General features: G+C 38.4%; 2 protein-coding genes across 3 annotated transcripts; one reads left to right on the forward strand and one right to left on the reverse strand.

Moving 5' to 3' along the window:
• Positions 1-8,547: 8,547 nt before the first annotated feature.
• Positions 8,548-87,144, forward strand: LOC149181300 (uncharacterized). 2 transcript variants are annotated; one of them, XM_089416549.1, is made up of 8 exons: positions 8,549-9,047; positions 21,281-21,405; positions 40,676-40,713; positions 57,441-57,551; positions 58,896-58,975; positions 61,565-61,601; positions 86,093-86,134; positions 86,687-87,144. In XM_089416549.1, the coding sequence occupies exons 1-8, from the start codon at positions 8,724-8,726 to the stop codon at positions 86,785-86,787; spliced, it is 858 nt and encodes a 285-aa protein (XP_089272675.1). In that variant the 5' UTR covers positions 8,549-8,723; the 3' UTR covers positions 86,788-87,144. The 2 variants fall into 2 exon arrangements, with proteins under 2 accessions (XP_089272676.1, XP_089272675.1); XM_089416550.1 differs by lacking the exon at positions 86,093-86,134 and having other exon boundaries at positions 8,548-9,047.
• Positions 87,145-125,243: 38,099 nt separating this feature from the next.
• Positions 125,244-128,601, reverse strand: LOC149181301 (uncharacterized). Its single transcript, XM_089414145.1, has 2 exons — positions 127,263-128,601; positions 125,244-126,760 (listed from the first exon to the last, which is right to left on the reverse strand). The coding sequence occupies exons 1-2, from the start codon at positions 128,599-128,601 to the stop codon at positions 125,244-125,246; spliced, it is 2,856 nt and encodes a 951-aa protein (XP_089270271.1).
• Between the last annotated feature and the right edge of the window lie 15,578 nt (positions 128,602-144,179).

The following is a 144,179-nucleotide window of genomic DNA, read 5'->3' on the forward strand; positions in this document are numbered from 1 at the left end:
TGGTCATCCTTAAACCACTGCCCTTTATACCAACATTTCATAGAGCACATTCAGCCTAGTGCTGCCATGCATTTTTTGCACATTTTGTATTACAGCTCTCTTCTTGGACTCATACATAACCCTTCGGATTAAGGGGGGAATGTTGGACACCTAATCCTCAATGGGTTAGTGTGGAAGTCGAATGGACAAAAGCAGTCCAAGAGACCTTGGGATGTGAATCCCAACGGTCACATAATGTACTATAAATGTATATCTCCTGTTAATAAAAAAATGTACTCACATGATTTATCTTTCCTATTCTATGTTTCCCATGTGTGTTTAACACTTGGCATCTTTTTGGTCAATACCAGAAAGACGACCATGATTTCTTGGAATCTAAAGTTTGAGTTGTGTAATATATAGAAATCAAGTGTCCCAAGGGTTTTTCAAGGCATTGAATCTATGTGTACTAAAAAATGCATTTTAAATAGCTAAAGTTCATGATTTGGCTAAAAATTGTATCAGTGGATTCCGACGAAAAAAGGTGAAATTGCCTAATGGTTAGACTGCTCCATGCATATATGTGTGTGTCTATGTTTGTGTGTGGGGGGGCTAGAGGACTTTAATTATTTGCAGAACTTTTTTTCTAACTTTTTCTTATTTTTTCTTTATTACAAGAATAAGAGTGGGCCACCAGGTATTGCAATTTTGTTTAACACCATGTTTTACATGAGAAATACCTTTATATTCCATATGAGAAATACACATGTTTCGGTCCTCGAGGGACTATAATCTCAATAACAAGGCTGAAGCCCTTACATCAAAGTTAATCGTGTCACTTGCATGAATTAAACATGGGTTTGGAACATCCCAATCATTTCTCCCAACCACTTGAGATAAACCCAAAGAACACGCACACACACGCACACATTCCAAGAAAAAAACCCTTGTATTTGTTGTTTCATGATAAATCAAATTATATATCCAACTGATCCTCATAACCCAAGGCCTAATTTCATTTTTTGAGACAACCCAAATTACCAAATAAAACTATTCCAGTCAATCTCATTGTATAAACTAGAATATAGAAAAAAAAAAAAAAAAAAAATTCAAAATATCCCAATAGATTGGATTATAGAGCATAGGATAAACTTGACCTCACAATTGGAACTAAGGAAAAACATGAAATGTGTGTGTCTGTGTGTTCCATGTAACAATGCACCACACCCTCCAACTTATAGCTAGGGGTAAGATATTATTCAAGGCTCTAGACCATACGATAATAAGGCTCAAATTTATTACAATAATATACTCATTATGAACTTATCATGTCACTTGTGGGAATTGAACCTAGGTAGGAAGGATAACAATCATTCCTCCAAAACACTTGAGATAAACCCAATTGACATCTCTCTCTCTCTCCACTTGAAGTTAGCCACTATGATATATTGCTTTCTGTATTCTCTTTCAGTTTGCACAATTTCTTCATCTATTTTATAATGGTTTTGTTTAAAATCTCTAAATTTTCCTTCAAAATCATCATAACCTCGTCGTTATGATTTGTCATTAGATTGGGTATCATTTGTATATGCTTTGTATCTCTCTCTCTCTCTCTCTCTCTCTCTCTCACACACACACACACACACACACATTTGACTCCGTGTAGTAAAAAAACTCTTGGAATACCACTTGAAGTAAGCCACTATGATATATTGCTTTCCGAATTCTCTTTGAGTCCACACAATTTCTTCATCTATTTTATAATGGTTTTGTTTAAAATCTCTAATTTTTCCTTCAAAATCATCATAACCTCGTCGTTGTGATTTGTCATTAGATTTGGTATCATTTGAATATGGTTTGTGTTGGACGCTGTTGTGAATTATTGTAATTGTATCCTCTTTCCCTCATAAGAGAATGTTAAATCTTCTTCATCACGTTTAAAATGAAGGTCCCAAGAGTTTCTATCGAGGGTTATGTCACTCTTATCAGTTCACAAAGATTTAATATTGAATTGTGACACAAAGGTATAATCTCTAATGTTCAATTGTAAATCCCTTATATCATATTGTTTTGTATTCCAAAAATATAAATTTAACTCAGGAATTAACAATTGGTTAGCGAATTTGGTATTAACATAATTATTATATATAATTTGATCAATAGAACTAGCAATGTCCCTCCCTACAACTGTCCCTTTGATTCGAAAGACATTGAATTATATATTTTGTGGTTTAAAGAAATTTTCTATTTCGTCATTATTAAACTCGATTTTATTTTCACAAAAGTTTCATAATATTTCACTTAATCTTAAACACCATATAACTTAAAGATTATTTTTATAATATTCCTTTTCATTTAAACTTTGAAATATAAATTTAATAATAACTATTTTAAAATATAAACATTTCACACTTTATCTATTTTAACAAAAAAATCCCATGTGAACTTTAATGGGAGCCAACCAAGTAAATAATACAATAAATAAGTATTCTTATTATTTCTTCAACTTTTTCCAATATGCCCACATTCTTCACTTTTATTTTCTCCTTCCACATTATTTACATTGCCCATAATTTCATGTTTTTCTCCTTCCACATTATTTACATTGCCCATAATTTCATGTTTTTCACTTTTATGTGATTATCTATAAAATTTATCTTCCATGCAAAGGGAGTTGATAAAGATTTAAGCCTTCTTTCTTCCCATGTAACTTCAAGCACTTGGGATTTTTTTTTTTTTTCACCATATAGTGGGAATTCACCTTACTTATGCCGTTATGGAATTTTTAGTTGAGTGAATGTGTATATACGTGTAGATGGGCGGAGGCGAGGGACTTGAATTATTTGTAATGATTTTTTTTTTATAATAACAATGGGTCATTATCTTGAACGCATTACAATTTTTTTTTAATGATACTAGCAAAATAATTTAATCATATATCAACAAAATCCACTACTCTGGTTCCTCACTTTATTCAAAAAAATATGTGTATATATTTTTTTTATAAGAAATTAAAATATACATCTAACTAATTCTCAGGACTTAAGGCTTGATTTCACTTTAAGAAAGGATCCTAATTACCAAAGAAAACTATTTTAGATAATCCCACCATATAAACCACAATACTTAAAAACTTTTCTAAATATCCCCATAAGTCGAATTACATAACATAGGACAAACTTTCCCTTATAATCATTCCTTCTAATCACCCGAGATAAACCCAATTGACATGAGTAGTCCAATGTGTGCATACACACAAACACATTTTACTGTGTGCCAACAAAAAAAACTGCTCTTATACCACATGAAATAGGCTCAGTAGTCCACTTCATGAGAACATTGCAAATACACAAGTAATCCATATTAAATAATAATGTGGGTCTAATGGTTAATAACACGTGTTTTCTCATAAGAGGTCATAGGTTCAAATCTAGAAGGGGATAGAGTATATACACCTATGTAGACTTTAACCGTCAAATTGTTGTGTGGTGGGGGTCCCCTATCCTAGGGTCTCATACGCAAATTTAGTGTCTCGCTTGGCCAGGACCTTAAAATTATATTATTATTATTGTTATTATAAATGTCAGAGCCATGATCCATTGACTATAATAGACATGTATGGATACACGTGATGGGTGATAAGTCGTGTCTTTGGTAAGGAACATGGTTTATCATGATTACACATTAAAGAATACATAATAATGGTTTTAGGATTATTATTTGTTCCATAATAATCACTATATTATCAGCGAAGTTGTATTATGCCCTTCATATATTACAGTACCAATCCCTTAAGAGTATAATATAAGTGTGCTTATGAAAATGATTAAAAGTGTGATTAAAGAATGATTTTGGGGCATTATATCACCCATTAGTTTGAATGGTTACCTCATAAATGGGAAAACTCAACATATTTGCCAAACATTAAATATGTCAAATCACATGCCATTCCCTTCACTTGATGTGGGTAAGAGAGGACTACACATCACACAACAATGAAGTTGAGGTGTGTAATCATTCAACCTTATACAATAAAAAATTATTATTTAAGTGGGATAATGGTGGTTGCCAATGACAAATTGGGACTAATTGTGATGCATTGGAAAATTTTGCATCAATTGAGGCCAGTTTGACCCATAATCCTCTCCTTGACATTCTTGGGAGTTTGATGTAGACTATTATGGGATTAGAGGTAGGAGATGGTATTTGTTGCATGGATGACTACTAGTATATGACATTCATCTTTCCAATTTAGATCTTTGTAATTCAGAGTTAGAGTGGATGTTCAAAGCTCACGTGGCACAACTAGAAAGCGAGGAAAATGTTATTCATTACAATTGGTAGGGAGACCATTACCGATATATAAATTGGAGCTCTACACATCAATCTACAAATGGGAATGGCACACAAACATCTTGGGTGATGCCTTGTCTATGAGGCATCTAATATTAGGCGAGTTCTAAGGACATAGAGACAACATTATAAACGATAAATCAACTATAACAAATTTGAGATTCCTGTGGTGTGCGTTATTGGATTGTAAGTTTTCTAGAGAAAAAATTGTACTGCTATTGTTCTAGTAACAATAATACTTTACCATTAATACTAGCATTACATTAATAATACATTATTATTGTTATAGTACTATTTTACTAATATTTTATCAATGTTAGAATACTTCAGGTTTACTACTTTGATAGTAATAGTATTATAATAAGTCAACTAGGTTTGTCTTGGGTGGTTGAAAAGAATGATTTCCATCCTCCCCAATTGGGTTCAATTGTCACACGTGACATGTTGAGCTGATATCAAGTATATCGTTGTAATGGTTTTGAGCATTGTTGTTGAATGACCTTAAGCCTTGAAGAATATCTTACCCTTGCTTATGGGTTGGAGGGTGGAGCAGTTGGTTACATGGAAAAAAATAATACTATAATATGGATGTTGTCTTAATATTACTCTATTATTAATTGTACTACGTTAATATTAATTCTATATTATTCTTATTAACGCTATTTGAAGTATTTTATCATTATTTTTATATATTTTTTCATCATTATTTCATTATACTACATTATCATTGCCATTATCATCATCATCAGTACTTCAATATTAGTAGTTCTTTATTATCACACCATTATTAGTTTAATTAACTCGTTGTTTTTGTTTTACCTTTTATTTTTAGGTTTATTGGCCTTTATACTCGCTGACCTTCTCTTCATGTTTGACATCTTATCTTCCATTTATTAATGATCTCCTCTTTCTATTCTCAGCCTTTTTCCTAAGATGAATCGTGATGTGATTAGAGGCTTCAATCAACAAGGATGTCTACTGTGGAATTTTACATGAGAAACTTGTAATTCAATAAATTGACTATTATAGAGAATATAAAACAAATATAGGCATAAGAGGTAGGAAGGGATAAGGAAATTGCCTTGCTCATGGAGGTAGTGCAGTTTCAAAAGAAAGAAATCGCTAAGTTGAAGGCAAAACATGCCTTTCTTAGGCACAATGTTATTGAATTACTTAATTATCAAAACATGGTTTCTTCAAAGTTGCACTTCTCTATTGGTTCAGTAGAGAACAAAGAAGGAGACATCATGCAGATGATAGACATGGACGAGGAACTTAGAGCTCAACACCTAATCGACACAAAACTTAAGTTATAATAATCGAGATAAATTTTCATTTTTTTCATGTATTTCAAAGAATGTTTATTAATAGTCATCTACGTTAGAATATATCCCTAATATCCCTACATTGGTTGATAAAACTATAATTTGGACATAAATACTATGGCATAGATATTACAACACAAATTTTGATTTTGTCTTTATGTTATTTGAAGGAAAAAAACTTGATATGTATCTTTCTGTTGAATAGTATAATAACGACATTTTTTATTATAAACAAATATAACCATTATTGTTGAAAAAAAATATTGCAATAACATCAAGACCTCTATACGATTTGAGGCCAAGGCCATTATAGGTTACCAAGGATGAGATTAGGGATATCATGATCAACTCCTATTTCAAAAATGTAAAAAATAACACAATTTTCGAGAAGTTGTATGATCTGAGATCAAAATTCCCTTTGGCTATATATTCTTAGAATATAGGGAATTATAGCTTCCATTAATTTGAAACTCTAATCAAATTTTTGATTTTATGGATTGATTTAAAATTGAGCAAAATCCTTGGAGATATTATTCTGCCATGCACAAAACTTAAATCTAGTAAAATAACAATCATAAATAAAAACTCTGCCCAATTCTGATCAAATTTATAATTGGCCCCCTCGATCGAGGTGCGAGCTGGACGACACCCCCATCATGACAGTTTAATGACAAGGGCCTTGGGGTACAAACCCACCACCCTCCACATGCATGAGGTGATTGGTGCGGTGGCTCCATGCATGCAAGTGGTAAATACTCCTGCAGGAGGTGGCAGCGACAATGAGTCTTGGGTTTGGCATTTTGTTAAATGCTCCGAGAGAGAAGCTGGTAAGTGTTTTGTTCATAGTCAAGGAGTGAGGAAGGGTGGTGCAACACTCAGTGGAACGACGCGGCTCCAAGCGAGGTGACAGACTAATCTTCTCCACGCGAGGGTAATCTGGTATGTGACCTGTCATTCCTTCTCTCCTCCATGCATCAACTTATCTGTTTAAGGGATTTGGGATGGCCTAGTGTCATTTTGCTGGGGTGTGTGAGGAAGAGAGGTTCCATGAAGCTGCATGCACATGTCCTCTTACTGCAACAGGTCCTTTTGTCTGGCATGATCTCTATGTTTGTTCGGTTTAGAACTCTCTTATCTAGGATGGGGTTATACAAGGTTTATTTATCAACAGTCGGTCCTTGAGACTTCCTTCTGATTCGGCCCGACATCACTGGGGCTCGAGGATGGGTTGTCAACCGCGCCACCCCTTGGGTTTTGTCTTACTGTATCTTCCAGGAAAGGGTTAAGGGTTTTTCTCTGTCTGTTCTAGAGATAAATTGTTTGTGTTAGAGCCAATTTTCATGACCTCAGGCCATGTGGGAGTCCTTTCGGGCTTACAAATGTGGCTTTGCGATGGTCTGGGTACTAGGTTAGTTCTTATGGTGTAAGCCCCGCGATTTTCTTCAAACCTTTTTCTGACTGTTATAATGGGTTTTGGGATGTGGAGGTTGTTTCTTTGTTTGGGTCGAATGGTAAGGATGGCATGCATGGCAACAACGATGCAGGACTTCGCTAATTATAAACAAGATTTCCAGAAGCTCCAGTTTTAGATGCAAAAACAGGATGGTCACCTTCATCGAATTGAAGATCACCTCCCTTGCATTCTTTCACAGACAGAGCTTTCGGGTTCTAATGCTAAGGACCCGACTTCGGTTAAGTCTGTGTCTGCTGAGGGAGAAGAGTGGCCTGCTAGCTGGTTTCTCAGTTTTTTGTTTTCTTCTGTATGCGCGAAGTTTTTGATTTCCAAAATGTTGCTCATTTTGTTTATAGGCAAATAATATCTAGGCAAGGCAAAGACATACAACCTTATTTAGCTTGGTTAGAAAGACTAATTATTTTTTGTTATTGGATGGCATATCACGCTGTTATGTGGCCAACATACTTGATTTCCTTCAGGGCAAGTTGAGGCCACCTAACTATCTGTTATGTGGATGTAACTTGCTTTTATATTAATGAAAATGGAAGGATCTACCAAGCTTACATTTTATTATTATTATTATTATAATTGGTCAAATAATACTTTTATTATAAGATTAACTTACTCCATTTCTTTATCAATCTTATATGGTTAAGGACATGTGTTTCTTGGTAAGAGGTACAAGTTCAAACCCAAAGGGGGTTAGAGTATGTACACCTCCATAGACATGAGCAGTCAAATCGTTGTGCAGAAGTGGATTCCTTGTCTTACAAACAAAAGGGTCTCATTCACCAATTTGGTGTTATAGGGGTCTTATACACCAATTTGATATTTGGCTTCACCTTAAATTTAAAATTAGATTATTATCATTATTATCAATCTCCATCCTCCCCACCACTATAAAACTTCTTAATACAAATAAAAATTTTCAATTACAAATATAAATATATTTTTTTAATAAATAAATTTTGTTGTTGTTTTGAGTAGCCGCGACTCAAGGGCATCTAAGCTATCAAAATCACCCAAAGATCGCACTTAGCTTGGGCCACACCAACCCTTAGTATGGCTAGATTTGTACCCCCAAAATTTCGAACTAACAACCTTTTCACCATAAAATACATTAACAACCATCTATTCTATGCCCATAAACTTAATAAATCAATTTTAATAAAACATCCATCCATCAATTTAAATCAATTCAACAATGACCATTGACCATGTAAGTAAACTTCACTCACATTTCACATTTCTCCTCCGTCTTTCTTACCTTGTCTTTTAGTGTACATCCCTCCCTCAACATCCTCATTCACCAACTAATTAACGTTAATAATAGCTTTGATTTTAAATTTTCACCTAACTAGTGACAAGGTGCCATGGCACCGAGCATTTTGTCCTCAATCGCCTCCTTACCCGTTCTAAAAGGTTTGAACAGGGAGTCAAATATATTAAAAAATTGCAGCTACAACTTCCGAGTTTAAGAAAACATGTGTTAAGCATGAAACCGGCAATTGAGGGGAACAAGGAGAACAGGGATCGCCCCTTCAGATTCAATAAATAATTACTCCAGATTCGGCAAATTCCTCCTCCTCCCTTTCTTTGCTGAGACAGAAATGGGGACAAACACAGCGATCCTTAATTCATCCTTTTTCCGACGATCGATGAATCCTCACTCTCCATCTCCATCGCCATCTCCTTGCTTTTCTAATCCTATAAAGTTCAATTGCCGCGAAGAATGCTGGAGAACAGTAAGCATGCAGCATCAGCACCTCAGACGCTCAGTGAAACCTAGGGCCCTTCCCGGAGCCGAGCGTGAAAATGGCGCTTATTCGGAAGAACAGGAAGCAGAAGACGAACAATTCGTTCAGTCTTGTTACTCCTCCCCACCCTCTCCTTCGTCGGCAATTGACTTTCTCACTCTCTGTCAGCTACTCAAGGTCAGAGATTTCAAGTCTTTTCAGTTAATTTTGTGCAGAATCTTAGTCTCTCTGATGGTTTGATCAAAATGTTTCGAGATCAACTCCCATGTACCGGAAATAATCTTTACGTAAAAATTTACAAAATTCCCAAAATTCCCCTTGGGGTTGGTGTGTGAACAACTCTGGAATGTTCATTGCGGATCCTTGTTTATGTGAGACTTGTGATTATATATTTATAATTCTTCCGATTGCATGATCTTTACAAAGAAGATACACTTATTCTAATAGAATTCGCATTTTTCTTGGGTTCCAATTGAATAAGTTTTGTCTTCACATGAAGAAAGTGTGTTTTGTTCGGTTCGATGTAGCACTGGAGTTATTTTATTTTATTTTTTATTTAATATTTACGGGGAGGGGTGGGAAACCCATATTTAAACTTGCACTGGGTCCCAACTGCTTGAAAATGCTTAAGAAGAAAAGATAAATTCCTAACCTCCTATCTCCATATCTTGTTTAGATTAATCGTTAATGGAGAGAGTTTTAAGCAGTTTAATATGTGCCCCTTGAAGAATCAGTATTTATCAAATGTACTCACCAGGAAAAAATGTGCTTGCAAATTTATTATTGTTTTGCTATATGGAGTCTAGACTAGCAGGAGTAAGATCATCTAGCGAGTCCTTCCTGCAACCAGGCAATTAAACAGTGTTGAATAACCTAGGAAATGGTTATTTCTAGGTGGGGAGATGTGATGGCAAGATTGTTGTTTCAGTGAAACAATAAATGACACGTCCATAGCTTTAAGTTAAAGATGTTGACTATTCACTGGGGTTTTACTTAATAGCTGCAATATTTGGTGACACGGGTGCTTTCACAAGTTGTGAAAAATTCTTCTACAAACAAGTCTTGGAGAACTTACACTGTACTTCATGATCTACTTTCTATTAGCTGCTTAAAAATATTGTGGGTTTGTAGTTGGCAAACTGCTGGACAGATAATGTTTTATGTGGTGTGTCCTCAGTGGCTAATACACTAATGATTATTCTACTATGGAAGACATTTCTAACTTCATAATACTTTCTAAATTCCTTTGAGGAAAATTCCTCCATTCAGTGAATACTCTAAGCTCCTCTAAGGATGGAACATTATTGTCGATGTACATTAACATTTTGTTCAGTGCAGATAAATATGAAAATACATCTCTAGCTAACCCACAGAATATTCCGGTTGCAACATTGTTTAGCATTTATGGAGGATAGCAAGATCAAAGCATTTTCTTCACGAGTCTTTCTATGTTTATAGTGGACAAAAGGGAGTCACAGGCAACATAAATATAGGACGATATTTAGTATTTAAAATGTTTATTTAGCCACTTCGATAGTTGTTGGCATGCATATTCTTTTTCCAATATCTTTACTTCCAAGGATTTAATGTTGCATAATTGAGGACACAATTTCTTTTCCTTAACTTACTAATGTCTTTTAGGCATCAGTAGATCTAATTAGTAATGCTTTAAGTACAATGCCTTGATGTGTTAGAAACTTAGAATTTAGTACCCGTTTTGTTTAAACTTATTTCAATGGTTGCTGTGGTTAAGGTGACAACGTTTTGTGTCTCATTGCCTATAATGGTCTCTTTCTTATTCCATGGGTTGGTTTTGAACATTTCTAGATGTTTAGTGTAACTTTTTTCTCAACAAAACATGAATTATCTAATTTTAGAATGCAAGAAAGAGAGATTGTGGCTGGACAAATCTTTCAGCCTTTGCACAATTATTATGTTTCGTGTTGGATGCTAGTTGGGGCATAGTTTTAGAGGCTAGAGTAGATCTTGAGATCATACTTTTATTCTAAGTATGGTGGAGAGAGGGTCTCCTTTTAGTTCCTTGGGATGTGTATATTATGCCCAAGGATGAAGGAGGGCTTGTTTGGTTGATTTTGCAACTTAGGGCTCCATTTTGACAAGCAAATGGGTCGTGAGGTGTCTAGAAGGTGATGCTCTATGGCAGGTTATGTTTTGACATAGGATGTTATTAGCACAATATGCAAGGAAGGTGTGGGGATGGGGTTTTTGTTTTGTGTGATACATCGATTTCCCCCATTTGTTTTATGTTTTGGGCTCACTAATATTTAGGGGTTTTTGTTGGCATGGAAAGTAGTAGCATGCTTGGTAAGGTGGAATATGGAGGGTAATAGGGCAAGTTGGGATTTGGCACAAAGCACTATTGGAGTTGGAGGTCTTAGGGCAGTTGTCTTGTTGAGTTGCCTTGCCTGTATGCTCGTTGATTGAGTAGGATGTACATCTCCTTTTGGGGAGACTTGTGGGATGCAACTACTCAATCTTTGAAAGATTGGCCGTTTTTGTCCTATGAGTATGTCCTCCTCTCCCCTAATCAATGTTCAATTATGGAGTTGTTAGTGCTTATTCCCTAGTAGGATCTCTTCAAATTGAACATTGGAATGCCAAGGTTGTTTTGGAGGGATTCGAGTGGAGTTTTCGTAAATTGTCATAGCATTATGACTTTCATTGGCTTTACTTATTGTTTACATCAATGACATCCACTAACCTTGGTTTTTAATGCAAGATGGGTGTTCGCGAGGATAGGTTGTTGTGCAAAATTCACATTGTTTGGTCCATTCAATTGTCTTATAAGTTGTAGGTCTATTGCTTGTTTGTCACCTCTATGAGAGGATGAAACATATTTTTGAGGATTGTTAGTTTGCAATGAGTTGTTGGGTGTTCATTAAGGACCATTGTTTTGTTTTCCTTTAGGGTTGGATCCACTGGTGCATAATATTGTTTAGTGGCTGTAGTGATTTGTTCACTCATCTCTCATTGGGATTTGGCAGTGCTTGAAAGTTTTTTCCTTGTTCACCCTCTAGAAGATTTGATATAAGTTTGTTTACTCTAGAAGCTCTTTGTAAGAGGATATAAAACCCACTGTATATACTCTTTGACTGTTGTTCTGTTGTTTGTAAATATTTTTTATGTAACTATAAGATATATTTTGCAAAAAACAAAAATGAAAAAGAAAAAAGAAAGAGATGCTCATTGTTACCCCTTGAAATGCATAGTTAATTTCACATTTTCACAGGCTTTTCTTTCTCACTAGCACAACCAACCTTGGAGTTTAGTGGTAGCTATAGTTTGCAAGAAGAGACTTGGGAGGTATTGATGGAGACTTTTCTAAAGACACTTCACAATGAGGTTCCACTTGGGTGCACTTGACACTAATTTAGAGGCATGGTTACATGGTTTACACTATCTTTTGTTGCATCATTGATGAGGAACTTGTTTCCTTGGTTGTGCCTACTATCTAGTACCTTAGACTATGTAGATGAGGATATGAACAAGCAAACAAGCAAACCCTAGAGGATGAATAAATTGCATCTAAAATTGTCCAAGGTGTGATTTATGGTGAGGTCAGGACTAGACACAGCCTCAAAAAGGGATTGCCCTACATTACATGAGGTTTAGAGCATGTTGGTTACATGGTTTACACTATCTTTTGTTGCATCATTGATGAGGAACTTGTTTCCTTGGTTGTGCCTACTATCTAGTACCTTAGACTATGTAGATGAGGATATGAACAAGCAAACAAGCAAACCATAGAGGATGAATAAATTACATCTAAAATTGTCCAAGGTGTGATTTATGGTGAGGTGAGGACTAGACACAACCTCAAAAAGGGATTGCCCTACATTATATGAGGTTTAGAGCATGTTGTGTGGCAAGACAAAGCCGAGAGGATCAAAATGACCTATCTTGGAGGAAGCCCAAGAAATGATATGGGTGAAGAAAGAAGCTAAAGAAACAATGCATCGCTGAGAGTGATGACATGTGGTGTTGAAGATATTTGGATGGTAAGTATCATTTGCTGTGGAGCATCTCACTCCATGAGTAAAAAAAACGTTTGGTTGCTTGATCATTAATATACCCCCTTTAAGAGGGAGGGACATTTTGTGTGAAAAGGAATTCAAAGTATATTAAAGTGTGTTAATGGGGCATTACACATTATTTGAGGTATATTCTACATATTTGGAGACGAGTTTCGCTTTCAAGGAGAAATTTTGGGGCAAGGATACATTATTTTATTCGTTTTCACATATTTGGAGTTATATTTCACCTTTTGAGGTATTGAGGGGTAAAGACACTTTGCTTGAGGCCTTTTCTACATATTTGGAGGACGAAAATTTGCACGATGATATTCCATGTGGGATTGTTGATGGCGTCAACCCTCAAGTGAATAATGAAAATGCATGTTTTAAGAGGATCTCATGAAGTAAAAAGACGATAAGTTATACCAAAAGTTCTTCTGCACGAAATCACAAAGTTTTTCATGTCAACGTGTTTCGAACCACTATTGTGGTTCATCATCAGGACATAGATGGATAGTTGAATTAGAGAACTAACAAATAGTAGAGATGCAATGACTTAATCTTAACAATCATTTTTTTTTAAAAATTTAATTATTTAGTCATTTATCTATTATTTAATCAAAGGAATGTTAGAATGAAAAAATAAAGTCAAAATTAAAAATAAAAATAAAAGAAAAAATCCTCAAAAATAGGAAAAAATATTGAAGAATCCAAATAAAACGGAATAAGAATTCTAAAATAAAAATGGAAATTGGAAATAACAAAAGAAATTAACCAAAATTCTAGCAAAATGGACATGTTTTATTCATGCACATCAACATTTGAGGTATATTCTACATATTTAGAGATGAGTTTCCCCTTCAAGAAGAATTTTTGGGGCAAGGATACATTATTTAATCCGTTTTCACATATTTGGCAGTGTATTTCACCTTTTGAGGTATTGAGTGGTAATGACACTTTGTTTCAGGCCTTTTCTACATATTTGGAGGAAAAAAATTTGCATGATGAGATTCCATGCAGGATTGTTGATGTCGTCAAATCCTCAAATGAATAATAAAAATGCATGTTTTAAAAAGATCTCATGAAATAAAAAGATGATAAGTAGCAAAATGGACATGTTTTATTCATGCACAATGCAAACCTAAGGAGGATTCTAGGCCTTCTAAAAGGAAATAATCTTCTGAATTAGGGTTTTATTTGAAGGATATCAATGGAGGAGAGATTCATTTGCTAAAGGCATGGTTGGAAGTGTGGGAGTTCCCCTCCAAGCTTAGTTGAAGATCCTTTAGGACGAAGAAGTCAAAGAACAAGTTCAGATTGAGGTTTTTCCACTTATCTTCTCTTTTCATGAATGATTAGAGAAGGGCAAGTTTGTCACTTAGGAATAGATTAGGGTAGAAGTTTGTGATATCCCCAATTTCTAAATTGCTTAGGAATAACCCAATTTTGTCATTTTTGCATTGGAGGCATTTTTGACATTGGGACTTATGAGAAAGGCCTTAGTGGAATGTGGGGGCCACAAGGAGGCGATTTGAACCCCAAAAAGGCAATTTACACTTGTGGATGAGGAGAGAGAAAAAGGGGGTGCAAGTTAGTGGAAGATGGGGCCCACCAAGGGAGAGAGGGCCAACAATTATAAATAAGACAAGGAGGGCCTTCATTTTGGGATCTTTTGCCTATCTCTCTTCATAAATCAAACTTCCTTATAACTGTTGAGTGCAAGAAGAGAAATGCTGTTTAGCACAGGAGTTTCAAGCGGAATTCCACCCTCATTTCAAAGAACTTCGAGTGTCTCCCTAGTGAGGTATTTTTGGAGTCCAGTTCAGGGCTACCACAAAGCTACATTTCAGGAGTTTACCCAATTCTGCTCATTTCTTGGGCACAGAGGCAGTTCATGGAGCATAGATTGCTGTAGCTGGAGTGAGTTGGAGGATCCGGGTATTTGCAGAGAGATTTTCCATCTTGAGACTGGAGTTTTGGTAGCATTTTGCAGGGTAGGAGTCGAGGCTATTTGGTGGGCTGAATTTCTCCAGTTTGGTAGTGCACAGGGCTCACTGGATAAAGCTTGTGCAGGGTTAGAGGAAGGTTTGTTACCGAAGGAGTTTGGGTTGGAGGAAAAAGGTAGTTTCCAGAGGGGATTTTGTGTGGGGTTTTGGTGGAACTTTAGTGGAGGATTTGGGCACATCATAGTAGAGTTTTTCCTGTAGTGCGCATAGCCAGCCAAAGAGGACAATTCACACTTTTTGGGGGTTTCCAGGTCAGATGGAATCAACCCAAACCCTTTCTGGGTTTTTGTGGGTTTGATGAGAGGAGGCCAGGGCTATTTTTGCAGAAGTTTCCAGGCAGTGGTGAGGGCAGAATTCTAGTTCCATTCCAGAAGCAGTTGACAAAATTTTTGGAGAGTGCGCAGATTTTGTGGTGCAACCATTCCAGCAATTGGGTCATCAGATTCCCACTTGGGTTTTGCATTGCTTGCATGAGCAAGCCAGGTTCCATTGTTCTCACTCATATGTACCCATTTCTCCAATTTTAATAAAATGGCTCAGCTACTTTGCCCTATTTTGTTGGCTTACTGATTTATGTGTTTGATTTTTAATTTATGCATTGCTGTTCCTGGTTCATAGCTCTATATATAATGTTAATTTCCTATTAGGAATATTACAAGGTTGTAAACCCTTTCTAATCCCAGTGTTCCACGGGGACTTGCCCCCCCCTTAGGGGTCTAGTTTCCTCGCTCCCTCGCGCTCCGGGGACTTGGGGACGAGTAGGGGACGTTTCCCCACGCTCCCAAAATGGAGGAAACTCAGGGGGACGTGCCAGGGAAACGTTTCCCTTCCCTGAGGGGACGTTTCCCCACGCTCCCAAAAAAATGGCCTTGCTTATAGTTTATGATTTAATAGACCTAAAGTGGTACAAAGCTACTCATGTTCTGTATGGGGATAACGTCTTGTGCTGTCTTTTGATTTCAAAGAGCGTTATTTTAGAGGGTCAGTATCATGGAAATTTGTTGGACCATATAGCACGTACATGAATTTTCCCTTTTAAAACTTCTCTTTTTTTTCTCAAGTGGTGGTTGGATTACAGTGGGGAGATAACTGGAGTGACAGGCAAAGAATATGAGACATTCAGTTTGTGTTTTTAATTTGCATGACATTTGACATACAAACTATGGAAGCAGCACCTATGTCATGTGGGAAATAATTGGGAGGACTATAGACTAACATGCGTTTACTGCAAGCATGACAAAATACTATGGGCAACAAGAAATCTCAGGAACTGTCGTTATATATGAATTTATACAGTTACAAAATTTACACAGACCACAGTTGCTCAGCTTGAATTCTCAGGTCTGAAAATTATTTTCACCCCTGAAATACACTGCTAGTTTGAAGTTTGAATTGCATGGCATTGCTCTAATAAGGTAGACAAATTATCCATGCCATCGTTGGTCACCCAAGTTGGTTCGCAGATGGTCATCCTGCAGTCAATGTCATTTGATAGTAAACTGTCAGAAACTCTTTCATGTGATCTTCTCATCTCTCCTGGAACTAAAACTCTTCTTTCAGCATATGGTGTACTGTCTATATTATATATAATATAACAAACTTTCTAGCTGTTGGATCCAATACAGCTGGACAACCCATTGTAGTTGCCCCTTCTACTGCCAATGCAGTGTTCCTGATCTGTTCATTTACCTTTTCACAGAATTCAGTGGCTACCTTATGAAGCTGAAGCTCTCCCTTTGTCTGACCAAAATCTAAATTAGAATTTGACCAAGCTGAATTAGAATTTTAAATTTATTATTTTATATGATATTATAAATTTGGATAATGTCAAATGATATTCATATCAATGATCATGCTTTTCAGCTTTTCAATTCAAACCAAATTGTCATAGTGGACTCAATTAATAAATTATATTTTATATTTATAAATTTTTAAGACCCTGACGCTCCCCCACGTTTCCTAAAAAATGGTAGGGAGCTTTTGCATAGGCCGCTCCCGCGCCCCCTCGCTCCCTCGCCCCCTCGTCCCGGAACCTTGGTGGAACATTGTCTAATCCTTGATGTAACCATTAATTATTGAAGGATATTTCTTCTTCTGATTTTTAGTTAGGGCTATTCACTCCATTTTTGAGGGTTGTCCTAGGCTCCTAGTAAGGAGAAATATTAAGTGTGACACGCTATGTTTCTCTTGATCTTGTTGTGAAATCAGATTTGAAGAATGATGTATTGTTGGTTGTTTGTTCAATAAAAAGGATGTCCTACTTTGTCTACTTCATCGCAGGTTTCATATTATGGCTGTTCTTTCTTTGTTCAATGGTCGCACATTATTCTTGGCTGTAATCTCATGGCTGTGATGTATCTTATATAAAGGTTCTCACTTATTCTTGCATAATCTGAAAGTTTGTTTTGGACAAATTATGGCACACCAACGGATGGGTTAATTACATCTTCTCCATTGCATAAACCCTCTTGCTCTTTGATCTTGACTCCATCGTCTAATTGGATAGAGATTGGTCTTGGTTCACTATTCCTTTTATTCTAAATAACATCTTAAACATTCTTTTCTAGGGTTTCCCCCTTGTACCATAAAAGAATTGGCCTAAAGTGAGAGGAAGAGTTTCTATGGTAAGAGTGGGCAGCTTTCCTAAGTGTCTCTAGTGTTGCACTTCATTCAAGGACACAAATATTTTTGATTGTAGGTCCAGGAGGTAATCTTGCTACACATCAATATGAAAGAGTGACCAATTTTTGGTGGTAGAAGATGGAGTGACAACATTTACAGGATACACTCCTTAAAAATGTCTTCAGTTAAAATAGTCAAATTGCTATCCTTTAAGATTTTTCCAAATAGAGGGTGGTTCAAGAACATGATATTGTAAATGCAAAACATAGAATTGATGAAAATCCTCTTTAGGACCTCAATTGAATTTTGGCATTATAACCAATCGTCAAAAGATAGAAAAATCAAAAGATTTTAAACAAAGCATGAGCCAAGTTACATAAAGTTCAACATTGAAATCCTTCAAAATTAAAGATAGGGTATACCCAAAAATAAAATAAAAATCAAACAACTCTCCACCTCCAGATATATAACACTTTCCCTTGGATACAATGACCAATTATCACTCTAATTGAGATAAAACAAGACTAAAAAAAAAGTCAGCCTGGCAAGGCAGTCAATACTTACTAGAGAAAATGAGTCTCCTCAAGGGGGAAGATATGCTACAAGTTTATGGACCTACATAAACATTCCATTCAAAACCAGGAAATAACATTTATTGCCCATTAAATGCCAATCTCACTGCACACTGATTAATACTTTAGTTAATGATAGTACTATACAAGAGTCAACTTATGTTGAGCTAGTAAATTAACTAATTCTATTAAGCTTCCACAGGTCAAATAGGTTTAGCAGATGAGGTGTTATATCTTGTTGTTCAATCTTTTACAAAAGAAAATAAAGACTGAAAATGTAGAAAACACTGCTTAAATACATGGCGGTGCGTGGACTATAGTGCAATCCCCACTCTAGAACTACTGATTTGCATGACCTCTGTTGCCCAAGCTTTTACAAAAGAAAATAAAGACTGAAAATGTAGAAAAAAATGCTTAAGTACATGGGGGTGGGTGGACTATAGTGCATTCCCCACTCTAGAACTACTCATTTGCATGACCCCTGTGGTGTGCCAAGCACCCCAAAGGTCTTTGATCTTAGGGTACACATACTAATTAGTTAAGGATTAATCTTGACTTGTGAGTTGACCTAGAATAACTTGTTCTTGAGGTGCATCATCCTTGCTGTCCTTCTTGCTAATAAACTACCTTGAAATGTTGTGTATCACCTTCTTCTACCACTGAGCCCTTTCTAATGTGGCTACAAGTTGTTCAGTTGTCTGTTTATGCCTCTTTTAATCAACATACTTGGCAAGGCCCGCTATTCCACTCTTTCTTGGGTTGCTTCCTCCTCCTGGTGTCACACCTTAACTTGTGCAAGCTTGTCCAGAGTTGGGCTTGGATGTGTTTTTTTTGTCCATGGCATATTGAGTTTAATATATTCTTGCACATTAATCATCATTGTAAGACTAAATGTTCAATATAGTATTTCTGGCTTTTTGTATGCTTTCTCTTTACTTTTTCCTCCTACAACTTGCACATACATGGCACTTCAACACCTTTATCATGCGGTCAATCCTCCACTTTTATGCCCCAATTCTCTAGCCATCTTTTGCATTGTAGCGACCATGTTTTTTATCTTCTTTACAGAACCTCCTTTATGATTTGGTGTGGTATTCTACTTTTGTCCATATCAGCCATCTTTTTCCTGTCAAAATTGTGTCCTCCATTGCCTCCAACTCAAGTGAGTATGGTCCAATTTTGCCAGCAAAATTTCATATTCTGTGGATGCTTTTAAACACAGGAGTGATATAAAAGATTTCTATACTATTTTAATCCGATTCCATCCACTTTTTGGATTCTTGGACTTCATACCACAAATCTATAAAGAAGCACCAAGGTGATAAGTATCTTGAATAAGGAGCTGATTACACTCTAGTTCCATATCTCAGTTGACCTGCACCTGTTTTGTAGTAGAAAGGCTGCTTTCCATCCCCTTTGGACTATTTTTTACACATTCATAACAATGAACCTTTCATTAAAATCCAGCCTTAAGTATTTGTAGCTTTGGCTGATATCTAGCCGTTCATTGTTGGTGGGGTTATCTTCTTCCCAAGCACTACCTTGGTTTAACTTGTGTTAACATCTACGGCTACCTCTATGGAGAAGTGTCTCTAGTGCAGTGAGGTGTTCTTGAAGGCTATTCTGACATCGTTCACGTAGAGAAGGATTTTAATAATTACCCTTGCAATGCTTAGCCCTTCATCTCCTTTTCATTAATCTGTTCTTTTAATATGTCAATGTAGAGGCCAAACAAACTGGTGAGGGTGGGCAGCTTCGTTTTACCCCAACATCATTGTTAAAGCTCTGTAAGAAGTCCTCATAGGTTTTGATCTCAGTATTGACCTACTCATAAAGCTTATGTACTGGTGCCCTCCATTCCTCTGGGACATTAAGTTCTAGGAGCCTTGTTAAAGTTTCTCCCTTGAGACTTTCTTAAAGGCTTTCCTAAAGTCCACCTAAAGTTCATGAAGTAGTACCACAACTCTTCATCTTCTATGTCCCAAGCCTTCTCGATCATGTGTCCTAAGGCCCTCGTGGAGTGTTTGGGTTGAAAGTCAGTTTGCCCCATATCTCTCTTTTCAATGTCCTGTACCGATTTACTGAATTTCCTTTACATAATCCCCCTACCTAGTTTAGTTGTAATGTGTATCCCACGATTATGATTCAAAAAATTTGCAGCTTCTATCCATTGATGAAAACTGTGTGCACATACTTAGACATTTTTTGGAATGAACCTTTCATTAACATGACTACTCCAGTCATGGACTTTGTTGATCTATGACTCCTTCCAGTGGTAAACCTCTAGTTTAGGAGTTGGTGGTCCCCAAGAATTGTCCCATCTATTTAGGGAAACTTAGCTTGAATAGACTCCAACACATACCACTTGTTGGCTTTGAGGTGACTGTCTTTTCAACCCAACTTGAAAAAATTTCAAGGCTCCTTGTATGGTTGCCTACTCTTTACACTATAGCACTGTGTAAACTTCCAATTGTCCAACAACTTTAGCAACAAGCTCTTCAAGGACTAATGCAACAAATTCTTCTTCACCACCATCCAACATTGATGGCTTGTAGTCTGTAGAGCTTCAGGTGATTCATGTTGAACACTGGATGAATATTCATGTATGCTAGTAAGTGTAACTTGAATGTATTCACTCCAAATTGCTCGATGATGGTGTAAGGGCCATGTATAAGCGGCTTTATCTTTTTGTCATTCTCCCTGAAGTTCTATTTCTGAAGATATACCCAAATTTAGTCTTGTGTGCAAAATTGGTGTCATATGCAGTTTTGATCATGCCTGACATTGTGCTTCTGCTCGAACTTGATCATGAACCATCTGGGTATGGCCAAATAACTAATCCCAATTCTGTTTTTATAGACAATGGGAATTCAGACCATATTAGTCCCTTCTGTTTGGAATCTTTGTCTTCAAAGTTCTTTTGCAGCCTGTCTTTTTCATTTTATTTTCATCATCCTTGAATGATGCAGAAGCAGCCTTAGAAAATTAAAAAAAGTTATTGATTTCCATTAGTGAGTAAAATGTGTTAATGGGTCTTTTGAAATCGCATCAATAAAATAGCATGGAGATAGTATTTGAAGCTCATGTTGGGTCTAGTGAAATCTGCATTGATAAAATAGCAGACATAGTATTTGAAGATCATGTTAATCATTTAAAATGTTATTATTCTTTTACAGACTACAAAAAGAACGGGATGGGTCAACCATGGAATACAGAATGCAGAATCCATAGCTGATCACATGTACCGAATGGCTGCAATGGCTCTCATTGTTGCAGATGTTTCTGGGATTAACAGAGACAGGTTCACATATTCTCAAGCTTTCATGTGCAAATCACAGTTTCTTATATCTTACTCAACCCTGATGTCAATAAAGGCATGATATTTATGCTTATTAATGTTGTTCAATTTAGAATTTAGTCATTTTTCAGTTTTCTTTTTAGTTTTTATTGCATAGATTTCCAGCGTTTGTCTGGTCTTGTCTGTGCATACAACTCTTATATTTCCTTTTGCCTTTTCCACCTTTATTTGTTTCACGAGCTTTGTGAATTTTTATAAGACATTTAGTGAAGGTTCCGCCCTTAGTTGTTAACACTAGTGCAATTGTTGGACAGTATTGCAGCAATATTGGTAATGATCAATTTGAATCATAAACTGTTTTCAGGCAATTTGTTTTCCCAAAACTTTAAAAATCTGTTTAGCTTAATCTTAGTTTAAAGCATGACGCAAAACCAAATATAGAATCTGACCCCTTTTGCAAGTTAATGTAATGTTTGTTTTTTTGGTAAGATGGTATAAATTGGCAGGTCATTAATGATGATCTATGGAATTAGTGATGTAATTAAGTGTAAAGTTAAGATGTTAAGTCCTATATGAGGCCCATATAAACCCCTTATTAGTCCCTAGATGTGGAGTGATTACATTTCTATTGTTATATTATTATGGAGGCTAGAACCTTTCATGTTCCCATTTTATTATTATTGTACCCTTTGTCTCCTATATATATACCAAAGAGACCTAGTCTTGGTTTCATCAAATATTGTCTTGTACATTGCATTCATTGTGAAAGGAGGTTTCCCACTCAAAGAGGGCTGTAATTATTGGTTTCTTATCATTTTTAAGGCACAAGGTTCATAACATTTGGTATTAGAGCTCATGATTCTAGGGTTTTGTGTCTTCAAACAGGTCATTGTGGCGTTTGTGTTATAACTTTTTTTCCAGGAGGTTACAAACGATGAAACTTGGAGAATATTGAGAAGACATCTCAAGCAATCTCTGATTCAAATTTTCAGATCTCGGTTTGCTATATTTTCGGAGATATGCTCCAAGGAAGTTATGGGTTCTAAATGCTCTTGAAATCAGTCTCAAACATGTCAGATCAACATTTTCTATTGAATTTCCATGAAATTCTGCAACTGCTTAGATGAACAATCTGAAACTAACTTTCATTCACCAAGACACAAAATTTCTCAACACATATAGCAGTGGAATAATCACAGAGATAAAAACACAGTGACATAATTAACAGAACAATTTTTTCTGGGAAACCCAACTGGGAAAACCCTCTCCTATGTTGTTTTATTGATTTTGAACAATTGAATCAAATACAAAGCAATCTGTCCCTCTGAGAACATACTTGTTCTCCTGCTGATCTAGCATGGACTTGCCTTGCCAACCATTGATCTAAGCTCCTAAATCCTAGCGCACTTGTGATCTCCTATTACTTATGACACAAGCTCTCTGTGCTCTCCACAAACAAGGCTCTCTCACAACCTGTGAGCTCTGTGTTATCACAAACCTATGTGCACAAAACTTATGAATTCTTTGTGCCTTCATCCTCTTCTTTGTAGATTCGATCCATGCTAAATTAGGCAAGTAAAAATTTAGAACTTGAGTTGTGATTGACAAGTTAACCGAGTCGAACTAGTTCTCTCTCCAATCATCACTAGAGTTGTAACTCGTCCTTCCTTCAAAAAAAATTTGAAGTCCCTACTTGTCTTAAACTAAACTCGATTTGCCAACCAATCCTGTAGTTAAATTGATGAAGACTTCCACTTATCTGTAACTCCAACTCTATGCATGCTAACTTGATGATTATTCCAGTAAATTGGAAATAACTGATCCTATCTGAAGTCTAACTCATGAGGACAACTCGAGGTCTTCACTGGCTAAGGCACAGGCCATAAGACCTTGCTTGCTACATTTTCAACACTCCCTCTTAGCGAGGAAGGTACTTCTGGAAGAACCTCATCCACCTGGATCTGTCTTGAACACCACCACATTATCTGCTTCTGCAACTTCTCCCTCTGAACTAGAAAACTTCCTTGCATCCTGCTATGGAATCTGATATGAAGGTCTGTTCCTTCCAAGTTCCAACCATGTTCCTAGAATCTTGATCTTGAGCATCCATCAATGTTAGCTCATACCAACTAGTCCTAACAAATTTGGATTAGGCCTCTTGTTCACTCTTTGTCACTAACATCTATCCTGTGTTAAGTTCTTCTAGCGTTGTTATGGGTATGTCTCGGTCCTTTAAAACACCTAAGAATTCTGCTGCCAATCCCTTGATTAGTACGGTTTCCCTCTCCCTCTGAGGGATGACCTCTGCCAATCCTGCTGGCTGTCAGTACTGTCCTTCGTATCTGCTGTTGGCTACTACCAGCTCTACCAGCAACTTCTGGCCCATGCCTGTCGCGGTAGATCCCTTGCCCAACAATTCTTGCAGGCTACTGCATCTTGCAGTTTCTTCAATCATGCCAAGTGTGGCACCCTGCTTGCGACATGATCCCCTGCAACCATCCTTGGCTGCTCTGACTGGCCAACAATCAACTTTTCACCCTCTGCACATTGCCTAGGCTTGTTGCCTGCTGCTTGTTGCCTGAGACTGCTGCTCGCTGCTGGAGACTTCTTGCACACTTATCGAGGCTGCCTGGAGCCTTCTTGCTCCTTGCCCAAAAATCAGGGGTGCTGCCCAAACACACCTACGCCTTACTTGAGCATTGCCCTAAGCTGTACGATTGTTTTTCTGTGGGCCCCTTGCCCAAAAATCAGGGGTGCTGCCCAAACACACCTACGCCTTACTTGAGCATTGCCCTAAGCTGTACGATTGTTTTTCTGTGGGCCCCTGTTTTGTAACCTCGACATCGCGTTAGTTTTCTCTTTACGTGGGTCGCTACAATTAGATCCCTGCTTGTCCGCAACCTCCCTAATAAAGCTTGCTTGGTGGCTGTGCTGTCAGCACTGTGAATGGTGGCTGTTGCTACCGTGGTATCTCTAGGCCCCTGTCGGCCCATTCGCTGCCCCTACTTATTCGTCGTTGTCACTCATTGCCAACCCCCCCACACACCTACATTGTGTTCCCTTTGTTATGCCGTGAACGATTTTCTTGTGTCGGTTAACTACGTGGCTTTGGGTAGGCTGGTGTCTACATTCGCTACTTTTTCCCTACTTTGACTGCCCACCTGTTGTGTGGCTTTCTCCCTAGTAGCGACTTGTCGTCCCTCTTCCACACGTGACACACCATTGTGCCGTGACCCATGTGCCAAACTCGTCACAATTCGTTGATGGCTGGGAATTGTTAGCCTTGGCTAGCTTGACCCCTAGCGCTGGTTTGCTCTGTGGGTTATTGTTTCTTGTGGCTGACACCCCTTATCGCTGAATGTGACTAGCATTTGTGGCGACTTGCCGAGTCAAGGAATTATTGTGCCTCCTGGCCACTTTATTAACACTGCCTTATGCCTATGTGACTATTCTACAATGGTTGCTGTGTCCTGTTGTTCCCAATCTCCTCAAATGATCGCCTATCGAATGTTGTCACAACCTTGAGCCGCTGATCTCTTGTCGCAAATGATGTCCCGACCAACTCTGCGTTGCTCTGTTTCCTTCGACTAGTCGAGTTCGATCCTCTGCGCGCTGCCTGTGTGTTCTTCGCCAGTTTAGTGGATGTTGGTTGCTGCTGGCAACGACCACGACCCACTTTTGTTTTATTTATTTTTATTTTTATTATTTTTTGTTTTGAAAAAATGGGCCCTTTGTTTCTCTTTTCGTCTCTTTTTTGAATTGTTTTTTTTCTTTCGACTCAAAAAAAATTTCAATCATGAGAAAAGAGAAATTCCTCCCGACCCTAAAAAATTCTCTAACGCAAGCCTTTTGCTTGATTTGCACTCTTCATTGACTAGTCAATCTGGTGCTGGTCTTTATATTTATCTTTGCTCTACTCCCATGTTGAATTTCCACGAAATTCTGCAACTGCATAGATGAACAATTTGAAACTAACTTTCATTCACCAAGACACTGATTTTCTTAACACATATAAGCAATGAAATAATCATAGAGATAAAAGCACAATCACACAATTAACACAATAATTTTTCTTGGGAAACCCAACTAGGAAAACCCTCTCCTTGATGTGGTTTTATTGATTTTGAGCAATTGAATCAAATACAAAGCAATTAGTCCCTCTGAGGACATACTTGTTCTCTTGCTGATCTAGCTTGGACTTGCCTTGCCAATCCTTGATCCCAACTCCTAAATCCTAGCGCACTTGCAATCTCCCATTACCTAGGACACAAGCTGTCTGCACTTTCCACAAACGAGGCTCTTTCACAACTTGTGAGCTTTGTCTTTTCACAAACCTTTGTGCCCACAACCTATGAATTCTTTGTGCCTTTGTCCTCCTCTTTATAGAATCGATCCATGCTAAATTAGGCAAAGTACAAATTTAGAACTTGAGTTGTGATTGACAAGTTAACTGAGTCGAACTGCTTTTCTCTCCTATCATCATTGAAGTTATAACTCCTCCTTCCTACAATCAATAATTGAAATCCCTACTTGTCCTAAACTGAACTCGATCTACCAACCAATCCCGTAGTCAAACTGATGAAGACTTCCACTTAACTAAAACTCCAACTCTATGCATGCTAACTTGATGATTATTTTAGTAAACTGGTAACTCATCCTGATTGAACTCTAACTCATGAGGACAACTTGAGGTCTTCACTACCTAAGACACAAACTAGAAGACCTTGCTCGCTACATTTTCAACATTTTGACTATAATTTTTATTTAATTTAATTTATTTATTATTATTATTTTTTCTATGAGGTTTTAGACTGTGAAACTTGTTGAATTTTCTACAAGAGCACAGTAGAATACTATTTTCTGCCAGATAATTATTACCTTATGATTTTCACACAATATTCTTATGCCATTGATATCATTGAGCAATTATACTTTATAAAATATCAACAGTAAATGAAGTAGAAACAGTAAAGATCGCAGAAAGAAAGCATGCACAATAGAGACAATATTTTTACCCTAGGAAACCCAACCTTGGGAGAAAACACAACAACTTTTCTTAGGAGAAATTATTCTTTAGCGAGGTTTACAAATCAAAAATTTGTCTAGAAATCTATGCCAAGTACAAATCCAAATACCAGCCAAAACTTGGTCAGAGTAGCAACAAGTAAATGTTGGTCAAACCAGTCAAAATGCTCAGAAGTCAACATTGGTAAAACAGTGAGCTTGCGGTCAAACTTTGGCCTTGCGACTCCTGCGGTCCACTGCAATCAAATGTGGTCAAACAGAGAAATAAACAACTCAGTAAAACAGTCAACTTGTCCTCCTCTTCTCCAAATGTGCGATTGTCCAAGAGACCTCTGGAAGATGAAGAAAATCTCTTGGTGGAGAAAATGAGATGTCACATCATCTATATATATTAGTCAAATGGGGGTAAAATATGCCAAGGGACACACCCTTTCATGAGCTGGGGTGACTTGTCTTCTTGGGCCGGCTTGGTGCCCCAAAAATAAATTTTATTTTAATTTTGTTATGCCAAATTGGAGACCTCTTTGGCATGTGGGAATACTTTCTAATGCTACACAAAAATCAACACTCCATCTTAGTGACAAAGATATTCTCCTTAGCTGCAACATATTTCCCCTTAGCTGAAATTTCTCCTCCACAAGAAAAGTTCATGAGCTTGCTATGTTGGTGCATGTCTATACATCACTCCATCTTGGAGTAGGCAATGTGAGTATCTTGGGCCATTTACCCTTGGCCAAATCAGCATGGCCCGACCATTGTCCTTTATGGCTCTTCAGGTAAATGGATCAATCTTCTCTGGTCAAATCAGTATGACATAGCCAAGGTCCTTTATGGCTTCTTAGGAGGGGATATGCCGCTGGACCGTTCACCCCTGGCCAAATCAGCGTGGCCCAACCAAAGTTCTTTATGGATTCTTAGGTGAATTTCATCTATCTCCTATGGTCAAATCAACTTGACCTAGCCAAGTCCTTCTAGCTTCTTAGGAGAAGATCTATCCAGTCTTGCAGTTGCCCTGGGCCATCACACCTAGTTAAATGACCCAACCAAGTCCTTCTAGCTTCTTAGGTGAATGTATCCATCTCCCCTGGTGAAATCAACATGACCTAGCCAAAGTCCTGCATGGCTTCTCAAGAGATGGTTTGCCTGATCCTGCAAAGACATCAACACTCCCTCTCAACGAGGGAGACATTCTGCATCACGCCAAGCTTGTCTCTGAAGTATACAAACTTCACTCTAGATAGAGGCTTGGTGAAAATGTCTGCAATTTTCTCATCTGTGGATATGTACTGGAGCTTCACTACTCCCTTCTGCACTATGTATGGGATGAAGTGACCTGATTAGAGAGTCCTGCAAGAAGCTTTTGAAGCCACATTGCTTCACGATTTGTGACACTGGCTACAATATACTCCGCCTTTGCTATTCTGAGTGCGACAAAAGTCTGTTTCTTGCTAAACTAGGAAATCACAGCTGATCCCAAGCTGAAGCAACACCTTGAAGTGCTCTTTCTATCCTTTGCACTCCCGACCCAATTTGAATTAGTATATCCATGTAGCCTCACTTCACCACCTGAGAATATCTCAAACTGTCAGACCAGGTAGTAACACAATTCATATTATTCCTTCAGGTTGGTCTTTATTATATACATGAGGGAGATTGTTCACTTCATCTCCCGATCACTGTTCATATTTCTTATTATTTATTTACATCAATTATATTTATTCACCCAATCCTGATGATTAGGTGTCAACATTCCCCCCCCTTAATCTGAAGGGATGTTGGTGAGTCCAAGCATCATTCTGAATCATTCAAGCTTTTCTCTTCCAAGCGCTTTGGTGAAGATGTCTGCAATTTGCTCATTAGTGGAACAATGACGAAGATGGATTGTTTTGGCCTCAACATGATGTCGAATCAGATGATATTTAGTATTGATGTGCTTCGTTCGATCATGGAACTTTGGGTTCTTGGCCAACTTTATTGCAGAGGTATTGTCAATCATGAGTGGAGTTGATTGTATTTGTTTTTACCTGCAAATCTTCAAGAATTTTCCTGAGCCACACAATTTCTTTTATTGCCTCAGCTGCTGCCACGTATTCTGCTTCTGTTGTGGAATCCGCTGGAACTGATTGTTTGCGTGATCTCCAAGAGACAGCTCCTGATCCAAGACTCATAGCATATCTTGAAGTAGATACCCCAGTTTCTTTGTCTCCATTGAAGTTTGAATCAGAGTATCCAATCAAACTGAAGTCGTCCACCTGTGTATACTTGATTCCAAAGTCTTGAGTTCCCTTCAAGTACCTTAGAACTCTTTTTGCAGCAGACCAATGTCCTTCACAAGGCTTTTGCATAAACCTGGAGAGGATTCCAACAACAAACGAAATGTCTGGTCTAGTAGTAGTTAGGTAGTTGAGATTTCTTACAAGCTGTCTATACTTTGTTGCATCCTCAAATTCTTTTCCTTTAATAGATGTGAGCTTTAAATTTTGTTCCATTGGAGTAGTAAGAGGATTGCATTTTGTCATGCCAAACCTGTTCAACAGATCTCCAATGTACTTCTTTTGAGAAAGAAATATGGACTTCGGATGTTGAGTTACTTCAATATCAAGATAGTAATGAACATAGCCCAAATCAGTCATCTCAAAACTTTTACCCAATTCCTTCTTTGTGGATGCAATGTAGCTTTCATTGTTCCCTGTCATCAAAAGATCATCTACATATACCACAAGATATACAACTGTTTTGCCAACTTTCTTGACAAATAAAGTTGCATCATCAAGATCATAATGTTTGAAATTGAGTTTCAGAAGATGCTCCGTTAGTTTTTCATACCAGGCTCGCGGTGCTTGTTTGAAGCCATACAAGGATTTCACAAGTTTGCATACTTTTTGTTCATGTCCTTTCACAGCAAATCCTTTAGGTTGGGACATAAAAACATTCTCTTTTAGATCTCTATTCATGAAAGCAGTTTTTACATCCATTTGATGGACTTTCCAACTGTTCTGAGCTGCTAGGGCAAAGAGTGTTCAAATGGTAGCCCATTTTGCTATGGGGGCAAAAGTCTCCTCATAATCGACCCCTTCCTTCTGTGCAAAACCTTTTGCCACAAGCCTGGCTTTGTGCTTGTCAAGTGAGCCATTAGCGTTATACTTGTTCTTGTAGACCCACTTGCAGCCAATTGGTTTGGTTCGTAATGGAGGATCAACCAGCTTCCAAGTGCCATTCTTTATGAGGGAATCATACTCTTTTTGCATTGCTTCTTTCCATTCATTATGAGAAGCAACTTCTTTGAAGAAAGTTGGTTCAAAATCTGTAGACAAGTTCAATTCACAATCATAAGAAACTTCCATATCAACAGGTGAATTAGATTCATCTACGTCACCTCCATTTTGCCGGTTTGAATTTCTAGTTCCTGTCTTTCCAACCTCATCAGGATGAACACTTTCAAGTGTCTTTGTCAGCCACTTTGGGGGACCTTTCTCAGATGGTCCAGGCTGCTCCGTTGATTGAGTTGGGACTGAATCAAGATTGAGTCTCCTAATTCTATCAATCACATCACTTAAAGCATCATCCATTGTTGGAGTTTCATGTGGGGGAGAGAGTTCTTCAGAAGAAGATTCCACATGTTGATCTAGTATAGGAATCCCCCCTTCAAGATGTGGAATCTGATTATAAAATTCTCGAAATGATTTTGCATTTGCGAATCTATCCAAGTGATCAAGTTGCCGCCCAATAACATTGTCAGTTTTGGATGATTAAAAAAAAATTACATCTCTAGATACATCAAACTTTTTGTTGACTTCATCATAGAGACAATATGCTTTGGAGGTGTTTGAATACCCTAGGAAGATACACTACAACTTCTTGCACCAAGTTTGTTTCTATGTACCTTTGGTATCAAGGCATAACAGGTGGAACCAAAGACCCTGAGATGCTTTACCGAAGGAACGTGCCCATACTACATTTCATATGGAGTCTTGTTTTTAATAGCATTAGATGGACATCTGTTCTTTATATATGCAGCACATAGAACAACATCAGCCCAAAGCATTATTTTTACATTTTTGAAGAAGAGCATGGAGCGTACCATATTTAAGACTGTCCTATTCATTCTTTCTGCTACACCATTCGGTTGGGGATTATAAGGCACAATTGTTTGATGTTTGATCCCATGTTGGCGAAGATAATATTCAAATTCATTTGATGTGTATTCTTTTCCATTATCAGTGCGAATAGACCCAATATGAGATTGTGCATCATTTTCAATCCATTTATGAAAGTTCTTGAATGTTTGAAAAGCATCAGATTTGTTCTTCAATAAATAAACCCAACAAATTCTGGTGTAGTCATCAATAAATGTCATCATATATTTATTTCCATTTGCAGAAGGAACAAGCATTGGACCACATAAATCTGAATGAATGAGTTCAAGTTTTCTATGTGCTCTTGAATGTGAATCATGAAAAGACTGTTTGCTATGCTTTCCTAGAATGCAAGCATCACATTGCTTAAATTTCCTAGGAATTGTAGGCAAACTAGCAACACCATTTTTCTTCAACAAGTGGAGGATGTCATAGTACAAATGTCCAAATCTAGCATGCCATAATAAACTTGATGGAAGACTACCTTCTTCATAATGAGAATTGTATGAGAAATGTTGTGCACGAGCAGAGGTACCTTGTAGCTTGAGAAGCCTTTCTTCTTCTATTCCCCTCATGACAAGTGAGTGGTCAGATGCTTTTCTCACCTCAAGCTTGCCATCAAACATATGAATGGAGTGACCTTGCTGGCAGATGTGGACCAAGGACAACAAGTTTCTCTTCAGCTGTGGGAGATATAGAACATGATGCAGAAGAAAGTCTGGAAGACCAAGCAATTTAAGCCTGATTGTGCCAAGCCCTGATGGCTTGATTTTTGATTGGTCTGCAAAGTATACTGCTCCATCAACATTGTCAGTAAATTCTTCAAAAAAATCTTTTCTATGAGTCATGTGGCAAGTTGCTCCTGAATCAAGCAACCAATCATTTTTCCAAGAAGCAAGTGAAGCATTAAATAAATCTTCATTTACTCCAATATTACATTGTGCCACAACATAGTGAGTGGATTCAGGTGCTTTACCTTTGTCTGTGTCATTATTTTTACCTTTCTATTGGTTTCTTTGCTGCTCAATTTTGTCCCATGGTAACTTGCATGTAGAGGCATCATGTGATCCATTTCTCTTGTAGCGTATGCAATGCAAATTTGCCTTTTCTCCTTGAGAGTGTCTGCCCCCCGCCTCTGAAATATCTTCCTCTTCCTCTTCGACCACCTCTTCCTCTGGAAGAATCTTGAGTAGGATTCTTTTCTTTATGAGCAAGGCACACAACCTCTTCAGAAGATTCAGAGGTTGTCTTCTTTCCAAAAGCTTTCTCTCTTTCAGCGATTTTTTTCCCAAGAGAGTCAAAGGTAATATCTTTGAGATTTCCATTTGCTTGCAATGACTCAAGATAATTGGAGTAAGTAGGATAAAGTGCCTTGAGAAAAGCGATAAGAGGAATATCCAATTCAACCTTAGTGGATTTGATATCATGCATTATAGATTTTACTTCGGATGCAAGAGCAAGAGGATCATTATTTTGTAATTCAAGAGTGAAGAGTTTAATCATGAGTTGAACAACTTCAAGTGCAGAATGTGAGTCATAGAGTTCTTTCAGCTTTTGTAAGGCTTCGAAAGCAGTTGAAAATGGCAAAATATGGCGACTCACCTCTTCATTTATAGATGCTGCGATTAATGCATAAGCTTTGCTGTTCTTATTTTCCCAAATGGTGAGCTCTTTGTCTGAGTTAGGCTGTTCTGGCTCTTTGTCTCCGTCTCCAATACACACTCCTTTCCACAACTCATTGAAAATGAGGGTGTGTTTTATCATCCGGGACCACTCAGGATAGTTCTCCTTTCCAGTGAGAACTATTCCCACAATAGATATGATTGAATGCATACTGTAACAAAAAAAAACTTTTGCTGGCAAAATGTGTTGAATGTTTAAAACGTAGTGGCAGAGGACTGAGGTATGCTGGATTATACCACAGTTAAAAACGCAGTGGTATTTACAATGATATCAAGCGATATATATATGGGCGGTATCTCAATGTAAAAAACAGAAGCAAAATCGCAGTGGCACCATAATGATATCAAGTGATATATATATGGGTGGTATCTCAATGTAAAAAACAGAAGCGAAATCGCAGTGGCACCACAATGATATCAAGTGATATATATTATGGGCGGTATGTAACAACGTTCAACCAATGTAATACGACCCACCAAACTGGGAGTAGATTACGGATATACCAAGATTGCGCTGTTATATTACGGGATATGGATGTGGAGTTGAAGTATGGGAGGAGATTGCGCTCTGATATGGAGGTGTGTCATATCGGTGAAACCTTAGGTGTGGGAGCAAAATAATGGAACGCATATAAATATATACCAGAACAGAAAGTAGTATTCCAGGACAGCAGGTGTGATGTCGCTTGAGGATGGCAGTATATGGGCAAGCACAGTTAGTAGAACTACGTGCCTGAAGCAGAATACCATATCAATGGAATGCATATACTGTATATTATTGGAGTAGAACTAATGGAGTAGAACTGTATATCAATGGAATGTTGGTCAACAAGGTCTGAGACAGCGTATGCATTAACACACCAACATATCATTCCAGCGTATCACTGGCATAGTCACCTCCACGCTCACCGCACCATTCTATCAATTAGAAACAAAATGAAATCCAGGCTTACCACTCTTCCACTTCGGCGCTCTCTAGGAACCATCCTTCGCCAACCACTCTTCAAGTTCTTTTCTTCTAGGTTTTACCGTTGGCGAAACGTTCTCCTCGCTTCCATCGGAGGTCGACACGCCATCTCGCACCTTGAGCAACAGATTATACCTTGTCAGAACAATGGATTATATGAATCAAGATTATATGTCAGGGCAGCGCAACGTTATATGCAGGTGATAATGAATAAAAAACCGGTCAAAGCAGAGCAGAGGGGCAACGCTCTGTATGCAAGGCAGAGCATAGCCAGACTAGGGAGTTAAAGGTAGAGGGAAGCCAAAAATGGCACTGGCTCTGATACCATGTCAGACTAGGTAGTAACTCCATGAAATCAATCCATATTATTCCTTCAGGTTGGTCTTTATTATATACATGAGGGAGACTGTTCACTTCATCTCCCGATGACTGTTCATATTTCTTATTATTTATTTATATCAATTATATTTATTCACCCAATCCTGATGATTAGGTGTCAACACAAACCATATCCAACTGTACCACACAGGCACCTCAACACATGCTTCGTTGCATGCCTTGTTACAACCATAAATTGGCTAGCTTCCTTCACTATATCCATCACCATAGCTACTTTTTGGTCACTCTGACCGGGAGCTCCCTCTGACATTGAAGCAAATACTCTTGTGGCAATCCTCACTACCCCCTCTACCACTATTGCTCCTTTTGTCATTGAAGCGTATCCTGCTATCTGGCATGGTCCCCTCATAGAAGGCATACCACTCCTAGAGACCTCTTGTCTCTGAGCATTTAGTTTGACAATCTCAACCCGTGACATCCTCTTGGAAGACTGCTCCTTCCATTATGCTTGACATTCTGTTTCCTCTGTACTGGAAGCTCTTTTGGTCATTTGGCACAGTCCTGGATGTCCTAACAACCTATACAATCCTCCCTCTTGAACATCAATCACTCCTGCTGAGCCTATGCTTGAGCGCTTAGGCCATACAAGACCTTGACCATTTGGGGACTTTTTGTTCGCTTTAAGTTATTGGAAAATTGAAGCATATCAGAATCCCTTAATGAAGCATCACACATCTTCCATTTTAAAGGAATCATCTTTGAGCCAAGCATGGATAGACTTAAAAAGGAGTCAGAGGCTTCTCATTATCTTCTTCCATTTGAAAAAGGATTGGGAAGTGATTAGAGGAATCGCCCCTAGAACCTACCAAAGAATTATATCTTCCAACCTCTTCCATGGCCTCCCTAGCTGCAAGAAATCTATCAAGCCTCTTAGGGATCCCATTTCTTCCCCTTTTAGAATTCCTCTAAGTGGGTACTACTTTCACAAGCTCCTTACGTGCCAAGTTAAACTTATTTTTCTTTTTTTTTGTAAGTTCGGTAGTGGTGAGGCTACATCACTGTCATGTCTAAGAATAACACCCGAATAAGGTGGGGAATTCAACCGATGACTTAGCATCTATGAGTGCCTTTACAATGCACCTGTTCACCGTCTATCCAAGACCCCGTAGACATCTACCAAGTTAAACTCCTCAAAGAGATGAGAGTAGCAGTTCACTAGAAGATCAACCCTAGCGGCCTCTCCCTAGAGCTCCCTAGAATTTGGGGTTAGATTTAATTATTTGCACACCCCCAATTATATTGTTACCTTCTAGGGTTTGTTGATCCTTTAACAATTCCCAATAGGTTTTTTGGTCCCCATATGGACCATATAAATTTACAAATTTGAAAACCTGATTGGGGGCCTTAACTCTTCTTTCTAGGATGATACCTGTAGAGATGGCATGTGTAGAGGTAGCATCAATACTTGAATTCCACTAAGACCTCCAAAAAATCCTCTCCATCTACGAAATAGAAACACCAATTTTTCAAGAAAGAATACAAAACATCTATGGCCTTCACACCTAAATACATTGTTTCTTGAAAGAAAACAACATCTGGTTTATACACAACACAAGCTTGCTTAAGGGGTTGCACTTTTGGCGAACCGTAACCTCTCTTACTGTTAATGAGAGTATGATTATTGGGTCACCAATTTTTGGGGCTTTCCTACTCTTACTTCCACATTAATGCTCAACTATTTACCCTTGAGAACTTCTTTTGATGCTTTTGAGTTAGCTTTGGAAATATTATATTTTTTACTAATAGGAAAAGGTTTAACAAGAGTAGAAGCTAGGCCTCCCTCCACATCCACCCTTGTTATCCTCCAATTGAACAACCTTTCTAAGTTGTAGTTGGTAATTATATCGCAAACATGGTTTAGCCTAAGGGACACCTTTCCAAGGGTTTGGTTGGATTCCATCATGAGTCAGAACTACCCCTTCCAAATTGTTAAAACCTTCCACAACCTAAGAATGGGATATAAGGGGTAGCGTTTGAGGAAACATATAATGTATTAGATGTAGAAAAGATACTACCTGTTACTGCACAAACTAGTAGGGGACCTAAAGGGGTTACTATGAGGACAACTGCGAGGTCAAGGACAACTATGGATACTTAGCCCATTGTCACCACAACTAAGACTCCCTACTCTTTACGAACTTTCACCGATGGGAGGAGACCCGGTAGTTGGGAAATCACTTATAAAGTATAGATCAATGAAGGTGTGGAGTGACCCAAATGGTTCCCTTTCCAGAAGAGTTTGAAGGATAGTGCTTGTTTGCCCTTTAAGCGACGGACTTGATCTTCGAGGGAATGGGGATGAGGATTGGAGGGTTGAGGTGGAAGGATGAGACCTATAAGGATGTTCTTAATCCGTAAAATCCTCTTGAAAGCTTGGATTCTTGAGTAGTCCATGACAAATGGGCTTTGGTTAATAATGGGACCACACGAGGCCAAGTGGACCCAACCTAGGTTAGGGGATGGATTTTGGCAACCAATGATGTTCTTAACCTGGTCATGGTGAGGGGAAAGGATCAAACAAGAATGTTCTCCCAATGATGTCAAATTGATCCTACTAGGTTCTAGCCTTGGGAACACCTAGGCAAAACTTCATCCTAGAGATAGGGCTTGAGGTATTAAGAGATTCCACCATTAGAATTGTTTCAAATTTGGAGGAGAGCAAGGGGACCCACCAATGCAGTTGTATCTAGGATATTGGAGTCTTCTTGTGGCCAGTTTCTCGGGAAATTGATGCCCTAGGTGACCTAATGAGGCTAGACCTAGGGAAAAAAGGGAAAAGGGGTAAAAAGAGGGTTAAAAGATCACCCTTTTTGAGGGACCGTTGCCTAATTCACTTGGGGATATGGAGTCAATTATAATAATGAAGAGGGATTTAGTTTCTTGTTCAAGGAGGCTCCAAAAGTCAACTTTGTCCGATGTTAGAGGAAAGAGAAGAAAGGTGACTATCAAGCATTTATACTTCGTACAAATGGTGCAATCTTATCAAGATAACATGATCTCTAGGACATTTTATTCATCTAACAATGGCCCACACAACAAATAAGCTAAATAGACATATAATTCCACATTTCATACATGCAACAATTAGCCCTAATTATAGTGAAATTCAAATGTATGCAGCAACAAGAAAATAGTGTTAAATTTTCACTTACAATGTTAGAGAGTATATCCAACCAACATCACATTTGCAAATAAGAAGCTCCAAGATAGAAATGGCCCAAATCCATACATCAAAATTCATCCATCATCCAAATAATCCTCCAAGGAAAAAGTGTGAAACTCTCTAAAGAAAGAGAGATCCCAAGTCAAGTGATGATCCAAATGAATCCAACTAACTCATATTTATACACCAATTAGGAGTTTGATTTAGCTATTGAGTCTACATTAGCCCCTTAAAATAAAATAATGTGCAAATGACATAACTTTGGTGACAAGCCCACCAAACTAGCTCAGAAATTAAAATATATGCCTCTCAAGAGGACAAATAATAATCTATACATGTCGTAGGGCCCTCTAAGAGGGTTGATGAGGTCCATGGGTGCCATAATCAAGAATAGGACCTTTAAAAGCAGTGGATAAGGGGTTGGCCCCTTGTAATAACTTGTGGTGCTCCAAATGACTGTGGGGGTACACGAGTGTCCTCATGGGTCTCCAAACAAGTCGAAGGTGCCTGTAGGTTGCCCTCAAGGGCTAGGATGACAATGTAGGAGATGCCACATCATTGCAGAAGTCGTGGATCATCTGCCAAGTGTATGGTGTAGATTTGGGGTCCGCTGGGCATGATGGATCAGGTGCATCCTCCTCGTCTAATAAGTAAACCACGAGCAATCTTTGAATGGCTGTGGGAATCCATGAAGTGCAATCCGCTACTATGGAGGCCCATGGCTCTCAACGCTCTCCTATATGTGACAATGTAGTCCTTTAGAGGATTAGGACCCCGTATATGGAGACCAAACCCCAAATGGAAACCATATGTAATCCTGCATAAGATCTAATGTTTCCCCTAGGCTTCCAATACAACAAGTCATTAGAGAAATCAAGTGAATTAACTTACCTAATCATGGACCACAGGTGGGAACTTCATAATGGCCTACCCTTCCATAATGGGCTTTGGGTGTGCTAATGTCCCCTAAACTCCCAATGGGGTTAACCAAGTATCCTATTAGATGGGTTTTGCTTCTAAAGGGATAATATAGTCAAGGTACATCCGTCAAAAGGTGGTGGCATGTGGCAGATAGGTGAATGAAGTAGGGAATGAGAGGGGATAGCCCTGGGTCACATGCTGGGGCATAGGGGTAGCTAATAAGAGGGGAGGCCACACTTGGGTTTATAAGGTGTAGGAGGGAGCAATTGTGGTACATGAGGTGCCTTGACCTTGATTTTTCCACCCTTCTTTCTATGCCTTTTGCCTTTTTAAGATTTTCTTTGATTCACTGCTTGGGGCTCAAGGGGTTAGCACATGATGTATAATATATAGCAGTGAATTCCCCCCTTTAGTTGGGGTGGTTCATCACCCACCAGGGGTTGGGACAATCATGGGTTCCTATATGATGAGGAAGGTTCATAGAACCTGTTGGAACCAGGGTGATGGCCATGATGGTGGGGTACAACTTCATGTAATAGCTTTTGCCCACGTGCTAAATGCTTTTGTCCTGTCCATATTTTGCATTTTGTGGTACTTTTCCTGTTGAATGTGGCCATATATTCTTTTGACGTTCTTTTTAGCTGCATCAACCTTCGGGCTTGATTCCAGGCCATGACCCAAGGTGTGGGCATGGGGAATGGGTGAGCTAACCCTATGTGGACCCGATGGAGAAATGTGGACCTAGGTGGGAGAAGTGATGGATGGAGTAATAATGAATGGACAATGGGGTAATATAAGGGGATAAGGGTGTTGGACCACACAACCAAAATCATGGTTTCCCATGAAATACGAATCCTGAAATCAAGTGGTCAGTAAAAGAGATCCCACGGGACTAGACTCCAAGGTTAAGTCCTAAAAGGGGGTCTAGGGGACAAAAGCACAGACCTAACCCATCCTTTCTGCCAAATCCCCCCATTAATCCATACCCAGAAGTGTCCATGATAAGTAAACTACAAGACTCAATTTCGAAATGACAAGGCAGACCTTTAGCTTTGGGAGGCCCACCTTCAAATATATGATCATGGCAGATGGGCGAGGGGCCACATGGCTGGCTCAGGTGGTGGAGAAATGGCACAATGAGCTAGTTGATGGCTGCAAGGGGCTGCTGGTTGCCGGCTGAGGACCATCTTGGAGGAATTTTTTCTCCTGGGGATATTACCCACAAAATGATGGGTAACACTACCCTCATCCTCAACTGTGGGATGGCAGTACTTGGCATACCTTGAACATGAGTCAATACCTCTAGAGGCTCGTGGAATGACCCCTCCACTTCTTTTGGGGTTGGATCTAGTGTCAGTGGGATTTCAACTTACAAATGACCTATGGACAAAGAGATACCATCCTCCGTTAGGGCTTCAGATATTGTTTCCAAGCCCTTCTCCTCCCCTTGGACCTTATGTGAAAGAGGAAAGAGACTTACAATCTCTCCAAAGATGCTCTAACCCATATATGCTACACCTTGAAGTGATGACTTCCAATAATCTAACTTTTGAGTGAAAGAGTAGTTCCCCCATTCTACATTGTTTTTATCGGAAAACCCCTCCTTAGGTTAATTTTGACCGAAACCTTGGCCATTCTTTTGTGATGGTTGAACCAAGGATTGCCATCTAGAGCTACAAAGCTACCTGTAGAGTTTGCTACTGCCTCAAATGATGGATCACACCATAATTTTAAAGGAAAGTCTGGGATAAGGACCTATACTTGCTAGATAACCGTAGGCTTGCCTTGGATCAAAGCTAGGTTGCCAAGGTTTTAATACCACGTTGGATGGTGGATGGGTCCCAAAGCCTAGAGCATGAGAGAACTCTCTCGACATCTAGTTCACACCTCAATTCAAAGCACAACTATCCTCTAACCAACAAATGAAAACATGGAGAGTAGCTCAACAAAGGCTTCTTGCCTTCCTCTAGCCAACCTTGAAAGGGCGCTCCAGATATTGACTTCCCATAACCTTGCCACCAACCAATGCCAATTTCAGCAGAGTTTCCAGCGTTTCTATGTGGATATCTAGGCAAACAACCATCTTAATCCTTCCTGGTCTTTGTCTAATATTTTTGAGCTTTCTTTGTTTCTTGGCAATACCCAACTCTGTTGGAAAACTGGAGCTGAGGTGCCCTAAACATGGAGAACTCTTTGGAAGTGAGGTAGACCCCAAGGAATGACATGACCCGTCCAACCTGCACAAAGTAAACACTGCATTGGTGTCTGACTTGGGCTTCAATGCCTCGGCTGAGGAATGATTGGAGGGTCTAGTATGGGTTGATTGTGACCGCCCTTGTATTGGCACAATCCTTTTGGTGTGAGTCCTTCGCCAGATTGATAATAATAGTAGGAGCATTGTGCTAAACCTCCAACAGCTCCTCATGTGTTTGTGGGCTAAAATCCTCACCCTCCCCATAGTTCACAAGCTTGAGGTCGAGGTCCATGACTCTGAAAGGGATAGGGTTTAGGGATTGATGGGTTGTCTCATTGTTGGGCCCCAAAAAACCCCTTGGAATTACAATTGCCACAATGAATTAACAACATTGCAGCTGCAATGTCTTGCAAATTAAAAAGAATAATCCAACATTTTAGGGGAGTTCCATTGGCCTTTTGAAATTGGAAATTGTATTTGTCTTTACCTGCATTTCATTGTAAGAATAAATTGTATGTGCGGCATTTCTGACTTAATTTGATTTGTTTATATCTTAGATTTAAACACCTTATTTCTAACTTTTGTCTTTGTTTTGATTTTCTTTATAGTGTTGCTCATTGTTCTAGTTGACAAGTTAATTGGTTCAGCTCGAATAGATTTGTAAATTAAGAATTAAAATTTCTTTATTCTATGCTTTAAATTTTCAGATTTTCAGTTAGAAAACACATGTACTATTCTGTTTCTTGGATGGAGTAATTTGACCCTCACAATGTTTTTCCTTTGAAGGTGTGTGAAGATGGCAATCGTTCATGATATTGCTGAAGGTATACTTAAAAAAAAGCTGTCATTTTATATCTCCCTATTTCTTTCTTCTTGCAAGTGCAAATATTACTTTGATTACAGTGGAGGGTGATTGTTTACAGAAACATTTTCCTAATAGATAGTACAATGCAATGCATACTTAGGACCCTTGATTGTGTCATCTTATACATTATTAGCTTTCTTATGCATTGGGAACATTGACTTTTGTTACATTTTAAAGATTATTGAATGAATCTGCTTTTTATATTTTGGCTTTTAGTCCTGTTACCTTAATGCTCATGGTGGGGCCCAATTATTAGTTAACTCACTTCCTCAAAGAAACATACTATTTTTATGAAAAAATTGTAAAACAGGTTTTGTACATCAAATCCTTTAAGCTAATCAATTGGTGACTAGCTGAGGTTTTCACAAAACAAACTGATGATTAGCCAAAGATTTTATTTATTTATTTGAGAATGAACAATTAGTTTGAAGGTCGAAAGCTTCTGAATATAAGGCATCCATGTCTTATATCGCTTCTTAATGGTGAGCATTTTTATCAACTACTTCAAGTTTATGTTGTCATCTGATTGAGGAAATAGTTTATGAGATTTAGAATAAGATTATTTCTATGGAATGAACAAAACATTGGTAGGGGTGTTTAATTAAGCTTTACACATTTGAATGGAAATTATGATAGATAGTAGTGTTTCCTTCAATTGGACTTCTGGGTGCAATACTCTTTTGAAAGTACAAAGGAGGCGCCAAGTTTAAACAATTTGATAGTGCGTGGCTCTAGGCTAGATATTTGAGAAGAATAGATCTACAATTATAGACATGTTAAGGGATGTCGCCTATACAATTGGATGTCAAAGTGTAAATTTTGTTATCATTAATAGAGAAAAAATTGCAAGTGATGATTTGACAACTTTAAAAAATTAAATATTGGTTTGTTTGGATCAAAATGAAGAACAGAATTGACAAATGAGAAAGAAAATAAAACAAAAGCTTAATGCCTAGTTGTGTTGGGATAATGTCAACACACAAATATATGCATGTACATGTGTTGATTATTTAATGTTAATGTTATGACATGTAACCAAGTGTAAAATGTAATATGTCAAGGGTAGTGTAATGAACTAGAGAAATTCTGCCCTAGGGTTTCATTAAAATCTCCCTTTTCAATTTCAATAATTAAAATTCAATAGAATAAACATATTCTTTGGTCAATGGTGCTAACTTTCTCAACAATAGGCTTAACAAAATAATAACAGACTCAATCAATGCAATATTCCCAATAGTCCAATCCACATAACCAAATAATTATACTAGAGCAATTATTATAGGTCCATACAACAATATAATCCTCATTTGACAATGATCAAAGTGAACCGAGTTGATAGTGTAAGAAACCCTAAACATGAACCCTATGCGAATTCAAACTCCCTCAGAAACGCACTAAATCTCTATCTTTGGAGACCTGCTTCACTATTTCACCAACCAAACTGAGATCCGCTGCAATTTCGGGTTCAATCTTGCTACAGGAGCCCACTACATGACTTCGAGCATCAATTACAAGATTGTATAGGAGTGTGTGTCCACCAAAAAATATTCAGTCAACTTCAAAACTCAGTTTCCTTGGCTGTAGGCACGAATCTCACTTTTCCACCTTTAGAAACCACGTTTGCTCATGGTGCTCAGACCTCCCTCGAACCACTTTTGTTCTTTGATTTATCACGGAATAACTCCCTGATTGTGATTTATCACCGAGCGTATACTTTGGGTTTTAGAATGTGTGGACTATGTCATAAGATACATAAACAACATATTTAAGATTTCAAGGCTCGATCTAACCAGTTTTCATCTACGACTTAACTCTCGACCACATCGCATGTAAACAAATAAGGCTCAATCTGCCTAGTTTCTTGCTACGTTTTAACTCCAGAACACATCCCACTTAAACAAATAGGAGTTCAACCTTAGCTGGAGAGGAATACTTCGTTGCCTTCAGGAATCTGTCTATTTTGGGGATCGCGACCTGCTTCACGATTCACCAAGATTTGGTTGTCAATGTAATGATCTGCCCAGACATTAGTTTCAAAAATAACTCGTCCTGCCTCAAAACTCGATCACAAAATTTAATTTTGGAAAGACTTTGCTTTACTTATATGAAGAGAAAACCCGTGTCAGAACAAGGTAGACAGATAAAATATGCAAAGAGATTTTTCAATGTGGGTGGAATCTTTCACCGCCGAAATTGATTGGAGAGAAGGGGTTTTAAAACCCTCAGAGCTTAGCTCAAGAAATCAAATGATATGATCCACAATTGATGATGATGATGATTTGATATCATCTCCTCTCTATTTATAGATATCTCCATGGGATTCAAGGTGAGAGGGTTGTGGGTGCAACCCTTAGTTTTAGGTTCTTTTGCCCCAACTGACCCAACTTTAGCCCCAAATTGGGAAAAATTAGATTTTTACCTCTTTACCAAGACTATAGCTTGCGGGGTCAGATAGGCTATTTCGTCCCTCATTAATCTTCAATCTGAAGATGACATTACAGATAGGTGGTTAAACCATTGCAACCTCCCATGGATGCTATAAGTATGCATTGTATGTTGATATGCAAGGTGTGTGAGAGAGATGTCTCTGCAACAACATCAATAATAATAGTTTATCATTTTATTTTCTCTCTAACTCAATGTAAATTTCATACATATGTGTCTTTGGTAATTTAATTGAGCTTAAATTACTGTGTAAATTATTGACCAGGGCTTGTAAACTGATGAAGTGTATGTGCACCAGTTGTGCTAGAATTCTTTATTAGGTGAGTAAATTTTCAAATTAAATTAGGATGTTTTCATGCACATGTTTTATCTAAGAAATTGTCACTCTTGCAAAAAAGGAAAATAACACACTGACATAAATAAAGCTAAATTGAAATGCAGAAGTAAATAGCAAAATCAAATCCAAATTCTCTTTACGCTTGCAAAAAAGAAAGCTAATCTAACATTGCAGAAATAAATATCACACCAACAAATCGAAATCTACTTCTCACTGACAGAAATGAAACTAAGTCTTAAGTGCAAAATGAAATCACACTGGCAAATCTAAATCACACTGATAAAGCCTTGAAAGAATTATACTTTTAATTCCAATTCAAAATTAAATGATTCTACTCTAAAATTTACATGTGCGTAATAGTTCCCTTTTGATTTATTTTCTTCATCCTACACACAAAAAAATGATTAGATTTGCGAAAGAAATCTTCAGCAAACTTTGTTACAAATTCTATCCTCACTGTTACAAGCATTCACTGGAAATCGAAATTGAAAGATTAGCTATGATAATCTAATGCTACCAAACTACAATACAAAATTGAATTATTAACTAAAAATAAAATGAGACCTTACAACTCCTAGGGGGCTCCCCTGCGAGTTGTAGGTATGCAACGATCAACATAGATTAAACACGCATTTAAACACAACGCACAGAGGAATAACAAGCTCGCTTTAATAAATGCAAAGAGTATGTCAAAATAATAATCTGTCTGTCATCGTCGCGCTGAGAGGCAGGTTTTATAACCTCCTTCATTAAACTATTTGGAGATTTCTAAGCCTATCCTACTCGACAGAAGTTCTAAGAATAACATAAGATAACATAAAATAGTGATTCTTCATGATTTTCTATCAGAGAAGCAAATCATGAGGCAAAATATCAGCGTCATCCTTATTATTGATCTCCTCGCTCCCCTGATTCGTCTTTGGCTCCTTTTCCACTAGGTTGACTTCCATTTTGACCTGCTCATATGCCATCCTTATCATTTTGCTGGGTCATGGAGATAAGTGGATATCGTCATGCCAGTTGTCAACTACCTGTCCATACATTTCGTTCCTCAATTGCTATTTCGGAACCTACAGATTATTCAAGTAAGCTGCAAAATCGATCATTAGCTACAGAATTGATGAAATTCGGTAGCTTATGCAAATATCAAATCAAATAACAAGGAAACAATGAAACTTTGAATAAAAGATGATTAGGTACTTGCTTTTGCCAATAACCTTGCAAGCTGACACCTTATTGAGATTATTATGGTCAAAAAGGAAGGAAATGGAGTGAATGGGGTTTAAGGAAGGTGTCAAAAAGCAACAATTTTGGTCTTCAACAATGTGCATCCTAAAACATTAACATGGTATTGAAGCAATATTGGTATGGACTCTGTGACTAGGATAGTTCTTGAAGGAGCTTGAGGTCATAGACATCAAAGTTATTATGTAAGTCAAAAGTTGAAAGTGGAAACGCAGAGGCAAGTTAAAATTATTTTAGAAGACTTCAAGGAATGGATTTAAAAAAAAACTTAGATTCTATTGAAACTATTGATGCTTTTAAAGGTCTTTCAAAGAGAAAAAAAGGAAAGATTCAAACAACAACGTTTGAACCATATATCATCAAGGAAATTTTTATCATACAACATTTGCCAAGAGATGTGGGTGTATGGGTACAGGTAAGGGGATGCCATTTTCAAAATATAGTCACTGATGCGGGGGTACAAGTATGTCGAAGGAGACACAATAATATTAAAAAAATGCAAACTTAAATTTCAAACTTTAAATTCCAAAATAATAAAATGGTAAATAGTGAACATTAAACAATTGTTTGTATCATACATTACTCAAAGATATGTTTACCATTAAGAGTCTAGACTTTAATCACAATTCTAGGGAGAGTTGTAATGGTGTAATCTAGAACTAGGACTTGGGCCCTAGTTGCCTCCCTATTGTTGCCATGGCCTAGTTTGTGGTCCTTTTTGGAATGCCTGCAGGCTTTGAAGGCCCATCTTTGTGTTGAGAAATACTTAGGGCGACAATTATTGTTGATTTCTATTTTACTTGATAATTGCTTGTGAAGTTATGCTGGCTTCTTATTACTTTATTATGTTTTGTTCATCAAACAATTACCAAAGCCATAAACCATGAAGATCGCAAAAAAGACAATGAACACAAGAGATAGGCTCCAAGTGAGGGCAAAACCCTTCCAAGGGGAAAACCCATAAAATCCTTCTTCTTATAGAATCAAATCAAATGAGAAATCCAAGACCCAAACACCAATACAAAGACCTCCCACAAAACCCAAGTCAACCATCCTTTCAAGCTTCTCCAACAAGTCAAAGTCAACGATAGTCAAAGCCTTCCAAACTTGCACAAACTTCAGATTTTGTGTCCTCAGCAATAGAATTTCGGACCTGCAGTAGATCTGCAACTTCGGCCTCTATTCACACATGTGAGATTTAGGGCATAAAACTTGTCTGTAGAACTTCACTCTCTCTCCTTGCCTCCTTAGACTTTCCCTCTTGCTTCTAGGCTCCTTCGTTGGTATTTCTCTTTCTTCTTGGCACAAAAGTCAAACTTGCTTTCTTGACATCAAATGAGGTCGAATTTTCCTTTATTTATACACATCTAGGAGGTCGAGTTACCCCTACTAGAGCCGACTTGATGTCGTGGGTGCAAAAAATGGCACTTTTGACTCAAATAAAATTCTTTTTTCCATTTTCTTTTCAAAGTCCAAATGGGACTTGACTCTAGAACAATAATTTGACTTATGACAAATATTCTTTTGACTCAGTAAACCCTAGAAGCATGAAGAACATGCTTGATCTAGATGACAAATCAATTTGAGCATGAAACCCATGCTTATAAAATAATATTTCTTTTTCTTCTTTTGATCTTTACATGAAATATACAATAATACAAGTATAATAAAAATTATGAAGACCGAACCTAGTTACATTTTTCAACACTCCCTCTTAACTAGGGAGGTATTCAAAATTACACAACAAGGTACAAGGATACTCTCAATTTGAAATATTCTCATAAGAGTCAGATTGATAAGCCATCTTCAACATCATGACCAACATTGCCAACATAGCAAGGCCTTGACTAACAAGCTGTTAAATTTTGATGATCATGTTCTTTGCTTAAGTCAGATTCCAAGATAGCCTAGTTTATATTTGTTTCAGACACATAAATCATCATTACATTGATGGTAATTGAAGAACGAACATAAACCATAAATGCAAAAGACAAGCCAAGACAAGAGAAGATAGAAATTTGGTCCAAGCCAGGGAAAAACCCCAAGATGGGGAAAACCCTTGATCAATCTTCCTTATTATTAATATCAAGTGCTCAACAGAGAGAGTACAATAATTCTCGGTCAAAATTAGCCTGCCATATTGCATATAAATAGAAGGCCAAAAAATAAGAATCCTGAAGAAGACAAACTGGACACTGAAGTCAAACTATTGTAGAAGCGTGATCTAGATAGGGCTACTACTGCTATCTTACTCAATTGTTTTTTCCAATGTTCATCCAAAGTGGGCTGACGATTTGGCTGGGAGGAAGTGGGATTAGCAGAGGTAGAGGATGAGAAATAACTTTGGATGTTTGTTCTCTTTGTTTCATTAGATTGTTGGCCAAGAGTAGGAGGAACATAGACTTTGGATGTTTGTTCTCTTTGTTTCATTAGATTGTTGGCCAAGAGTAGGAGGAACACAGTGAAAGGGGTCATTGGTGGAAGGGATAGAAGAAGAGTCTTGAATCTCATGATCATCATGCCCACTCTCTTTCATGGCTTGTAATAATTCTCTCTTCCTTGAAATTTCTTCTTGGATGGCCTTCTCCCTAGGCTTATTCTCCTCAAACTTTTCAATTGGGCAAGGTATTATGCCCTAATAGGACCTAACACTTCCTTTGGTGCTTCACATGGCTTTACTTGGCCTCTTATCCCAGCCAAGTGTTGTCTCAATCTGAGAATACCCCCACCTCGAATAGATTTATCGCAAAATTTGCATATCATTTTTCCATCAATCACATCACAATGAGCCCATGTAGTGCCCTTGGCTTTTGGAGCCATGTTGGCTTGAAATAATTAAAATTTGCATATAAATCTGCCATTTAAAAAAATTGCAGTTAAGAAAAATGGAAAACCTAAGATAAATTTAGCAAAAAAATGCATATGTAGCCTACAAAATTTGATGGCATAGAACTAGAGATTTGATAAAAAAATTTAATACATGGACAACAATGAAATGAGGAATTTTTCAAGTGAAAATCCTTATCTGGAAATGCAAACTAGCTTCCTAAGAGCTCCAAACTATCTCCAAATTAGCTCCGAGTTCAACTCCAAGCCTCCAAGATGACTACTCCAACAAAAACTCAACACTCTCCAAGCTCCCAATCAAACTCACAAAAACTCCAAATGAGATGTGTGAGGCAAATGAGGGGGGTGAGCTCCTTTTAAAGGCTTGGAGAGGGTGTCTTTGGAGCGAAACAATCCTTACTTTCCCTCTAAAACACCCAGGAATCTTCCGAAAAGAGTCTATGTGGGTCTGTCACCATCTGTCGCGGCCTTGGCAATGAACCAACCGTTTTATGACGGAACTGGCCGGTTTGACCATAAACCGGACGTTTCCATCATAAACCAGCCTGTTTGGTCCGATTTTTGTGATTTTTTGGTGAAGTTAGCCCTTAAATCGGTTTTTTTCCCGGTTCGACCCGGTTGCCTAATGAACTGGCCGGTTTGACCGATTTTTGGTTCATGCTGGCTGGTTTTTAAAACTATGGTCATTATAACCTTTGCCTTCTCTGCAATAATACCAGGGATCTGCTGCCTATAGTACTGAGACACAATCACACCCAAAAGCACATACCAACTCAGAATTGTGCTACTTAAGGATAGAAACCCTTCAACTTAAATACAACATTCTCATACCTCAAGTCCGGTGTGTTTCTGTTGTAGGTTAGGCTGACTGGTTAGGTCTTCTGTTAGCCCCCTGTTAGCCCTTCCTTTCACGTCTTCAAGGCCTCCAATAGCTGCGACATACCTCTCTTGTCTTATTGCTGCTACATGTTGGCTGTAGGGTCAATCTCCAACCCTCTGTTAATACTTTCGACCCTATCCAAGCAATGGAACAAAGTTCGGCTCTCTGTTCAAGTTATTATTGAGACTTGCGGTTTCATCATAAAGGGAGGTAGCCCCAAACGAGTCACAAAAACAACCCAGATTTGCAGTAGGAGTCTCGGCTTGCCTGCACCTATACTCGGCCTACTCAAATAGTCATAGAGAGGACAAAACACAACTTCTCCTTCCTTTGTTTGGGCTCCTTATTACTGCGACTACTTCTGTCCACAAAAGCTCTGCAACAAGGTCTTCAAGCGGAGTCGAAAATTGTTCTGTAATTCTGCCTTAGGAAGATTGGATGATACCACAGACTTTGCCTCAGGACATCACACAGTGTCATAGAAATGAACACCACAACGAAACATTCAAAACTCAACCTTCTTTGATCTCTAGAGCGAGGGAAAACTAAATGGATTTCTTACTATCCTTTCCTTCGCTTAGAACAGAGATAGATAAGCAGATTGAAGTGACTTCTAGTGGTAGACGAATAGACTATTTATATCCTTCATGGGTAGGCCGACTTGGTCACTTGTGGAGGTATATTTAAATTTCAAATTTTTCCCGCCTTGATAAGGTCATGCCTCATAAAATTTCTTTTGAATAAATAAATATTTTTCCTTATCCAAATTTAGTGATTTTTAGGTCGATTTTGATCCTCTCGAAAGAGGATTTCAATGCCATAAATATCTTCTTTAAATGAGTTGCCCAAAGAGGAATTTGGCCCTAGTTGCTAATTTTAACACAAGCTCTATCTCTCCACTAGATTAGAGCACAATTTTGGGGAGGCAATGACTGTAGACACCATCATCATTGTCTCACAAGGCACATGCCCCATCTGGATGTTCACTTGGTATGTCCTTTTAGGATTATTCTTGTCTTGGATAACCTATTCTCAAATAATACCCTCTTCAACCATTCTTATCTTGGATACCCTGTCCAATCCTCAAAGAGTGTCGGTTCACAGGATTACTTCCTATCTTGGATTCCTAATCTTCAAGGAGTATTGGTCCCTAGATGCTTATCCAATCCTCCATTCTACCTACCAGTGGCTTCACTAAGACTTACGATTGTTAGTCTCAGTCTAGTGCATGACACATGGAGAATATGGTGTCCCTCATCACTCCCTGTCAATCAGAGAGGTAATCCTTTCTCCCTCTTAATTAGGGAGACTTCATCCATAAACTTTGTTTGTTTTGTTCATCATCTGCAAGTCCTGTCGTGGAGATCTTTGAGTATTAGTTACAGGGTTCCTTCTTCTTGCATCATCATATTGTTCCCGAGCTTCAACCTTCTTGGATGTTGTGGAGCCAAACTTTTATCTTTGTGACCGGGTCCTTGCCATCAACCTTACTTATCACTTTCCATCTACGATCATTTGTAGTATCTAGTATCTTCATCATCAAAAGTATCTTGTCTAACCAATCAATGTAGAATTTTATTGTAGCTTTTCCTATCCAACGGGAAAGTGAGCTTCTTCTAGATCAACATCGAATCCATCATGATCGATGAGCTATCTTGTATCTGCTACCTTTTCTGCCTTTGTAGTGTACATAATACTGCCATATATTCTTTGAAGCTATTACTAGTTCAAATCATGATGGCCTTTCTTGATAAGATGTCAAATTTTGCTTCTTGCTTCTTCTGATGTCATCATGATCTGTTTTCAAATAGTACCCAGATTCTTTTTCAAGCTGCTTATTACTCATTGTGCTTCTGGAATATTGTATCTAATAGAATCTTCACAGCGCCCACTGAAACTATTATTTCTATCTTAAGTTCTTCAAGAGACCATATTGGATGTTGATCAATATCATGCTATAAGTGACATGCTTCTAAGTGTCAAGTAACCATAAGAAAGAGTTCTTGTCCATCCAATTACGTCTCATGCTCATGTTTCTAAGTAAATTTCTCCATCCAACTCTTTCTACCAAAATTTTACTTGAAGGCATGAATCTACCACCTAATGAATAGCTTCTATTTAAAGATATGCATACCTCCTTTTCATATATCCATCTAGATGACTTCCTTCTGAAAGAACTGCATCTTTTCTTGAAGATAATGTCTATGATGAGACTCCTTTCTCAAGCTGAGAGGTGCTTCAATCATGCTATAACTCGACTATCTACAAACTTTTATGATGCTGGCTCTCTTTTTCTTTGCCATGTCACAATAGTTCTTTTATATGATGAAGGATCTCAACAAATATCATCATGGACCTTGGTGGTCCCTTTCTGCTAAATGACTGCTTCTATAACATGATGCCAAGTAGTAGCTACATGAACTGTGACGTGCATATATTGTAAAGTAGCTAAATGGTCCAAATCCATCTATTCTTATTCTGCTAGCTCACTGCTTCCAATTGACTATGTAGACTCTAATCCTTCCAATACTGCATGCTTCTTTTCATGATGCCACAATTCCTTGTTAATAGAGTGAAGATCTGCAATAGTAAAGATATTTAAGGTCTTCATTATTTGACTTCTTTTCTTGTTCTTCATTTTCTTCGGTGATGTAGGCTTCACTTCTTTCTTTCCTCTTATTGTTCTTCTTATTTTGAGGATCCTTAGGACAATCTCTTTTGGGTTCCATATTCATTGCATCCAAAGCATTGTACTGTGGACATATCTTGTCTTCCACGTGGTTGATTGTTGTTTACTTCTATTATGTCTTTGATGAGGTTCAAATCTACCAAACCTTCCACTCTTCTTCTTTGATCTGGCAATAAAAGCTTGAGACCTTTCATTGGGTTTAGTGTCATCTTTGGCCTTCAATCTTGTTTCTTCTATAACACAGAGACCATAGCTCATTGAAGCTTGGAGTGTCCTTTCTAGAGTTTATGCTTGATACAAAACTGCTCCATTCTGGGGGTAAAGCATTGAGTATACAGGTAGTCAATTATGAGTTTGAAACAATTTTTCCAAGTCCTTGAAGTTGATCCCTTAATTGTGAAACCTTCATAAGATATGAAACCAAGTCTTCATCATTCGATACCCTTGACTGGTATAGTCGATTTCTTAAAGATATTTTTTGACTTGAGGTACTAACCGAATATAGTTTTACTAACTTGTCATAGATTGCTTTAGATGTACTCAAATTTGTAATGAATGAAATGAGATGTTCCTTGATGGCTTCAATGAGAATCCTTTGAGCCCTAACTTATCCTTTAGTGTACTTGATCCATTCTTGAGTCTTATCTTTTTCTAGTTCTGTAACTTTTCCAAAAACATGTCCATGACTTCATTTTCTGTAAGTATCAAGTCATTATTCTCTTCCATGCTTAGAAGTTTGATGATCCATTGAGCTTGTTGCTTTCTTTACAGAGTGAAGTCATTTGATTTGAAGACTGAGACATAGAGAATCATATAGTACTTGTCAAATAAGTGTCCTTGATGATGTCTTCGAATATTTAGATGCTCTTAAGATCTTCAAAAATGGTTCAAAGATGTCTTAGAATGATAACTTCTAGGATTGTTGGTACAATGGTGGCTTCAAGCTGCTTCAAAGATGAATGATGTAGCTTCCAAGAGTATAGATGATGCTCCCAGTATTAATGCTCGTTAAATGATATGTTCTTGTAGAGATGTCTTAAAAAATGAGTGATGATCAAAGAGCTTTCAAGAGAAAGATTGATACAAATACCCAAGCTTCTTAAGATTATGAACTTAAAGTAGAACACTTATTCAATAATGATTCAATCACAATGTCAATTTGATCTTAATGCCAAAAGTAACTTAAACAAGATTTAGAAACTTAGAGCTTAGATGTGTGAGTGTCTTAAGTGCAAACTTTGACAATTATTAGAGCTTAAGACAAGACAAGCGAATGTTAGATTTCCAATAATCAAAATCAGTGTAATACTTTAGAAATATCAACACTTATTATCCTTATGACAACAGTAATAAAATCACTTTAGATTTGAGAAACAACAAGCCTATGATAGCCACAGATGATCAATGAGATGCCCAACACTTTTCTAATGTATGTTATGAGTTTTAGCCCATTTTAAGATGCAATGTTCAGACTTATATCTGATCTGATTTAACTTGCTACAACAGTAAGTAGAACAAAAAATCAATGAGTTATTTATGCCACAGCAAGTGCCAAATCTGGCCCAAAACTTTGAAAAATTTGCCAAAAACTGAAAAATTTAGCTTTAAGCCCTTTTAGGTGTGTTATTCAGAAAAATTCACATTTGATCTATCACTTATGTAGAAATTTCTAGCAATCCAAAATTTAGATCCAAGCTAGATCCTTAATGCCCAAGTGGCCAAATCTCTAGAAAATTTGAATTATGCAATCTTAGAGTATACTGACTGACTTAATGTGTTTTTAAGGCTTATGTATCACTGCTATGAATTCACAACTGTAAGAAAATAGTGAGAAATTAGGGTTTAGAGAGCAAACCCTAGGCCAAAAGCCTTGAAGATCACTTTGCCCAAACTTGCCACAATTTTGCAGTGACGTTGCCACCTGCAAATCAAACTTTTTGAGCCCAAAATTCTGCAAAATCCACCACGAATTCAATTCCAAAATTTCAGAAGTGGACTAAGGTAATATAGGGCTAGGAAAAGGCTAAAAGGAAGGGGAAAAAGGCAAAAATAAGCTTGCGACTATGGTCAAGAGGCCTAGTAGGCCTCACGACAAGCCTAAGAAGGCTGTCGTTAGGGAAAGGAAGGGCCTAAAGGCCCACTAGGGGCTGTGGCCTAGGGTTTTGAGGCCCTGAGGCTTGCGATACCCTAGGGGAGGCCTCAAAAGAGCCAGTCGCAAGTCCTTTAGGGCTGTGGCCTAAGGGAGAAAGTGAACCGAGGGAAAACGTAGGGGCCGAGGGGAGAGAGGAGGCTGAGGGAGGCTTAGCGGAGTAGGACGGAGGTTGAGGAGGGAGGAAGAGAGGCTGCAAAAGAGGATGGAGGCCTGAGGTAAAGGAAGAAGGGCAATGAAGGAGGCTGAGAGGGAGAGGGAGAGGGAGAGGGAGGCCTAGGAGGGGAGGTTGAAGCCCCTAAGGCTCATGGCCAGCCTCAAGGAGGCTAGAAACCTTGACGTAGAGTTTTAGAAGGCTGTTGTTGAGGGTTTGGAGGAGAAAACTAGGGCTAGGAGCCCTAAAAATTATTTTGCTTCAGCTCTTCAATTTTCTGAAAATTCTATCGTGGACGACCCTCCAAAAAATTTTAGAGACTAGATCTTATCCTCAAGGGCTTAGATCTAGCTCTATTCTAACTTCATCTCTTGACTTCCCCTGCAAAAATGGAGATAAAATGCCTGAAACCCAAATATATACAAAAATCTTCTAAAATCCCAAAACCTCAATCAGAAAAAATAATATGCAAAATTAAATTACAAATCTATTTATAAAATTTACAAATGTACAAGGGTTTTGAAATAAATTTTGAGAAATAATTTTTGAGGAGTTTTTTCTTTGATAAATGGCTAAAAACACTTTAGAAAATTAATGCACACTATAGCCTTAGGGAAGTTTAAATCAACTACATAAATATTTGGAATCCAAACAAGGTCGGTTCATGCCTACAGTTTGTGAACTTGGAGACCAAGGACCAGGGAACCTGCAAACATTATATATATATATTTCTCAAGAAAATTTGTTAGACAATATGGCGAATCAAATCATATAAGATAAACCCAAAATCCATCAATAGAATGACTTTATCCCCATCTAATGAAAAGACAAATTCTAGCATTAATCAACACAATATAGTAAAGCCTGTACCCAACACATACCGCAAAACAACGAACATTGAACACTTTGAATTGCACTCCAAAGTCTTTATTATGATCCAAATAAATGTTCCCAGTGGGACAATAGTGTTACATCAATGCTTCAACAACAATTTCTTAGCCAAATCTCAGTTGACTTTGATATACAAATGACTCTTTATATATAAATAAATCCTCCAAGTGGAAAAATAATGGCTAGTTGGGTTGATCCTCGTCAAAATAATATTGGCTGTTGATAAATCCTTGATGATCTTTTAATCTTCGCTGCTGAAAATATTGATTTTTGAGGGATTTTCGAATTTCTCATTAAATCCATTTTTTGTTGGCTCAAAATTAATTATTTTGAACTGATTTCCTCAAAAAGTTGATTTAAACTTAACTATCAAGGTCCAAGGGCCCAATTTTTCTTGAAATATCCAATTTTCCCTTGGTGGAGGACTTCCCAAAATTAATTCTTTTGATACCCATGATTTTTTCCACTTGGATAATTTAATTTCTCTAGACTTTTTTAATTTTGATTAATTAAATTCTGGGTTCAGGATTTTAATTTAATTTTGCCATAAAATTTAATTAATTGACACTTGATGGGATTAAATATTTTTTCCACCCTCTAATATTTTATCCATGGTGTCTAAGTATGAGGGACCACACACAAATATTCTTTATGTAAGATTTTTACAAATTCAACCCTCAAATGGAGAATACTCGTTTGGCTTAGACCCTCAAATTATATCCCCAATTCTGCGACACAATATGATCCAAACTTCTAGTAGACCATGCGATTTGTGATAAAATGATTTAGCCAATTGGCTTAAATTATTCCCAAATCACTTTTACATAAGACTTGACTAGAACACTAAGACTCACCTAAGACTTTGACGACAAATTCCACCCTAGCTTTGGGGTGAGGTTGGAGGGAAAAACTTTGCCGACCACTTGTGTTTAGAAACATAGATGAGGTAGTGAGATGAAAAACTTCCTAGGATGAAATTATCGCCGAAATAATAGCCTTACCTAGGTTGTTACATACATTCATGGTCTTACTAACATCATTTACATTAAAAATTTGCAGAATGGGTTTGCAATAACATAGTGTTGACAACTGATGATCTCGATCTTTTGAAGAAAAATATGGTACATCTGCTTCCTTGGAACTTTGACAAAATGTGTGCAACACCGCCCTAAGAAAAATAAAAGGAAACTTAACAAGCACCCTATCGTAGCGGTTGCAACCAAGATTTCTTCGATCAAACCCTGCATCTCTAGCTCAATTCCTTTTCTATGCACATGTGAGCTCGGACCCTACAATTTCAGACTTGTACGAACCAATCCGAAGAAGAGAGGGATCGAAGCTCCAAGAGAAGGAGAATGAATGTTTGATTGATGTGTCCAAATGAGGTTGATTTGCCTGATATTTATATGCTTCCAAGAGGTGCTCAATTCTTTTTTAAAACCGACCCGTACTTTTGTGCATGTGGGTTTTCACCTTAAAAATACATTTTTTTTTAACCAAATAAAATTCTTCCAAGGGCTAGGAGGGGTCTTTCTTGATGAGGAATGCTGTCCAAAGGAGGAAATTTGTCCCTGAACTGCCAAATTAACATAAATGGCGCAAGTTTGAACATCATACAAATTTCCAGTGATGTGCATTTCTCAAATTAAATGCATAACCTGCAATGGTGCAGACATTGACCTCTCAATTGATTACGCTCAGATGACAAGCAATTGTTCAGAGCACGCCGTGAAATGGAAAAACCACAGATCCTTTGTTAATACATATAAGGTATGAAGGTTCTGGGTGGCAACTATAAGTCCAAGTGCATGGCTGCTACCTCTCAGAGTGCTCCTTATCCCATATAAAATAATTACCTTAGTATCTTTCATGCTAACAAGGACTCGTTTTTAATCTCATGGGCCTCTAATGAGTTACTGACTGTTTGTAGTAACAATCCTAATTGTCTCAATGGTCGCACACCAACGCTAATACTCATATTTAGTAACACATTATGACAAAACAAAAAACCAAAAATGACAGAGACAGATTATGAACATAATCGGAATTTATGACACACATTGGAATACTTGATGCTAACTATTACAACCATTGTTTGCTTCTTTGATTGCAACAAGCTCTTTTTAGCCTTTTAAATTTTGATGGTCATGTATCATCACAGTAGTGGTATTTTTTGCTAACCGGGCAGTATTTCTTGTTGAGCTAGTTGTATCTGATGTTGACTTGGTTCTATCTCCGTGTTTTTATTAACTTAGCTGATGGTCTTCTTATATGTAACATAGGTTTCAAATTTCAATGCATATAGATTTTTTTTTTTGAAGTTATAGAATATCTATTTAAAAGAGCTGTCAGAAATAGTGTCAATTTCTTGGAACTTCTACCCAAGTACAGTGGTCATAGTGTAGTCATCTCTTATAGAAAGAAGTTTTTGATGATAGGAAACATCGGTGTGTATACCATAATGTCTTTGAGAAATATCTACGCTGAAGATATTCGAGGTGGTTACCATAATCTTTTTCATTGTTTCTAATGTTTTTCATTCTTCCATTGTGCAGCCTTTATTTTTGTTCTCCAAAATATCACTTCTTGATCATTGAGGGAACAACATTTGTAAATTCTCTTAATATTTATAAAATTCCCACGTCTAGATACAACCATTTTATGTGGAATTATGGCTCATTTTATGTTCTTATAAGGATTTTTCCAAAATCACATTTTATTAAATATTTAATGACAATTTGTGGTCTAGTTATGAAAGTGTAACGTAAGCATTTGATGTGCCAAGCATCATCAAGTGAATGGACTTTTCACTAGTTCCTTAAGTTTTTTTTTGTACATGCATATATACCCTTTAAGCTGCTCATAGATATTAGAAACAGCACATATATCATTGTCGAGTTTCAAGCTAATAGCATGATATGGAAGTGATATCTCTCTTTCTGAAAGTGTGTGTATATATATATGTGTGTGGATGTGTTTTCCTTTTTTATTTCATTATGCATAATTAGGGTTTCAAACATTGATCACATTTTTTACATTATTTGCACAGCTATTGTTGGCGACATTACTCCCTCAGATGGTATACCCAAAGAAGAAAAAAGCAGAAGAGAAAGGGAGGCTTTGGATGAGATGTGCAAACTCCTTGGCGGAGGACTGAGAGGTGCATTTTCCAATAAGAATCATATTTTATTTATTGATGTTCATGCATTTCTAAGTCTCAATCTAATTCAGCTATACACGTGTTGGGACATACAATAACATTTTGATCTAAAATTACAATTCAAATTCAATGTTTCTTTGGGTGGTTGTTTCTCATTTCGTTCAAATGGTTGCAACCAATGTTATTGGAACCGGACCAGTCAACCCCAAAACTGGGAACAGGATCGGAACCGGGAAAAACCAGAAAAAAACTGGTTGATCAATTTTTTTTTGAAAAAAAAAAACATATATTCATGCGCACTCATATGAATCCATACCATTATACACAAATATGCATAAGTTTCTCATATATATAGCAAGGGTGCATGTAACCAAAATAGAACCGAATGCAATCCATCTTTGAACCAAAAATACATCCACAAGAAAGGCTCTATATGGCCTCTAGAGTCCAAAATATTTCATGCTACAACAAAAAAACTACATATCATCAAATCATTGCTGATATTGCGATCCTCATAATCAATATCACTATCTAAGCATTAAAATGAGATAGAAAAGGCTTAACATATGAAATTGAGATTTTGTTTCAGTGATGAGTACATTTTTAGTAGGGTTACGACAGAGGAGTTCAACAATAAATACCACCAACATCGCAGTACATAGAGGGCTTGGTGCTCTTGATTAAATGCCAGTTCCATACCCTCATACATGACAGAATCAAATGGCAGTGTTGCATTTCCCCCAATCCTAAAATTCTGAACACTGTTCAAGTCTGTTGGATTTTGAGTGGGATCTAAAATTCTGCTTTCTTCATATTAAATCCAATGAGATTGGAACCACCTGCAAACATCTTGAAACAATTGATGGTAATCTTAAAAATTTAAGAATTTATTTTTCTTTTCATCATTTTAATTTAAGATTTGAGAATTTATCTTTATTTTTCATTTTCGTCCTTTACTTCAAGAATTTAACATTATCATCAATTATAGAGCATTAGTAGAGCCTTAGGGTTGAATATTAGGCTGGTCCAATCATAGATTATTTTTCTTTTAAAAGAAAAATTGCGGTCCAAGGGTCCTTGGTTGCATTGTACAGAAGCAGCTGGTTTGGTGAAAAAAGGCCGGTTTGGTACTGAACCGGCCTTTTCCAGCTCTGTGCCACCTGTCAGACTGGTTAGAGGCTGAAAACAGCTGGACTGGCCAGTTGAATCGGTTCTGATAACATTGGTTGCAACCATGTTTAGCTTTAACAAAAAAAAATATTGAATAGAGATATCAACTAGTCCTTGTTTTTATGTCATGAAACGAGCTTAAAAAGCTGCTAATTCCTGTAAGATGCAATGCAGCTGCGGAAATAAGAGAGTTATGGAATGAATATGAAAATAACTCTTCTCCAGAGGCAAATATGGTAAAGGACTTTGATAAGGTATGCTTATTGTTATTTCTTTACATGAGTGATATTCTTAGTCGTTTCCGGTAATGCTAATAATTTAGATGTGTTAGGATTATGATGAGGTGCATTCAACAATGTTTAAATGATTAGTATTTCATTCAAAATTTCAGAGGTTAAGATTATATGAAGATCAAATGGTAGTGCGTTATGTTGGAATAAGAATTTGAGAGGTCACTGTGGCAGTTTCCAGCTTGGATGGGAGTTTAAGGAAATACAATATTATCCACACAGTAGAGAGAAGTCACGGGTAAGTATAATTATTGGCAGTAGTTGGAGAACATCTTGATAGAGAGAAAATGAAATGAAATTTAAACTAATGTCCTCAGGAGACAAAAATGAGTGTTAAATAGCAACATGAAATGATGTAGGTATATAAATGGGTTAAAACAAGAAGGGTACCCTAGAAGTTGAATAAGATTCAGTGCAGAGATATAGTCTTTGATAAGGTAAGATGAGATAATTTTCTTAATGTCCACAAATGTGAAAAAAGGCAGGCCAGTGGGACCGAAAAGTACAACCCATAGTGACAAATTGTAGGAGTGCTTGAGAAACTAATAAAAGATAAATGCTAAAATGTAAATCATAAACTAATATAAACAACTGAATGAGAGAGATAAACTAAAAATATTACACTCGAAATAACAAGATAAAAGCTGCATATCCTCAGAAGTAGGTGTAAAATGAGAAGGGGTGGGGGAAGCCCATGCTCCCATGTCAAAGATAGATGCGGATGTAGATGAGAAAGAGGATGGTAATGTCCCTGCAGGATTGTCAACCATGGTGAAGGAGCTAATACATTGTCTAAATGTGTCTTCAGGGGAGAGTCTAGATCTGAGAGAACCAGGCTGTGGAACCCTAGGAGGAAGTCTGGAACATTTTGCCAATACTATCCTGAGTCCTAACTTACAAGAACCTACTTCCCTTTTAATGTGGAGAAGAACCAGTGTCATTGTCATTCATCCTGTGAGTTGTTTATAATATGTTGGAGTTGCAATGTTATTGAGTCTATATCTGCTATTGTAATGAATGCCAATATAGTTGATGTTCTATGGGAAGTACATGTGTCTTCATACCAGTGTCTGTTATTCTCTGTAACTTGTATCTAGAAATGGTTCTTATTGCCTTTTATATGTTCGTGTTTTTAATTTTTTGTTGCTTGCTTATTGCTCTCCTCAAACACTCTTTACAATAGACATTTTCTTATTGATTTTGCATGATCATATGGAGGAAATGACTATAAATCACAGCACTGGCTGTGTATTAAGTCTAAACACAAATGCCAAAAGTTCTTGTTTTGTGTGAAGAATTTACTCAGAATTAACAATAAACTGTAATGCCAATCATTAATGCTTCAGGTAGATGTTGGTAACAATTTTCTTCATGCACTTCTCGACTCTAGCTCATTTCCCCAGGATAGCATCTTCAGGAAAATATTTTAGTACAGTTTTGGCCCATTGCATTGGGCTAGCATTACTATTTTGGTAGAATTTTGGCTGTCAGTTTTTATAAAGCATGTGCTCATTAAACAATACTAAGCTTACAATAATGATTATGATCTTTGAGTTTACTTTGCTTTAGACTTTAAGGAGGAATCTTGGGTCTTATTTGGGTGCTTCTACTCTTTGTTTGCAATAGGACGTATCTTCCTAGAGCATTTGTTGATAAATTGATATGGATGGAAGAACAATGTGAGCAGTACATTTTTTGCACCCCTGTTTTATCACCAGCTAAATGCCTATGTCCCTTGCTGAGTATCAACTAATGCTTTCTATAACTGAGATTACAAGTAGCCTGTGGAGACGTGTATTCTTGATCTCGTCCTACTTTGGTTCATGTGCAAAATCCAGGAGAGAACACTACAGTGTTTGAGAAAGACATGATAGATGCACCAGTCATGGCTATAAAGGTTTGCAATGAAAATAGCCCATAGTGAGGCACCTTTAAAAATTATGTTGCATCAATGTGCATTGTATATTTTGTTTGTATACTTAACCCTCCAATACACGCATTCCTTCTATTTTCTATAAAATCTTGTTTTATGTACTTTCTACGTTCTTTCCTATTTTTAATGCATCTTTACCTCAATTGAATTTAGATTGATGGTTGTATTCCTAAGTTGCTATTGGAAATCTACCTGAAAGTGCTACCAAATACTAACTTTTGTCTACAGTTATTGGTTGCTTGTCATTTCATTCATGTTCTTTGTGTTGTGTGTTTCACCATGTCTCACTTCTTCAGAAGTAGCAGCCTGGATGGATAACTGGATAGTGGATAATCCTGAGACTATGAATGATAAGATGTCTGGTAGTTTGAAGTAATAACATCTTTTGTAAACTGACTGTTTTCCTATTTGTACATTAAAGAATGCAGTGATCTTTTGTTGTACGTTCTTCTATACTGCCATTAATATGGGCATCAAGTATGAGTAATAGAATTAATGTGAATTTTTCAAATTGGAAGCTTGAGTCCCAGTTTGATATTTTATTATTTATTCATTCACCTGTTATCTCTTCTTCATTTGTTCAAACGAGGGATTTCTAATAATGTTCTTTTATTTGTCAGGTAGAATTGATTCTACAGGCGTTGGAGTATGAAACTGGTAAATCTAATAACACTTCGAAATAAATTTTTCTCAAGTAGATTTGAAGTAGGCATTTTCTTTTTTCACTATCTGTTCACAATGATTGACATTGGAGCTAGGTATATATTGTTCTCAAGTCTTTTGTGTAAGCTTGACACACACAGTTCTAGCCTCTAATCAATTCTCTTTAGTTGAGAAACTGAGTTTTCATTGTTTATGTTCTTTTCCATATTTTCAAAGGAGGGCAACACCTCTGCATCATGTCCATCAATTCTATCATTTGAGAATTCGAAATCATTTAAATCATCAATCTGAGTTTTGTAAACTTGTGAAGTGTATGCACAATATATGCAGGATTTAGTTTCTAAACTAGTTATAAAGAATTACTTTGAAAGATATCTATTCTTTAGCTACAGAAAACAGAGGAAATGGGAATTCAAGGGAATGAGCACAGCAACGATTTTAAACATTTCTAAATCATCATCCTTAGAATCTCTTACCGTGAGACCATTACAGAATTTACGATTCGGTTCTGTAATCAATGCTAAATAGTCAACAATTCCTGTGGATAGTCTTTACTGCGCTTTGCAATCATACTAACTGTAAGAAACAGGAAATAAAGAACTTGATTCAAATAAAATCACACAACTTAAAATAAATGAAATTTGTAACAGGAAAAATAAGCAACACACTCCTCACTTGGGGGGCCCTCCGGGCTTGGTGAACACTGCTGATTGAAGTTAACTCAGTATACACACAGGTTTATGTACAAATCATAAACAAAAAACCAAAAATACTTTATATAATATCAGAATAACACATAAGAGTTTACATCAGTTCTATATCAAATTCTCCGTTTCCTTGAAGGTTCTGACTACACATAATTATACAATGTGTATGAGATCACATAGATTGATTTCTCATGGATCTCAAAGCTCGCCATGTTATTTTGTTGCATCGGACAGGTGTTCTAGTCTCGACTTTGGTCAGAGAGTTTAGAAACACAAGAGCTCCAGAACCCAGAAAAAGTTTTAGGAGCAAACACCTAGAAATGCCTTAATTAATTTAATTAGTTAGTAATTAAATTTTTTCTAAGTCTAACTTAGGAAAAATGATTAATTAACAGGAATTGATTGAGAAGGGTGAGATTTCTCTAGAAACTCACATGGATCAAACCCAAAGACGATATCATAGCCATGGTCTGCCTCTTCATCTGGTCCTGATGATGAACCACACTTGTTGGTTCGAAATTCGTCGGCCAAAAAATTCTCTCATGTGATTTCTATCGAAAGACTTTGCTTAATAGATTATAAGAGGTCGATGGGGTTGGAGCAAGACACACGGGAGGTAAGCCAATAGTGTGGGTTCCTTGGCAGATCGAGCTATCCAACCACAAAGGTCGAGCAGAGGAAGAGCGTGCAAGCCAAAAAGGACGCAAAGGTGTGGAGGCAATGATTCTGGAGGAGGTTTCTAGTTTCGGAGAGTCAGGGGAGGAGGCCAAGCTATTTCCACAGGAGGCCATGCAAGGACTGTGCTAGCCTCAAAAAGGAAATTTGGTTTTGCTAAGTGAGGTGGATTAGGCCGGGAAAATTTTCCAGAGGGCTGAACGATCATTTCTAGAGCAACAATAGTCAGTCAAAGGTAGATTCAAGGCAGATTCGGGTAGTGCGTGTGGGTGACTACGCAAGGCTTGCACAAAAGCTGCACAAAGGGGTCCGAGTTAGCTAGTTCGAGTGGCCAGACTGAGTCGAGATTGCTTGTGGAGGAGGGTAATTTCGCTCAGACATTTTTGCTAGTATTTGTCTTAGAGAGGATTGCCAGCTTGGCATCCATTTCATTGTACTCAGAATTTCATTGCTGCATAATAATAAAACCCTCATCTGCTGCACCGATTTTCCGACATTGGGTTTTTTCGGGGACAATTGTCCAAAAATAACGGTGTCATATTTTTGTGTGCGCTAGTATTTTCTCAGTTTTCAACGTTTTTATTTCCGCAATATTTTTATGGTGAAGAAATTGTAGTGTGAATTATTCGTTGTTTTCCGTAACAAATAAACTGCTTAATAATTAACCGGTTAGAAGAATAATTTCCAATCGCTGCATTTCAAGGGAATTTTCATGTGGTATCAGAGCCTTGTTGATCAGATACCTTGCAGCACAGGAAGGCATTAGAGGGAAGAAGTCCCAAAGGAGCTGATGAGCAATAGTAGGCAGTTGAGAGTTGTTCACAAACAACTCAACGGAAGACCCTAAGTGTTGATGCATTGAAGATGAATGATCAACTAGAGGGAAGATTTGTAAGCCGTGTTCAGTGACCTAAAGGAGTAAGACCATTGATAGACGCAGAGCTGCAAATTGGGAGCAAACAGACCAACGCTTGTGTTCAAGGTACATCAAGAGGAGTTGTGATTGTGCAATACATTAGATAGAATGTCAGTGTATCTTGTTCATGGCAGTTTGGTTGTCATAGTTGTTGACAACAAAGCCCTAGTTTGTATTCTTGTATCAGTGGATGCATGAGGACCATTATCTTTGGTACGGGAGCCCTAAACAATTGTATCCTAGTTTGTGAATATAACTAAGTTGGGTTGTTGAAAATTGTAAAAAGTTGTCTATATTTGTGCATGTGTTGATTTATTGTGATTTATATTCCGTTGCGCAAAGTAGTTTGTTGTGGTATATTGGATTGGTAGTGTCAGTGATTCTAAGACCCTAACCTAGATTCTAGTACTATGGAAAATTAACAGTCTGCTTCTCAAAGAAGGGTTGGATAGTGGTCTAGTAGCCCTGGTTAGTGCAGACAAGGGGCTGGAAGTAGACTGAGATCTACATGAGGACCACTGAGGACTAGAAAGTGCCTAGATCAACTAGGCCGAGTGTTGGAAGGTAGATCAATGGCTATAATGAAGTTTGTGTTAATTTTCTTAGGGCTATATTGTTCTTTGTTGTTGATAATTGCATTTTTATACCATATATCATTTACATATGCATTCACCCCATAACATCATCACATCATTAGCAATTATGTAGAAAGAAAAATATCATCTACTATGTAGTGGAACAATAAAAGGAACATCAAAAGAAAAACATCTACAAATAGAGACACCAGGATTTGGTCGAAGACCAGGGAAAAATCCCACAAGGGGGAAACCCCGAAATTCTATTCTTCTTCTTCTATTAGATATTCATCAATTGTTCAACTGAGATACAAAGTACATCCATAGTGAGATATATCATTACAGCAAGCCTACTAGGGCCACTCCAAGTCAATTTATAACTTTGATTATGAACAAAATTATGATAATCAAACGAGTCTAGGAAGGCTTTTGCCATATCACTGTTGCATAAGTTGTCATATAGCCTTATTCACATATTGTTGCTGTTAACCTTAACTTGAAGAATGCAAACTTGAATGTAGGAGAGCTATATCATATAGAGACAAGCCATCAATGTAGTGAGCTATAGAAGAATTGGAAGCGAGTCAATTCCAGTGAGACATGCGAGCCATACCACCGGGCCATGCGAGCCATACCACCGGGCCATGAGAGGCTTGTCACCAGGACATGCGAGCCTTGTCACTTGGTCATGTGAGTCATACCAATGGGCCATGTGAGCCATATCGCTGGGCCATGCGAGCCATACCACTGGGTCATGCGAGTCATATCATTGGGTCATGTAGGTGGTCCATGTCAAATATCTTGTGCGAGCCATTCAAGTGGGTCATGCCAACCATCTAGTGTGGGCCATGCTAACCATCTAATGCGGGCCATGCCAACCATCGTGTGCGAGCCATCTAGGTGGTCCATGCTAACTATCTTGTGCAGGCCATGCTAACCATCCTGTGTGGGCCATCCAGGCGGGCCATGCTAACTATCCTGTGCAGGCCATGCTAACCATCCTGTGTGGGCCATCCAGGCGGGCCATGCTAACCATCCTGTGTGGGCCATCCAAGTGGGCAACGCTAACCAGCCTGTGCGGGCCATGCAGGTGGCCCATGTTAACCATCTTGTGCGGGCCATGCAGGTAGGCCATGATAACCATCCTGTGCAGGCCATCAAATCGGGCCATGCTAACCATCTTGTGCATCCCATCCAAGTGAGCAATGCGAACTATCCACTGCGTGGGCGATGGGCCATCTGAGCTAGAGCAATTCACTTGAAGTGATGTGATACAAAAGATACAAGCTGCTGTGATAAAGGATCAAGTCACATGATTACAGTGTGTGCCATATACAAGAAATGCGGATAGCAAATGATCCACAGTGTAAGTCGTGCAACAAACCTCAGAGAATTTGGCTACAAATAACAAATGCGACTTACAACACAATGATGCATCGATCGTTGTATTACAAGTCACGATGCAAGCTATAGGTAGAGCGAGCCACTGTTGGATAGACGAACCTCATAAAACACTGAATTGATGCCCAGACTATATAGAGAACAAAAGTGCGAGCCTTATAGGACCTGTGCGAGCCAAACCATAAATATATGCGAACCTCATAACAAAATCCATATTGAAATGCGAATAAGAATATTGAGCCTCAGAATTGAGGCTTCAAATCATTTGATTAATTCTTCAATGAGACAAGCGCTGCTTTTTATATAATTCGAAGTGGTTTCCTTTTGTGAGGCTAACCTTTAATTTTGAAGGGAATGTTCAAATTTCCATTTTTCATAATTTGTAAATCGGTTTTTCCAAACCATTTCTCTTTTTTTGTTATATAGAATAATAAATTGTTCTTTGACTAATTATAAATGCTTTCCTAAGGGTTTCTATGGGAATTCATCTCGAAGTTGCCCAAATTTCAACAGTTTGTCAGGTAAAGGAAGGGGTTGACAACAAGGTGATTAGTGCCTGTTATGATCAGGGAGTTGAGTCTTTATTGATGTATTCATCTTGGTGTCTTTATGCTTGTCTAGTACAAGAGTGAGAAGACCTGGAGGTTACAACTTATATTGAAACCTTTGATAAGAAAGTCGTAGGGTTTGTGGGATGAAACCCTAGAGTAAGACTTGGAGTGCTGATGCAAGTGGAGTTGGTGTGATGCATACTTGGTTTATCTCCTTGATAGCATGTGGAATGGCTTTGTGTTGATAACTTCATACTAGCTTGTTGTTGTTAAGTCTTTGGCGTGGCTAGATAACTCGATGAATGGCTTGCTAAGCTTAATCTGCAGGATGAAGAAACAAAGGAGTCTAAGCTTGATGGGATTGCATATGGACTTAATTAAGGAGGAAAGGATCAAAAGGGAGTTGACAATTCCCTACAACACACAAAAATTTCTTCTGTAATCAAGAGATACGTACTTCATATCTTTCTCCCTTGATTATTGTTATTTTTCCTTGGTGAGCCTCTTCTCTTTGTATTTTTTGCTTGGTTATGATTATTTCTTCCATGGCCTCCTGAATGAGATTTGCAGGCACATGATGAAGGCTGCCAAGGCAACGATTCCGGCAGCAAATGGTAGTAGCAGGAAGAGCAAAGCAAGGCTTGTGACAAGAGGGTTCTACCAGTAAGACGGAGTGGACTACAAGGATAATTTTGCTCGTCACTAGATGATCAATTTTTTGTATGACCTAAGGGCTCGAGCACATACTGAGCAGAGTGATTGGTGTTCAAAAGGAAGAAATTATATAGATTGTTAGGACATCCATGATCGTGCTAGATGACAAGAAGAGCTTCCAGTTGTGACGGAGCACACTGTCAGGTAGAGTGGAAGGAGCAACTTTCCTAGAGGATGTCATGGGTTGAGATTATCAAGATGCATAAAGACATAAGGTCTCTAGGAGCAGTATGCCCTCTTTGAGGAGATCATGTCAATAATAGAAGGACTTGCTTACATGATAGAGGGAGCAACAACAACAAAAGGTCTTGATTGTGTGACAGAGCAATGACAAAAGGACTTGCTTGCGTGATAGAGGGAGCAACAGTGGCAGGAGGATTTGCTTCCATGATAGAGGGAGGAGTCAAGACTACCACAGGAAGGCCTGCTCTAGCGTCAAAGGGAGTTGGCCTTAGAGATGGAAATGAAGGATTTGGACCAGATACACTATTTCTTGGGATTGGGGATTCAAATTTGGTGGTGATGTACATGCAGTTGATTGGATCCTTGATGTACCTCGTTAACACCAGGCCATATATTTTCTTTGTAGTGAGCACCTTGAGCCAGTTTATGGTTGAGCCAAGGCATGTTCAATGGGTTGCAGTGAAGCATGTGTTGAGGTACATGTGTGGTACAATTGGATATGTCTTGAGATATGTCTCAAGTGGTAAAGTGAGGCCGCAAGATATACAGATTCAGATTGGGCTGAGAGTGCAGAGGATAGAAAGAGCACATCAGGGTGCTGCTTCAACTTGGGATCAACTATGATATCATGGTTTAGTAGGAAGCAAACTTTTGTCTCACTTAGTACAACAAAGGTGGAGTATATCGTAGTTAGTGCCGCAAGTCAGGAAGCAGTGTCACTTCAGAAGCTTCTTGCATGACTCTTTAATCAAGTCACTTCACTGAGACATGGTGTAGAGAGGAGAAGTGGAGCTCCAATACATATACACAGATGAGCAGATTGCAAACATTTTCACCAAGCCTCTGTTTAGAGCGAAGTTTGTATACTTTAGAGATAAGATTGGCATGATGCAGAATGTTTCTTTCATTGAGAGGGAGGGTTGATGTCTTTGTAGGATTAGGGAAGACCATCTCCTAAAGCCATAAAGGACTTTGGCTGGGTCATAAATGACTTTGACCAGAAAGGTGAATGGCCCAAGGCAATTACAGGGGCAAGTTACAAGATTGGATAGATCTTCTCCTAAGAAGCCAAAAGGACTTGTATAGGTCATAAAGGAATTTGACCCAAGGAGATAGATGTAATTCACCTGAAAAGCCATAACAGAGTTTGGCTGGGTGAATGGTTCTGTTGTAGCGGCTACAACCACCCTCCAAAATTTTGTCTTTGATTTGTTTTGGAGCCTCCCTCCTTAAATCTTAGCAGCTTGTCTTGCACTGCTCAGGTACTTGTGCTTTCATTTGAATTTATTTGTCGCTTTACAACTTGTGTTCGCTTACTTGCTTTGCTGTCTAACCACAAGCTGACCCCCCGTGACTTGGTTGCATCCGGTTCTTGCACTGCCTTGGAAAACTGTGCAGTCCTAGAGGGCAGCCAACCTTGCTCTCAAGAATTGCGCAGTGCAGCCCAACAGTGAGCCTTGCTCTCAAGAATTGCGCAGTGCAACCCAACAGTGAGCTTCGGCTCCATAATTGCGCAGACCCAACTGGGAAGCTGCGCAGAGAAGTCCAGGCCAACAAGTGAGCCTTTAAATCCAGAACTACGCAGACCCAGCTGACAGCGTGTCTTCAGCTGGGAAATTGCGCAGAGCTTGAGAGGCAACCTAGAGCCACTTAGCCCAGAAATTGCGCAGAACCATACTGTGCTCAGAAACTGTCAGTGCATGAACCAGAGAGTTGCCTGGTCCTCCCCAGAACTACGCAATCTTTCTGGGCAGTGCATGGCAGTGTTCCCGAAAAGCAAGAAGCTAAGAGGAAAAGCATCCCTGGGAAGTAGGGAATCTATTATTAGCTTCCTGAAGGTGACACATTTCAATCTTTAGAAGTTTTTGTTAAGTGTCGTTGTTGTCCTTGATCTCAAGCATATGTGTCATGAACTCCATTGGTCAATCTATGTAATGGACGCCTCTAGAGCTCACTTATGCATTCGATCATCAAGCTCTAGCTTCCCTAGGAGATCAAGGGGCCTTCAGAGCATTGTCATCGCTTTTCGGGGTGAGTTTTGCTTTTATCACCTTTTGCTGCTTTTTTTGTCGCTTTTGCCTATTTAGCTTGTGAGAGTGTTGTTTCGCTCGTTTTGTTGAACAACCACTAGCGTTTTAACTTGTTTTAGCTTGTAGAAGTGTTGTTTCAAGTTATAGATTGCCTTTCTCAAGTGTCGCATGAGTTTTCCCGTTTTTGCACCAACAGTTGCTGTTGCGGCGACTCCCTTCACATGCTTCGTGTTCCTTCAGTTTGATCCATTGTTGCACTTGTTTTACATGCATACATCTACACTTAGTCAGATTTGCACTCATCCTTACATCATCCTTTAGATCTGCCTGTTTGCACACTCCCCATGGACAGATCTGGGCTCCCCTTGCCCGGGTCTCACATTCACTTGCATGCACTGCACAATCTGGCAGCTCAAGGCCTCTGCCTTGGCTTCTGGAATTGCACAGAGGCTGTTTTGGGCTGTCTCCAACTGCGCACTACTTAGTTCCAGGAGTCAGTCTCCTAGCTTGGCCACTGACACAGCGCAATGCGCAGTCTCTCCCAGGCCCTGTCCTTGATTGAATTGCACATTCCGCAGTTCCAGTCAGCAGGCTTCCATATTGACTTCTGGGACTGCGCAGTGCGTAGTTCGCATAGTCATTTAGTCACCCCTTGTCAGTCAAAACTGTACATTTTGTCATTTCCTCTCATCAGATGCCCTAGACGCTGCTTGATCATGCTGTAAAGTTAAATTTGTAAGAACTAATGTTTGCTTCCATGAGTGTCTGTCCTGTTCCACAGGTACCACACTCGTGAAGCTTTTCTTTCCAGCAGTCATTGTACCATGGCACCAAAGAGAGTTGCTTCAAGAGCGACCACTGAAAGCAGTACTGGAGAAGCAGTTGAGCAAGCGCTAGTTTACTTGCCAACATATGAAGATGCCCAACTGTTTACAAAAAAGGAATCAACACTAACATGGCAGGAAAACCAACAACAGTGGCAAAAGGCAGTAAACCGGTACAGGATCAGGGAAAGTGGAAATTGTTGACGTAATAGAGGGAGGACAAAGCTGCAGAGGGAAAGCGCATCCAATCTTCATGCAGGAACTTTAACAACAGAAGCAAAGGAAGCACAAGACACAGACAATAGAGCAGAGGAAGAGAAAAGAACAGAGCTTGTAGGTAGCAGAATTGAGATCGCAACAAGCAGAATGAGAGTCAAAGGAAGAATAGAGCTGAGAAGCAAAAACAAGAAGAAGAACAAAGGCAAGGCGCAATGACAGAGCAACAACGCTAATACAGGTTGATGAGCTGGAATAACCAACAACTGAAGAAGAGAGTGAATAGATGTAGGTTCCCTCACCAAAGCTAAGCACAAGAACCAAGTCTAGTTGGAGGTCGACAGGTACATGGAGCAGTTGATGCGCGAGGCCACTAGTGATGACTTGTAGCTGAGTGCAGACAACATGCAAAAGTACGTTGGTGATCCAACCATACTCAGGACAATGCTGAGTAGGTTTCCGGACGACATAGACACAGGTTCCAAGACCACATGCCCGGATGCCATGGAGGCAAGAGTTCGCTTTCAGCAAGTCACCATTAAACAGTTTGGGGACATCACAACACAGTACCAAGCTTAGCATCAGTACATGACCAAGAAGCATCAAGTGGATGTTGTTGAGTTGGTCTTTCCCCAAACCTCGGAGTCATAGTGTTTTGTCTTGTTAGGCTGTCTCTAGCCTATTTTGTTTCACATGGGTACATTTGGAAAATTGTATTATTGTAAATATGTTGTAAGTGAAATTCCAAGTGTCACTAGTGGAATGTGAATAGTCACTATGTAATGTAAAGCAATGTTTTAAGACTCCGACTCCGACTCCGACTCCGAAACGGTAATGACTCGGCCGGCTCGATTTCAATGACTCGGTCGTTGTAAAAAATACATTAAATATTTATTTTTTTTATAAAAAAACATAATTTTAAATATTTTAAACATAATTTTAAAGATTTTCATTCATGTTTCCAAACACACAGCATTATAATATAGATGGAAGACAACATATGATCAAAGTAGGCTCATGAACCAATCCATTATATCAAAATGGTACCCAATGGCAATACATAGTCAACTGTCATACATGATCAAAGACTCAAAACAAAATACAAATAACCAAGGAGGCTAGAAATGGCCTCTACAACAAAAGTAAACTGTGATGGTGACCAGACTCCAATACTAGTACTACTGGCTAGTAGCTACTGCCAGAGGAGCCAAGATCATCTCGACCAATCTCTGGATCATCATCATCAGAGTCAGACAAGGGGCCCCATGGCTCCTCCTCATCATCATCGTCTCCAACTGCAACTGTAGAAGTGGTGCCAGTACCACTAGCAGGCTGTGCAGTAGATGCAAGCTGAGATAGAGTAGATATGCAGCTGCGCTTCTGTCGTGGCTGAGCAAAGGAAGCACCTACAACTGGAGTCCTACTCCTTGCTGGCTGTGAGACTGAGGCTGGTGGATTGGGATCTGCATTCAACTGAACAGGCTGAAGTGGATGTTCAAGTTCATCAAGATCCTCATCAGGATCAAACTCTGGTGGACGACTCTCCACTACCCAATCTGATGTTGGATCAATGTCTTCCAACACAATGGGATCTGAATCAGGTCTTTTGTTCAGCAATTGGTTTCGTCTGAGCCGAAGGTTGTATTGGACAAAAACTAGATCATTCAACCGTTTTTGATCCAAACGGTTTCTCTTCTTTGTGTGAATCCTCTCAAAGACAGACTAATTGCGCTCACACCCAGATGCCCTGCAAGTTTGACTCAAAATACGAATTGCAAACCTTTGCAATTGAGGGCACTGGCCACCAAAGGCCTCCCACCATTGTGCTGCAAAAAACATAGGAGTGTAATGAATTATGAGTTAGATGAAGGCTGAAGCTCAACAAAATTACAAATTATATCTAACTTTCAAATTATAAATGATTTAACAAACTTTAATAAAAAAAGTAAAACTGTAAAACCATTAAGAAATTGAAAATTGAAATTTTTGTTTACCTGGCTCATCTGCTTCTCTTGCAATCTTTGCTAGGTTCTTCCCAAAGGTACCTGTTGCATTGCTGAAGGATGTGACCTGTTGATGTATCTCCAGCTGATCAGACTCCGATGGGATCATGCGTTCAATGCAATCAACCAGTCCATCTCTGACCTCCCCCCTCAAAGCTCCTGACTCCTTAGCTTTATAATGATACCATGGGTTCAAAAAATACCCAGCTGCATGTATAGGGCGATGGAGTTGATTGTTCCATCTTTCATCAATGATTGCCCAAATGGGCCCATACTTTGCCACTCTATCCTTGTATGCTGTCTTTATTTGCTCCTTTGCTTGATCTATAGCCTCATAAATGAAGCCCATAGCCAACCTTTCCCCATCCACCAACCGCAACACCTTAACTAGTGGCTCAGCAAGCTTCACAATCTCTGCTGCCTTTCTCCAAAAAGTTTCTTCATGGACTTTCCTTTTCAATTCTTTGCCTTCTGGTTTGTTAGACCAATTGCTTTGATTCCATTCATCACTGGAAAACATCTTTTGCAAGTTTCTATGTTGGGAAAGCATAGATTGCAATGTCAAAAAATGTGTAGCAAATCTAGTGATGGCAGGCCTAATAATATCCTTGCCTCCAGTGTGTTTCCTCATGAGACTCAAAACCAGTGCATGATTGTAGATAAATTTTGTTATGCTTTTGGCATTATCTACAGTGTTTTTGACCCAATCTAATTTTCCAATATCCTCAAGCATGAGGTCTATGCAATGTGCAGTGCATGGGGTCCAAAAGATGGTCTTGTGTTTTTCCTCTAACAGTTTGCCAGCAAGAACATAGTTAGAGGCATTGTTTGTGATGATTTGAACAACATTAGCCACCCCCACCTCCTCAATAACCTCATCCAATAGCTGAAACAACAAGTGGCCATCTTTTACCTTATCAGATGCATCAACTGATTTTAAAAACATGGTTCCTGTGGGCAGAAGACAAGAAAGTTTATGATGGTACGGTTTCTTTGATCAGTCCATCCATCTGACATGATGGTACACCCTGTTCTTGCCCATGAGTCCCTGAACTCTTGCAAATACTCATTAATGGATTGAATTTCTTTCTGCAAACGAAACCCCCTTAGCTCTTGCATAGTAGGGCCTTTGAAGCCTTTTCCAGCAGCATGTATGGCATCAAACATAGGCTCATAATATGGTGAACGAGCAGCATTAAAGGGGATATCAGCATCATACCACCATCTAGCTATGTAGTCACAAGCAGTCTCCCTCAATTCTTTCTTCCAATGGTCATCTAAAGTGGGCTGAATTTGACCTTTACTAACTTCAGGACCATGTGCATCTGATGGAGAGGAGGGAGTGAAATAACTTTTGATAGTCACATCACCCTTTGTCAAATTCATTCTACCCTTTCCCTTATCTTGAACAGAACCAAAAGAGGGAGGAACATAACGGAAAGGGTTGGATGCCTCAGTTTGAGGGATAGAGGAAGAACCCTCAAAATCATAGTGGGGGTTGGTAGCCATCATTTTTTGTATCTCCCTCTTCCTCCCAATTTCAGCCTGTATCTCTTTTTGCCTAGCCTAATCTTCTTTAAATTTCTCAAAGCTGGCCAACAAATTCTTTTTAATCTCCTCAATTTCTGATGAGGTACATGGGGTAATTTGGCCTCTAATCCCTGCCAAGTGTTGTTTCAGCCTATTAATGCCCCCAGGACCTTCCTTAATTTTCCTATGGCAAAATTTGCAATGCATCTGACTATCAACCATTTCAACATATGCCCAAGCAGGATCTTTTGCTCTAGGTGCCATTTTTTGACTAGGAAAACAATCTGAAAATGAAAAAAAAAATAAAAATTGATTCAATGTTAATTTATTTGACAAAAAACACTCTCTAAGCTTTCTTGATATGCACCTAAAATTTACTAAGCAAAAATAGATTTATAGAGGTGGAAAAAAATACCTCCAGGCACAAACTGCCTCCTCAAGCTTGCTCCAAGAATCAGCTCCTCAATGCTGCTCCAAATGGCTGCCCAAGAAGCTCCTCACTCCAGCTACAATGCTCCTCCAAGACTCCTCACTGCTGCTCCAAAACAAGCTCAAGAATTGCTCACTAATTCTCAAAGAAGACTCTCACTCAAATGCATAAGACTGCTGTGAGTGAATGAGAGCATTTGGCTGTCTTAAATAGGGTTTGGGAGGGGGAAATGGACCCCAAAAGCATTTAACAAATTACTATTACCCTTTGGAATCCATAAACTGCATTTAATTTTGTCAAAATTTACAAAAAAAGTGAAATTTTTTTAACTGTTACGCTGCCCAGCCGTCCCAACATTGACTCGGCCGAGTCATAACGGACCCGGCCGGGTTGACCGAGTCACATATGACTCGGCCGAGTCATATGTGACTCGGTCAACCGAACCGGGTACCTCACCGTTTCATTGCCCAGGCCATCGACTCAGTTCGACTCGGCCGAGTTGGAGTCGATTCGGCCGTTTTGTAAAACAGTGATGTAAAGAGTCATGAGGGTAGATGAGGAGTCACAAAGGGGAATGTCAAGGGTCACCCCACCCTTTGCTATAAATAGAACCTCATAACTCATAGAACAGGCTTTTGGGAGCCAAGATTTTGGCTAGGCATTGCTTAGAGAAGGCTTGGAGAGTATTGTGACGAGCCTTGGCTTCTCCATAGCGTAGAGCGAGTACATCTCTTTGGAGGAGCAAGCGGTGTTGATTGTAATGTTCCACTATTAGGGCTAGTGGCTGTCAACGGTGTATGTATGGATGGAACTATCACTTAATATATATAACTGAGCCAACACGTTTTCATGCATATGTTGTTATTATAGTTCGACTATTCTGGTTACTTTAACAATGTATGTTATTTCACTTATGCATTTGTGTATGAACTATTTTGTATACGATTGTATGAATCTTGTTGAAGACGTGTTGTTGTATTAACCCATCACTTTGGATTGTGGACTATTCCGCTTCCAGCCTGTGATGTCATTCAACTCGTGTGTTCCTTTCAGGCTACGTACTATTACAGGCTTCTAAGGGACACACTTCCTTTTCCCCTTTGAGTGTTAGAACTTCCATGCATCTCACTTGACTCGTTGCAAGGTCATACACTTGCTTTCGATAGAGTTATCATACTCACCTCTGCGCACTACCGTAGTCAAGGCACTATTGTATTACCCACTGTTGGGACTCCTACTCCAAATGGTCTGAGGTCTAGTTGGGACTTCTTACCAGTGAGATCCCCTGACATGTTGGCGGGTCCAACATTGTCAACAGGTCCAAGCGTAGATTCTATCCTGAGAAGCTAGAAGGACTTAGCTGGGCAATAAAGGACTTTGACCAGAGGAGATTGATACATTTACCTAAGGAGCTGTAAAGGACTTTGGCCAGAGGTAGATGACCCTCGATACTCACATTGCCTACCCCAAGATGGGGTGATCTATAGACATGCATCAACATAACAAGCTCATGGACTTTTCTTATAGAGGAGAAATTTCACGTATGGAGAAATCCGTTGCGGCCAAGGAGAATAACTCCCTCACTAAGAGGGAGTGTTATTTTTTGTGTAGCATCGGGAGGTATTACTATGTGCCAAGAGGCCTTCTAAGTCGGCCTTAGAAGATTTATGAAAATAAAAATAAAAATTCAATTTTTTATTGGGCTTCATGTAGGCTTTGTTGGCGCTCAGATTGTACAGGCACCGCGACAATGACTCAAGGCGGGGGCTGTCACTCTGATCCCTGGTTACTCCGTTCTATCTGTCTCCCAACAACAGGCTAAGGGGGTAGTCCCTATGGAAATGAGATGAAGGACAAGTTGGGAACCAACTTGTTCAGGAGACATAGTTGAGTGACCTAGCTACTTTGTTAAATTTAGCAAGACTTAACATTTAATTAGATTTAGAAATGAGACCAGTGCCTTATGGAGTCAAAATTCTTGCTTATTACAAATTAAGACCAACTAACCAGATGGAAAACTGCTGCTTAAATGATTGACTAACCTATATGCTATGCAAATCCTAAGATCTAGGTGTAATGCAAGGATCTTGGTTACTTTTAAATTATATGCCTAGTCTAAATGGAAACTCCCTCTTAATTGTTTTGAGACCAGTTTTTAGAGTAGGTTGTGGGATGGAAGCCAACGGGAAGCAAGCAGAGGCTTGATTAACGATACCTCCCCCTGTGTTCCAACCACCTAGTGCCTTTGGCGCTGCAGAGATTGTGGCTCTGACGACTGCAAGGTCACTATGTTAACCACTAGAAAGGTGTTGAATCCCTCAAGCTAGGTGAGAAAAGGTGGCCCTAGAGATCTACCAACCAAGCTTATGCTTGGAGGTAAATTACTAGTGCAAGCTAAGCCTAGAATGCCTATGCAATGGAATGGGTGAGATTCTTAGTTTAAGATTAGCTTAATGTTTAAGTACTTTAAGTTATGATAAATCTTGAAAGACAAGGGTACTTATCAAATTATATGCAATCTTATAACCAAGAAAGTGCCAATAACTTAGTGCCAATGCCAAATTCACAAGATGTTAATTACTCAAGATATTCTAATGATGATTATCAACAATCTTATGCCAACAATAATGCCAAAATTATGCTTTTGAGACAATGCCAATAATGAAAGATGCTCAATTAGAATACAACTTAAGATGCCAATTGCTTAAGATAGACAATAAATATACCAAAGCTTCTTAAGATTGCGAGAGCACAAGATTATGAACTTAAACTTAGAGCAATTATCTAACAAATTTCTCGATAATGCTTCAACCAGAATGCCAATTAGATCTATGAAACTTAAATGCCCAAAGTAACTTAAACAATTTCAACAAGAGTAGAAGATCTAGAGCTTAGATGTTTGAGTGATTTTAGTGCAAAGTTAACAAGATTTTGATCTAACACAAGACAAGTACATGTTAGACTTTAGTAGCATAAACAAAAATGAGCCAGTTTGATCATGAAAAACCACTTATAATGATGTATAGGACAACAACAAGTATGTCACTTCAAACCAAGAAATTATGAAGCATTTAAAATTGAAATTGACCAATGAGATGCTAAGAGACTTGCCAAATGAAAATACAAGCTAACCAACCAACTTATGATGAATTATTCAATATATATCAGATCTGGAAACTCTTATTACAACAGCAAGAAAAGTATGCAATTAGTGATCTACTAGTGCAATAACTTGTGCCAAAATATGCCCAAACTTACTAGATGCCAAAACAAATTTACCAATGTGAAATTATGAGATTCTAGGCCTTCTTAAGATGCAATATTCAGAAAACATCAGATTTGCTCACACTTTTATGCAGAGATATCAGTCACCATAAATGAAGATTTAAGCCCAATAGATCAATGCCCAAGATTGTTGGAAGTACTGAGAGGGGGTGAATCAATATTATTCAATTGTTATTATGTCCAGTTAGATTCTACACAATTAAAATTAGAGAAACAAATGATCTTATTATAGAGACAAGGAGGATAAAAATTATTTTATCAAATGAAAGAGTACAATAAGATGTGAGGGTCCCAACCCTTCAAATTTTAGGCACCAACCTATTGCCAAGCACCAACTTGGACTTAATGAGGCTCCGACCTTAAGGGCTTTGACCCTATCTTCTCCAAGGCACCAACCGTGTGTTTATGGGCACCTACCCAAAGGACACCAATCCTTCCTTGCTGCTTTACTGAAGTTGTTAGTTCAAGGATGCTTCATTTTACCAATATGTACCATACCGCATCATCTCCACTTCTTTATCAATACTGCACCAAAGTTTGCACCATGACTTCTCCACTGCTTCAATCACTAGATTATCTCAAGACAACTTAAACACTGTTTGCACCAAGACCACTGTTCAAACAACTCCCATATTCTTACACAAGAATCATATCAATATTCCTGTGCTGAATTATATTACTCCAATGCTACTGCTCAGATCGAAATAGAGAAACAGGACAAGGGTTGTCACAGGTCCAAAAAGAAGGTATTTACAGTTCTGCACTGGTCCGAAGCTCCAATTCTACCACCACTGTAACAACAATAAATAAGAGGTACATGTCCGAAGTTTGTTGCAGTAGGTCAAAGAAACGCAAAGACTGCAATAGATTTGTGTTACTCTGATATGCATCGAGCCACAAAATTTATGTGACAGGTCCGAGGGTCTGTCTGCAAGGAGTTTAACACTGTTCTGAGCTTCTGTGATATGCACCATCCGCTACCTGGAGTTTGTCAACCATCCAATATAACCCAAAAACATATATTCGTGGTCTTTTCCTTCTTCAGTTATACGCCTTCTTTCTTCAAGTTCATGAGTTGTGAACTGCAGTTATCTTCCTCTGTCTTTTTCACCGAAGACTTGATGATTAAAGTGATGTCCAAGCACCCATATATATAGTGTTTTTGGTGCCAATGCGAAAAGACATGTCTCCTATAGGCAGGCCGACATGAGAGACAAAGTACAGGTTGGCTTACTGTCCAGAATAACATTCTTTTCTTAGAAAATTCATATCTCTCAGGTTACTTGGAATTTCGGGCTAAATAATAGCTCATTAGAAAGCTAAAATTATGCTCTAAAGAATGGTGTAGGTCTCATGGTGAGATGCAACCTTTAAGGAGGTGAAAGAATATTTTTAATGTGACTGGTGCAGAATTAGACTTCCTCTTATTAGGCTTCTTCATTATAGGCTCATGATGTTATCCATGTCATCATGTCATCCATCCTCATCTAGTCCTTCACCAAGAGTGGTCTTCTTCATCATCCATTAAGATTACTGGAGGTAAGACATGTCATCTAGCACCCTAGAGAATTTGCCATTCCGGCCACTACCATATTGACATCAATGACAACCTAGATTAACAAAGATGTCCAGAAGCTAATGATAATACGCTGGATGTCACACCAATCAATCTTATGCCTTTTAGAGTGTTCCTTCAAATTTATATCAGATCTGATGTAGTGATTATTCAAAGATATTCCAACAAGCAAATTACTAGATCTAAGCTAGAAATTTAATGCCCAACTAGCTAAAATACTAACAAATTTTTATTACGGAATTATTAGGTTGTTTTGACCACTTAGACGTGATTTTAGGGCATTTAATTCACTGTTATGAAATGAATATGACAGATGAAGAAAAATAGTAACAAGGTGAGGGTTTAGAGAGCAAACCCTAGGCCCAAGGCCTTGAAGATCACTTGCCCAAAATGTCAAAAATTTCTCCAATGGTTATGCCACCTGAAAACACAAATCTTGAACCAATTTTTTTTGCAAAACACACCAAGTATTCAGTCCCAAAATCAAACTTACCCACAAAGATGGAAAAGAGGGCAAATTAGGGCCAAGAGAGGGCAACGGTAAGCCCTAGAGGGCTAGCGTTAGGGAGAAGGAGGCCTGGAAGGCCTAATGGCTAGGGAAAAGGGCCAAATAAGCCCTCAGTCAAGGGAAAGGAGGCCTAATAGGTATGTTGCAAAAGTGAAAAGGCCCACAAGGGGCAACCGTAGGCCCTACAAGGGCTACGACCTAGGCAAATGAGGTCGTAGAGGCCTGCTGCAAGCCCTTAGGGGCTACGACTTGGAGGAAGGGGGAGGAAAAGAGAGGAAGGAGGGTTGAAGAGGGAGGACGAAAGGCCGAACGAGGAGGGAGAAGCTTAGCGAAGGAGGCCGAGAGCGAAAGAGGGTCGAGGGAGGAGAGGAAAAGCGAGCAGAGGGGGATAAGGGGAGCAAAAGGCCCTCTAGGGCCTGCCACAAGGCCTAGAGGGGAGGCCGAGAGCCCTAGGGCTTACGACCAGCCTTAGGAAGGCTGAAAAGGATGACACCGAGGCCAAAAAGGTAGACACAAGGGCTGAGGAGGTCGACGCAAGGCTTGGAGAGGGCAGATTCGGGCCTGAGAGCCCTAAAACTTGAAACCCTTGCTCTGAAAATTAATTTGCTTCAGATCTGCAATTTACTGCAAATTTTCTTCAATAGTTGGCCCTGTAAAAATTTTGGAGACTAGATCTTACCTTCAAAGGTCTAGATCTAGCTCTAATCTAACTCTTCTCACTTGATTTCACTTGCACAAATAAATTTACAAATACCCAAACCCCAATATATACAAAAAAACTCAAAACCCCAGTGAGAAAAACTAATTTTACAAAATATATTATGCAAATTTATTTACAAATGTTCAAATATACAATGCTTTTAAAAGGAATTTTGAGAATTAAATGTTTTAAACATTTTTTGATAAATGGCTAAGTATACTTTGGAACATAAATGCAAGCTACAACCTTAGCGAAGTTAGATAAACCATAAAAATATTTGAGGTCCAAGCAAGGTCAAGTTACATCCACAGTTTGTGAACTTGGAGCCCAAAGGAATGGGGAACCTGCAAACACTATATATTTTCTTCAAGAAAGCTTGTTAGGCATATGGTGAATCAGATCACCTAAGATAGACTCAAAATCTACCAATAAAATGTTCTTATCACTAGTTCTTATCACCATCTAATGAATAAACAAACTTTTAAAATTTTAAGCACAATACAGGAAATCCCATTCCCAACACGTACGACAAATCAGTAGACAATAAACACCATAAACTGCACCCCAAAGTCTTTATTATGATTCAAAAAATGTTCCCAGCGGGATACATAGTTTTAAAACGGAACCGGTCCACCTAATAAACTGGGTTTCAAACCGGAACCGGTCAAATTGGGACTGGTTAGATCTCAATGGACCGATTTTTAAAAAATACATTAAATAATTAGTTTCTAATGAAAAAAACTATTGTTAAGATTTAAAATCATGATTCCAAGCCAATAGAGACAAAATATACAAAGTTTATTTATTTATATGCCATGTAAAGGTGAATATATCAAAATGGCACTGAGTGCAATGCATATCATCAACAAAATACATGAGCAATGAGGCTCTAAATGGCCTATAAAGTCCAAAAACAATGCTATAAGCTATGAGGCCATTGACCTACTACAAGTTTACGTATATGATATTAGTGATCAACATTATCACTTGAAACTTCTCATCATGATCAAAGTTAGTTGGTTGAGTCTTGACCCCCAAACTTTGCAACTGCATGAGTCACAAACTTCTCTATTGGTTCAGTGACTTGAGTCCCAAACTTCTAAAGATATTCTGCCCTAATAGTCCCTATTACTTCATTTGGTTCTCCACATGGCTTTACATGGCCTCCTATCCCAACCAAGTGTTGCTTGAACTTGTTAATACCCCCTCCTTCAATAGATTTTTGGCGATATTTGCATATCATTTTGCCATCAATCATATCACAATGAGCCCATGCAGTATCCTTGGCTTTTGGAGGCATAATGACTACTACTTAGCTCAAACTCTTTGCTGTTCCACTACTCCAGCAAAACTCAACACTTTCCAAGCTCCCAATCAAACTCACAAAAACTCCAAATGAGATGTGTGAAGCAAATGAGGGGGGTGAACTTCTTTTAAAGGGTTGGAGAGGGTGTTTTTGGAGGCAAACAACACTTACTTTCCCTCCAAAACACCCAAGAAGCTTCCTAAATGACGCTGTGTGGGTCTGTCACGGCCTTGCTAGTGAACCGGTTGGTTTAGGTCGAAACTGACCATTTTGACCATAAATCGACCGGTTCTGTCCTAAACCGGCCGGTTAGGACCGATTTTTGTGAATTTCAAGCGAAGAGGAAGCTTAAATCTGGTTTTTGTATCGGTTTGACCCGGTCGGCCTATGAATTGTCTGGTTTGAACTATTTCCGGTTCAAGTCGACCGATTTTTAAAACATTGGCGAGATAGTAGCGTTACATCAATTTTTTAGCAGAATTTTCTTAGCCAAACATCAGATAGATTGAGACTCAAATGACTCCTAATTTATAGATAAATCCTCCAAGTGGAAAAGTAACGGCTAGTTGGCTTGATCTTCAAAATAATCTCGACTGTGAAAAAATATTTGATCATCTTTTAATCTCCATCGTTGAAAATATTTAATTTTGAGGAATTTTCGAATTTCTCATTTAACCCATTTTTTATTAGCGCAAAATTAACTATTTTGAGCTATTTTTTCAAAAAATTATCTTTGACTTAACCACCAAGGTCCAAGGGTCCAATTTTTCTTGAAATTTTCAATATTCCCTTGGTGAGGGACCTCCAAAAATTAATTTCTCTGATACCTACGAATTTTTCCACTTAGAGAATTTAATTTCTCTAAAACTTTAGTTTTGATTCTAATTAATTAAATTTTTGGCTTATGATTTTAATTTATTTTTGCCAGAAAATTTAATTAATTGACAGTTGAGGGGATTAATAATTTTTTCCACCCTCTAATGTTTTAGCCATGGTGTCTAAGTATGAGGGACAATACACTAAAATATTTTTTACATAAGATAATTACAATTCAACCTTCCAAGGGGGACACCTGTTCAGTATAAACCCTCAAATAATTTAGCCAATTTTGCGACACAATATGATCTAGTAGACCAAATGATTTGTAATAAAATAATTTAGCCAATTGGCTTAAATTATTTCCAAACCACTTTTACATAAGATTTGATTAAAAACCAGGACTCAACTAAGACTTTGACGAAGAATTCCACCCTAGCTTTTGGGTGAGGTTGGAGGGAAAAACTCTGCCGACTATCTGTGTTTACAAACACAGATGAGTTAGTGAGACGAAAAACCTCTTAGGAAGAAAATATTGCCAAAAGAATAGTCTTACTTAGGTTGTTACATACATACATGACCTTACTAGCATCATTTACTGATGAGCCGATCCTTTGAATTTTTTGGCATATTTGTTTCCTTGGAACTTTGACAAAAAGTATGCAATAGGTTCAAAAAGGACAAGTCAACCCAGCTCATGAAGTGATGTGTCCCTTGGGGTAAATGCAACCATTCGGTTTGTATATGTATACATGATGTGACACTTCATTTGATCACTCACTCATCATCATCACTCTTCTATAACAACCACACGTGGGAGTAGATAGAGGACGAATTTGATTGAGGGTTGAACTTGGATTTTTGGCATAGATTTCTAGACAATTTGGAATTGTAAACCTTGTTGAAGATTAATTTCTCCTAGAAGAATTGTTGTTGGATTTTCTCCCAAGTTTGGGTTTCTCAGGGAAAATTTGTTGTCTCTATTGTGCATGGCTGTCTCTTTATGATCTTTATTGTTTTTGTTGTATTTACTATTCAAATATTCTGTGTATATTTGCTCAATGATATCAGTAGCATTAGATAAATTGTTTGAAGGTCATTAGGTAGTAATTATCAAATCAAAAGATTGGTTTCTACTATGCATCTTGTAGAAAAATCAACATGGTATCAGAGCTTTGTTGAGAGAGCAACCACTAAGGACAAGTGTGAAGGACACATCTTGTGTAGAATATCTTCTCTAAAGAAGCCACAATTTGAGCTAGAGAGACCGAGTAAAGGATATCAACATTATGTTCTGTACAACTCAGGTTCAGGAGAAACTATTTGTTGAATAAGACACCTAAATCAAGCAATGTAACTTTGGATGACTCATCAAAGTGGGTTGTGAGACCTAGGAACCAACACTTGATAATGAAGATCTTTCTTGGATGGACTTGTACCCACCCCCACCTTTAGGGCTAGGGGAATGAAGTCGAAATCCCACTATAGATTCTTAGTCTACTAATTCTAAGGATGAAGATGAGGGGGAGGACGAGGATGATGATTCCGATTACTACTAGTAGTATTGTAGTTTAGTACTATGCTTATTTTGGAATCTAGAGGCCATTTGGAGCTTGTATCTTGATGTTTTTTGTTTCAGAGATGTATTGCAGTAAGTGCTATTTTGCAAAATATGGTTTGAATTTATATGGATGCACATGAATATATATGCTTTTCTTTAAAATTTGAATATTCTATGTATTTTTGGTCAATCGGTTTTTTGGTCCATTTTTTTCACCATTCCAGTTTGGCTCCGTCTAGTTCTCGGTCCGGGGGGTCTGTCGGTTCGATGATTGGTCCAGTGCTGATAACATTGATTGACTCACTACGAGATTGTACTTTTGAGTCACATTGCCTACATTTTTGGTCATTTGTGGACATGAATAAATAATCCTATCTTCTCTTATTATACAAAGTGTCTTAGATGGCAACTTTTATTATTGTCAGATAGGAGGGAAAGAATTATAATCCCTTAGGCATGAATGCCTTGTTGATTTCACTGTTTTGAAAATCAGTTCTAGTTGACTTGGACTCAATCAACTTGACCTAGTTGATTGTTGGCTGAATTGCTTTGGCCTTCAAATTGGTTTGGTGGGCTGGTTTGATATTGGACTATGACTCACCCAGTTTGGTACTGAACTAACCCTACTTGGCTGAGTAGATCTTGGAATTTCTGTGTGGCCTCTGCCTTGGAATTTTGAATCTAAAAAAAAAAACAGAAAACCTAATCTCTAAACCTTAAGACATGTTATATAGAAATTCCACCCACGCCTCCTCTCCCCCTCTCTTCTATTTGCCTCACACCTCTCTCATTGAGCATTTGGCGTTGAGCAGTGGTGAAATCTTGAACAGTAGCTGTGAGGCTTGAGTTTGGAGCTGGTTTGGCAACTGCCCCAGCCAGGTATATACCATATCTCTTTAAAGTTTTATACTTTGAAAGTTTGAATTTTCAAGTTTCAGCTTGCTACCAGTTTGAAATTTGAAGTTTGAAGTATCAAGTATGAATTTTGCATATAAAGTAATATACAATAGGGTTTTCAATGTTGCATATTTGCATTTGCAAATGAGAATATTTATCTTAGCTCCAAAAATCAAAGACCCTGCATGGATCCATACTGATCTTGTTGATGAGCAGATTTCTTGCAAATATTGCAAGAAATGTATTGAGGGGGCAGGGTGGGCATTTGTAGGTTGAGAGAAGACTTGGCTGGTATAGAAGGCCAAGTTGCCCCATGCATGGCCCCATTAGAGGAGATTGGACAGATTAGATTGGAATTACAAAATCAGTTTTGCAAAAATTGAAGAAGACAAGGCTAGGCAAAAGGAGATGGTTGTAGCATGTTTTTCAGACTCTATAGCCTAGAGGCCATTTAGAGCCTCAAAGATTATGTATTTTGTTGCTGAAATTGCGCTTGGTGCCATTTTGTAAATTTTTGATATATTCTCCCTCATGGAATATGCACAAGCATACTTTACATATTTTGTCTCTAATGGTCTGGAATCTTGAAAATATGTATTTTTATTAAAATCTAGCTATTTTATGTATTCTTTAGTAAATTGAATTATTGAAATCAGGTTGGTCCGAGTCAATCTGAGTTGAAGGCGGAGTCCAAGTTGACCCTTGACCGATTCCTCAGACCAAGTCCGAGATTAAAAGCTATGACTGGTTTATCAACATAATATAAAAGGAAATCTTGAATGCTATTTCCCTACCTATGTGGTTTATTGTGTAAGGTTCATGTTTCCAGAACTAGATTTTTGGTCCAGATGATGGATCCCCTTTGGGGTTCGAAACGTCGACATGATGAATATGGTACTGTGGATAATTCAGTAAATACTACACAAAATAACGACCACAGGAGCTTAAAGTCTTACATTAAAAAAACTATCATCTCTTGGCAATTGGAGATTTTATTTTTGTCTTGTTTAAGTCAGAGAGCAGAGTTATAAGCTGTTTAAAATTTAAATCTTGTTTAGTAATGATCAACTTACTCATGCAGAACACGGGAAAATCTTGGATGAATTTTTCGAGTCTACCACAGGTATTGTCTATTTTGCCTCTGTACAATTGATATGTTTTCTGTCAAATTGTACAAAGAAGAGCACAGAGTTTTGAATGACCTAAATCTATTACAAGAAGACCAGTGTGTTGTCAATGGCTCAATTTTCCTTACTGCATGTAGTGGATTTGGAACAAGTATTGTAATGCCTAGATTTGCAAATGCATGTGGCATGTGTTAAAACTTTCTGTTTTGAAAAAAATCAAATGGCCAAAAGAACTCAATTTTGTCTATGCAAAATCCTGATAAATGGTGTGGTTCAACATTTGTCCTTTCTTCATCATTCAGTCTGTTAGGCAGGATTTGTGTGTGGAGTTCTGGTTTCAATTCTTTCATGTCTATCTCGGACATGAAGGGAATGTTGTACTCTGAAAAGGCAGGGAGAATATTGAATGCCGAAACTGATTAAATAGACATTGAAGGAAGTGACCTTTATGTAGTGATGTATATTTTATTCTGTCAACTTTTGCATCACATTTGCACCATTTGTCAATCTAATGTTTACTTTTGTTTACTTCCATAATATACTCGCAGGGAAATTTCAAACAGATGTTGGCAAGGCCTGGGCTGCTGAGATACTTGCGAGGAGAAGGAAAAGAATAGATCATGCCTGTAAAGAGCAATATCATTCATAGGAAAAAATGGCTGCTTACTGGCTGTCTATTGAACATTTCTAATTCAAATGACTAATTCTTTAGCACTTTCAGTTGCACAGAATGGTTTCCTACAGGCAAGTGGATCTCCACAAGAACTTGCTCATTCACCCAAAACTTGTAGCAAGCAATATTCATGATAAGTTTGATTCCTGCTTTATGAATTCACTTTCATTTCACTCTGTACATGGCTTGAAATGGTGGTAAGGAATGTCCTATGTCACTATTACTCTTCCTGTATGACAGATGGAGGATATTGGATGGTACTCTTGTTGATACCATCCATATCAATGTATTTCTTTGAAAATCAATACAAAGAATAATATCAATCCAGAGATATATGCATGTCTTATAAATCGTGGCTTTTAATGGCTGACTTTATGCTATTAAAAGTTAAAACACTAACTGCTTATTTTGATTTTCTGGAGGAAACTCATTGGTGTCCTACATTTTTCAAATGAAAAATGAACTTGGACATTTGTATGAAACTACAAGTTCCAAATATTAGACTATAATGGCTTTGTTTAGCAGGATGTACATGATCTTCTTATTGATAATATTTGCACCGATTCATTGCATTGCCATTGTCTAACTCTTGGGTCACCATATTTGGAAAAGTATTGCTCAAATCTACACATAATCTTGCACAAGAGAAGAATCCATCTTCTTCCTTGTGGAGTTCCAGCTTTCTCCATCTTCACAAAGGCGAATGGGAAGATTTAATAGCCTAATGCAGATAGAGATTGAGGAGAATATCATAGTTGATAAAATGAATTCTAGAAACCAGTGGTCTAGAAGAGTCTAGCACTAAGTCGCAGGAAACATTGGAGAAGGGTCTGTTTCCAGCCGGAAATGAAACAGAAACGAGGAAACTCGTACTGTATGGCCTGAAAATTCATTTCCGGCCGTACTGGCTCATTTCTTGAGGAGGAAACATGCCCAGTACGGTCGGAAACGAGTTTCCGGGCTGTATGGTGGAGTTTCCTCTTCTAACTTGACTTTTTCTAGATGCTTTTAGATGCCTCTCAAGTTATAGATAAGAGGATTTTTTGAGTGGGGCAGCCTAATGTTCAAGCCTATGGCCCTACTGTTGATATGCAGTTCATGGTAATGTTAAATTCTTAATTTTTAATTAAATTTTTAACATTACCATGAAATGACTCAGGATGTTTGAGAGTGGTTTCGCCCTCATTGGATTTCATATGGAGAAAGTAGAATTTTAGATTTCACTCAAAATCTAGCAGACTTATCTATTTTTCAGGGTTTCATGATTGGGGGATTGCAATGTTTCTATTGGATATTGTCTGTACTAGGGTATGGAACTTGTATTTAATCAAGAGAACCAAGCCCTCTATGCAGGGGAGACTCCCAATAATCAAGAGCACGTAGGGTACTAGGGTATGGGACTTGTATTTAATCAAGAGCACTAAGGTTGTTCGACTATGTAGGAGGAGACTCCCAATCAAGCATGAGACAAGAAATTAGAAATTTCTCATGGCTGATTTTGGATATTGCTATTTTCATTATGAGATCATTCGTGCGTAAATGTGATGTAAATTTAGAGACTTATAGTTTATGCATTGACAATTGACAATTTAATCATAATGTAATAAATTAAAATGTATCATATATGCTTTATGATTGCACATATTTCTTAAATATCCTATAATATATATATATATATATTGTGTTTCCCCATTTCCAAAATTTGGGGGGGTCACGTTTCGTACTCATGCCCGTTTTGGAAACTCGTACCCGTTTCCCCATTTCGTGCAACTTCGGTCTAGCACTATTCTAGAACCAAGGCCCTTCTTCCGAAACTATTTCCTTCTCTTTAACTTTGTCAAATTGGAAAACCAAAAAACCTTTGGCAAGAAATCTTACCATGCAATCTAATGTTGTGTACTTGTCATGTAACAAACTCATGAGAGCACAACATTTTGGCTAAAATCCATTGAAGTGATAGATCAAGACCACATTCTTTGAGGGTTCAAATATTATCTCAATCATCCTTTGATGATACTTGCACAATGTGATAGTCTTTTTTCTACCCAATAAACCTTCTTGTAGGAGAGGGATGCTATGACCTATTTTGATCCACATCCTTGAATGATCTTCATGAAGATTGACGGCTTAATTGGAAAAGCTAGATTATAGGGGGACACTAAATTCATATTTTTCCACAAATTCCTCTGAAGGAGGAGATGTAATCATGATTGCATGTCCTTTAGTAGAAGATCCTAAAAGGCATAGGGAGGAAGGGTTCGATGCAGATTGTATCTTTAGCCCATGGCAAACATCTTGTCTTTTTTCCTATTAACAATTGTGTTAGAATTGCAAGGGGTTGGGAGCGAGACTATGGGTTATGATAATCAACAATTATTCCCTCCAGTTACATGTGGAAGCGACATCAACTCCTCAAGATTCACCCATGAGTAGTTAGTAATGTATGGAATTCCTAGAGATTTGTAGAAGCTTCTAGAGATTACAAAACCCTACCCCTAAGGACCAAGAAAGGGAGTTAAAACCATAGCTATAAGGTGCAAAAGGGTTTCAGCTCCTATTGTGGTGATTTTATGTTCCATAGTGAAGCTTTTGTCTAGAGGAGCAAAGGAGAAGAGGCAATCTGTAGGGAAATGTAGTGAATGATAGTGTGTTATAGCTTTATAATGAACTTAATTATCTCTATATTTTGCATTCTACTCTTTGAGCTCTCTTATTTCAGAAGAAAGGCACAATCCTTCATTTTTTCGGAGTTTTACCCATATGTGTTTCGCTAGGGTATATTTTGTGTTCATGGTGTTTCATTGTGTCTTTCCAATCACAATTCTTCTCTTTTTGTAACTAGTGGAATCAGCAAATAGGCTAGTCTCGTACTAGTGTGACATGAGGTCAATTCTGTCCACTACCATTATAACCACTAGGTTCACCACGCTGCCCCTAATGTGGACATGGGTTAATCAGGGGGATTGAACCAAGGACCTCATAATATTTTACATAACACTTCACAGAACATGCTTTACCAAGTGAGTTACACCCTCGAGGGCAATCATGGTTCTTTTCTTATTTCATTGTAGTTTTAAGGAATTTGTATGGTATGCTTATCCTTTTTTTATAGTTGAATTTAAGAAAAATAGTCACATAAATCAAGTATAGGCTCACTATATTAACAATGAGCTTTAGATCAATATCGGTCTAGTGAGTTAATGATTGGGATATACAAGATGGTTTACATATCGTATTGGTATCAAGGTGGTTTTTTTTGGGCATTTGCTTGGTTTAAAAGTGCAGCATATGTTTACTTCACTCATGTAGTCTAAATCCGACAGAGAGCCGCATTCCATGGATCTAGAGATTGGCAGTGTTAGCAATCAGATTGGATTTCTTCAAAATTTGATCAGAGTCCTTTTGTTTTTTGTTCATGGGTATATTATAGGATTGATTGGTTGGTCGGTCCATTGATGCGGCTTTGATGGTGTCAGGTGCCTTTTAGATATGGTCAGTGGTTGGAGATTTTTGTTACTTGAGGATAGATGTTTGGACAAGCTCTTGAACATTCTATTCATATAGGTACATTTACAAGTTACATCATAGGTATTGTTGGATAGGTGACTCAGTAGCAACATGTGCCCCATACTTTTACATTAAATTTGGTAGTTAGGGTAGGTCGAAGACCCCTAAAGTGTATGATTTTGTTGGCTTCTGAAGGGTTATTTTCTGCAAGATCTGATCATAGCTGTGGAAAGTTGGAAACCCTTTGGGGAGACGTGCATGGATGTGAAGAACATATATGTATCAAATAAATAGAGAATAATATTAATAAATAATAAATAAGGTGACACATCCTAACTAAAAGACCTGACCTATTAATCATTGTGACTTAGTCAATGCTACAAGTACACTGTCACATGGCGTTGGACCATCATCTTCTCTCATATTACATATTCAATGTATTATTTCCGTATGGATTCTTTTATGTTATTCTATTTATTTTGGATGTTTAGTTTATGAACCAAGTTGTTCATTTTATATTAGAAGATGAACTTTGTTCATTTCTTTTGGTATTAGAACCACCTTTCAATCTGGCCTATGGCCACACCTTTTTCAGACCTTGTTTGATCGGGATTTTTTCCACAACCATTATATCTGAATTTCTGTAATCTAGGTTTTTGACCACAATTTGGCCGTTGGCCAATTCATGTACCATTCACCATTGTTGGTCCTTGGCCAAAAGTTTTCCAATGCTCAGAGTACTTTGCAGCAAATAAAGCATTAAGGAATGACAAATCACAAAAAATCTAGGAATAAGAATAAAAAAGTATCAACTCTGTTGCCAGTTGTAACAGAGAAATATTGCTGAATTGTTGAACCAAATCGCCAATTATACAAAACTCACTTTGAAAGAAATCATAAGCATTCCACTCAAATATTTGGAAAGCAAATCTGTTTTGAGTCTATAGTTTCCATTTGCAATTATTGTAAAAACGTTTCACGGGGGAATAGTAATCTGCCTGTATAAGTAGATAAAATTGTGGGTGATATGCTTCAATGATTGGTCAACAGATGCTTGGGTGTCTCGGGCCTGAGCAGGAAGTGTTCAGATCACATTATCGTAGTTTTTTGTTATGTAGAATCACCATTAGCAAATACTGAGGCCTAAAATCAGCTTAAAGGGTAAAAGACAATAAGAAATCAAATAATCAAATCGGGCCGATAGTCCTCATCGCTCAGATTTGCTTGAAATTTGTACTCCATTGAAATGAAAAAAGTTCTTTACTGAATATGTATTGAAAAACTTGGTTCATTAACTGAATATAAAAAATAAATAGCATAACATAAAAGAATCCATATGGGTTAAAATAATATATTGAATATGTAGACGTGAGAAATGATATGTTTGTTCAATGCCATGTGATAGTGTACTTTCAGCACTGACTAGTCATCATGGTTGATAGGTCGTGTCTTTTAGTTACAGTGCTTCACTTCACTTATTATTTATTTGATATAAATATATTCATTACATTGCTGATCACAAAGATGCTTTGTCCTCAAAGTGTTTTATGGACAAGCTTTTGTGTCTTTCTTATGGGTTATAATGCGTTATCATGATTCTCTCTCCTTAAAGCTGTGATGGTTGATGATGCTAGACAATATACGAGTTACAAAGCATTGTGCAAGATTGTCTTACTGTGAATGGGTCTGACTACTCTAATTTAGTCTTTTGGAAAATTATACGGCGATGATTTTTGTGATTTGGGAAATGATCAAATTCCATACTTGAAATTCCCTTCAACGTAAAAGGATCTTCATTTGGCTTCACACATTGATTTCATCGTTGGTGAGTTCGTTGAATCATAGATGAATTTTATAATTAGGATGATGACAAGGCATACTTGTATCTTGTGTCTTATTTTTGGAAACCTTGTCTTTTGATACCTATGATTTCAATATGTTAGAATCAATCACAAAAAAATGGAATGAGATAGATAATCATGCATTGCATTTAATTAGACAAATGTACATATAAATACATTCTTGGTGATTGTTGGATTCATATTCCAACAATATGTTCGAATCAAGCACAAAAAAATGGACTAAGATAGATAATCATGCATTGAATTTAATTAGACAAATGTACATATAAATACATTCTTGATGATTGTTGGATTCATATTCCAAGGTCCCTTGGATCCCTCACAACTGTTGGTGTTCACTTCAGGGTTTTTGCCTTCCTCTCAAGTGATTAAGCCAAATTTACATAACCCAAGAGGATTTTGTTTCCAACATTTCCCCCTTAATTCCAAGGGGTGTATGGGAGTCCAAGAAGAGAGTTGAAATACAAGTGAATAACAACCAATTGCTAGATATGCTCTTTGAATCTAGTGGTTTAAGGAAGATCACAAACCAAATGAGATAGTAAAAGTTGAAGTCTTCTGTGAAATGGAAGTGCTCCTTTATGATGGTTTAAAGATAACAGATTGATAAAATGGGTAGTAGAAGCCAAAGTCTTATGCCAATGGTGTTTTAAGGCTGACCACCAACCAAATTGTGCTCATGAAACATGAGTTTCTCTCTAGCTAGAACTCAGACTCTAGCTCTAGCTAACTTTAGCTCTAGGCTTTGGCTACAAGCTTTAGTTCTAACTGTGGCCAGGTTCACTTGCGATGACTTCAAAACTAGTAGCTAACTATCAATTCCCCCTTGTCAGATACAAGGTGAGAAGATGAAGATCTATCCATTACAAGACATGTCAATACTCGAGAATGAATTGTGCAGTACGAGTCTTCTTGGTTGTTGAATACCATTCCCAAGAAGCGATCCATCCAAGGTAAATCTTTGCTCTTTGTATGAGTCTTGTGTTTGAAACATTTGTTTAAATGATGATTATGTTTTCCACAATGCTCACACAAGTTGAAGGTCAAAACACTAATCTTTCATGTGGCCAACTCAATCAAAATGTTGGCATTTGATAATCTAAAGTGGATGTGGAGTAGGTGAAGATGAAATTTCCTAAAGAAACCCAACACTCTGGAATTAGATGGGTTTTGAGTAGTCTAGAATGTGAAAGGTAACTTCCTTTTCATATCTAAGGCTTGTTTTGTGCTGGTTGTTAATGACCTCTTTCCAAGGTCTGATGATAGTGCACGCTGGAAATCTCCATCTTCATTTGAATATGCTCTTGAAGTGGCATCATCAATATGGTTATGTGTTGGTTGTTGATGGGAATCGATTTGAAATAGAGAATTGTTTTAAACAAGAACCAATTAAGAATGTTGATTCCTTTGTTGTAATTCATCTCGTTGGAGAAACTGATCTTGAACTTTGCATCTTGTAAATAGATTTGAACATTGGTGAGTGTGGCTTTGTCAGTTTTGAATGTATTGTCAACAATAGAGAGTATAAGAGTATTTGGTAACTCTAATAACTCATCAATTTGAGCCATTTTTTAACTATTCAATCTCAACATATGAAGGGTGTCTGGTTTCTAATAAAAATGCACTTAAATATTGTGGTAAGGTAGCTAAGAGACCAATTAAATCCACCTATGAGCCAAAAAAATCATATGTGGGTATGAAGATCAAAAATAGAATTCCTCAACTGAAATAGGTTCAAGTTTTGCCCATTGTTGTACATCTCAACAACTCGAGGCACATCTCAACAATGCGAAGCACACTAATATGAATATAAGGACTTTGGAAAAAAGATTCAAAGAAACTATATTGTCTTTTGAAAAATAATCCCCTAACAACAACAATTGCATATTAATGAGAATTTGAAAATGGGGGATTGTTAATTTTAGATAACAATGGTATGTTCTATGCTTAGCACAATTTACTGCAATGCTCCTTTAGCAACCCAATAACAAGATTCAATTATTTCCAGTAGCAATCACATCAATCATTAATCACATTGACAGTAAATGCAGATAGAACATAAAAAACAAATGCAGAAGACAAGCCAAGACAAGAGAACACTAGATTTGGCGGATGCCAGGGAAAAACCCTAATGTGGGGAAAACCCTTTGATCAAATATTCTTATTATTATTCAATAGTTCAACAGAGAGAGAGAGAGAGAGTGCAAAAGTCAAATAGACTAGCCCAATACAAAGTCAAATCAACCTTGTCAAATTCTGCAGTCAATTATAATCAAACTTCAGCCCTAACCAAAAAGTCAACACTGGTCAAAGCAACAGCGAAACACCTCCTTTGAAGCTCGGTGAAAGGCAATCCTATTCGATCTCCAACAAAGGTCAAAGTCAACCCAAAACAACGCCAACAACTCTAGTCAAACTCTGTCAAACAACAATCAGCCTTGTGGTCAAACAAACCTGTAGTCAACACAAGTCAAACAACCCAAAACTCCTCGATTTCTGTGCCAGAGAATGCGGCCTAGTGAAACCAAAATTTTGCCTCCAAAACTGCAGTCAAATTTTGTCAAAACAACCTCGGTCAATGCTAGTCAAACAGTGCGAAATTTCGGTTTTGTTTTAGCCCAAAAATTTTGTCCTCCTAGCTGCACATATGAGAGAGAGAGAGAGATGCCCAAGTTCTACAAACCAATCTGATGAAGAGAGAGAAGAATGTATGACTGAATGATGATCAAATGAGATGTGAGGTCTCTTCTATTTATACACTTTGTTGTGGGTGAAGAGACACATCTATTGGGCTTCTTGTGCCTACATTAAGCTGAGGTCGACCTGAACAATTTGTACATGTGAGAGAATAAATTCAAAATCACACTTTTGCTTGTTCGAATGAAATGATATTTATATCAATCTTGGACCTCTCGAAAAGAGGAATTTAATGCAATAATCCCCTCCATCAAATGTGCTATCCCAAGGTGGAATTTGGCCCTAGTTTCCAATTTTAATAGGGATGCATAAGAGTTGTCGATGGATGCCAATATAGTGAAATTTTTCTTGAAATCAGCAGAAGTGTTGAAGTACAAGCCCAAAGTCGTAAACGAGTTCCTAAAAGTTTGTTATAGATACGTAGTAGACACCCTTTCGAATTCCCAACTCTTTTTGGAACATGCCAAGAAACCAAGGATTGATTTTGATGATATCAAGCTCACCATCTAGTCTAAAGTTAATTTGTCCTTCTTGCAGCCTCCCCCAGGAGAGATTTTATTTGAACTAGCTATAAATTGAAACAAAATTCCATTGCCAATATTAATTGTTGGCCCTAGTATGGGAATACACTAATTACGTTATCGAAGTCATATCACTAGCAGATAAACTAACAACTTAAACGATATATACACTGACCCTTCTTCCATTCCCAATTTGACTCCAAATCATGGCAATGACGATGATGGCTCAACATTTTGTGGTGGTTTCTCACATTATATGTCACTGGTGGTAGTCCAAACTATACAAATAGCTTAATAATTTTTGATATGCGGGGGTCTTCCTTGATACACAACTCAACAATCTACCAATCAATGCTAACAATGATTCTCCACACAATTTCCTTTGTTAACAACATCTTGTTCAATCCCTTCTCTTAGTGGCTAGATAATGCTCTCTCAGTTTATTCTTTCAATAGCAATCACTTTATCCAATAATTTCAATCTTCTAATGACAGTGAGCAATTGTAGATAGAATAGTAAACCCAATGCACAATAGAAGACAACCAAGAACAATAGAGAAACAATGATTTGGTCAAAGACCAGGGGAAAACCCCACAAGGGGGAAAACCCTTTCCAAAATTTTCTTCTATTAGTTTGTCATCAAATGTTCAACAGAGAGATACATAGTGAAAATACATCAACAATGAGTCAAAGGTCAAAGTCTTGACTAGTCAAATCAACTAAACAAGTTCTAGTCAAATATGAACAAGAAAGTCAAATCTAGTCAAACTTCAAATATGCAATGTTTGATCAAAATCAACAACAATGAACTCTGCCCTAACCAATCATTTCTCAACGGTCAAAGTGCTCCAAAAAGTTTAGTCAAACAATCAAAAGATGCAGCCTCTTCCGTTCGATCAAACATGGTTTAAAAAACCATTAAATTCTGCCCACAAATTTGGTCAAAGTGAAAGTTTGATTTGTAGAAACCCTAGTCATACTTCTACAGTCAACACTAGTCAAAAGGCTCAGAAAAATTCAGTGAAAGTCCAAGTCAACTCAACCTCCCAAAACAGATTAAGCCAAATGAATTCAAATATCCTCAAGTCAATACAAGTCAAACCATCCCAAAATAGAAGTCAACGCTAGTCGACATAAACCACTCTCTCTCCTTCACACGTGTGAACTCGAACCCTGCAATTTCAAACTTGTATGAACCAATCAGATGAAGAGAGATGTATGATGATGCCTCCAACTGATGTTGATTTATATGTGGTTGATGAGGTCAAATTTCCTCCTTTAGGATGATTTGTGCTTTTTGATGTGACATGGTCTAGCATTAAAAGAATAATTTTCCCATGTGTAAACTAAATTCTTCCAATGGCTAGAAGGGTCTCCAGAGGGTGAGAAGGGCTTCCGAAAGGAGGGAATTTCTCCTTGAGTTGCGGAATTTCAACACTCCCTCTCAACTAGGGAGGAATTACTGACTGCAACATAAGTCTCGTCTCAAATGCCTTGTCATCATCATTGTTGTATCTCATCTCTGCTCATTTGCTGAACACTCTCGATCTAAAGAAGAAGAATCATCAAAGGGGAGATAAATCTACCACCCTATATCTAATGACAATAGGAAAGATACAACTTACGCTGAGGGTAGGGATCACACACACCTATTGTTCACTAATCTTTGCACCTTGACCCTTAAGAGTCAAGTGGTAGAACACTTGCATCCAGATGGCATATGCAACTTACCATAAATGGAAGGGATCAACCATGTCTCAAATCTCTACACCCATTGGCTAGATGGGTGGCAATCCCAACAAGCTCAGCTTGTGGGTAGGATGCATACTAGGGTATACTCGGTCAAGTTTAAGATTTGACAATAGGCACCAAATATAACTCATTGTAAGTAGTAAGGATCAACCATGCCTTGGGAACATATACAAATTAACCATAAATGGAAAGGATCAACCATCCCTCCAAAGAACAATAGAAGTGTAGGGGAGATATACAACTTGTCATTAGTGACAAGGATCAATTCCTCTCCTTGGGATCTCAAACAGGGGGAAAGATCATAACTCATTGTTCTCGATCAGCCATGACCCTTTCTTTGGAGGGTGACATCCTCCAGTCCAAACTGCTCTCTGAAGACCAATAACTTCCATTTCGACAAAGGCTTGGTAAGAATCTCTGCTATCTGCTCGTCAGTGGAAATGTGGTGGAGTTACACTCCTTTTTGTACCATATATCAGATGTAGTGATTTCTAATCTCAATGTGCTTAGGCTTGTTATGGAACAAAAGATTCTCTGCCAGTTGGATCCCACTCTTGTTATCTCAATATATCATTGTCGTATTTGGTACTTGCTCAAACAACTCTCCAAAGAGCTTCCTCAGCTATACTACCTCACAACTAGCCATGCTAGCAACAATATACTCAACTTCAGCTGTGCTAAGAGCAACAGACGTATGTTTCCCACTTTTCCAAGATTTCATGGTAGATCCCGTGCTAAAACAACACCTTGTTATCTCAATATATCATTGTCGTATTTGGTACTTGCTCAAACAACTCTCCAAAGAGCTTCCTCAGCGATACTACCTCACAACTAGCGATGCTAGCAACAATATACTCAACTTCAGCGGTGCTAAGAGCAACAGACGTATGGTTCCCACTTTCCCAAGATTTCATGGTAGATCTCGTGCTAAAACAACACCTTGATGTGCTCTTCTTGTCAACAACAATTCTGGCTCCGTCACCAGTATATCCATGTAGTTTCACACATCTGACTATATATCTCAATCCAAGATTAACAATCCCATGTAAGTATCTCAACACATGTTTGGCAACAACCCAATGTGCATGTAGAGGCTCTTTCATAAATTGACTCGGAGTGTTGACAACAAACATATGTCCGGTCTAGTGCTCACTAAGAACATCAGTTCCCCAATCAACTTTTGGTACTCAAAGGGATTTGCCAAGTTAGGTCTTGTAGCGTCTCCACATAACTTCTTGAAATTCATCTCCATTGGTGTGGCCATGGACTTACATTCTACCATTCCAAATCTTTCTTGTAGCTTGACAACATATTTTCTTTGAGAAAAGAAAATCTCACTAAGTCTTTGCCACACCTCTATGCCCAGGAATTAGTGCATCAATCCAAGGTCTTTTATCTCAAATTCAGAGGTCAACTCTCTCTTACATTTGAGAATAAGTGGTTATCCACCTATTAATAATAAACCATCAACATACAATACCAAAATCAGGGGCATACCTTGGATGAATTTGAAGTAAAGATTCAAATCAACGTTGCTCCTCATAAATCCAAGCTTCATTATGTAGCTATTAATGCGAGCATACCAAGCCCTAGGGGATTGCTTCAATCCATAGAACACTTTCTTCAGCTTGCACACGAGTTTTCTTATCCATTTCCTCAAAGTCATGTGGTTCCTCAACACATACTTCTTCCTTAAGTATGCCATGTAGAAACGCGATCTTCACATCCATCTAGTGAAATTTCCATCCCTATCTAGCAGCTATAGAAACAATGGATTAGATAGTGGTATAGTGGGTAATCGGTGCAAACGTGTCATTATAATGTTCTCCCCCTTTGTAGGAGAAACCTCTTTCCACAAATCTCACCTTATATTTCACGATATTTCCATCTGCGCCACACTTAATTTTATACAAACATTATAAGTAACAACAAACTTCCCTTCGAGTCTCGTAACCACTTCCCACACATCATTCTTCATCGTGGATTCATATTCTTCAACCATAGCATCCTTCCATACCTGTTCTTTCACTTCTTCTTCAAAGATGCATGGTTCAGCTTGTATCATGTTGCTCATTACTACCACATATCCCTGATATCGTCATGGCTTCTTGCTTTCCTTAAAGGTTCCTCTTGCAACATCCTACCTCTCAGCGTCTTGTGAAGTATCACAAAACCACAATGGTCTCTTCTTGGAAGGAGGATCACATGGAGGGGGATCCAAGGGGTCCATGGGTTCCAAGGGATCATCAACAAGTTCAGTCTTTGGGGGGCCTTCTTGTACATCCATGGCATCATCCTTCTTTTCAACATTGGTAGGGGGGAGGAGTATCCTTTGCTTTCCCAAGGGTATCATCTTCATCAAATGTCACATCTCTGCTAAATGCCATATTTCCTTGACTGTGCATATATATTCTATAAGCTTTATAATTTTCACAATAACCAACAAACATACCTTTCTTTCCTGAAACTTCTAACTTTTTCCTCTTGTCCTTCGGCACATGAAAATAGACGGGGCATCCAAAAATCCTCAAATGACCAACATCATACTTTACACCCGTAAAAACTTGTTCGAGTGTCTTGTCACCTAAGGCTTGATGAGGATTCCTATTTTGAACACAGACAACAATATTTGCAGCTTCTCCCCATAGAAACTTTGACAAATTTTGATCATGCAACATAGCTCAGGAAACTTCCATTATGGTCCTGTTCTTCCTTTCAACCATTTCATTTTGTTGGGGGTTGTAAGGTACGATGGTATCCTTCTTGATACCTGCTCTCTTGCAAAAGTCAGTGAACTCATTTGAAATGAACCATCCTCCATTATCAGATTCGAAAATTTTGATTCTCTTTCCCGTTTGATGCCTTGAATTCCTTGAACATATTGAATGCTTGGTCCTTGTGCTTCAGGAAGATTATCCATGTCTTGCGAGAGAATTCATACACAAATTATGTAATATAGTTATCCACCAAGAGATGTCACTGGCATGGATCCACATAGATCAGAATGAATGAGTTATAGAATTCCATTGGTCCTGCTCCTGCTTGAAGCGAATGGTCCCTTTGTCTTCTTTTCACTTGCACATCCTGTACAAACCCCACGATGATTTTCTTGAACCCCAGACATCCTAGAAACCATCTTCCTCACCTTAGGCAAGGCATCATAATGAAGGTGAAGAAATATTCGGTGCCATAGATCACATTGATGATTACTATCATGAACCAATGCTCGGATTGGTCTTCCATTGAATTTATACGTGACTTCAATTGTTGATCCCAAAGTGAAGGCATCTCTCAATTGAGATTCCATTGGCAAAGTAAGTACCTTTCCTCTTATGAAGGAAAATCTCATACCTTTGTCCTCCAAGGCAGATATGGACACAAGATTCCTTTTCAACCCTGGTACATAAAGAACATCTTGTAGATGCATGATTTCACCATGAGTTAAATGAAATGAAACAAAACCAAACCCTTTCACAAGATAACTAGAATTTTCCCCAAGAATGATCTTCAAATTTGTCTCCCTCTCAACTAGGTTTGAGCGGACTTCACGATAACTAGCGAAGTGTATAGAGGCCCCACTATTTACCGAACAACTATCAACGAATCCAGAGGAGAGGGACTAGAAAGAGAAAAAATAAGAAGATATTAAGATTGAGTAGTAGCATTATTTCCATACCTTGATTTCCTTGATCTCTTGGAAGGGTGATAGCATTCTTCACGATCAACAAGAGCTTCTCTTCTTCTTCTATCATTAAGCCTGTATTTGTTGAAGCCGTGGTTGTTGTTGTAGGACTTTGGAGCATTTCACTTTTTTCGGACAATCTCGAGCAATGTGAACAAGCTTGTGGCAATTGTAGCATTGAATTTTTGATACATCCCTTCTATGTCTTCTATTGGAGTCCTTAGATTATGGAGAAGGCCTTCTTGAAATTGATGGCCCCCCTTTTCCTCTCTTCTTTTTGGCTTGAGCAACAAAAACAAAGGGTTCTCCTTCATGCCTTTGAATTCTCCCTCTAGATATCATCCTAGTCTCTTCTTGAGTGCACTTGTTGACAAGCTCAACAAATAAATGAAACCTGTTATTGTTGCTAATAATTGTAATAAATGTCTCCCAAATCTAAGAAAGACCTCCAAGTGTAATTAGTACCAACTCTATTAGAAGTAACTTCTTCGACATACAATAATTGATCCTTGAGTTGGAATATCCTCATGAAGTATGTCTGCGCAATCTCTCCCTTATTCATCTTGATGTCCTTGAGTTGATTCTTCAAGGATAGAGTATGATTCAGGTTGTTGAGTTTGTACATCCCAACCAACTTATCAAACATTTCCTTGGACTTCTTCAACTTTGAAATATAAAAAATCAAATTCTCTCTTAACGAATCAATAATAATTTTCTGAGCTTTGATCTCACCTTTCTTGTACTTGGCTTTGATATCAAAAAAAATATTCTTCGGAGGCTCAGGTACCTTGACTTTAACATATTCCAAGACATCATTCTCATCCAAAGTCACATCCAACCTAGTTCTCCAAACAACATAGTTAGATGAGTCATTCAACTTCTCTTGAATCTTGTAGTATGAGGTAGACATCTTGACCAAGTCAAATAAGATTCTTCAAATCAGATTCTATCAAAGGGGGGTGATTGCTCTTGTCTCCTTGGGTTTTTCTTCACCTCAACTCTATTACCATGTTAATTTTCCAGTGTTCTATGTTATAATAATCACTTAATCAATTTCTTCTTTCAATATCAATCACTTTATCCAATAATTTCAATCTTCCAATGACAATAAGCAATTGTAGATAGAATAGTAAACCAAATGCACAATAGAAGACAACCAAGAATAATAGAGACATAGTGATTTAATCAAAGACTAGGGGAAAACCACACAAGGGGAAAACCCTTTCCAAATCCTTCTTCTATTAGAGAGATACATAGTGCAAGTACATCAATAACGAGTCAAAGTTCAAATCCTTGACTAGTCAAATCAACCAACCAAGATCCAGTCAAATATGATTAAGAGAGTAAAATCAGTCAAACTGCAAATATACAATTTCTGATCAAAATCAACAATAGTCAACCCTTCCCTAACCAATCAACAATCAATGGTCAGGGTGCTCCAAAAAGTTTGATCAAATAGTCAAAATATGCGACCTTTTTTGCTCGGCCAAACTTGGTTAAAACAACCCTTAAATTTTGTGCACAAATTTGGTCAAAGTCAAAGTTTGACCTATAGAAACCTTAGCCATACTTTTGTAGTCAATACTTGTCAAAAATCTCAAAAAACTTTGGTCAAAGTCCCTGTTAACTCGACTTCCCAAAACAGATCGAAAAACAAGTCAAATGAAGTCAAATCTCTTCAAGTCAATGCAAGTCAAACCATCCTAAAACAGAAGCCAACGCTAGTCAATAGAAAGCACTCTCTCTCCTTTGAATGTGTGAACTTAGACCCTGCAATTTTAGACTTGTATGAACTAATATGAAGAGAGAAGATGTGTGATAATGCCTAGTTATGTCAAGTGATGTCTATTTATATGTGGTTGATGAGGTCAAATTTCCTCGTTTAGGCCAACTTATACTTTTTGATGTGACATGGTCCAACATTAAAATTATTATTTTCCCATGTGAAAATTAAATTATTCCAAGGGGTAGAAGGGTCTCTAGAGGGTGAGAAGGGCTTTCCAAAGGAGGGAGTTGCTCCTTGAGCTGCCAAATTTCAACACTCTCTTCATTGCATATCTTCTAAATCGCATGCTCCCTCTGCTCAATCCTTGTTGGCTTTCCCTCTCAGAGCTAGGTCTTCAGATATACGGATTGACCAAGTTTTATCTCACGCTGTGTTCCGGACCACACGATGTTAATTTTCCACTGCTCTATGCTATATCAATTACTTTAGCCCAATTCAATCCTTCATTAAGCAATATTTTCAATCAATAATTAATTCTTCCAATAATCAATAGTAATTGGATAGAATAGTAAATGCAATGACAATAGGAGACAATCAAGAACATCAACAAAAGACATCGATTTGGTCAAAGACCAGGGAAAAACCCCACAAGGGGGAAAACCATTTGAAAATTCTGCTTCTATTAGATTGTCATAAAATTTTTAGTAGAGTACAATAATCCAATTTCAAAAATGAGAGTCAAAGTATAGCTTTTGACTTATCCAATAACGCAACCAACCAAAATTCCAGAACATGAGCCAATAGTCAAATCCAATCGAAGTCAACAACAATAGTCACAATAGTAGGTAATCAACGGTCAAAGGTCAACAATCCTCCAAATGAACTTGGTCAACAGTCAAAGAATGCATCTTGCTTAGCTGGTCAAAGTGACTGCACAAAAAGAGTCCCATAAATCTCCTTCAATCTTTGTCAAAGTCAAAGTTAAAGGCAGCTAAAACCCTAGTTGCAGATCTGAAGTCAACCATAGTCAAATTGACCAGAAATTCTCATTTTTTGTGTTAATAAATTCGGCCTTGCAAAACATTCCAAAAACCCAAGTTAGAATAAGTCAAATCATGCCTAATCTCCAAAAGTCAAACTTAGTCAAATTGTTGGTCAAAAAAAATTTCGACCTCTTGCAATTTTCTCCTTCCTCTTGCTCGCACGTGTGAAGAAACTCCTGCAATTTTCAGATGTATCAAACCGAAGAAGAGAAGAGAAGTGTGTGATGATTGATGTCCAAATGAGCTTGAGGTGACATGAATTTATAAGCATTGGAGGAGGGCCAATTAGCCTCTAGGCTAACTTGATCAAATGAGTCATTGTGGGTTTGACTTCAGAAATATACTTCCCCTTATTCGAATTCAGTGCTTCAAAGGTCAATTTTGATCCTCTCGGAAAGAGGAATCTATTCTAATGATTGGAATTTGTCAATGAGTTTCCAAATTAACACTACCTCTTAGCTAGGGATAAATACCAATTGTATCTTGTCATCAAATCATGTCCCATCTCTGCTCGACTCTATCTGCTGAATCATTCTTGAATCGAAAGAAGAAGAATCATAAAGGAGCTTCAAATACCACCCTCTATATAGAGCAATAGGACAATATAAATTATCAAGCAAGGATCACAACCATCCTATTGTGCAACCAATGGGCGAGATACCACTTCCTACAAGAGCTAAGGATTACATCCATCCAATTCCCTACTGATCTTCCTAACAATGACCCTTAAGAGTCATGTGGTAGAACAAATGCATTATAATTCGAGCTTGGGTGAGATACCCAACTTACCAAATCTAAGGATCACATGCCCCAAGCCTCCTCAACCTGTCGGTCAGACGAGGAGTGACAATTCGAACAAGCCCAAATTGCAGGTATGATGCCAACTGGGGTATACTATGCTAAACCAAGATATGGGGAGATACCTGAATTGTCATAATGGACAAGGATCACACATACCCTATGGGTGAGAGTAGGGAGATACCTGACCTGCTCCAAGAGTAGGGATCATGCACACCTATTTTCCAGAGATTCCTCAACCCCAAGAGCCCTCAATGCTCCATTCCCACCTTGTTAGCGCAACCAAGGGGGAAAGAACTATGCTCATTTTTCTTGATCAACGCAACCCCTTATCTGGAGGGGTCACATCTATCAGTCCAAGATGCTCTCTAAAGACCAAAAATTTCCCTTTCAACAAAGCCTTGGTGAGAATATCTTCTATCTTCTCATCTGTCGATATGTGGAGTCTAATGGTTCCTCTCTGCACCATGTCTCAAATGTAATGATGCATAATCTATATATGATTGGGCTTGTCATGAAATACGAGATTGTTTTCCAATCGAATCCCAATTTTGTTGGTCGCAATATACCATTGTAGTGTCTAGGACCTCCTCAAACAACTCTCTAAAGAGCTTCCTCAACCAGATTGCTTCACAAAAAATGCTAGCAGCAATATACTCTTCCTCGACGGTAGTTAAAGATTCAAACTTCTATTTCTTTCTCATCCGAGATATAATAGTGGATCCAAGGATAAAACAACAACCTAAAGTGCTCTTCCTATCAATAACATTTCTTGCCCAGTGAGCATCGGTATATCCATGAAGGTTTACATCGTTGGCAGTGTATCTCAAAAGAAGGGTAATCGTCCAATGCAAGTATCTCAAAATATGTTTGGCAGCGACCCAATGTGCATGAAGAAGCTCGGTCATGAATTGAATCAAAGTGTTCACTGCAAAGCATATGTCCAGATGGGTGTTCACTAAAAATATCAGAACCCCAATCAATTGTCTATACTCAGATGGATTCACCAAATTGGGTCCTGTAACTTCTCCACATAGCTTCTTGAAATTCATTTCCATCGGTGTGGCAAGGGACTTACATTCTATCATTCCAAATCTTTATAACAACTTCATGACATATTTTCCTTGTGAAAGGAAAATCCCACCATGTATTTTCCACACCTCAAGGCCTAGAAGTAGTGCATGAGTCCAAGGTCCTTCATCTCGATTTCAGAGGCCAAATCCCTCTTACACTCGATCATTAGGGGCTCACTACTTGTCAAGAATAGACCATCAACATATAGAACAAAAATCAAAGACATACCTTGGACCACCTTGAAGTAGAGGTTAGGATTGGCCCCGCTTCTTATGAATCCAAGCTTCACCGGGTAACTATCTATGTGGGAGTACCATGTTCTAGAGGCTTGCTTCAAGCCATACAATGCCTTCTTCAATCTGCAAACATGTGTCTTTCGATCCTTTACTTCAAATGTCTATGGATTCTCAACATAAACTTCTTCCTGTAACATGCCATGAAGGAATTCCATCTTCACATCCATTTGGTGAAGGGTCCATCCTTGACTTGCATCGAGGGAAACTGTTGAACGAATGGTGGTATATTGGGCCATAAGATAAAAAATGTCATCATAATCTTCTCCCTCTTTTAGGGAGAATCCTCTTGCTACAAACATCGCCTTATATTTCAAAATTCTTCCATTGACTCCATGCTTGATCTTGAATAACCATTTTTAGGTTACCACTGATTTCCCCTTTGGTCTCGGATTGACATCCCATACATCATTCTTCATAATTTATTCATATTCTTTAGCCATAACATTCTTCCAGATTTGTTCTTTTACGACTTCTTCAAAGGCGTGAGGCTCAACTTGAATCATATTAATCATTGCTACAACATATCCCTGGTACCTACACGATTTCTTTCTTTCTCTAAATGTTCCATGGGAAACAACATGTCTTTCAGAATTTTGTAATGTGTCACGAAGCCAAAGTGGTCTCTTCCTAGTCTGGGGATCACATGGAGGAGGATCCAAGGGGTCCATGGGCTCCATGAGATCATCAAAAATATCTCTCTTGGATTCCGGTACTGAAGGACCTTCTATAATATCCATATCATCACTTTCCTTCTGAGGAGGAGGAGGCGAAGGAAGATCCCTTGCTTTCCCCAAGGCAACAACTTCATCGAATGTTACATCCCTGCTAATTTCAACCTTCCTTTGACCAGGAATATATATTTTAAATGATTTAGAATCTTCACAATACCCAAAAAATGTACCTTTTCTTCCCGTGTGGCTTCCAACTTGTTCCTTATGTCTTTCGACACATGGAAATATTTGGGGTAGCCAAATATCTAGAGATGACCAACGTCGAGCTTGACACTCGTGAATACTTCTTTGAGAGTTTTGTTGTCCAATGCTTGATAAAGAAACTTGTTTTGAACATATACTATTGTATTTTTGCTTCACCCCAAAGGAACTTCTACAAATTTTGATCATGGAGAATGGCTCGGGAAACTTTTACAATAGACCTATTCTTTCTCTCAACAACTCCATTTTGTTCGGGATTATAGGGTACAATAGTCTCCTTCTTGAAAAGTTCTATGAATTCATTTGAAACATATTCTACACTGTTGTCAGACTTGAAGATCTTAATTTTATTCCCTGTTTTATTTTCGATCAAGAAGTCCTTAAACATATCAAAGGCCTCATCCTTATGCTTCAAGTAATATATCCAAGTCTTCCTTTAGAAATCATTGATGAAGGTCATGTAGTAGAGATGACCACCGAGAGAATGTACGGGCATAGGTCCACATACGTAACAATGAATGAGTTGGAGGATGTCATTAGTCTTATTCTTATTAGAGGGGAATGGTACCCTTGTTTTCTTTCCACTGAAAAATCCTGGACATACTCCATCATGTCGATTTTGAACGTCAGGGATCCTAGAGAACAATTTCTTCAATTTTGGAAGAGCTTCATAATGTAGATTTTCCAATCTTCGATGCCACGACTCACTTTGATGATTAGTGTCATTGACCATTGCCAGAAGAAGTCTTCCGGTAACTCTATAGAGTCCTTCAAATCTGGATCCCAATGTGAAAGCATCTCTCATAGGGGATCCCATAGGCTAAGTAAGTACTTTTCCTTTGATGAAGGCAACCCTCATTCCTTTTTTCTCCAAGGAATATATAGGTACTCAATTCTTCTTCAAACTCGACACATACATCACATCATGGAGCAAAACAGATTCCCTAGCGTCCAAATGAAATCTAACAGAATCAAAGCCCCTAACAAGATGAGTGGATTTGTCTCCAAGAATAATATTCAAATTTGACTCCCTCTCTACCAAATTAGAGAGAACCTTCTTATAACTAGAGAAATGATGAGAGGCCCCACTATCAACCAACTAACTATCCCAAGTATCTAGGGGAGAGGAACTAGAAAGAGGAGAAATAAGTATATATTCAGATTGACGAGTAGCAGCATTACTTTCATACCTAAAATTTATTGACTTATTTTGATGACAATGGTCCTCTTCACAATTATTTGGAGCATCTCTTATTCTTCTTCATCCATCTCTTCCATTACGATCATCCCTTTATTCGTCTCTTCCTCTTTGATTATTGAACCTGCGATTGTTACTTCTTGTGTTGTATCTTGGAGCATTGTTCTTCTCAGGGCAATCTCAAGCATACTAACCTTTCTTGTGACAATTGTAGTATTCAATGTGAAACAATTCCTTTTCTCCACCATTTCTTCTATTAAATTTTTTAGGAGCGGGCTTCCTTGAACTTGATGAACTCCTTTTCGTTTCTTTTTCTTGTTATGAGCAATGAAAATAGTGGGCTCTCCTTTATGTTTTTGTATCCTTCCTCTTGAAATCATCCTGGATTCTTCTTGAGTGATTTTTTAACTAGCTCATCAAATGATAGGAAACTGTTGTTATTTCTTATGGTGGTAATGGAGGTTTCCCAAATAGGAGGGAAACCTCTAAGAGTTACCAACACCAACTCTTTGTCAGGTACAATTTCCCCAACTCTCTACAATTAATCTATGAGACGAGATATCCTCATAATATAGGATTGCACAATTTCTCCTTTATTCATTCTCATATCTTTGAGTTGATATTTCAAGGAGACGATTCCATTCAAATTGTTGAATTCATAAATGCCAACCAACTTATCATACATATTCTTAGAATTCTTCAAATTCCCAACATAGGCAAGTAAATGATCTTGTAAACCATCAACTATAATTTTGCTTTTAAATCACCTTTCTTGTATTTTTTTCTTAGCAGCAACGGGAGAATTTTTTGGGGGTTCAGGAACCTTTCCTTGTATTTACTCCAAAACATCATTGCCCTTTGGTATCACTGGCAATAATATCTTTCAAGCAACAAAATTTGATGAGTCTCCCAGCTTCTTAGCCTCCTTGAAGTATGAAGCAGACATACTGACCCGTTTATATAGATTCTTTCAACCTTTCCAAAGATTATTTCCCTAGTTCTTAGTCTCCTTTGGGCTGGTCCTTAACCTATTTTCCATTGCTCTATGCTATATCAAATACTTTAGATCAATTCAATCCTTTATTAAGCAATCTTTTCAATCAATAATTATTTCTCACAATAATCAATAGTAATTGAAGATAGAACAACAAATGCAATGACAATAGGAGACAATCAAAAACATCAACAAGAGACATGGATTTGGTCAAAGACTAAGGAAAACCCCACAAGGGGGAAATCCCCACAAGGGAGAAAACCCTCTGAAAATTATTCTTCTATTAGATTGTCATAAAATGTTCAACAAAGAGTACAATAATCCAATTTTAACAATGAGAGTCAAAGTCTAACTTTTGACTTATCAAAACCAACCAAAATTCTAAAACACGATCCAATAGTCAAATTTGGTTAAAGGCAATGTTGGTCAAAGTCAACAATAGAAATAGAAAGAATAATTAATCAACGGTTAAAGGTCAATAGTCCTCCAAATGAATTCGGTCAACAGTCAAATAATGCGGCCTACTCAGCTTGTGAAAGTGCCACAAAAAAAGTCCCAAAAATCTTCTTCAATATTGGTCAAAGTCAAAGTTAAAGGCAGCTAAAACCCTAGTTTCAGATCTAAAGTCAACCACAGTCAAAGTGCCCAGAAATTCTCGATTTTGTGCCAAGAAATTCAGCCCTCCAAAACAGTCCAAAAACCCAAGTCAAAATAAGCCAAATCATGCCCAATCTCCAAAAGTCAAACTTAGTCAAAGTGCTGGTCAAAACAGATTTCGACCTCCTGTACTTTTCTCCATCCTCTTGGATGCACGTGTGAAGAAACTCCTGAAATTTTCAGATGTATCAAACGCAAGAAGAGAAGAGAAGTGTGTGATGATTGATGTCCAAATGAGCTTGAGGTATCATGAATTTATAGGCGTTGGAGAAGGGCTAATTAGCCTTTAGGCTGACTTGATCAAATGAGTCATTGTAGACTTGCCTTCAAAAATATACTTTCCCTTATCCGAATTCAGTGCTTCAAAGGTCAAATTTGATCCTCCTAAAAAGAGGAATCTAGTCCAATGATTGGAAATTTTCACTAAGTTTCCAAATTAACATGTTAGGGCGCCAAGAGATACAACCCACATCAAACACGAGTAGGGTATCAATGGCAGAGAGAAAGACATTTCACCTCAAGCTAAAATGGCAACAACAACTCCAATAAAAAGGGTTACGGGCTCAGATTTTACACAGGTCACCGGTGTGGATTATTTTCCACGGGCATAGATTGGGTTGCTGCTAGAACCAATCGAAAATGAGGATTAACACTATTTTTTCCTTGAAAGAGCAACAGTTACGGGGATAATGTCGCCTCATGGGAAGAGTGGAAGGAGTGCGTAGCTTGGGCACACAAATGAAATGGACATAGATGAGTGAAGATGGAAATGTCAGATGGAGAGAAACGTTGAGTCAGACCGTGGAACAAAGTAGAAGGTAGAATGTGCATCTGAAAAAGACCATGGGCGTAGATTGGGCTAACGTTAGAATGTGGATTCTTTTTCGTGGGCGTAGATTGGGTGGATGCTAGAATGTGGATTATTTTCGGTGGGCGTAGATTGGGATGATGCTAGAACCAATCGAAAATGAGTAGTAACTTTCTTTTTCTTTAACAAAGCAAAGGTTACAAGGAGAGCATGATCTCATGGGAAGAGTGGAGGGAGTGCATAGCTTGGGTAGACGAATGAAATGGACATAGATGAGAGAATATGGAAATTCAAAATGAAGAGAAATATAATGTTAGACTGTAGAAGAGACAAGAAGGTAGAATGTGCATCCAGAAAAGTCCATGCAGAGAAAAGAAATAAGTGTAAATGAGGTAGAGGGAATGCCAAACTAGAGAAGGACAGGTTTGTCAAGCTCAGGAGAGGCAATTTTGATAGGTTTCTTAAAAGGACTTATTGTGTTATGATACCATTGTTTTTTTTTTTTTGTAAACTTGGCAGATCTCTATTTATCATCTATTTTCAATTTTTTTTTACATCCATATGTTCTGGGTAGTCACCTGCCTGGAGGAAACCAGGTGACCACCGGTCAGCTTTAAATCCTGTCCAAAATTTAAATAAGTTCATAACAATCCATCCACTATTTCTATGTTGACTGTCTCTACTACTATCTCTACAGATCAACATAAACATGTTTGTTTTCTTCATCATAGTCAAAATTCAAATCTTTCTAGCTCGCTTGATCATTCCTCATCTGAGGATATTATCGGAGCTGGTGCCTTTGCGCTGGATCCTGGCATCTCGCTTCTCTGTTCCATTTTCCACTTTATCTCTTTCAGGGTCTGCTCAATCCTTCCTAATGCAAGATTGTTCCGGTAAGTCTGAATCTGTATGGTCGCTATTTCCCTTAGAAGTTCAGCTCTGACTAGGTCCTTCTCCTTTTTGTCTTCTTGTTTTCCGAATTCTTCCCCTACCATGTGCTCACGATGGAGGGTCATGGCCCGTGCCACCACGTTTTTCATAACCCAGTACTGGTGCAGGGTTTTTTTGAACAAGGATTGTCTTCCATTAGTAGTCCCGGGGTCTTGCACCATTCTTTCCCATTCATTCTAAGATTATCTCCTAGGTCTCGCTCCCAACTTGCGATCTGGTCCCTTACTTCCTTCGGATTTCCTTCCATGTAGGAGTCAATAATTGTCTTCATTTGGTCTCCATCTTGCTTCCTGCCTCTTTTCTTTGCCTGGCCACTTGTTCCTTCGTCCTTCCTAGCTATCCTCTTTCCTCTTCTGGGAGCCATTCTGCTTGCAGCTTGGCGGTGTAGCCTGTAAACTTGAGCTCTCTGAACTGTTCTACGTGCCTTCCCTATTCTATTACTGAATCTATCATAGAATCAAAGCATATGTCAGTCATATTATTTTGGTTTAAAACATTTTCCCTGGTTTTTTCCTTCCTCCTTCTTGAGCTTCCTATCTTCTGGTATCCCACCAATATGAGTTTAGCTCCTTCTCTTTTAATTCCCAGGGTCATGGGGTATCGATGGGTTCGTTTCTTCTCCCATCCCACGCAGGAGTTCAACTCCCACATTTTTTGCCTCCTCCTTGCCGAGGCCTCGCCCTTGGATAATATTAGGCAGAAGAAGTATCCCCTAGACCCGATTTTCTCAGGCTTTTTAGCAAGGTTTTTGTTGGCTTCTCTCCCTTCCCTCCCCCTAGGTTGCAGAGTCATCACAATAGAGAACGGGGTTTTCCTTTCCCAGCTTTCTTCTCTCAGGGCTACAGGCATTTTTCCTTTCACTCCAATGAGTCTTGCTATGACCCATATTCTAAGGGGGGAACTGTTGAATTTTTGCTCAGGGTGGCCCTCATTCTCATAGATTTCTATGCCTCTCCTCTCGCTCTCTCTGTCTAGAGTAGATGAGATCTCTTCGGTCCTGTTTTCCCCCATTCCACTGAGGTTGCTATAGAAATTGATATGACGATGCCAGATTTGATTACAATACCAATTTCCTAGAGGCCTATTTCTCAAACAATTAAAGCTTTCAGGAGTTAGAGCCAGAGGTATTACATACCCACTTACCAAACTTCGCCTTTCTTCCGCCTTCTACGTCTTCTCGCTTCCTCCCCTTCCTTTCTCGTCACCTTTCCTCGTCCTCGTCTGCATGCATAATGCCTCTTTCCTATTTTCCTTGAGATTTATCTCTTTTTCGTTCTCGGCTCTTGTCTTTACCGCCAGCTATCATGTTTTATTCCCGGCACGGATCCCTTCCTTCCTGTCTTGGGATGCTGCCCTCATGTCCTGTCTACCGTTGTCTTGCATTAATTTATTTCCTCTCTCGACTGCTCTTGCCGTAGTATTTATGACTCTACTATGCCACTTGTCTTTATTCCTCTGCCCGCCTTCGTTTTCTATGCCTTGCCCTCTCCTCTAACATTCCTTATCAGCTCATCCCCCGTACTCTCGTGGGTTGTCCCTCCTCTGCCTTGCTCCGTCATCCTACCAATCACCTGTCTACTCCTGTCCTGTTCCTCCCCCATCCTTTCCTCCGTCTATCCTTTTCCCTCTCTGCTCCGGTGTTCTCTCTTCGAATTCTCTAGATGTTCACTCGTATTCCTATATTTTTCTACAAGTTGTATCAGTTGTGCCATTTCCTCCTTTTGGTTTAGCTCTATCCCACTTGCATCCAGCTGCTGGTCTCCCTTCCTACATCCCCAATTCGCTAGGCTATCTGCTGGTTCATTACCTCTTCGTCTCACATGGGATGGTAGTATGTATGCTATCCTTCTCAGCAATTTGCTTATCTCCTTGACTATCCATGCGGTCCGCCAGCTGCGACTCAACTTTTCTGCTGGTGTTCCGTGCTGTAATTGTTTGAGTATGTCTATCACTAGCTTCGAATCTCCTTCTACCTGGAGTTTCTGATACCCCTCTCATATGGCTATTTCTATCCCCCTTTTCAACACATGGAATTCTGCTTCATTGTTTGATGCATTTCCACAGTCCATCGCATATACCCTTAGCATTCTTCCTCTGTCATCTTTGAATATTCCTCCAATGCCTGCCTCCCTTGGGTTTCCTTTTGCAGCTCCATCAAAATTCAACTTTGTGAATCCCTACTGCGGATTCCTGTAGTAATCATTGTCTTCTACATCTTTGGCCTGATATTTCCTTACAACCATGTCTGTTATGCTTATTTTTAGTTGCAGACGGTTCAGAATTCATGTCTCTGTTTGTTCTGCTTTCTAGTCTTCGTCGTTCCACTTCTCTATGATTATGGTTTCTCTTATGTTCTGGACTGTTTGGTTCCATATATCCTTCGTTACTATACCATCGTCCTTAAAAATCAACCGGTTCCTTTCTTTCCATATGTTCCACAGGATGAACCCTATGGAGAGATTCCAAGCTCTATTCAGGACTGCATTTTGGTATGGTTTACTCCAGTTTTCTACTGTTAATTTCATACTGTTTTTGTCTCTATCGCTAATTTCGAAGAGTTTTTGATGGTATCGCCACAGGATGTTGCTGAATCGGCAGGTGTTAGTCAGGTGTTCCATCGTTTCTTCTTGTTCTTGGCATAATACGCAGCGTGATGGGCCTTGCGTCCCCTTCCTTCGTAGCTAGTCCCAGGTTAAAGCTCACTCCTGGGTCATAATCCAGGTAAACAACGCTATCTTTGGCCAGGTTTTCATTTTCCAAATTTTGTCCCATTTTTTTTTGTTTCGGGGTCGCTAGTGCCGCCAGCCTTTATGTAGTATCTTTCTGCTGTCGTGAACATCCCTTTAATTATTTTTCCCCATCTTATGATCTCCATCCCTTCTTTGACCGCTGTTTTTCTTGTCTCCACCTCCTTTTCGTAGTTTGCCCATTGTTCTGTTTCTGGTGCTTCTTTCCAATCTTCTTGTGTTTTCAATTTTATCCAGTATCCTTCCCTTTCAGGGAGTCAATAGTTCCGGACTGTGTCTTCCTCCATTTGGGTGGTGAACTGGTGAATTTCTTGGAGTTTAGTTTGCTGACGAAGTTTTTCTCTTTGTTGCCATGCCTCATCCCAAAAATTCGCTTTGTCCCCCTCTCTTATTTCCCAGAAGCTATGTTCTCTTATCAGGTCCCTATTTGATCTTGCCAGGTTCCATATTGCGGATCCTTTCTTTTCCGATTGGCTTCTCAATTTTCCTTCTGGAGATCTGGCCATCTCATATTTTTTCTCCCACAACTTTTTCCACAAGTCTTCTCCTCCTTGTATCCATCTCCACCACAATTTTGCCCCCATTACCTGGTTTAGGATATATGGATCTCGCATCCCTAGTCCTCCTATTAATGTTTTACTTAGCCATTTCCATGATAACAACACCCACTTTTTAGCTTTCCTTGTCCCTTGCCATAGGAATTTTTTGAAGATTTACACCATTTTTTGGCATATTGTTTTTGGTATAGCTTGGCTAGTCATTTTATAAATTGGAATTTATTGGAGGACCGATTTGAGGAGGATGATGCGCTCGGGGTGTTCAGAGCCCTGAAAGTCCAGTTATCCATTCGTTTTTGTATCTTTCCCATCATACCTCCCCAGTTAGCAATTCTATTTTTCTTATCACTTAGTTGGATGCCTAGATATTTAGTGGGGAATTTCCCCATTCGAAAACCCATGGTTCTTGCCAGAAATGATTGGGAAGTCATTTGAGTGTTGAAGAAGTAGATTTCCGATTTGTCTTTGTTTATCTCAGTACCTGTTGCTTTTGTAAATTCGCCGAGGATTTCCATTAATTGCTTTGCTTCCTTGAGATTGGCTTGTCCATACAACATGACGTCATCCACAAATTGTTGATGTGTTAGGGGTAGTTCTTCTCCCCACAGTCTGAGTCCTTTTAGCTATCCGCTATTCACTCTTGCTTTTATCAGTCTTCCTAGACCATCAGCAGCTAGGATGAACAGAAATGGAGATAGTGGATCCCCCTGCCTGAGTCCTCTGGACGGGTTAAAGGCTTCTGTAGGTGTCCCGTTTAGCAGTATGGACATAACTGGCGTAGTTATCATAGACATTACCCAATCTATCCATCTGTCATCAAAACCATAAGCTTTGAGGATTTTCTGGAGATATTCCCAGCTTAGCCTGTCATATGCTTTAGCTAAGTCTAGTTTGATCATCATCCCCTTGTGTTTTGAATTCTTCAGTGAATGGATTGCTTCTTGAGCAACTATGATTCCGTCCACTATTTGTCTCCCTTTAGTGAACCCCATCTGTTCCTTTGAAATCAGCTCTAGGAGTATAGATTTTATTTTATTCACCATTATAGTGGCTAGGATTCTGCAAATTACATTACATAGTGCTATCGGTTTGAATCCTTGTGGGTCCTCAGCTTTTTCTGTCTTTGGAATCAGGGCAAGGAAGGTAGCATTCAAAGCCGGGTGCATTCTTTTCGTGCATCTAGATTCTAACACTGCATTTACAATGTCTTGACTCATGAAGCTCCATGTGGCTTGGAAGAATTCTGAGGTGTATCCATCCGGTCCTGGTGCTTTATTCTTTGCCATCGTCTTCACTGTCTCTTCTACTTATTTCTCTGTTATAACTCTTAGGAGTGCCATGTTCTGTTCTCTATTCACCCTTTTGGGTATATATTGGCTTATTTTTGCTATATCTTCCTTTCTATTGATTTGCGTCTCGGTCAAGATTCCTTTGAGCTGTACCAGCATATTCTCCATCTCCTCTTTTTGAGTTAAGCTGTTGCCTTGGTTATCTTTTAGAGAGAATATTCTGTTTTGCTGTCTGTGCTGTTGCATAGCCTTGTGGAAGAATTTCGTGTTTCTCTCCCCCTCTTTCAGCCATTGTATTCTCGATTTTTGTCTCCATAATATTTCCTCTTGTTTTCTTCTTTCCTCCAGCCTGTTTAGTACCATTCCTTCTTCCTCTGCTAATTCCTCTGTTCTCCCGTCTTCTATGATTTTCTATTGTATTCTTTTCATTTATGTCTAAAGCTTTTCTTGGTATTTTTGAATATGTCCAAATTCCTCTCTATTCCACTTCTTTATTTTACCTTTGAGATCCTTTAATCTTAGCTGTAGAGTGTGCGTTTTGTTTCTTCCGTTTATTCCAGTCTCATTCTCCTTCCACCACTGTTCCATTTTTTTTATGAAGGTTGGATCTCTCAACCAGAAAGCCTCGAACCTGAAGGGTCTATTTTGATTTTGTTTGTTCATGGCGATTTCGTGTTATGATACCATTGTTAAAATCAAGGAAAAAAATGGATTGAGATAAGCGCACATTGCATTTCATTGGATAAATGTACATATTTTTGGAGAAAACAATAGGGAAATTATTTAAACAATTCTCCTTATCCTTAATAATTTCTTATGAGCTTAATTAACTTCTTATTTTTCTTTATTAGATTCTCTTCATCAAACAATTATCAAGAGCTTAAACTATGAAGATCATAAAAGAGAATGGGTGCATAATATAGACTCCAAGATAGGGAAAAACTCCTCTAAGGGGAAAGCCCAAAAATAATCTCTTCTTTTCTTATAGAATCTAATCAAATGAGAATCCCAAGACCCAAAGACCAAAGCCAAGACCTCCTTCAAGCACCAAGTTATCCCTCCAAGAAATCCTTCCTTAAGCAAGTCAAAGTCTTCAAAGTCAATGAAAGTCCAACCTTCTTCAAACTGCTCCAAATCACAATTTCAACCCTCTACTTCAGACCTGTAGTTCATACCTACAATTCTCAGCCGCCTAGCAACTGTAAAAACCCAAGTTTTCACACAAGCGGGCATAAAAGACCAAATTTTGGTTGTCTCTATTCACTTTGACTTTTTCCTTTTCTTTTAGACTTCTTCACTCTTCCTTTTCTTGCTTCCTTGTTGCAGTTCGAATGTGTGAAGTGTGTCTAAATAGATCGAACTCTCTTCCTTTATATAGCCTTCTTATGAGGTCGAATAGGCCTCTTCTAGGCCAACTTCTCACAGTTGGGGCCAACTTGGTCTTGGAGGTATTTTTGACTTTCTAGACACAAAAATAAATTCTTTTCATGTTACAACTTTCCCAAATGGGTCTTATACAAATGATATTGACTCTCTTGAGTCATGAAAAATATTCTTATGACATGAAAAACCCTAGAAGCATGAATAACATGTTTAACCTAGTTTATCAATCAAAAGAAGCATGAAACCCATACTTGAAAATAATAATTTTTATGTATTCTTTTACTTTTTACATAAGATATACATAACGAGATGAGTATAATGACAATTGTGAAGACCGAAAAATAGTTACATTTGGAAACACTCCCTCTTAACTAGGGATATATTCATAATTTTAAAACCGGTACAAGTAGTTCCTCAAACTGAAGAGTTCTCATAAGAAGAGTCAGATTGATAAAATATCTTTAAGCATCAACATCATAACCAACACTGTCAACATAGCAAGGCCTTAACTAACAAAATCTTCTTATATAAGAGCATAATGTTGGGAGGCTTTACATGAGACACCACACTACCTCTTAAGGCACATACCCCATCCAAATGTCCCTACGGTTGTCCTTCTATGACTATTCTTATCTTGGATTCCCAATCCTCAAAGAATATCGATCCTCTTCAGTCCTCTTCCTATCTTGGATTCTCCATCCTCAAGGAGTATCAATCTCATATTCCTATTCAATCCTCCATTGTCCTTCCTAGTGCCTTCAATTAGAATTATGATGATTAGGCCTGGTCTAGTGCATGGCACATGGAGAATATGATATCTAATTTCAATCCCTATCAACCAGAGAAGAGATCCTCATTCCCTCTTGATCAAGGAATTGATCCTTGCTCCTTCCCAAACATTCAAGGAGACTTCTTACTCCCTTTCAAACATAGAGGAGATTCCTTACTTCCTTTCAATTAGGAAGTTATAACCACAAGCTCTTTAGCTTGTCTTCATAAATACATCAACTACTAATTCTTCATGGAGATCTTCAAGTAGTAGCTACATGGCTCGTCTTTTCATTTTCATCTCATCATATTGTGTTAAGTTTAGGTATGTTTTATGCTTAGAGCAATTTATTTCAATTTTCACAGTTAGCTCAATATCTTTTCTAGATTAGCAATCACATCAACATTAAAGTAAATTACAGATAGAACATAAAAATAGAACATAGAACACAAGCCAAGACAAGATAACACAAGATGTGGTGCTAGCTAGGGACAAACCCCAATGTGGGGAAACCCTTGATCAATTCTTCTTATATGTTCTTCAATAGTTCAGTAGAGAGAGAGAGAGAGAGAGAGTACATTTACAACATAAGTCAACACTTTGAATTATTTAAATAAGAGCATAGATCATCTCTAAGAAGATGATACATGAGATAGTTGAACTCAGTTGAAGACATGTTGCTTCAACTGATTCTCCAAGGTGACTCCTTCACCTATCATTGTGCTGCACCTAGTCATCGTGCTGCACCTCACCATGTTGTACCCATCATCACTATGCTGGACCTCATAACCATGCTGCACACATCATACTGCTGCACCTTATGCTGCCACTGCTGTCCCATGTGCCATTGTTGCACCATGCTACCACAACTGTCCCATGTGCTATAGTAGCACCATGCTAGCCACCGCTGTTCCATGTGGCATATTGCTGTCCCATTGTTAGTGACATTGTTGTACCATGCCATAATTTCGATCATGCTATCATTGTAACATTGCTGTACCATGCCATCATTGCTATCATGATGCCCATGCATCTTGCTGCACTATCATGCATTCAAACTTCATGTGTCACTTTTCTTTCACTTTCCTAGCACCGCTGTCCCACTGTTAGTGATTGCTGCTCTTATGATTGCTTGTTGTCCCATTGTATCCTTGCTGTTGTCCCATTGTGCCTTTGCTTCCACATGTCATTGCTGCTATCCCAATTGTGCCTTTGCTGCCACATGTCATTGCTATTGTCCCAATTGTTCCTTTGCTGCCACATGTCATTGCTGCTATCCCAATTGTTCTTGCTATTCCAATGTGTTTGCTGTCCTAATGTGTTTGTTGTCCCAATGTTATTTTCATTGTTCCAATGTGTTAGCAGCATCATCCTATTGCTACTATCCCAATGAATATCACAAATCCCTTCCAACACTTTCAGATCCCTGTTTTCCCTTAAGATAGTCGTGAAATCCACGCTGGAATTTCCTTTATTTTCTGCAACCTAACTCAGAAGTTATCCTCCTCAACGAGATCCTTTTTGATGTATTGTGTGTTGCACAATGGACTGCGGCTAGGGCATCCTTAGGACTACGTCTAGGGCTTCTTTAGGACAACGTCTAGGGCATATTTAGGACAACGTCTAGGGAATATTTAGGACAACGTCTAGGGCTTCTTTAGGACAATGTCTAAGGCATATTGTTAAACTTCCTTTCTTCCTGCGTCTTAGGGCCACTTCCTCCTAGATTTATCTCACACTAAAACCCAAGAAAAGTGGAGAGAAATAAAGAGAGAAGTGTGTGTGAAATGACTCTTAAGTCATCTCTTTTTATACTAAAACGTTGAGCACGTGTGGGTGTTATTTAGTTGCTGGCCGACCTTGACGAATTGTCTTATAACACAAATAAATTCATAACTCCATGACTACTTAGTGGAATTAGATGATTTTTAGATAAATCCTACACTTCTCGATGAGAGGGATCCAACAAAAATATCAGCTTCCCTAAATAAGATGACCCACATGGAGTTTGGCCCTAGTTGCCAATTTTAAAATATTGAGCTTCTACCCTCTTGGATGCAATGGAGCCATCCTCTTCCTTTAATCTCATGACAGAGTTCAATCCATCAACCTTTCATATCACTTTCCTCTAGTCATCATCAATAAAAGCATGATATTGAGCTCACCAATGTAGACCTAATCAGAGTTCCCTTTAAACATTTAAGTAATCTTCATTATTATCAGGTTATTTTCTTGTATTGCTACCTTTCAATCCCAAGATGATGTAAACATCTTGACCATATAATCCTCCAAGTATTACCAAAACCATCCACTCAATTCATTGGATTGAGTCCAAAACAAACATTTGCAGATTCACTTGTCTCGACTGCCATTATGCACTCATGTAACATTCTTCCAGGTAGCAAAACTATGTACTAACCAGATAATCAATACCATGAAAATATTAATATCATAATTACCTTCCCATGATGGTCCGTTATCGAAATATCAGATTATGATTACTTGTTTTCCTTTAAGATCAACATTCTTTCATATGGTCCATCTCCATATTGTACAAGAATCCTTCTCCATGCATTCACTTTTAATAAAGGTGCCCATGGAACAAACTAATCAACAAACTACAATATCTTCCTTGGAGTTCTCATTATCAACTCTCTTTCTTTCTTCAGGATACCATACTTGATGTTGATTTATGCCATGCTATTTTGCTGGAGAGTCTTGATCTTTAGCCGTTCCAAATCATACCAAACTTCTTCTTTTAAGCATCGAGTAAACACATGAAAGACTTACTGAGCACGTTCTTATAACCAAATCCTTCTACAAGATTCTTGTACCTATGAACTCTACCTTCTAGAGGACAGTTATTTAAAAACATGCATACCTTTTCTTCCATATAATCATCTAGCCATATTTTCTTCCTAGGTATAGGCCTCCTCACCATAAATCCTTTCTTGGAGAGTCCTCATCTTGCTTTTGAAGCAAGCAAGCTATTATCTAAGTCTCTCCTTTGAATGGGCTTCAAAAATCATCCCATACCTAGTCATTGACCTTATAATTCTAGTGATTTACTTCATACCAGGACTCCTCCCATTGACAAAAGTCCATAAAGAGTAGGGGACACTAACTGAGGTGATAGTGGGCCTTTGTCTCATTGTTGTCATTTGGTCTAGTAGTTGCCCCTTAGATACCCCTCCTAGGACCCTTGCTAGATTGTGTGGCAATAATAACCTTACCCTTCATGATACCCAAGAGATCATTCTTTGCAAGGAGGAGATTAATCCTTGTTTTCCAAGCCCTAAAGTTTGTAGCTCCTTCCAATTTGTTTGCTGCCTTCATATAGGAACCGATAGTCATAGACAAACAATTTGATTGTAGATGAGGTCTTCTTCAATGCTATTCCTTTTACAAGTATTCTTTAATAGTGATCTCAATGTCCTTTCCTTCACCAAACCTATAATACCATGTTGATTTTTCAAGTGCAATAGATACAAGCACTAATTTATGAAATATTGATAATTACTTCAAATGATGTAAATCTTCTTTTAACAATTCTAGTTTATCATTAAGAAATCACACTTCAGAAATTCAACCATAAAAGTGTTGAAATGTGTAACTAGATACAGTCTTCATAATATCTATTGTAATCATGATTTTATGTATTTGATGAAAAAAGAAAAATAAATTTATTATTTTCATTTTTGATGCATGGGTTTCATGATCAAGGTAAATTTATTTGTAATTCAAGCACTTATTGAGTGCTTCTAGGTTTTTCATAGAATTATGAAGTCAAAAGAGTCATTATCATACATGTAAGACCACTTTGGGCATCTTGTATTATGTAAAATAAATTCTTTTAAGCAATAAAAGACCCTTCAAGACCTTGTCAATGAGATGCAACAAGTCGGCCTCATGGAGGCAATTTGTATCCCTGGAAAGCCTATATATAAGAGACATTCATCCTAATTTGAAGCACTCATCCAACACATATGAAGAAGCAAGAAAAATAGTTCGATCTTAAAAAGGAAGAAAACCTAAGGCAAATGAAGTTCAAGAAGAAAGCTAGAGTCGAAGTTTTTGGGTCCCTCTCTCTCTCTCTTAAAGTGCAACGAAATTCTGAAACTGCTAGAAAAAAGTTGTTGGAGGACAAAGTTGCTAGAAAGTTGATGGAGGGCGAAGTTGCTAGAAAATTGTTGGAGGACGAAGTTGCTAGAAAATCGCTGGAGATCGAAGTTGCTGGAAAGTTATTAGAGGTCGAAGTTGTTGTTGGAAGGTCAATGTTTGTTGTTGTAAGACATGTAAGGAAATATCATCAAGAAAGAAGCTTGACTTGGTCTTGGCGGGGTATTTGTCAAGGGTCTCAGGGCTTGGAATTTGTCATTTGAAGATTCTATAAGAAGAGAAGAATTCTTGCGAGTTTTCTTCTCAAGAGGGGAGGTTTTGGCCCTGGCTAGTAGCCTATATTTTGTGTTCTCTTGTCTCATTGATCTTTATTGTTTGGTAGCTATTTGATGAACAATGTAAACTTTGAAATGACAACTGATACGATTACTCGTTTCGTTGAGGTAGCAAAAAAGTCAACCGATTTTGAAAAGTGGTGATGCAGAATACATGTATATTTTTTTTCGGAGCATATTTTTGACACTTTAAATTTTCTTATGTATCAAATATAAATATTTGTTTTTAAATGTTAATGATTTTCATGTTGATTTTGAAACGTGTTGATACAACATCAACCACTTTTTTAGAGGGCATATTGTTGACACTTTATATTTTCTAATGTATTAATTGTGGATTTTTTTTATTAAATGTTACATTTTTTTAAACTTTAATTTAATTTTATTTTTTATATGTCCAATTGTTTTTTAAATGTTGATTACTTAAAAAATCAAATATAAAAATATATATAAAAAAGGCAAAAAAACATAAAAATGTGATTTTTTTAAAAATCTTGTAAACGAGATATATATATATATATATATATATATATATATATATATATATATATATATATAACAATTTCAAAAAACTATTAAAAAAACTAAAAATTTAAAACAATGATTAAAAAAAAAAAACTAGAAAATTAAACCAAAAAAAACTAAAAAAATAAAAACATTTTTAAATAATTTAAAAACAAAAATAAAAAAGTTAAAAAACTATTAAAATTAAATTAAAAAAGAAGAAGAAGAAGAAGAAATTTTTTTTTGGAACATTAATATTAATATCTTATAAAAAAAAATTATGAAATAAAATTTGAGGTTGGGGCTGAAATCCGATTCTCAGAGTCGGATTTCGGCCCCTTCCACACTTCAGCCCCTCCCACATAATATTATTATTATTATTTTTTTTTACAAAGTCGGTTGCTGTATTAATATCTGAAAAAAAGAAGGGAGTTTGGACTCCTGAGATACATTAAATGCCGAGGTAAGCCAGGATCGGTGGAGTTACAAAACAGAATTTTCTCCTTAATCCTGCTTGTTTTGGCTTTGAGAAATTCTAGACAAAAATAGACTCTTACAAATTGAAGCAACAAAAACTGACATTTGTAGAACATATCTAATCTATGTTAATGTGACTAATATGTCGTGCTGTGGATTCCTCCGGCTTTTCATCCCCATCAATGTGCTTGGCGCTTGAAGAGCTTAGGGCTGCGTTGTTGCGCTTGTCCATCATGTATTTCAGAATCGCTATGGACTCTTCTGCATGGCTGCACCTGTTAGACAGATGGTTGAACTGCTCATGAAGAGAAGAGACCCTGTGCAGGAACAGATCGATTTTTGCTTGGTACTTGTCGTTGATGATACGGTTCTAATTGTCGATTTTTGCATCTAAAATCCTTTGTTGATTGTCTAATATCTTCTGCTGAGCTCTAATTTCTTCCAGTTCTGCTTGAAGATCCGAACAGTGCAGGCAATCCTCATTGCGAGCCATTGAAGAAGCTAGGAAGGAGAGGATAAGAATACGGAAAGAGGCAAAGAAGATCAGCCTGAGGGTTTGGACAGAGGAGGAGGCAAATACTACAACTCGGTCAACAGGGATCCAACGCAAAACAGAGGCAAGAAGACTATGCCGAGAGTGATCGCACAGAGAAGCTAACAGGAGGAAGGGCGCTGAGAAAAGGAAGAGGGTGGGATAATATAAAGAAGGGCGGGGGGGATGAGGGCCAAACACGGGGAATGAGAGGGAATCTAGAGAAAGACGCGGGAAGACCAGGAGGCTGTCCTGAGAAGCTAGAGAGTCGAGAATGATAAGATAGAAAACAACGAGATTACTGAATGTGAACAGAGTTTTAGGGAGATCGTATCTGTGCCAAATCCCTATGCGGATAATGATCTTGTTGTATATCTGGAAAATCTGAATCCACTTCTTTCTGTCAGAGCTATCCGATTTGATGCAGGGTAAACTGATTCGGATCATGGCAAAGGTTGTTGAATCTCCTCGGCATTGCAACATAAACTGCCCATTGTCCTTTCGCAAGCCTTGTTGGCGTGCCTGTCAGCTTGCTTATTGAGAGTACGAAGGATGTGATGATACTGCAGGTTACCCATTGTCTGGTGCAAGAGTTGACATCTCTGAATGACCTGCTGTAGGAGAACATTAGGTGACTCTTTCTGTTGAACCATAAGGTTAATAACAACCGAAGAATCTCCGAAGATCTTTGCTGTTCTTATTCCTAGTTTGCTGAGCTGAGTTAGCCCCTGATAAAGGGCCAACGCTTCTGCCCTGTTATTAGATATATTCCCTAGACCCCATTCATAGTAGAGGACACATTCCCCATTAGCATTAAGGATCAATCCCCCTGCTCCAGCGATTCTTGGGTTTGACTTAGATGCTCCGTCGAAGAAAAGATAGTAGCTATTGCTTTTTTGTAACCAATTTGCAAACTCCTCCTCTTTTAACCTGATTTTCCAAGAATGGGTTTCCTGACTGCGCTGATCTTTCACTATATTGCCTTTCTGAGTGCTGTTATTTTTGTCCAGAATGTAGCTAATGAAACTTCTTTCTTCAACACTATACATTGCTACATCGATGTTGCTTTGGGTTTTGACAGAAATAGTTTCAAGAGCAAGATTCTTAGCCTTATTGCAAATAATTCTTGTAGCCGAGCTCTTGTTCTTAAAGATTTTCCAGTTTCTTGCTAGCCAAATACTCCATAACATGGTGTAGGGGAGAGTATTCCATACTCTCTTCACTAGATTGCTCCTCTTATTTTTCCAAGGACAGTCTTTTTCCAGACATGAATCACTTCCCCTATAGAATGCTGAGAGTTCCAAGGTAAATTATCAATGAGGGACAATTTTTTCCAACAATCAACAGCAAAGGGACATTCGACAAAAAGGTGATGCATAGTTTCTTCAGCACCGTAGCAGTTGGGGCAACGAGATGGACCATTGATACCCCTCTTTTGCAAATTCTCTGCTGTTAAGATTTTCCCTTTTAGAAGGGCCCATATAAAAAATTTGATTTTTGGAAGGGCCTCTGACTTCCAAACCATTCTCCAGTGATTCCATAATGTCATAGGGAAAGTGCTGTAGCAGATGTGCTGGTGGCCTGCTTGGACAGTGTATTTCGATCCAGTTAGGTCCCATCGAAAGCCATCCATCTCATTCTTTTTGATGGGAGCTTTACTGTGAAGGAGAGACTGCAGAGTGGACAGACTAGATTTAAGATCACTGGGGATAACAGGAAAGGACCACCCAAGCCAGATATGAGACTGTGGATCCCAGCTAGAAATTTGGTCCAGATAATGGATACCGCTATTGTTGAAAAAAGTAAGAATAGGAATGGTTTCTTCGTGCCTGTTTATTGGCTGCTGTCCCAGGATTTTATCAGCCCCAATATTAATACTAGCTCCTCCCCTGGGGACTTTGGATATATTCTGAGTCATGAACGGAATAGCTTTTTTACATAATCGCCAGATTTTTGAAGAGTCTCTATTGGGAATATCAGAGTCAAGTAACTGCTGTCTGGGGAAGTTCAAGTATTTGGTTTCCAGAACCCTTTTCCACCACGTAGAGGGACCAGTTATGAGCCTCCAAGCAATCTTCCCTCCAAAGGCTAGATTTAAAAATTTGGGGGACCTAATACCGAGACCTCCTCTGTCCTGTGTTTGAATGACTTGTTTCCAATTGACTAAGTTGAATTTCTTTTTGTCGTTCTTCCCTCCTTGCCATAGGAAATGGCGGAGAACAACTTCCATTTTGTGATGAAAGGTAGCTGGGGCTTGGTATAGAGAAAAACGATAGAGGGGAAGAGAAGAAATACCTGATTTAAGGAGAATGAGGCGGCCTGCTGGGTTGAGCCACATTGATCCCCATTGCTGCACTTTCCGCTTCACCTTGTCAATGATACTGTCCCAAGTTCCTGCCTTCAGAGGTCCTAGGCTCACTGGCATGCCCAGGTAAGAGAAATGAGTCCAATCCAAATTGCAAGGGACACCAAAAATATTTGCAATATTGTGGATGACCTGATTTGATGCATTCCATCCATATATACAGCTTTTTAGCTGATTGACCAAACCTCCAGAGTACCCCATAAATTGATCAAGAAGAATCTTGAACCTCCTTGCTATAGTAGTGGAGGCTCCTCCAATTAGCAAGGTATCATCGACAAACTGTGAGTGGTTGATATTCTTGGCTCCATTCCCGAATTTGATTCCAGTGATGAGACCCACTCTTCTGTTGAAGTCCAGAGCTTGACTAAAGGATTCTGCCATAAGGATAAAGAGATAAGGGGAAAGGGGGCAACCCTGTCTAAGACCCCGGGAGGATTAAAAGGCTTCACCCGGTCTACCATTAACCAGAGGGGAAATCTAGGGCCCAGAGATGAAAGCAGTGATAAGACTAATGAAGGGCGACTCAAACCCCATCTTTTAAAACAGCTATAAGGAAGGAGTGCCTAACTCTATCAAAGGCGTTGGCTAGGTCAAGTTTGAGGATAAACCCTTTCTCCTTCCTGGAGAGGCTCGAATGAATGGCTTCTTGCATAAGAAGAATAGAATCAGTAATTTTCCTATTGGGAAAGAACCCTCCTTGGTTTTCAGAGATCAGAGAGGGGAGGAGGGGTTTGAGACGAGATGCTAAGATTTTGGACAGAATTTTATAGGAGGAGTTGCAAAGGGATATGGGCCTAAACCGAGAGAAGGAAGTGGGCCAATTTTCTTTAGGGATGAGGGCGAGAAAAGTGGCATTGGTGTAACCTCCTATTTTACCCTTTCGCTGGATCCATCTGATCATCTTGATCAGATCCTTTTTGATTAAACCCCAGAACGCCCTATAGAAACAAATGGGGAATCCATCAGGCCCAGGAGCCTTATTAGGATTCAGAGTCCAAATCGTTCTTCTGATTTCCTCCTCATCAATTTCCTTATTCAGGCTGTCATTCATCTCCTTAGTGATTCCTTTGGGTAAGTATTGAAGAAAATCGACATAATCCTCTTCTCCTTTAGTTTCAGTTAAAAGATCTCTGTAGTGTTCAGTGGCAGCCTTTCTAATGGCCTCTTGGGTGTTATGCTGGTTGCCTTCATTATCCAAGATTGAGCTTACATTGTTCCTGAGTTTTCGAGCAGTGGCCTGTTTGTGAAAAAAGGCTGTATTTTTATCGCCTCCTTGGAGCCAGAGTTGCCTTGACTTTAAACGCCATTTGGATTCTTCTTCCCTGTTTATGTGGCTCAGCTGTGAATAGAGAGCGCTTTCTTGCTCCATATTCTGCTGAGAGAGGCCATGATCTTCTATCATTCTTTGGATGCTCTCTAATTCATTCTTGATTTTCTTTTTGGTCTCCTCAGGTTCCTTATAATTAGCTCTTGCCCATTCTTTGATAGCCTGTTTGGTTCTTCTTTGTTTAGTTTCCCAAATGAAGCCTGGTGAGCCTTCAACGTGCTGATTCCAAGTTCCGTGAACAATTTCTCTGACAGCTGGAACCCAATTCCAGAGGGGACTGTATTTAGACGGCATAAGCCCAAGGGGGCAGTGATTTTCCAGAGTGAGGATTATGGGATAGTGATCAGAGGCTGAAGTGGTAAGGATGCTAGCATATCCCACGGAGGAGGAAAGAAATGAAATATTGATTAAAAACCTGTCCAGCCTTTCCATTATATTGCCAATGCCAAGCCTGCGGTTGCTCCAAGTGTACCTGCGGTTTTTAGGTGCAACATCCACTAGTTCATGATCTTGAATGATAGTCTCCAACTGGCCTCTAAAGGGGTCTGGAGAAAAACAGCCTCCCCGTTTTTCGTTGGCATGTAAGATAAGATTAAAGTCGCCTGCCACTATGATATTTAAGTTTAACTCACCATCGATGCTAGCCTTAAGATCATCCCAACAAATTTCCTTTTCTCTGTAATGGTTGGGGGCGTAAACATTATAGATGATTACAGTTTGGTTGTCTATTCTGCTGTCCAGAGCGGTTCTAATCCAATGCTGATGAAGATTTACTGAAGTGCAGTTCCATTTACTATGATCCCAGAGGGTGGCAATTCCTCCGGAAGCTCCTCTTGAATCACTGGTGCATCCTTTGTATTGTTTCTGTTGATCTATTATTCTTCTCATTTCTTGCTGGTCTTGCTTTGTCTCCTGAATCAATAAAATTTCTGGCTTTTCACTATGTATTAAATCTCTGAGGGCTAAGACTTTGGAGGGGTGCCCTAAACCCCTACTGTTCCAAGACAGAATTTTCATCATTGGATATTTGGCGTGCGGAGAGGTGCTCGCCTCTCTTGATCTTTGTAATTTGTCTCTTTCTCTTGATGCCCCAGGATGAAAGATTCTATTGGGGTTTGAGTTCCCATGGCTATGTCTTTCTAAGCGTTCTCGTCCCTATGCTGCTTGGCTGATTTTCTACCAGGTCCAGGTTTCTTATAAGTGTTGCTGGAAGTTCCATGGTCTTTAGAGGAGCTTCTGGTAATCCTGGAAAGAGAGGGTTCAAGGGAAGCCTGCGATGAGATGATCTGGGAGGGAGGAGGATCGGAAGGCTCGGATAGGATCAAGGGGGGCAGGGAGGGGTCCTCGGAAGGAGGTTCAAGGGAAGAAAGGACTAGAAAGGGATTAGAAGAGGAGGGGAGGGGCGGATCAGGAGGGGGGTGGGCAGATAAAGGAGGGGAGGAAGAAGAGGGTCGCGATGCAAAGGGAGCAAGAGGATCAGACTCCAGGGGAGGCTTGGTTGATGGGGCAGACTTCTTCTTTTTGACAGTTTCCCATTGGCCTTCTTGTTCGCCGCTCTCTGCATCAACAAGTTTAGAACATCTATTGGCAAAGTGTCCGTATTCATGACATACCTTACATTTAAATGGTATCTGCTCGTAGTCCAGCTGCTGGATATGGCTCCATTCGTCCACTTTCAGTTTTATTGCTTCGGGAAGCCCTTTGCCAAGATCCACTTCGACACAAATCCTTGCGCAGGCCTGCATGTTATCTTTCGGTTCGCTACGATCAATATATTTGCCAACTGCGTTCCCGATGGATCGAACAGACTCATCTCCCCAGCAGTGGAGAGGGAGATGAGGGAGACGGACCCAAACCGGAACAACACTGGGGACATCCAGTTCAGGGTCAAAGTCTGGGGTCCATTTGTTGAGGTAGAGGCCCCTGGAGTCCATGAAATAGGGCCCATTTCTGAAAATTAAATCCTTATCCTCTTTGGATTCAAAGTGGAATGTGTAGTACCCTTTCCCACAAAACCTAATGGAGATTTTCCCTTGAATTTTGTCAAACCAATTTCTTTCAACCCATCTTTGAACAGTTCTAGGAGAAGGCTAGAGGCCTGTAAATTGACCTATGAGACCCTTTTTAGTAAGAGACAAAGCTGCCATGCGAGGCAGGACTGGAGGTAACTGAACTTCCTGGAGTACATCCAACTTCTTAACAAATCTTGAGAGAGCAGGCCTGGGGCGTTGCGGTGGAAGGGATTTCACCAAGTCTGAAAAAGCTCGTTGAGGGTCGACTCCCTCCAGAGGAGGATCCGAAGGGGCCATGGCAGGAGGCCAAGGCCCAGGCGGCCGCGAAGCCGGAGTGCAGAAGCAGTCTCAGAAGAGGGCGCGCGCGGGCAGTAGAGCTCCAATCCAAAAGCGATTGGTCACCTACAAATACATAATTTTATTATTATTATTATTATTATAAGTGGGAGGGGTTGAAATCAGATTCTGAGAATCGGATGTCAACCATGCCCACTTAAGAAAAAGAAATTATTATTATTATTATTACTTTTTTTTTTAAGTGGATGGGGTTGAAATCTGATTCTCAGAATCAGATTTCAGCCCTGCCCAGGGGCCCGGGGGGGTTGCGACCCTCGACGGGCAGAGCTGCATGCAGCTCCGCCCCACTAGGGTCGCGCCCCCACATCCAACTTTAGCCCCACCCAGGGCCGCTCCCCCTCGGGCCCCTAGGCCGGGATGAAATCCGATTCCCAGAATCGGATTTCAGACCTGCCCCCTTTAAAAAAATATTATTAACAAAAAAAATCTTTTGTTGTTGTTAATATTTTTATTTTTTTCCAAATGGGCGTGACTGAAATCCGATTCTCGGAATCAGATTTTAGCCCCATCCACTTCAGAAAAAAAATTTGTTAATAATATTTTTATTAAAATGGGCGGGGCGGAAATACGATTTTCAGCCCTGCCTTCCAATTTTTATTTAAATAATTTTTCTTTTTCTAAGATTTTATTATTAATGTTCTAAAACTTTTAATTAACCATGTTTTTTTTTTAAATTTGATTTTTTTTATGTTTATTATATATTTTTAATGCTTTTTAAAATTTTAAAATTTAATTTTAATAGTTTTTTTAATTTTTGTTAGTTGGTTTTTAAATTATTTAAAATTGTTTCAATCTCTTTTTTTTTAAGTTTCTTTTTCTTCCTTAAAACAGGTTTGTTTTTAATAGTTTTTTCAAATTGTTGTATTATTATTTATTTATTTTTATAATAGTTTTTTCAAATTGTTGTATTATTTATTATATATTTATTTTTATAGTTTTTATAAATTTTTTTTTTCAAATTTTTAAAGATAATATATATATATATATATATATATTTACATTTTTTTAGAAAACATGCTTTTCTTATTATTTATTTCTTTGTAATTTTTTTTTAATAGGTTAATTTTGTTTTTCTTTTTTAATATTTTTATGATTGAATTTTTTTTTTGGTCTTTTTTTAGGTTGATTTTGTTTTTGTTTTTTTTATGTTTGATTTTTTTCATCTTTTTTATATATTTGGTTTTTGTTTTTTTTTGTTTTTTTTTCTAATATATATATATTTAAATTTATGTTTTCATTATTCTTTTGAAATTTTAATGTTTTTCGGAGTCATGATAAAATCTCTTACGCCAATTTTTCAAAATGTTGAAAAAAAAAGCAAACATTATTTCAACATCAACACATCAACACTTTGGTGTTTTATGCACAATTTTTGTACAAAAAATTGGTTTTATTGCCATTTTTAAAACATGTTGAAAATTTACCCTAGAAAAAAAAAGTGCTATTCCAACATCAACACTTTATATTTTCGAGTTGATTTTTCATGTTTTTGGGGGATTTTTTTGGCTAGAATTCCTATTTTGAGTTTATAGTTTCCGTTTCAAAGTTTACGTTGTTGATGATAGAAAACAAAATAGTAATGAAGTTGAAAGAACAAGTTAATCAAGTTAAAGCAAAAAGGACATCACAAACAATTACCAAAGTAAGAGAAATCACCTATTGTTGGAAATATTGAGAGGGGGGTGAATCCATATTCCTTTTCAATTGTTACTTTTACCAGTTATATCAATTATATTTAGAACACAAAATGAGCAATAGGAATAAATGTTTTTATTAATATAATCTTTATAATGGATCAAGTACAATATATAGGGCTCCAACCCTTGATGAAGACCGATCTTCAATTCCCCAGGCTCCTGTTGGCATTATGATTCAAGTGTTGTCCTTGATGGCAACTCACTCAGAGGTTGGTACAGGTGCTCAGAGACTGGTACAGGTGATGGCAACTTAACTAGTGGACAGATCTCAGTACAGCAGGACAAGAAAGAGATATACGCAGGTTCAGCAAGGAGAATCGGCGTGTACACGCAGGTTGGCTTCAGTAAAAGCGCGTACATGTGAAAACGTACCTTTGGTCAGTAGCAGTTAGTCCTTGGAAGTTGTGCCTATGGTTTTGGACCATGGTGTCTCGACGGACGTGTCGATCCCTAGTTTCGAGGTTGATGGTATTGTGTTACTATGGTTTTGGCTCTTGGTATTGAGCAAGGCCTAAGGCTATATAAGGAGAAGATCACTAGGCCAAAGTGAGTAAGTGTGAGTGATGAAGATCTGAGAAAGTGTGTGATCCAAGTGCTGGTTATGGGTTGGTGATCTGAACCAAGGTTTCACCCATGTGGACGATGATGAATGATGGAACGAGATCTCAAGGCTTGGAATGATTATCTTCATATGGTTTGACTCTGGATAGACTAGATCTACTGACGCATGTTTATTATTATGATCTGGGTATGTTTTGATGTCTGATATAGCTGCAGAGTTTTAAGGTTGAATTTATAGATCTGTACGCGAGTTGGTTTTGGTAAAAGAGCGTATACACGCAGGTTGGGTTCATCCAAGTAGCGTATACTATGTGAAGTATGATATTTGAATATGGAGCTGGATCTGGTTGTTGCTATGATTGTCTGATTATTGTTGACAGGGTTACAGTGATTCAGAATTGGGTGTTTCAGTGATTGATGATGCAAGTTGTACTACAATAATGATTGTCTTATGGATCCAGTATGAAAATGTATGAAACGTGGTCCCGGTAGATCGTAGGCCGGCACCTACGTACTGGTAAACATATCAGCCAGTACAAGAGCCAGGGGGTTGTAGCTCCCTTCCACTAGCAGCTGGAAAATGAGTAAAGAAGCATTCTGTAGGTAGGCACCTACGTACTAGTAAATGGATCGGCTAGTACAAGAGCTAAGAGGGTTGTAGCCCTCTGCAGGTTGTAGCCTGCGTACTGGTAAAGGACTGCACCAGTACATTGTAAAAGAAGTTCTCATTAAAGAAGAAAGAGACAAATTGCAGCAGGTGGTTTTCACCCACATTGGGTTTCCACCTTATATCATGGTGTTCATGTGTGTGGCTTTTGTGTGATGATCTGTTCTGTTATTCTGCACCTGTTTACTGTTAATATGCTTAATAATGTTCTGATGCATTTACTGAAGATAAGATTAACTGAATCATAAGATCTCTGGATATACGCTAGTTGCATTAGACACAGTCGCGTGTACACGCGGGTTCACTTAACTGAAGTCGCGTATATGTTTCTGAGTATGAAATTGAAAAGTTTTATCTGATCTGATAATACTGATTCACCCCCCCTCTCAGTATTATTTACAACAGCTCCAACCTGTTGCCAAGCACCAACTTGGTCTTTTGTGAGGCTCCAACCTCTAGGGCACTGACCTTATCTTCTCAAGGCACCGACCTTGCGTTTAGAGGCTCCAACCCCTAGGGCACCAACCCTTCTCTGGTACAGGCTCCAACTTGGTTTCTTGAGGACACCGATCCTCTAGGGCTCCAACCCTATCCTTCAAGGCACCTACCTTGTTTGTTCAAGGCTCCAACCTTCAAGGCACCAACCCTCTAGGCTCCAACCCATTGCTATACTTTGTCTAGATATGTTTTATAGTAATTCATGGCTCCCAAAATCTTCTTCATTGAGTTCTTGTCAATCTACAGCTTCACTGTAGTCTCCATGCTACTTCATCAATGACAACCTATCTTCATATGAAGGAGTCTTCACTATTATTCATATTGCCCAACAAAGTCTGCAAAGATTACCTCATGATGATTTAGACAATGCATCATGATCTTCAAGATCTGCTGATGCTTATCGACAAGATATCTGCGCTAGGCCTCAATGTCTTTTCAAAACAACTCTCTTTTTACCCTCTATTCTCAATGTCGTGGTAATTACTTTAGGAGTGAATGCTTTAGGAGTAACTGCTTCAGGAGTGACTTCTTTAGAGGAGTGATTGTCGCGATTTCATATTGTGTGTTCAATTAAAAACAACCCTGTTCATACTCAGATAATCTTCTTAGATCCACAAAGTGTCCTTTTGAACTGTTATCTGAATCACTGTCAAACACAGGTCCGAGCCTTTCAATAAATAACCTAGTCAACAGAATGCTCGACCTTCGGCTTCCTTCTTCTTCCGTTGGACCTTCGACTTCCTCTTTAGTTCGTTTGACCTTTGGCTTCCTTTCTTCTACTACTTCACGTTCACGAGTTGTGAACTATCCTTCTTCTTTGTGATAGATGCCCGATTCACCTACTTGAAGTGAAGCGTTTTAACTTGTATTTATACGAGTCTCACCAATAACCAAAAGACACATTCATTGGGAGGAGAGGCTAACTTATGAGTTCACATATTAAAATTATATCAGAGGGGCCTTTTTCCAATTATATCATAAACTTGTTTATTTACGAAATTCATATAGGAGAGGCTATACCCACATTATAATATATGTCTGGTGGTCCCCACATGCCACGTCATTTCTTTAATCCCGCAATTGCAATTTCATAAAAATCCGAGGTCTTTCACGTTATGCAATGCTTTGTCTTCCAATATTAACATTGTCGATGCCCCTACTTCCGATGGATGTGATATTCCAGTAAGATTCTTTTGATAATTCAATCGGGTCCACAACTTTATCAAAAATGACGGTTTTAACATGTCATCCATTTTGAACTTTGCGATTCAACAGATGCGATATTACATTAAGTTATGTTATAGTGGTGTAGTCGGGTCTGCAATAATATCACAATCACATTTTTTAATGTGACATCTCTTTATGACTTACAATATGAAAGTTCTAATAGGCGGATGCGATATTACATTAGGGCTGTTACCATAAATTGTCCAGGTTTGTACATTATATCGCAATTAGAGTTTTAACGTGACAAGCCTTCATAACTTGTGAAGGTTCCGATACGACGAATGCAATATTAATTAGGGTGTGTTATAATGGGACCATTGGGTGTGGAACTCATATCGCAATCGAGGATTTCAGTGTAACAAGACTTCAAGACTTGTGATGCGGTGGATCCGATATTTCAATAGAGGCGTATTGTAACAGAACCATCGGGTCAGCAATGCTCCTCTGATTTCGCTGTTTTCTTCCTTTAGCACTTACTCTTGGGTATATGCGATAGGTGTCATTGTTGTTCCCTTTAGCACTTACCCTTGGGCATATGTGATATGCTCCGATAAACTGCTTCTCTCGCTTTCGATATGCTTCTCTTGCTCTGATAGATCTTCCTTTGACTTCCAATAACTCTTCTTTGACAGCTCCTGTTCTTGACTTCCAATGGCTTCCCAATGTCTTTCTAATGGCTTTCCTTCTTGGCTTCTTGCTCCTGTTACTTCACGAATCTGCTTCTCCTTGGATTCACATTAATATTAAGTATCCCAGATATTTCCATATTGACATCAAGGATAATCTAGATCAACAATCTCCCCCTTTGACATAAATGGAAAAGGAGTACACAAAGACTCCCCCTGTCATGGTGCTCTTTTTTTTTTTTTACTTAAGATGGAGAGATTGTTGCCTTATCATCAGCTAGCACATTATTCGTTCTTCATGTCTCAAAAGAAATACTTTATCATGGCTTCAACAATGCTGCTCCAAGAATGTTCCAAACAAACCTTTAAAGTTTGCTTTTAACCATGCTCAAGTATGTGAAATGGTGCCTTAAAGATGCTCCACTCCAGTGCTTCCAAACAGACTCCAAATAGCCACACACCAAATGTCGAAGTCCAAGTTTTTATGCTTTTGAAATCCGAATTCTATTGTCTCCATAGTCAGAATTAAGAGGTCTTCATAGTTTGAATCAAGAGAAAATTCCTCTGAAATTGTTTTTCTCGCTATCTCTCTTTAGATCCGAATTCCTCTGTATCTCTGTGCTTCTCCTTATGTCATTTCCATCCAATATTTCAATATCATTGCATTCAGATGAAATGGTGAGAGGCCGTGCATTACTCTTTCTATTTTTCTAAGTGACCAACATCAACCTAAGCTTATTTGGCTGAAAAACTTTATTCTTTCCATAGTCCTTTTGATGAGCCATAATTTCCTTATGTTCTTTGCAAGTTATCTCCATTAGCAGATTTTGATATCAATCGGTGACTGTCTTTTAAATTCTTTCTACTGATTGAAAATTTTTGCAATGCTTCAATTATGTTAAATGTTGCCAACTTCTCTTGCTTTTGTAGTGAACAAAACATTCAAGCTCCATTTCCAGTTGTATCTATTTGTTTGAAGGTTGCATCTATTTGTGTCCACAATTTACCTGTTCTCACATCATATCCCTGAGTTGAGACATTCAACTTTTGTAATAACAACAACATATTCATTTGCCTTATCAGCATTAGATGGCCTTCTTTGCTTCTCCGATTTCTGCTTAGTGATCAAGTGAAAAAACATCTTCAACAACAGTCCATTGGATAGTTAAGAGATCATGTTCTTTCAAAGGAGTGTTCTTGAGAAATGATCCATCAAAGAATGATTGTAAATATAGTTCATCAAGGATTACATAAGGCCCATTCACAGATGGCTTCTGCGAGAATGCTTAATCATCATAATCTCCCCCTAACTGTATGCATGATCTTCCTTTTGGCAGAGTCTTCCCATCAAATGCTTAGATTTTCGAAGATCAAGTCAACAACATGTGTTGTTGGCTAGAGAGTTCAGGAGACTTTTGGATCCAATTTTCTTCTTTCTCCATACTTGTGTAACTTTATTCTATAACATGGTTCTAGTTTGTGTAGGAGTCCAAGTCAAGTTACAATCACATGCCATATGACCAATGTTATGACACTTTAAGCATTCTATGTTGTTCATGAATAAGAATTCATGATTTCTTGTAGAATTGCTTCTTGGAGATTGTCGGTGACCATAATATTTATCTTTGTGATATACCCTACAATCTTTTGCCATGTGTCCAAATTTTTTACAAGCATAACAATAAGCAAGAAATAAACTTTGGTACCTGGGAGATGGAGATTTCCTTGATGTACTTCTGAAGTCTTTCTGCTTTGATATCCTTTGATGATAACCATTGCTTCTCGCATCCTTGACATCATTTGCATTTATTCTTGGCACAAGACTTCCTTCATTGTTGCCTTGTCTCTTATCCTTATCCTTGTTGAAATTGGGAGCATCAACATTTCTTTCTTACTTCCTCACATCTTTGTTGTTTGAAGAATTATCATTCTTTCTTGAGGATTCACCTTCATAGCCAAGCATTGATTTATCAAATGGAGATATTTGATGGCTAATCATGTCATCGAAGGCTTGAGAGCTCATCAAGATTTTGTCCATTCCTTCAACCTTTATCCTGAGGGAGATAATCTCTTCTTCCAATCTTTCGCAACCATTATTCTTCTTAGCAAGTTGCTTCTCAAACTCTTCCTTGATACATATTGCTTCATTTGCTTATATTTTAAGGGAGATGATATCTGACTTCATTTTGAAAATTTCTTCATTTTCCTTAGCTAGACTTCTCTCCATTTCTTCCATGATCCTTGTAGATTTACATGTTTCGGCCTAGAGAAGGTTGAGGTCGGATTTTAGTTTGAAGATTTCTTCATCCTTTGCTTTTAGTTGACATATCATGGTGTTTCTTTCCTTTTCTGCTTCATCAACCTGTCCTTCTATGGTTGCCAATACTTCCATTGTCTTCTCAGCTCCTTGTACTAGCTTTCTTTCTTCTTCTAGTTGAGATTTAAGAGAGGAGATCTCTTCCTTGTATTGACCAATCTCTGCTTCAAGTTTGTTCAATATTTTGTGCCTTTTTTCAAGGTGGCTTGACAAGGTATCTTCCTGTTTCTTTGCCTTATCCAATATATTTTTCATGGATATGACTTCTTCATGATGCTTTCTTTTTTTTTAATGAAATTCCTCCTTAAGCTTGGCAAGCTCTTCATTCCTTTCTTGTACTTGAAGCTTGACAAAGTCAACTTCCTTCCTTGTTTGGTCTTGGTCACCAGCTAGTGCTTTCTTCTTAAGTTCCTCATTTTCATTTTTCAAACTAATAACCTCTTCCATGGAAGCCATAAGTTTAGTGAGGAGATCTTCTTCAAAATATTTTTCATTTTCTTCATCTTCTAGGTCTTCTTTAGCCTTGATGTTATCACTCTTATTTTCAGCTTCTAAGATGGGTTCTGGATTTCCTTCTTGCTTTCCATCATCTTCTTGACTAGTGGTCATGGTCAATTATCCTTTTGAGTGAAGGTCATGAAGTTTGTCCCATATACCCTTTGCTGTTGAACACTTTTCTAAATTTTCCTTTATAGAATCTGGTAGCCCATTCAAGGTTGCCTTCATTGCTTTTGCATTTTACTCCTTGGATTCTCCATCCATCATGCCATCAGAAATAACTGATTTCCAGATTTATGCCTTGAGTCTTTAAAATATTCCTCATTCTCGCGTCCCATATATCAAGTTTTCATTGAAAAATGGAGCCTTCACAAATTGATTTATTTCAACTTCGGTGGTTGAGGGAGACACATCTTTAGGAGGATTGGAGACTTTCCTCCTTGGCTTCACCATTTGTGTTCTAATTGATCAACCTTCAAGTTGTTAGGCATTGAGTGAAGGTACTGGCTCTGATACCAATTGTTGGAAACACTGAGAGGGGGGTTGAATCAATATTCCTTTTCAATTGTTTTTTTTTTCTCTGTAAAAACTATCTAAGTAATATATTATATGTACAAAAAGATTACAAACTGCATGACATGCCCTCCAGAGCCTGAAGAGTAGCCCTGGGACTCCTGACTGTAAACCTTATAGCTCCCTCGCAGGGGCAGCTTCTCCAAAACCAAACTGAATTATCCATGAAAACACAAAACCCATACAGGGGCAGCAACGAACCAAACTCTTAAGACAATAAACTAGACACATGATTGCCCACGCAGGGGCTAGCAGCAGAGATAGTCTGACCTTTGTATCTGACAAATGTAAGCGTGACTGTGTTACTGATGTCAGCTATCCAATTCGACTTCCCAATGATGAGGCAAGACCATAGACATGACCAAAGACTCAGAATTAACCAGGACCAAGAAGTAAGAAGCGAATGCCAAAAGACTGAGACAGAGGAAGCAAAAGCCAGAGGACCAAAAGACAAAATCAAGACGTTACCCGCCACAGCTTCAATCTTGGGACGAACTGAAGATGGCTGGATGGACGCGAAGTATGCATCTGCCGCCTCAGCCAGGCTCGGATCTTCCACGACATAAGCCCACCCGTCACCTTCCGCGCGCCCTTCCCACATTTTCCGCCATGTATCTTCTTCCACCCTTGGAGGAGGTGGCCCCATCGGAGGGAAGCGGTCTTGCAGACTTGATTCCCCTTGCTTCCAACAACAGACGCTGGAAGCACCTCAGCAGCGTTCTTTTCACAGACGAGTGTTCTTTTCCAAGACTGATCTCTCTGCCCGAGTCTTCCAGTTGTTTTTCCTGCGGGTCCTGGAGATGTTCTTCATCTGGAATTTTTGTAAACATGATGGAGATGTGGGCGTTAACGCTTGCATTATCCTCGGTGCTTGGCAAGGTGAAAACCGCGGAACCGAAAGCCGGGAGCTTCGTTTTCCTTTCACAGGAACCCCCAACCTCCACATATTGTCGAATGGGAAGCGGGGTTGCTCTAGCTCTCCTATGACAGTAGCAGCAGCAGCAGTGGTGGTGCTCATCTGCTGCAGGTGATCTTGAGGAGGACCCTCTAGATGGGCCTCTTCTGCATGGCTGTCGTTCGCGAAGTTTAGCCATTGTAAGTCTAAAGCTACCTCTGTATACTCGATGGTGAACCTGGAATTGGTAGCAGCAGCAGTTTCCTTCCAATTCACTCTCAGATGCCCAGCTTTCCCCTTGGTTACCTTCGCTTAAGAGCCAACAATTTCTTTTCCAGACTTGATGCTGCAAAGCATCAAATTTCCATCTCCTCCCAACCCAGCAACCAGAATGGCCACCAAGACAATTCTCCAGGCTGCAGGGGAATGAAACGGTGCTTGGCCGGAGCTTGCTATGCTTCCACGACCGCCAACTTTCCTCAGGCCAATATGCCTTGAACGAGCCATCAAACCTGTGATATTTTCCCCCAAATTCTCGTTGCAGGTGCACATTAATGCCGCCCAGCTCCTCCATCTACCCCGCCTCTTCTTCATTGAATGCATTATCAACTTGGGTGGTTTAATTGCCATACGACGGCCTCCATCGGGGAGCTAAAGGATTTACACGAGGCAGCCCATGCGCTGCATGTGGCGTGCCTGTACTTCTCGACTCGACACCCGCATCCGGGGAATATTCCTTTTCAATTGTTACTTTTACCAATTAAATCAATTATATTTAGAACACAAAATGAGCAATAGGAATAAATTATTTTATTAATTTAATCTTTATAATGAATCAAGTACAATATATAGGGCTCCAACTCTTGATGAAGACACCGATCTTAAATTCCCTAGGCTCCAACCTGTTGCCAAGCACCAACTTGGTCTTTTGTGAGGCTCCAACCTCTAGGGCACCGACCCTATCTTCTTAAGGCACCAACCTTGCGTTTAGAGGCTCCAACCCCTAGGGCACTGATCCTTCTTTGGTATAGGCTTCGACCTGGTTTCTTGAGGACACTGATCCTCTAGGGCTCCAACCCTATCCTTCAAGGGACCTACCTTGTTTGTTCGAGGCTCCAACCTTCACGGCATCAATCCTCTAGGCTCCAACCCACTGCTATACTTTGTCTAGATATGTTTTATAGTAATTCACGGCTCCCAAAATCTTCTTCACTGAGTTCTTGTCAATCTACAACTTCATTGTAGTCTCCATGCTACTTCATCAATGACAACCTATCTTCATATGAAAGAGTCTTCACAATTCTTCATATTACCCAACAGAGTCTGCAAATTTTACCTCATAATGATTTCAACAATGCATTGTGATCTTCAAGATTTGTTGATGCTTATCAAAAAGATATCTGCGCTAGGCCTCAATGTCTTTTCAAAACAACTCTCTATTTCAACCCTCTATTCTCACTGTCGCAGTAATTGCTTCAGGAGTAACTTCTTTAGGAGTGACTTCTTCAGAGGAGTGAATGTCGCGATTTCATATTGTGTGTTCAATTAAAATCAACCCTATTCATACTTAGATAATCTTCTTAGATCCACAGAGCGCCCTTTTGAACTGTTACCTGAATCACTGTCAAACACTGGTTCGAGCCTTTCAATAAATAACCTAGTCAACAGAATGATTGACCTTCGACTGCCTTCTTCTTTGCTGGACCTTCGACTTCCTTCTTCTCTCGCTCGACCTTTGGATTCCTCTTTTGTTCGTTCGACCTTTGGTTTCCTTTCTTCTGCTACTTCACGTTCACGAGTTGTGAACTATCCTTCTTCTCTATGATAGATGCCTGATTCTCCTAATTGAAGTGAAGCGTTTTAACTTGTATTTATACGAGACTCATCAATAACCAAAAGACATGTTCATTGGGAGGAGAGTCCAACTTATGAGTTCGCATATTAAAATTATATCGGAAGGGCCTTTTTCCAATTATATCATAAACTTGTTTATTTACGAAAATCATATAGGAGAGGCTATACCCACATTATAATAGATATCTTGTGGTCCCCACATGCCACGTCATTGCTTTAATCTCGCAATCACAATTTCATAAAAATCAGAGGTCTTTCAAGTTGTGCAATGCTTTGTCTTTTGATATTAACATTGTCGATGCCCTACTTCTGATGGATGTGATATTCCAAAAAGATTCTTTTGATAACTTAATCGGGTCCACAACTTTATCGCAAACGACGGTTTAAAATGTCATCCCTTTTGAACTTTGTGATTCAATGCATACGATATTACATTAAGTTGTGTTATAATGGTACAGTCGTGCCTGCAATAATATCGCAATCGCATTTTTTGATGTGACATCCCTTTATGACTTTTGAGATGAAAGTTCCGATAGGCGGATGCGATATTACATTAGGGCTGTTACCATAAACTATTCAGGTTCATATATTATATCACAATCGTAGTTTTAACGTGAGACGACTTCATAAATTGTGAAGGTTCTGATATGGTGAATGCGATATTAATTTGGGTCACTACAAGACCATGTCACATCATCTATTGTTTGTTTCTCAGGCTTATCTTTGTTGACTATGTTGACCTATTTTGCATATTTTAGGTCCCTCTGTATGATGATACATTGTATTCATCCCTCAATGCTTTGTGTCATTAGTTTCTAGGGCATACCTATGCACCTGCTCATGTACATTCAAGATAATGTTAGATGACGATTCACTAGGACAATTTGGGTAAAAAAAAATGACATTTATTACAACATTAATTTCAATAAAAATTCTGTCATTTTTGGCCTTGGAATTGGTTATAACTAAATAAAAAAATCTCTAATGTTGCATTATAAATACTTCTAAATTTTTTACAATCATGAAAAGGTTGGAACATTGACTTGTGCTTGGATATTTGTCTAGGTTTTGACTTTGGAATATTGCTTAAACATGTGTCATTATATCTATATCTATCTATATATATATATATATATATATATATATTTCGAAATGCCTTTTCCACTCCATAAACATTGTTTTGAGAGTAAGAGCTCCAATTGCCCCCCAAGCCCAAAAATAATGGATTAAGGGCTTAATCCATGGCTTATGGCCCTGTACCATTTCTAGTGACATATAACCATTCGTATTGTGCCTTGATTTTTAAATTTTTGTGGATATTCCACTTGCTAGTTTGTCACAATATATTTGATAAAATTAGACTTAAAAATACAAAACCTACACTTTGAGGGCTTATTTCTCTTTAGATTTTTGGATCTGTAAATTCTTGTTTATTGTGTATTCATATAAATTATAATTATGTAGAAAATAGGAACAATGAAATAAATCTCGCAAACCACGATTGACACAAGATATAATGGGAAATCCTTGCAGGAGAAAACCCACATAGAAGGTAATTCCGCTCTGCTCTCTTTCTCTAAATATAAAATGGTTCTAAGTAGAAAGAACTAAGGCATGTGGCCCATGGGTTACTAAAGTGCAAAAATTATCTTTGTGTGCTCTCTCCCTATCCCTCTTGTCTACTTTTCTCATCTATGGAACAAAATGCACTAAGAAAGAATGGAACCCCTTTTCCTCTTAGTGGTCTAGCTATAACACAACTCGATCGCCTACTAGTGGTCAGGTTTGGCTCCAAATTTTAACTAGAGTTAGAATATGGACTATTCTAGAGTATTCTTCATTATGATTGTGTGGCCAACCCTTTTTTCTATTAATAATGGGGGCTAACGTGGAATTCTCTTGAATTATGGTGGTCAATTTCAATAGGCCAACTTCTAGAAGGCATAACTTTCTCATACAAGCTTTGATTGAGACAATTCTTATACTGTTGGAAAGGTAACATGTAGATTATGGAATCTAGGTCCATAGTAAGGTTGAGACCACATAAATTGTTCATTGAAGGCCTCAAAATGGCTCTTGAAACATTTGAACCAAAATTTTCCAAATGGGAATTGCCGGTAAAAATGGTCATGTGAGTTTATTCATCCACTTTTTCCACTCCAAAAGCATTGAAATGGATGACACAAAATATAATGATCCAATATAAATCACACCTCCCCATTTTGGGAGGATTTTTGTCCCCAAAATATTTTACTAAATGAGGTGAGGAAATTTTCCCTCCACCTCTAGGGTGTACCATTTAGATTTTCCTGGAAATTATCCTTTCAACCCAATATGCTAAAGGTCATGTTTCCACCGTGTCATAGTTATGGACCTCTTGTGCAAAATTGTATCCTCTATCAACTCTTCCTGAGCATCTAGTGCCAAATGATCTACAAAATTTAGGACCTATTCCTCTTCCTAATATAACATGGAAGGCTCATAGAGTTTCATATTCTCCACATTCACTACTGAGTAAATGCATGTGTTTGGGGGTAGACTGAGTCTATAAGCATTATATCTCACCATTTCTTGTATCTCAAAGGGACTATACCACAAAGCCTTGATTTTCTTACCAGGACCTTGTAGCCTCTCCTTGTTCAATTGTAACCATACTTTGTCTTCCACCTTGATCAACTTCTCTA

This window comes from Pinus tabuliformis, chromosome 3_2 (assembly GCF_031772625.1).
Source record: "Pinus tabuliformis cultivar Carrire ecotype Pingquan chromosome 3_2, CPIR1, whole genome shotgun sequence".
NCBI classification, from domain to species: domain Eukaryota; kingdom Viridiplantae; phylum Streptophyta; class Pinopsida; order Pinales; family Pinaceae; genus Pinus; species Pinus tabuliformis.

Bases quoted from the DNA above. Each gene is read 5' to 3' on its own strand.
- LOC149181300 (XM_089416549.1), top strand. From the start codon at position 8,724: ATGGGGACAAACACAGCGATCCTTAATTCATCCTTTTTCCGACGATCG. The intron at 9,048-21,280 runs GTCAGAGATTTC...ATTCTTTTACAG, and splicing joins CTCTCTGTCAGCTACTCAAG to ACTACAAAAAGAACGGGATG. The intron at 61,602-86,092 runs GTAAATCTAATA...TTACTCATGCAG, and splicing joins GGCGTTGGAGTATGAAACTG to AACACGGGAAAATCTTGGAT.
- LOC149181301 (XM_089414145.1), bottom strand. From the start codon at position 128,601: ATGAGAAGAATAATAGATCAACAGAAACAATACAAAGGATGCACCAGT. The intron at 126,761-127,262 runs GTAAAATAGGAG...TCCTTATGGCAG, and splicing joins CAGATGGATCCAGCGAAAGG to AATCCTTTAGTCAAGCTCTG.